This window comes from Eublepharis macularius, chromosome 10, assembly GCF_028583425.1.
Source record: "Eublepharis macularius isolate TG4126 chromosome 10, MPM_Emac_v1.0, whole genome shotgun sequence".
Lineage (NCBI taxonomy): Eukaryota > Metazoa > Chordata > Lepidosauria > Squamata > Eublepharidae > Eublepharis > Eublepharis macularius.
Window position 1 is genome coordinate 91433984 of NC_072799.1, and position 144179 is coordinate 91578162.

The 144179-nt window shown below is 43.5% G+C and overlaps 1 protein-coding gene across 1 annotated transcript; it reads left to right on the top strand.

Annotated features, from left to right (window-relative positions):
- The first annotated feature begins 21784 nt into the window (after window positions 1-21784).
- Window positions 21785-108462, top strand: GABRG1 (gamma-aminobutyric acid type A receptor subunit gamma1). Its single transcript, XM_054989662.1, has 10 exons — window positions 21785-21802; window positions 22260-22552; window positions 39927-40075; window positions 51814-51881; window positions 76980-77200; window positions 84107-84189; window positions 89853-89990; window positions 90289-90441; window positions 92758-92969; window positions 108163-108462. Exons 1-10 carry the CDS (start codon window positions 21785-21787, stop codon window positions 108460-108462), a joined length of 1635 nt encoding a protein of 544 aa, XP_054845637.1.
- The last annotated feature ends 35717 nt before the right edge of the window (window positions 108463-144179 follow it).

Genomic DNA, 144179 nt, shown 5'->3' on the forward strand with positions numbered 1-144179 from the left:
ACACTGTTGTAGTAGTAGAAAAGTGCAAGAATCCAGAAGCATCTATAAGACTAGCAAAATTTGTGGTAGGGTATGAGATTTCATGAATCACAGCTCACTTCTTCAGAGACAGCTAGAATGTGAGTCCATCTGTCCCTATATCTGTCCTTATACTTCCACCCACCAAGTTATAAAGACAGATGGACTCACATTCTAGTTGTATCTGAAGAAGTGAGCTGTGACTCACGAAAGCTCACACCCTACCACAAATTTTGTCAGTCTTATAGGTGCTACTGTTGCTCTTTTCTACTGCTACAGACAGACTAACATGGCTACTCATCTTGAACTATTGTAGCTGCTTACAAAGTTGAAAGGAGTTTATAGTAGCTTTCTGCTCGTGTTTTTTCTCTCTCAGTCCGAGACAGCTTTTCTCTTGTGTAAATAAACACTGTATTGCAGGGGTCTCCAGTGTGATGCTTCTCGGCCGTATGGTGTTTGCTGCTGTGTTTCTGGGCATGCCTGCCACCCCCCCCCCCCAAATTATCTGTTCCCCCAAACAAAAGATCCAATTCTGGAGCCCAGGAGAGCATCACATTTGTATCAGCAGAGACACCCCTTTGGAAACAGCTGCTTCTATCATAGGCTTGGCACCTCCTAACAGTGGGTGAAACATCCCAATATTTTGTCTTTGGACTTAGACTCCTTGGTAGCCATTTTGTTGCACCCATTGCCGGTTCTCCAAACTCTAATACTGCCTGTAGGTTCAACAAGGTTGGAGACCATTGCTATTTATTTATTCATGTTATTTATAGTCCGACTTTCTCACTGAGGATCAAGGTGGATTAAACAGTGTAATTCACTGTGCACAGTGGTATAGCTTACAGTCCTCATCCCTTTATCAAAGCATCTCTTTGAACTAATTCCTTACAGCACAGCCCTGTGTAAGAAAGACTGAAAACTGAATAATTCAGTTTTGCACTGTTTGCGGAAAGTCAGGAGAGCGGAAGCTTTCTCTACCTCTTCAGGAAGGCTGTTCCATAAGGTAGGAGCCACCACAGAGAATACACACGTATGGGCAGCTGTTGGTTTTGCCAATTTGCAGGGTGGCACCTGCGGAAGGCCCTGTCCAGATGAGTGAAGGGAGAAAGGTGATCCTGTAAATGTGAGGGGCCAGGGCCATGCAGGGCTTTGTACGCGATAGCCGATACCTTGAATTGAGCCTGGTAACTGCAGGGCAGCCAAGGCAGTGACTGCAGAATGGGAGTAAAATGCACGATCCGCCTAGCTCCTGACAATAACTAGGCTGCAGCTTTCTCTACCAACAGGAGTCCCCAAGTTAACTTGGAGGGGAGACCTATGTACAGTGTGTTACAGTAATCGAGACTCAGTGTTACCATGCTGTGGATCCAGGTGGACAGATCAGCTGTGTCAATGTGTGTGTGTGTATGATGTGCCATCAAGTCATCTCTGACGTACGTTGACGCTACGAATGAAAGACCTCCAAAACGTCCTATCTTTTAACAGACTCGCTCAGATCCTTCAAACTGGAGGACGTGGCTTCTTTTATTGAGTCAAGCCATCCTGTTTTAGGTCTTCGTCTTTTCAGTGTAGATGGCTGTTCTGTACTGCCTCTTTAAGAGGCATCCCAGTAGGCCTTGGTGCAAGCAGGAGTGTAGGAAGGACTCAGTTCACTTTCCCTGCTAGAAGCCTGCAGGCTACCAGGTAAGATTACCAATCTCCCGTGGTAGTAGGGGATCCCCCACTCCCACCGTCTGCCCCCCCCCCGCACTCACCTGGCTGGCAGGGGGGAAAGGTGTGGGAACAGGCCTCCTGGGCACACTTCTAGGGTGGCATGACAACGTCACTTCTTGAGAGTGATGTCATCACGCTGCCCTGAGAGCACTCCTGCACTTCACAGTGGGCCAATTTGGGCCCCAAATGGGCTGAATTGGGCCCATTTGAGGCCCAAATCAGCCTGCTATGAAGCATGCACACAATCCTGTATGATGATGTTGCCCGGAAGTGACATCATCGCAGAGGCATGGGAATGCACACACAAGGGATCCAGAGAAGGTGAGTACCAGGCACCTGCCCTCCTGCTTGGAGGGTAAGGGAACCTGGCAGCCCTTCTACCAGGGCCTGCCAAGAACTCTTCAGAACCAGGCCAGGACAACCTGGGGCCTAGTGGACACGAGCGACCTTTTGTTAAGTATTATTACCTCTTTTTTCCAAGCCAAGTTACCTGTCCTACAATTACTGTTAATAAAGAAACTTTCAGGTTTAAGGAAACGATGTAAAATCAGCGAGCCTGTTGGGACTGTTATGCAGAAAGACTACCTTGCAATCTAGAAGCTAATAAGATTGAAGGGGCAGAACAAAAATGTGCAATTCTACTTACTGCTGTGGAGCAAAAACTTTTGCTGTTCTCCGTTCTTCAGTGGTATCTGCTGCACCAAGTACTGAAAGTTATGATGAACTGATAGCTCCGTTGAAGACATATTTTTGCCCAAGACCATCTGTTACTCTACAGAGATTCTTTTAAGCATGACCAGTGAGCCAGTGAAACAATAGCAGAATATATTGTAGAGGACATCACCTTGTGGAATATTGTGAATTTGGGGATCTCCTGGATGAACTGTAAACAAGACCCATATCCACTGCCTGCCACAAACCAGTTATTGTCTGTCCTAGCAGATGGAAAGATTTTTGCTAAACTTGATCTTGCTTAAGCCTATCAGCAACTGATAGTGGATGACCAAGCGGAAGATACCCAAACCATTGTCACACACAGAGAGGCTTTTTGTGTGAAACGACTTCAGTTTGGAATCTCTTTGGCACCTGGGATTTTTCAGTGCTGCATGGAAACTTTGTTAGCAGGTATTCCTGGGGTTGTGCCTTACTTTGATATAGGGTTGCCAGCCTCCAGGCAGTGGCTGGAAATCTGGAATTACAACTGAATTTAGGGCCATTGATGTCCATTCCCCAGGAGAAAATGGCAGCTTTGGACAGTTGGTACAATGTCATTATATCCTACTCAGGTTCCTCCCCTCCCCAAACTCCGCCCTTTCCTGGCTTCACTGCCTAAATCTCCAGGAATTTCCCCGTCTGGAGCTGGCAACCATACTTTGATAATGTGTATATAATATAATATAAAATAGCTCCTCTAAGGTGCAACTCATGGATTGACTCCAAAAAACTCTGCAGAAGTTTGATCTTTCAGATCATGAATACCTTTAAACCATCGCTAGAGGTGAACCTTTTAATACCTTGCCACAACCAGACTGATTAAGGTCCCTGAGACCTACCCCTTTCTAATACAGAATAGCCTGTTCTCCATTCTGCAAGGTAGCATCTGGATCAAGTAAAATACAGCCTTCCAAATATGTGCTAGTTCTGATTTAGCTAAGAGCCAAGCTACAAGTGACGCCTGACACAGGTTGGACACTTGTCTGCTTCCCTCAAGTTTTGATGGGAAATGTAGGCAGCTTGGTGGAATGTTGGACAAGTGACAGTTGAAAAGTTCATTGGACAGCAGTCAGAGAGCCAAGCTGCAAGATCAAGATGCCTACATTTCCCATCAAAACTTGAGGGAAGCTGACATGTGTCCAACCTGTGTCATTCGTCACTTGTAGCTTCACTCTAAGTAACATTTACACTCACATTATCCAAATACTCCGTTTTCAACTTTACCCTGAATTTGTGTTTAGTTCGTCCTTCATCTTAAAAGGTTGGATTCCTTCCAGGATTGTCTTATCATCATCCACTACAACAGCTTGCTCTCCTGAGCAGGCCATGCCACCTTGAAAATGGGTGAAAGGATGTGGCTGGCTCACGGTCACCTAAAGGACTTACACAGAAGGGCGGGGATTCGAACCTGGGCTTCCCAGATCCTAGTCCAACACTCTGAGCACTACACCATGCCAGCTTCCATTAGTATTGTTCGGTAGAATGTGTAAAACAGAACTTTTCAGGAGGTTGTTTCTAGAGTAGGAAACGTTGCAGTTAATGTTTGATTAAAGATTCTGGGTTTTTGTATGTATTTTTTAATTTTGTAACCCAGACTGTAAATTAAATTATAAATATTAAAATACCTGACATAAGATCTGATTCAGATTTTGATTTAATTATCCAAATGCAGATAATAGGCTTATTGGATTTCATATCAGCTCTACATAGTCCATGGTACATGTTAGAACACTATTGATTAGTAACATTGGACAAGCTGGCCGTTTGGAATTTTTCATTTATAACCCCCTGAGAAGCTTCCAAGAAACTATAGGACTCCTTGGAACACAGTCTGAAAGCTACTGCCTTCTAAAAACTCGTGGTCATACTTACAGTGACTATGTAAAATGCTTGCTTTTAAATACACAGTGAAATAGCAGCTTCCATAATATTTTTGATAAGGGTGGCATTTGGTAGATGGGGGAGGTAATATGCTTTAGGCTTCAGTCTTAAAATCACTTTGGAGTAATCCCCATTGAATAAAATAGGAATTTATGAGTATATCACTTAATCTTGCTCTCTTAATTGCTTTTGTCAAAAAAAGAGAGCCCACAATCTGTTTTTCGGGGGGAAAATGAGTTTCCTAATACTTACTTTTTAATTAAAACATCAAGCTGATATTTATATCTGTGTCAAAATGAAGACTGAAGCCAAATTCTCAAGTGGCTTTCATTCTTAGGGGTCTCCTGCATATATGTTAAAACCTTGAAAAGGTGCATTGGCAGGCAGTTCTTTGACAACACCTGTGAAATGTGCGAGACAGCTGTGGTAGCAATTTAAGACTTGCTTCTACCAGCCAAAGGACAAGTAAAGCTATATATGACGTAATTTGGGGCTGTATTTCCTAACGGTTCCATTTTGCATGGGTTAAAAACAGATACACTGACTTCTACACAAATGCTGAAAGCCTCATAACTGGATTCTCTGAAATGATATCAGACATGCACTTTCCCTACAAAAAAGTTCCACTATCTATACATGAGGTTGCCCTTACTCTGTGTTGGTACTGTGGCTGAGTTGACATCAGCCTCTGTAAGACATGAGACGAAGCAGGTGATGGTCTTCATTCTATGCAAATAGGCATATTGCAACCAGACTTTGTTGTACCCAATATTTTGGTACAGATTATACATTTGTGTGTATCCACTATCCATCCGACTTGTGCCAGTGCAGGGAAAAATGTATAGTCTTGGATAAGGGTGGAAGACATTTTCAGCCAGCCAGTCAAGCAAGCCTTTACTGGCATATATAAAATATAAAATTTTAAATACAGAGACTCCATGCAAAATGAGATTAAAATACAGATGGGAGCAGGGCAACAGGGCAGCAAAACCAGTACAGAATATTACTTGTCAGGGCGTATAGCCATGGCACTGTAGAGAAACTTTGCTGCTATTTCAGTTATTTCCACATCTGGGTTGTCAAGCACGAACTGAACCTTAAAATCATCAGAGAACTCTGAACGTTGGGCTAATATAGGATGTAGAAGATCCCGGCGTGGCGCCAGATAAAAAGGGCACTGGAGGAGAACATGGGAAACAGTTTCAACACAGTCCATCAAACAAGGACAACACCCGCTATAATAAGGAATCCCATGAAATCTGCCAGATGAAATGGCTGAAGGAAGAACATTAAATCTGGCCAGAGAAAAGGCTCTACGTAAATTGGGAGCCAGGAGTTGGTAAAGGTATACTGCTGGGAAACTTACATTAGGGAAAATCCCCAAGTTTAGTGGAGAGCAAGTTCTATTAGCAGAACTATAGAGAGTTTGTTACTCTAATCCCAAAAGACTGGATTTTATTTTTGAGAAGGCCTCAGACTCAGATAGCAGGGATAAAGATTCTATAGATTAAGTTCAAGGAACTTATTTTAGCTTCAAAACGGGCTGACCAACTAGAGTTTTGCAAAAGCTAAGTCATCAGTTCACTTTTTTGGAGGTTCCAGAGGCTGCTTGGAGCCAGCCTTCTGTAAGTCTGATGTAAGCAACATTCCAGCTGGGCCTGTAAAGTACATGCAGGGCTTTTTTTCAGCAGGAACGCGGGGGAACGGAGTTCCGGAACCTCTTGAAAATGGTCACATGGCTGGTGGCCCCGCCCCCCTGATCCCCAGACAGAGGGGAGTTGAGATTGCCCTCCGTGCTGCCAAGTGGCACGGAGGGCAATCTCAACTCCCCTCTGTCTGGAGATCAGGGGGCGGGGCCACCAGCCATGTGACCATTTTCTCCGAGGGCAACCCACTGAGTTCCACCACCTCTTTTCCCAGAAAAAAAGCCCTGGGTATACCTTACCTTAACTAGTCATTCTGTTATGTCCTGCTAGTTTTAATTAGTTTGCATTGTGCTTGTGGGGTGGTGGATATCTTTGTAGAATAGAATAGATTATTGTGTATGGCCATAGGCCTTCACAATCCAAAACCTTTCATTGAAAGACAAAAAAATACATGAATACAAATATAATTACATGCATATAAATACAAATACATTAAAATGCATTTTACTTAAAATGTAAAAAAATAAACATTAAAACCAAATGGTTTCTACCAACTTATAAGACAACAATCTGTATCTGGTGTTTACTCTCCTAGTTGCCTCACTTGCCCTTATTTTCCTAGCAGCCAGGGCGTAGAGTGCCATTCTATTCGAAATAAAAGGGTCTGTGTATGAAAGTATAAAATTTAGTTTATCAAAATCAGATAGAAGATGGAGACCAGATAAAATATTTGCGTGAAATTTTCCATTTGGTTCCTGGTATAAGGGACAGTTTAAAACGTAGTGTGGTAAGTCCTCAATTGAGGTTCCACAGATACATACACGCCAATCAATGGTTTTTTTGGGGAATTGCCCAAGTAGCATCTCAGTTGGCACAGACTGGAAGCGTAATGACGTAAATTCTCCCCTGAGCTTAGATGTCTTTATACTGTCATGAAGTTGGTATGAAACCGAAATGCCTTACAACTAGAGATGGGCAGGATCTGAATTACGATACAAAAACCCCCACGATAATGTCAATCTTTCAATCGTGACCTGGTGGATCGTTGTCTTCCATGGCAAACGATCCAGCAGTCGGGAGGAGGCTGGACTGGGGCAATCGTAATAGGATCGGAAAGCTAGACTTGCTGCTTTCCCCTCTTTCTAAAATGCTCACTGGAACTATCAAAAAGAGTCCAGTAGCACCTTTAAGACTAACCCATTTTATTGTAGCATAAGCTTTCGAGAATCACAGTTCTCTTTGTCAGATGCATGGAGGGCAAAAAGAAACTGGTCAGATACAGAGGAGGAGAGGGGAGGGCGGAGTAGATGCAAACAGTTCCTTCTGATATGGAGATGCAAACAGCTCCTTCCGATATGGAGATCAGTTTGCTTCTGTAAAGGAAATCAGTTACTTTTGATAATGAGATAACCATTCATAGTCCCTATTCAGTCCCAGCTTGACAGAGTCAGATTTACATATGAATTCCAATTCAGCAGTTTCCCATTGGATTTTGTTTCTGAAAGGTTTCTGTTGAACTACAGTGACCTTTAAGTCTTTGATGGAATGTCCTGGTAGATTGAAGTGTTCTCCCACTGGTTTCTGGACGTTGCCATTTCTAATGTCAGATTTGTGTCCATTTATTCTTTTGCGTAGAGGTTGGCTGGTTTGTCCAATGTACAGAGCAGAAGGACATTGTTGGCACATGAGGGCATATATCAGATTGGAGGATGAGCAGCTGTAAGAGCCAGAGACAGTGTAGTTGATGCCATTGGGTCCTGTAATTGTATTCCCTGGGTAGATATAAGGGCAGAGCTGGCATCTGGGTCTGTTGCAGGGCCTGGTGCCTGTGCTGGTGACTCTGCTAGCCGATTCATGATTCACTTGAGACAAGGTACTTTGGCAAGATAAAGGCTTTTAATAGGGGAGGGGGACAGGTGTACAGCACTCCCTTGCCACAGAGGAAACAAAATAACAGTCCCTTAATTTAGGGGAAAGGCACACAGCAATCCTTTAATTCAGGAGAAACAAAAACAATGACCAGCTCACCCTTACGAAGCTCCAGTGCAGGCAGCCTGGCTAGGTCTCTTCCTCCTGATGTTACAGGCTGGGCCTCTGCTCACCAGGCACAGCTTCCAGGACCAGCAACTCCTGGCAGTCTGTCAGGTCAAGCTGGCCTGAGGCCACTGTCCGTACCTGGCATTCTGCTTCTAGAGAAATAAGACAGTAGGCGGCCTCTACCTTAGCCTGAACATCAGAAATCATTTTCTTAGCGTTAGGAACGCGTACATTTCTTAATGAGCTGTGGGTTTTGGTTGCATTACAATTAGCAAAGATGTGACTGCGTATCCCTAATTAAAGTAAGTAATTGGTCAAAACTTTTGCTTCAAATATAGACCATCATTATCCACCCTTTTGTATATTCTAGATCAGTATTATTTCCCAGTTTTATGTCCCAACATGGCACACAGTTTTCACATCCCTTGCTGGTGACTGGAACCTTCTATCATTTCTGGGCTCTTGTTTCTCTTGAAGGCTGCTATGACCCCCCTCCCTTTAAAACAACTTAAATGGCACTAGAGACGTTTTTAAATTCAAAAATAACAAAATATTTTATTTAACATAGGTGGGAAAGGACAGGTGAAATCAGGGTTGAAAATTTCTGAGGTAACTCAATATAGAAAACTCTGAGGTAAAATCAGCACAAGCACAGACTTAAGGTCTAATGTTTCAGACTAATAAGACTTTCTTAAGCTCTTAACAGTTAACTTAAGTCTTTATATTGAGATGCTTCTCTTCCAGTGTTTTCCCAAACACTCTAGTACACTTTCCTTGAATATTCTGTGACTCTTGGTTTCCAGAAGGGTGGTACCCTCTTTCCAGTACCCAGCCCCATTCTGTTGAAACACCAGGACTCATCTTGAGTTTTTAACTGGTCTCCAAAGGCAGTTTCTAACCACACCTGACTGGGGATCTCCTCACTTTTCAGAGCTAACTCCCTGTTTGACTGGGTAGGGAAATTCTTCTCTCAGTAGAAGATCTGTCTCCTTTCTTTGGCTCAAATGGGAGTCTGGGCCTACTTCCCAAACTTCCTTGCCGTCTTTCCTCCAGTTCTCCCTTTGTGTTAAACTGCCCTCAGTCAGGGATGAATCTCAAAACTGTTAGTACTCGACCCCTCTTGGCTAGGGCTGAAATCTCAGCATCCACTTCAGAAGTCTTTCTCTGTTCAGCTCATGCTACCCAATCAGATTCCTCGGAGTAGCCTGCCTCTCAAGGCTCTCTTTCTTGAAGAATTAACCTTTCGCAATCCTTCAGCGGTTTGTACAGCACTTCTAAGCTTTTAAATAGTGCAGTCCATCACAGCTGCTCATGTGCTTTTCTCTCAATTTGTCCCCTGTGAGCCACTGGTTGTATATCCATCCCATCCAGATTTAAAATTCTGTCAAAAGTGGCATCTGTTTTTATTTTTTAAAAAGTACCAAAATGCTTCTTTGGTTAAATTTGGAAGTGCCGTTTAAATGCCACTGCCTGCTTGAAGGAGTAGAGATTGCTATGAAAAAGTGCAGGGCATAAACTCCATGCATGTCGTGTTCTTCCACTATCACCAACAAGAATCAAAAGCATCTATCTTAATTTACAAAGTATAAACATCCTGTCAATATGTTTGAACTCATGCATGGTGTATGGGATATTGATGAATTTCATCTAATCCTGACTAGTAGCCTGGAGGAGAAGAGATCTTAAGTGACGGTGTGGACAAGACTGCAGAAAAGAAAAACCTCTAGCAGTTGGAAATGAGGTTGGTCACAAAAAATAATGCTGTGAGATCCCATAGAAAACAAGAGTAAATATCGAATCAGGTTTGCACATGCAAAATGCACAAGGCACAGTGATGAAACACCTTGATTGACAGACAGGTGAAGTACCCACGGCCTGCTATTACACATATCTTAGATGGACTTCCCAATAAAATTATTCAAGTACAAATAATTCAAATGCCAAGATGGGCTATGTAGAGATTCTTTGACTAGGACAGGGGTTAGCAGCCTTTAATAACTAAATAGCCAAAGTTAGTCAGAGACAGCCAATGTAGTGTAGTGGTTATAATGTCAGACTAGGATTTGGGAGAATGAGGTTCGAATCCCAACATTGCCATGGAAACTCACTGGGTGAATTCACTGGGCCAGTCACATATCCTCAGCCTAACATACTCCACAAGAGAAGACAACAATGTACTAATAATAAGATTTGATTTATATACTGCTCTTCTGGATCAACTTAATGCCCACTCACGGTGGTTTACAAATTATGTTGTTGTTATCCTTATGACAATCAACCTGTGAGGTGGGGGGGGGGGAGCTGAGAGAACTCTGAGAGAGCTGTGACTGACCTAAGGCTACCCAGCTGGCTACAAGCGGAGGAGTGAGGAATGAAACCTGGCTCTCCAGATTAGAGTTCTGCTGCTCTTAACCACCACATCAAACTGGCAAATTGTAAGCTGCTTTAGGTTCCATTGGTGAGAAAGGAAGGGAATACATGAATTAAATAAAATAAATGAGTAATACTCAAAATTCAGAGCAAGAGATCAACAAAGAGCCCATATAAGAAAGCTCACTTGCATAACTGAAACTAAGATATTGATGAATAATCTATAAACTTTCTGCAGTCCAAATACTGATTGAGTGCCCTTTTTTAGGAAGTCTTCCCCCCAGAAGAAATACACATTTCCTGTATAGACGTTTTTCTTTGAAATTCCAAGCAGTTACTCCAGTCTAAGCCCATTGAAATAAATTGGTTTAGACTGGAGTAAGCCTGCTTGGGATTTCACTGTTAATGTGCTGGCATAAATCCATGCAAGGCTTGCACTTGGGACTTGTGAACTGAATTGCCTTTATCCTTCCAGTTTTTTAAAATTATCAATATAATATAACTGAACTGCCTTTATTCTTTATTCTTGCAGTTTTTGTATTATCAAAAGACCTTGTGATCTTGATGTTATCAATATGGCCTGTCTCTAGGTCCTAATGTTCCAAAGCTTGCTTTGGGCCAAGGCTGCTAACTGCACCTTGCATAGATCTGCCAGGGGGGCCTTTCTGTGCCCCAAAGGGTTCCAAAGAGGAAGTAGATGGAATGTGTTCCGGTTTCAGTGTTTATATTTTCAGTAACTGGTTATAAATAGCAACAGGCCATCTTCTTTCATCGCTGTATTTTCTGTATGTATAAAACGTTGTTTGGGATATTTCATGGATTGACAGGAGCTTCTTTACGCCTGTTAAATTTGATTAATTGAGCATGATCTGAATTGAGGGGTGACTAATTTTGTATTGTTTGTGTTGAAGAACAGTAATTCTTCAACACAATAAAAGGGCTGATCATTCTATGATAAATCTGCATGAAAAGATACAGACAACAGGAAGCTACATCGATAGTTACATTGGAAGCATAAATACTAGAAATCTAAACTTGGTGGGTTAAAATGTCATATTTGGTGAAAACACTGAGATATAAGATAAGGAAGTGGAATTGGAAAATAATTTGGATCCTCTAGAAATTGAACTTGTTATGACAAGGCGCTGAAAGAGCTTGTAGAACACTAAAAAGAAATTGGATGTCTCGAGTATTATTTAAAAACAAAAGCTTTATCTCCCTATTATTAGAATAAACACATTGGAATGAAAAGGGAAAACAAAGGATTTCCTGGTTTCTGTTTCTTAAGCCCTGATCTATAATGTACATTATGCTACTTAATATGTGTTACAACACATGCTTTTATTGATTTCCTATACATTATACATTAGTTTTACGTACACTTACTTATACTTACAGAAGAGCTCCATGGCGCAGAGTGGTAAGCTACACTACTGCAATCCTGGTGGGAGCTGGGTTCAGGTAGCCGGCTCAAGGTTGCCTCAGCCTTCTATCCTTCTGAGGTCAGTAAAATGAGTACCCAGTTTCCTGGGGGCCAAGTGTAGCTGACTGGGGAAGGCAATGGCAAACCACCTCATAACAAAAAGTCTGCCAAGAAAACATCGTGATGCAACGTCCCCCCATGAGTCAGTAATGACTTGGTGCTTGCACAGGGGACTACTTTTACTTATACTTACACTTAAAGTAGTACTTTGTTCTGTGATTTTTAAAGTGCTTTGCCAGAACAATCCATACTTTTGTGTTTTATTTTAACAGACTGATGTGTCTACAACATCAAAATCAGAAGAAAGATTACTTTTAAAAGATCACCAGAAGCCAGTGTGTAGAAAACATTAAATGTTTTGGCTGATGAAAGGAACAGCTCAGATATCATCTCAGACTGTGATTCTATGGGAGTTTTACTCACTTGTCCTAATAAGTTTGTTTTAACTAGCAAGTACTGAGCAGAACCCGTGGTTTGAAGCAGGGTGACAAATCAAAGTTTGTATTATGTTTGGCATAATGTCCAAATAACAAACCATAGTTATGTTCCTTGCCACCCCTCTGGAAGGTATGGTAGTTAGAGACTGAGCAGATGGAAGATAAAAGTGGACAAGGAGCACCAAACATTGATTTGCCTGTATGCTTGAAAGTGTATTTAAAATAGTTTTTGTTGTTGTTTTAATGTTAGCTACCATGAGCCTGCATACAGGGAAAATAGTAAAGAGTCCAGTAGCACCTTTAAGACTAACCAACTTTATAGTAGCATAAGCTTTCAAGAGCCACAGCTCTCTTCGTCAGATGTCATAGCAAGTTCCATGCATCTGACGAAGAGAGCTGTGGCTCTCGAAAGCTTATGCTACTATAAAGTTGGTTAGTCTTAAAGGTGCTACTGGACTCTTTACTATTTTGCTACTACAGACTAACATGGCTAACTCCTCTGGATCTTTGACCATACAGGGAAAGGTACAATTTAACTGTCACACACTTATAACACATTAGAATCAACACTGAAGGGGCTCAGATGTAGTTGGAGTCAGCATATTGATGAGCCCCCCCCCCCCCCCGCAAATCACAAAGCTCTGGAGTCTGACAATTATTAAAGAGCACCGATCATTTTGACACTCCTTAGCTCTGGATTCAAATTGCTGACTCAGCCCTTCAAATGGAAACTTTGTATCCATCCAAACAAAAGTGACCAAAACCACCATAGGGCTACCTTTTTAATACTAACTCTTAATGACAGGATGTTTGGGAGGTCTTTCATTCATAGGGTCACCATAGGTCAGAGGTGACTTGATGGCACACAACACACACTAATATATGCATATGATGTGAACTACCGTGTCCAGAGTTACAGGTAAATGACTTCTAGTTCTCGGGCAGCCCAATCCTAAGAAGGGCACGGAAAGTGAACAGGAACCGAACTAAGGCTTGCGAGGGCGCATCTAGCCCGTACGCCCGCGTAAGTGGCCTTCCGCCCGCGCTGGGACGTGGCGCTGGCCCGCCGGCGGGCCAGCACCGGTGCAAGCCACAGGCGCCCGGGCGGCGGCGCAGAAGTGGCGTAGAGCCCTACGCCGACGCAGGGGGGGGCGGGGAGCAAGGCGGGGTCAGAGTTAGTCCGCTCCCTAAGCTCCTCCAGAAGCGGGAACGCCCACAGCGGCGCAAAAAAGCTACGCCACGGAAAAAGAAGGCGTAGCCCATAGGCGTCCATGGAACGGCGAAAAATCAGCCCCCTCTCTGAGCGCCTCGCCCCGCCCCTATGGCCCGAAGGAGCATAGGATGAGAACTATCCCGGGGACCAATCAGCGTGCGCGCCCGGCGTGGACGAGCCCCCCTCTCTGCACCCAATCACCTGCGACCGCGCCCTACAAAACATCCGGCCAGCGCCGCCCAAACCCCCAGGTAAGTGAGCACTCGGCCGGAGGCTCTGCCCGTCTGCTGAGTGGCATTGCCCCTTTGAAAACCGAAACGGGCTGAGGGCATTCACATTGGCAGGCGCAGAATGCACTCCGGGGACTTTGCGAAAAACTGGGGGAACTTCGCATAAAGGGGAAGAGGTGCAAATGTCTGCCTAACTCTCTTTCTACCGTGATAGAAAGAATGACTCCACAGCTAACTGATGCATGCTAGTTGCTTCTAACTAAGCACAAACAAACTAACCCTTCCGTGGCAGAAGGGAATGACACTTTGCAAATTAACCGCATGCTCTCCCGTTTCCTTGCAGGTGCCCTGACTCTGGCGCTCCCACCTGGTGATGACCGACGGAGCGCTGACAGGTAAGGAGGAGGTGGGGGGGCATTCCGCAAATTAGTGCAAACCGCCCATTCACCTGAACCCACCCGCTCACTTGCCGCTTTGGGTGAGGCCCAGCAGGGGTGGGGGGCAACCATGGCCGCCCCTGGCTGCCTCAGAGGCAGGCGCCTCGAAAACCACATGTGGCCAGGTGTTTGTTGTGACCAGCTCATTCTCTCCCTTAAAGGTAAAGGCTTGCCAAGGCCGAGTGCATCCTCACCAGACCGTCATGCATCAGCTGCTGCCCTCGACAATGTGCAACCCCCCCCCCCGGATGGCGGAGTGTGGGGCTTGCCTTGCCAGTGGAATGAGGCAAAGCCCACACGTGTCTTTTTCCCCCACAGGCACGTCCAGGGCATGGCTGCTCCCCCGCGCCCCGCCCTCCCCAAACATCTCTGACGGACGGTTGGCTGCAGCCCAGGAAGCACCGTCGCGCCGCGGCCTGCATCCCAGCCCCGCCCCTCCGAGCGGGAAGGAGGGCTGTGTGGAATGCTCCGGCTCCCTCGCCAGCCTAAACGCAAGCCCGCTCTTTCCAGTGCAATAAAACGAGATGTACAACAACTGTTTTCTGTGTCTGCGAGTCTGACTTCGTCCTCCGCCCCTCCCCCAACACTCCCGTCACATCTCCCCACCTGCACATTGCCACAAATGTATCCGACACACCCCGTCTTGCCTCCCCGCCCCCTCCCTCCCTCCTCCCCCCCTCCTCCTCTGTATTTGACCAGTGTCTGTACCACCCATCTGCCGAAGAGAACTTGATTCTCAGAAGCCTGTGCCACAATAAAATTGGATAGTTGTAAAGGTGCTACGGGACCCTTTTTGAATTCGCTACCACAGGCTAACACGGCTAACCCCCCTGTATCTATGGCCAGGTAGAGGGTTGGGGCGGGGCATGTGAGCGGGGATCCCCGGTGGGGAGAGTAGCTGGCACACGATAAGCCAGGGAGAGGGTGGTGCGAGCTGCAGCTGCAAGGGGGCGGGAGATGGCAGGGCAAACGGTCCGCTCGCTGGAACCCTAGCCCCCACCAATGGAGAATCCAGGGTGGTGGCAGGTGGATGCCATATCCCGGGCAGGAGGTCTCGCGCGCCTGGGGAGGGTCGCCCCCATCGCAGCCGCAGCCCCAGCAACACAGTCCCATGAGCGGCCGCCTCCCAGAGTGGGTCCAGCCCCTCGGGCGTCTGCAGCAGCCCCATTGGTCATTCCAACACCTTCCACCCCAGGGCGTCCTGCCTCGCATCCAATCCCGTGGAGCAGTTGCCAGCCTCCCACGCCAACAGGCCATGGTTGTTGGGAGGGGTGGGGTGTGCCTCTCAAGTCCGTGCCGAAGCCCTGCTCGGGCGGCTCGTCGCCATCCTCGACCCTCCGGCCCCACCCGCTGCAGCAGCTCCACCCGCCCCAGAGGCACCCCTCCCTCGGGCCCAGTTGCGTGCGAGAGGCCGGGCCCGTGGACGGCCAAGGGGGTCCGGCCGCCGGCCTCGCCGGTGACCGCCGCTGCCGCCTTGGGGGTGGGGTGGGGTGTTTTGCTGCACAGGCGGCTCTCCTACACGCCTCCCCTTCCTCACGTCTGCTGGGGGAGGTGGGATGATATAATAATAAAGGCTGATTTCTGTGCAATGGGTGTCTGTGTTCTTTGCCTTGGGATGGGGACGAGGGGGCAGGCCCGCTGTGTCTGCCTCTTGGTGGCGGCCTCAGGCCAGCCCTCCCCTTCGGCGCCACTTGGGGGCTGTCCCCTGCTGCCAGAGACTGGCTGCTGCCCTGGATTCCTCATGGCAGGGCGCCTGCCAGTCCCATGCCAACCTCTCTGGACGCGGCCGCCAGGGACTTGGTGCTACATTGGGCAAACGTGGGAAAGGCTTCTCAGACTACGCCCACCCCTCTCCTTCCCGACTGCGAGCCCCGCCCGACACACGAGCCGAGGCAGTCTGCCGGCATGGGCGCGGTTTGCCTGCTGCTCTGGGGCCTGGCCGGGATCGCGTGCTGCCCATAGGCTGCGCCTTTCCTGGCCCCTCCCCCTGACGCTTGTCAGGAACAGCGCCCTTTGGCTGCGCCTGGCGGCGGCCGTGGATCAGACCCGCCCACAACACTTTCTGGTTCTCCAAAATTGCATCTCTGCGCCGCTGCGGGCGCCGCTGCGGCCACACTTTGCTGGCACAGGATCCGGCCCGGCGGCGCTGCCACACCACCAGTGCAGCCGCGTCGGCGTTGGGGCCGGCCATAGGATTGCGCTGCAAGAGTATTCTTAGGATAAGGCTATCCACTGCAAAGTGCAGAGTTTAGAATTCTCTTAAGAAAATGCTCTGAAAATAAGATATGACCAAGTAAAAGCAATGGCTGTTTGATACTGAGCGACAAAAAGACAACAAAAATACAACCATGTCCCAAATTTTCTGACTCTTGAGAATCCAAGATACGTTGTCACCCTGGCTCCCTATCTCTCCCTTTTGGAGGTACCTAGTCAAAGGAGAGCTTTTGTGTTGGCAAGGTGGTGAGCTCGCCCCTCTTCAGTTTTGGAGGGGCGATATAAAAAGTCCCCATGAAGGAGAGGTGTGGCGTTGAAGAGGTGGAATCAGTGGAGCATGTTGTTCAGATACAATTGCTCCGTTGCTTAAAAGCTTTTCAGGCTCTTCTGAAGTTGTTTCAAAGACGCTTCTAATGGGTGTTAATCAGCAAATTACTATTAGCTGTGCAAAAAAAAATTTCAGCCGCTTGCAAGATCTGTTGAGATTTTAAATTTTAGTAACTTTTGATTGCTGTGTGGCAGGATTGACCTCCTGTAGTTTTAAAATTTGCTCTATGTAAATTTTTCTGATCTTTCGATTTGTACTGGTCATAGACTGAATAAATCTGAATCTGACCAATAAAAGACACAGGATGGAGACGGGCCTGTAACTGGTCATATGAGCACAGCAGGTGGCCTTGGGTAAGCCCCTCCTCTCAGGAGATAATAATAATGCTGACTTTGTTCACTGTTCTGGGTGGGCACTAATCTATCTAGAAGAGTGGTGTATAAATATAGTGTTATTATTATCCTTAATGAAGGCTTTTTAAAGAATTAATCAAATAACTTGTTCCTTCAAAGGCTTTGGAAAGTCTCTCAGAGGGGAGGGCTCAACAGAACCATCTTAGACACGTTCAAAATCCCACAGAAAATTCTAGAAATCATTCTGATCCATGAGTCTCTGACAAAGGCCCATCCTAATAGGTCTACTACCTTTCTTGCACGTGTATTCAGCAGATAATGACAGGCCATGACAGGCGCTGGATTTCCCGACCCCCCAATCCAATCACCTGCTATGTGCTCGGTCCAGAAAAGATCTGGCATAAGGTCTTTTCAACGGGTCAGGTTCATCTCATCTGTATCAGCAAGTTCAAATAATTTTGGGATCTTAAATGTTAGTGCAAGTCATGATTTAGTATAATATGATAACAGAACCAGAATGCAGTGGAGTCAGTATTTGCACTCTGATCTTACGCATATTTGCTCTGAAGTAAACCCCATAGAAGTCAGTGGGGCTTATACTCATACTTACCTGAGAATATAAGTGCAAAATTCTGATCATCTTCATGATCGTAGAACACCTTGCCCTGATATTTTTCCTGACGTGGGAGAGCATTCGATATGTGATACCCCTCCCAGTATTTGCAGTCCAAGCAGAACAATTCAGCAAGAACTATGGCTGTTTCCACACATCCTTAAAGGGTTGGCCCACTTACTGAACACCAGAGGCTTTTCTCTTTCACTCCGTACATCCCCGATTTCAAAATGGTAGCAGGCTGTTTGGCTTCCATTTCTTCCGTGCCTTTTTGGGGATGCAGGAAAGTGCATTCTCATAAAAGGTGCCAAAAAATGGAAGCCAAGCAGCCTGCTACCACTTTGAAATCAGAGACTGTACTTTTTTTGTTATTTGCTATGGCTGTGCTGAAGCAATAAAGTATTGATTGATTGAAATCAGAGACATGCTGTGTGAAGGAGAAAAGCTGCCAGCGTTTGGTAAGTGGGCTGTCCCTTTAAGGACATGTGGAAACATCCCATGTCATAGTGATAATTCTGCTGATTATTTACTTTGGCAGTTAGAATAAAACATTCACAAAAGTACCATTCTCTGAGAAAAGGGAATGGCTGTTTCTGAAGTGTGCAGGCACTGTAAGATGTGTCTGGGAATTGAAATGCATTTACTTTGCTGACTAGATGGAAATGGACTCATCATAGATCTTGGCTAACTTCTGAGGGATGATTTGAAGGAGTACAGCTGCCTCTACTCCCCCCCCCTCCACCTCAGCAAATGCATATTCTGAACTTGAGACATCTTTATAGCATCCTTCAGTGCAACATCATGATCAATGGCACCTGCATACAAATCCTTGTTTGTGTCTAGTGGAGCTCCATACCAGTCTATAAATTTCTCCTTGGAGGTTCTTTTTCAGCTGAATTTGAGAGAAGACAAAGGGGACAACTAAACTTTCAATACATCACTATGTGGAATATGCATTTTCAAATGAAAAAAAATACTGAGGCTGCTAAATAATGAATGAAATTGCTGGTTTCACTTGGTTTACAGCGAGCAATTTGAGCTGAAGGAAAATTCTGTGTCACTCAGAAAACTTTGCAAAGCTTTGACATAACCTGTTCCAATAAAAGATTATGACATCACCTTTTATTACCTGGGACAGTGCTATATAAACTTGTTCCAACTCGGTTTTAAACTAATTGTCTACTTTGTTGTTACAACTGTGCAGAGAGAAATATTCTAAGATTATTCCATGCCCACTAAACAAGTAGATTTTTTCCATGTTGCTCCCCCCTCCCTTTAGCCTAAGTTGCTTGTCTGTGGCATGAGTTTGGAAATTCTTATTTCTGCGGAGACAGTTTACATTATGTGAGCATTTCTGATGTACTGGAAATAATTTCACTGGAAATAAAGGAACCCTTCTTTCAAGTATGTAGCTTGCTGGGAGTTTATTTAATTATTCTGAGCTTGTCATGGGGAGAAGAGAATGTTTAATGTCATTTGGAAATGTACTTCACAGCTGTGCTGAATCGGAAGAGACTTGGATCTGTGTGGCACCTGTTGCGCCCATCAAGTCTTATGGGTTAGTTGTTAAATAGGTAGCGATAAAATGGGACCAGATCTCATTGCTTAATATGAATAGAAGAAAAAGGAGTGGGATTTTAGACCTATGAAGACAAGAGCCCCATACCATTACACCCTTCACTTTCCCTTTTCTTGATGCAGACCTGCTCCTTCTTTTCCTTCCCAAAAGGACAAGCTTGTTCATATGATTCTGTCTCACTCATAACTAGGGGTGTGCAGTGCCAGGGTGATTCGGTTTTCCCAATTCGGTTTATCTGAATCAGGAAAAAGATTCAGAATCAAGCAATTTCTAAAGTAGCAAGCCACTTCGGAAATTGTGATTCGAGTCGCTTCAGGTATGCTTAGGAAAGATTCTGCCATTATTTTCAAAAGGGAACATGCTCCCAGCTTTCCACAAGCCTGGAGGGGGGCATTTTATTTCCTAAGCATACCAACCTTGGTAGGGACATTCTCCCAACTCTCCTCTAATGACCCCTCAATGTTATGCCCCCCCAAAAGTATCCCCATCCTCATCCACTCTCCATTATTTCCTATGGGGAAAAACAAGGGGGCTTTCTAGGTGGCTTGGGGTGGCATTTTGCAAGCAAAATGCACACAATTTTCAAAGGACTTGCTTCTACCTCTCCTCCCAAGCCCCTCAAGTTTCAGGGAGATTGCACTAAGGGAGCCCATCTTAAGCCCCCAAAAGGTTGTTTCCATCCCACACCATATTTCTACTGTGGGGAAAACTCCCACACAGCAGAAACACATAGATTGTGGCTGCCAATGGCCGCAGCTACAGTCCCACTCACAATCCACCCCCCAACAGAAGTAAAGACACCCATTCCCAAAATCCTCCACCGCCCCCAGAGGTGGCTGGCCAGCCACTCTCTATTCTTCCCTATGATGAGAACTTTTTAAACTTTGTTCCCAGGGACACTTATGCACAGGATGGGTGCCACACAGCACAGGCATGCATCTCTGATGCAAGCTCATCCCTGGGAAAGCACAATAGAAGCAAAGATACACACCCCAAAATCCTCCATCACTCCCAGAGGTGGCTGGCCAGCCATTCTCCATTCTTTCCTATGTTCACACCAGAGAATCACACGCACAAACATTAAATTTAAAAAAAAATTATTTCTTGATAACAGCATTAAACATCACAATTGGCATCATCACTATTAAATCACAACTTATAGTCCTAAATTAGAACAACCCCCCACCATCACACCAGAGAATCACACACCAAAAATAATTTTTTGAAATTTTATTTCTTGAATTTCTTGCCTGCCCTGCCCACAAGCAGGCTGGGGGTGGGTGGGCGGGTTACAGCATACAACAACATTAGTACAACACTGATTACATCCCCGCCCAGCAGAACTAAAGTGGTTCAAAGGGAACTTCACCATAGTCTCACATCACATCCATTCCACCCAAACCAAACTGAAATAGGGGGTAACTCTTACAGCTTAGTCCAGCAAAACTATTGTCATTTCCTGCAGCCAGGCTCTGAGGTCAGCCAGTGGAGAAACACCACAGAGCAGAACTAGACCATACCAAGCCACATAATGGCATTCGTGGAGCACAATTGCAAAGGATTCCCCCCCCCCCCCACACACACACACCAGCTTCAGGCTGAATACTGCCTATGAAGCACTGTTGGGATCTAGCCTTCATCATCAGCTGCCCCCCACCCACACCATTCTTCCCCACTCCGCCTACTCCTTCAATGACAACATTTAACAGCATTGGTAACATTTAAGAGCAACAACAGAATTTAACAACATTTAAGAGAGTTAAACAACATTTAACAACAGCATTTTTAAAACATGTAACAGCATTTAACAACAGTAAACAACAACAACATGCATAGTTTAGTTTGGGGCTGCTTGTCTGGGTTCCATGTCCTTCTGCAGTTTAGAGTTTAACCTAACCTGTCTCTTCCTGTCCAGTGGCAGTCAACATTTCTGGGACCTCTGTTTACGTTTATCTAAACAAATTTGTACCCGCAAGGACTGGTTTCTGCTGCTGCTTTCTCTCTCTCTCTCTCTCTCTCTCTCTCTCTCTCTGTGCAATGTGGGCTGACAATGTTGCCCACATAAGAAAAGACGCACTCACTCTCCACACCTGTTGGAGGGCATGAGAGGAGCCACTGCACCTCGAGGAAGAGGTCCAGCCAGACCATTTCTTTCTTGGCTCAGTAGCTCAGCAGATCTGTGGGCAGCAACTCACAGGGCTCCGCAAGGTAGTCCCTGACCATTGCCTCTGCCGAATCATGTCTCACATGACTCACGATCCCAGAGGGGCTGAGGGCCTGCTGGAGCATCTCCATCTCCATGGACATCCTGGTGGTTGCTGCAGGGGGAGCCTGCTCAGAAGGTGCATGAGGGGGACCCGCAGGACTGGCCCCCCCACCCATCCCCTCTGATGACAGGTGGCCCCTCTTGGCCTGTCTATGCCTTTCACGTGCACAGAGGGCATCTCTGGCTTGGGTGAGGTTCCCATCCTGCTTGGCGAAAGTGCCCTTAGTGCGTGGGTCACACATGGTCGCCACCATGTATGACTCCATCTCCGTGAGAGGCTTTAGCCTGGCAGCTATGCCCTGCTGCAGCCTTTTCATGAGCGCACGCACTCCTGGAACCAAGTCCGCATGTGGTGTGTCTGGGTCCACAAAGGAGGCCATGGAACTCTGGAGTGTGTGCACCAGGGGAATGACCAGACTGACGAGACCGCCACAGTGAAGACTTTGAAGGGCTTCAGGACCTCCACTGTCTGGGAGATGGTGAGCCAATCCTCTTGGCTGAACTCACTCTCCTACCTCCAGATGTTGCTGTCTGCGAGCCACGCCTCGAGGGCGGCCTACTCCTCCACTAAGTGCTCCAGCATGGCACAGGTGGAGTTCCAGCAAGTGATTATGTCAGAGATCATGTGATGCTCCGGCACGCCTGCCCTGGCCTGCTTCTGGTGCAGTTTGTGAGTGGACTTCATGCTGTATGAGAAGTGACTCATGAGTCTCCAACATTTCTGCAGGAGACACTGGAGCTCACGAGTTGCGGGGTCCTACAAACCAAGCATAGACTTCACCACGAGGTGAAGTTTGTGGGCCGCACAGTAAATGCGCTCCTGGCCCACCAGTGCTGCCACTGCCCTCATGTTGTGGCCACCATCCATCACCATGCATCCTATGGTGATGCTGCCCTGGCATTCCCAGTCTTCCAACTCCCCCCTCAAGATGGCTGCGACGTTCTCCATTGTGTGCACCTCATTGAGAACCTCGGCGTGGAGCAGAGCCTTGCAGTAGCCAGCCTGGCAGTCTCCGAACAGTACCTGCCTAACACTGGACACCCCACCCCCACCCTGATGGTCCTTGGGTTGCCACTAGTGAGCAGTAAGCAACAGGTACACATGTTGCATGCTAGAGCAGGTCCAGATGTCAGATGTGAAGTGCAGGACAACTGTGCCTTCATGTGGTCCCTGGCAGCCCTGTAAAACAAGGGCACCATGGTCCTGCTCAACATCGTGTGAGCAGGGATCACATACCAGGGAGCGAGATCATGGAGCAGCCACTGGAAACCAAAGTTGTCAACTATGGAGAATGGCCGACCACCTACAGCAATCACGTTGATGATATGGTGTGTGACGCACCTGCTCTTCTTCTGGATCCCGCCCCCCTTGGGCACACTAGTACCCTGTGCACCAAGCATCTCCATCAGAGATGGTTGGCATTTCCAGAGAATGGAGGATCCCCAGTTTGCCCAGTGCCAGCATTGTAGGCAATGGATCAGTTGTGGGAGGGATGTGAACCTCTTCATATGGTTCCTCATGCTGGACGTGGAGAGATGGTTCACATCCCTCCCAACTTTGCAAACAGCTAGGAAAGTGCTGCTTTCACGCTTCCTGCCTTTTTTAACCAGATGGGAGGGGAAAGGAGGAGGCTGTAGTGAGTCACTTACTCCTTCTCCCCCTCCCCTCTGCTAAGACAGAGTGGGAAGCTTGCATTTTGCAGAACTTTGCTGGCTGTTTGCAAATGCAAACAGGCTAGCAAAATGCTGCTGCGGCTGCTCCGAAAGCTTTCTGAAGTGACAGGAATTGCTTCGGAAAGCTTTGTTTCGGTATTTCCTAATCTTTCCGAACCGGGCCCGAATTGGAAACCCGAAGCACGCACCCCTACTCATAACACTCACCTAGTATGCTTCTACAACCCAATTCTGATGTGCACTGTGAAAAGAATGGTAGAAAAGAGCAAGAGTCCAGTAGCACCTATAAGACTAACAACATTTGTGGTAGGGTATGAGCTTTCATGAGTCACAGCTCAAGTGAGCTCAGGTCTTTGGGGAAAAGAGGAGAGGGCTGGATGGGGGGTGGAGTCTGCTTGAATTGGACAGTAGCTGTACCCTAGGGGTGGAGTTCACTGCAGTTTTTAGTCAGCGCTGAGGAATAAATTTTCAGCTTTTATGTACCTCTGTCGAAGTCAGGCAAGCCGTGCGGAAGCCTGAAAGGGGTTTTATTCTGGCTAAGTCAGGTGAACTGTGTGTGTGTGCCTGGGTCAGTCTGTGTGTATGTGAGAGAGAGACTATTCTATATAGGTCAGGCAGGCTGTGTGGAAAGGCCTAAATGAATCTATGTCTGTGTGGATATAAGGAGAGTTTGTTCTGTTGGTGAAGACCTGTGTGGACAATTACGATGCTTTTTAATATATATATTCCCCCTTTAGCGGATGTTGTTAGAGGGTCTGGGGTTGGGTGCCACAAATATGCTGTTGACATCCAACTTTACCTTCTACTTGATAGGCAATCAGAAGCCAATATCTCTTCCTTTGCCCAATGCCTGGATGCTTTAGTGGAGAGGCTGAGGGGAGCTGGCTGAAGTTTAAATCCTTTGGAAATTGAGGTCCTGTGATTGGGAAGTACTTCGGCTCTGGGGAATTTGTGACTCCCATTACTCAAAGGAGCACAGCTTTCTGCTTCAGATTCCATGAAGATTTTGGGGATTTGGCTTGATTCTAAGCTTTCCATGGACAAACAGGCATTGATGGTGGCTAGAACAGCATTTCCCCATCCTCATTGGGCCCAACAACTTTCCCCATATCTATCTCAATCCCCCCTTGCCACATTGAGCCACGTGACAGTCACCTCTCTTTTAGACTACTGCAAGTTGCACTGTCAGAAGGCACTCATCCCCACCAGGACCTGCTGATGTTTTGGGAACTCTGGAAGTCAGAACTATTCTGGCGTGCCTTTGCTATCTAATATTCCTTTGTGAGGCAGAGCAAATTGCTGTGCATTTTTATCTACCTGCATTTTTAAACCCCCGTGGAGGGGGGGTTAAACTGTTCCCCCATGTGAACGCAGATGCTGCTGCCACACTTATTATTACGGTATGGATTTGCACTGGTAACACCGCTGTGTGATATACTATACTTTTGCTATGCACTGCTTTTAAAAAATCTTTTAATTAGTTATATGTAATAGATGACTCTGTAGTTATGATTGTGTTTTAATGTGTTTTAATGATGTGTATATTTGTATTCTGTTATCTGCCCTGAGCCTGCGAAAGCAGGGAGGGCGGAATATAAATACAATAAATTAAATTAAAACAATAAATTAAATTAAATTAAATGTTATTTGCAGGGTTTTATAGGCTGGGGTTGGGACTAGAGTGTTTTTTAATTATTTGTATTAGGCTGTTTTATTGTGATTTTATTGAATATAATATTTTCGTACTGTTTTTAACCGTTGTAATAGTTGTGAACAGCTTTGAGATCTTAATTGAAGAGAAGCAGTATAAAAATTGAAAAAAATAAATACATAAATATTTCTTGGTGTTGAAAAAGAAGAATCACGGCTTTATAATTAAAAAACAAACTACAGTGAGTGTTCTAATCAGGGCTTTTTTTCAGCTGGAACGCAGTGGAATGGAGTTCTGGAACCTCTTGAAAAAGGTCACATGGCTGGTGGCCCCGCCCCCTGAGCTCCAGACAGAGGGGAGTTGAGATTGCACTCCGTGCCGCCAAGTGGCGCAGAGGGCAATCTCAACTCCCCTCTGTCTGGAGATCAGGGGGCGGGGCCACCAGCCATGTGACCATTTTCTCCGAGGGCAACCCACTGAGTTCCACCACCTCTTTTCCCAGAAAAAAAGCCCTGGTTCTAATGCAGTGCTAGATATAGCACAGTTATACTGAGATTGTGTGCATAAATAGTGCATGTTATGAAACTGTTAAAAGAGATTTGGTAAAATAAGAATATATACTGTATACTGAATTATGGGTTCCATTTCAAGTTAAAAAATACAATTAAGTGAGCAGGAACAGCTAGACTGAGTGAAATTCAGTGTGGAAGTATTGTGTTTTATGGAGACAAAGTACTCAATGCAAAATAAAATGCATAAATTACTTGTGTGGATCGATGGAGATCTGAATTCATATGTCACTCTAGGGCAATATGTATGTTGGCATGGGTGTTGCCAAAAAGAAAAAAAAAATCTCCTGTGCATTACTCTGGCTCCACCGCACCTCTTTACAGTAACGTTGGGCTCCTTACAATCATGTTGTTACTTGTTTTCTGTCGACCTCCTGGAGCTGACCATTGGTGCTTGTCCAGGAAGAATAAAGAACTTGACTGGGATTTGCAGAGTAACATTGGCCCCACATGATCTGAGTTTCTATGCGCAATTGAGGCAACTAGAGGAACTAGACCTCAGGAGAGTGGTATTTCAATCACAGCTGTATTGTTGCACCTAAAACCATGTTGCTACAACAACACAAAACATGAGACTTAAGTCTCAGACTTGCTCAGTTGTGTGGGGTGCGTTGTATTGGCTCACAGATGAGCAAGTGCAACAATGCTCAGGGAGCTCTCCTAATCCCTTCCAAACACCTGGGTGTCCGAAAAGGGGAATAGATTACTTACATTGAAGAACTTTCCTGCTGGATAGGTACTTTCCTTCAATCTTCACCTGGAACCACTGAACGTGGGAGTGTTCTCTTCCCCTTTGCTTCATCTTGCATACATATTCATGCAGGGATTGCTTAATAGCATAGGAACAGGGCCTTTGGGTTGCAACTGCAGAAATCATTCTGAGTGGAGGGCAAAGTCTTTTAATTGCATAAGCAAATCACCTGATACAGTAAATTTAGAATTCTGGGGGTTTGGCCCTCTGCGGATACCTATGACACACATTTCTATACTTCTATACCTATGTTACACACTTCTATACTTATTGACTTCAAGGGTGTAATTCAGTTTTTGAATGCTCTGTAAATAGATTACTTCATTTAGAAGAGCATTTTTGTTGCCTGGAAGTAGTTAGTGATTATATTCAGGTTAGTCTAGTTTTCTATACTTTGATTTGAGGGAGGTTACAGCTGTTAAAACATCTGACTCCTCTCTGCTTGGCTGTCCATGCATTAAAAACTTCCCATTCTGGGAGGAAGAAGTGGCAGCATTTAGTCAGCAGTGGGGACTAATATATTGCGTAGGGGAGAGAATGTGTGTGTGTCTGTGTGTCTGTGTGTCTGTGTGTATAAAACTGGAAGACCCATGTTCAGCTGATGTGGTGCATTATTAAGATTTATCCCATAGACTTGTGAGGATGTTTGGTGCTGGTCTTGTAAAACATTTCTGTAGTTCTGTATAAATGGTAATACGGACACGCTTATGGTGCCTTAAATTAGAGGCTGTTTGAAAAGACAAGACCTCCGCATGCTGACCACAGTCTTGCATGTTTTATAAGCAAACACTATGTAAAATCAAATGTGATCTCAGACATTTAATTGGTTTAGTGAAACTGGGAGGTCACGTCTAGCTAAAGCCTTTACAATTCATGGTTATTAACTTCATTTAGCCAGTCACATTTACGGTTCTCGTGTAGCCCGTACACATGAAGTGGATGCTATTGCAATATCATTCTTCTGTTTTGTGCAGTTCATTGTATAACCTGACAAATATTTTTGAAAAGTTAAATATTTAGTTGATCAGTTACCCTGCTTAAGTCCTATGACTTTCAAGTCTAAAGATGAGCTTGCTACTGGATAGTGAAAAGACAACTTCAGCTCTTAGTCGCTTTGTGCTTGGGATTTTATTAGTCATGGAACTTTTTCCAATTAGTTATGACACAAATAAGCATAATTAGGCCACCCTCCACCCCACTCCCGGAAAAAGTGACCATCACATGCATATGTTCCCAAAACTTGTTTTTCTGTTTGCATAAAAGGATTAGCTGGATCTAGATATTATGGGTAACACTCTGTGGGCAAAAAAGGCACCCCCATGTCTTGTTTTGCAAGTCTCTCCTGAAATGTCTAATGCTACCTGACTAGTGGCATCAGATGATCACATTGTGAGATTCTACACTCTGCCACAGTGAAGCCAATGAAAGATGGGCCGTTTTCACATGTCTTAACGGCTGCACAAAACTCCCGGAACGATGGCGTCTTCCTGGCGTGATTTCCCGTTATGACTCCAGCTTGTGGCATTAATCGCCACAAGAAATCATGCCAGGGAGACACCATCATTCCAGGAGTTTTGCGCGATTTTGTGCGGCCAGTAAGACATGTGAAAACAACCATAGTGGAGCATGACAATATCACACCTAGCCTTGGGGATCTCTGAGTGATTTCAGGGAGGAGATGAAAAAGAGACAAGGGGTTGTTTTTACAGGCAACTTTGTATTGCGTATTTATCCTGCCTTTCCCTTGAAGGGCTCAAGGCAGCTCACAAAAGAGAATACCCAATGGTATTGGTAACAGTGATAATGTCTAGTTTCAAAACCAATCTGTACTAATAAATTAAAATTTAAAAGAACATGTGTTGGAATCTGAGAAGTGCCTACTCAAATTACCTTCTTCTCTTTCCCCTTCATGTAGTAGTCCTTTGTGACCCCCCCCCTCCCCAGGCATTAGCCAGGGGTTGAGGGATCCCCTGTGAACAAAGAGCCACTGAGCCTGTGGAGGGGGCTGCAGTGAAGAAAGGAAATTATTTACTTCTGCCTGAGGGTGCCCCCCCTTCTCCACTCTCTTTATGGTAGTCTTTTACCCACAGGGTCTCCCACATGAACAAATGAAGATACCTTATCCTGACCGTTGGTCTACTGAAGTCAATCCTGTATGCTCTGACTGGCAACACCTCTCCAGGGTCTCAGGTTGATTGTAGAATCCTCGGCTTGGAAGGGACCTCCAAGGTCATCTAGTCCACCCCCTGCACAGTGCAGGAAATTCACAACTACTCCCCTTCACATATATACCCCATGACCCTTTTTAACTGATGGATGTCAGGGATTTAATTTGAACCTTACACATGCAGAGCAGATACTCTGCCACTTGTGTCCTTGACAATGCCTTTGTGGTGGCGCCACAGAGGTCTGTTGTGAGAAGACATGTTGTTTGCTGGGTCCAACCCCACAGAGTTTCTTTTTGCTGCGATGTTCTTAGTGTGTAATGCTTTGCATCACATCTAATTTGCTGCACATGGAGAAAAGCTGTGCACAGTGTGGGAGTATTTGTATTTGTTATCCGCCCTGAGCCTGCGAAAGCAGGGGGAGGGCGGAATATAAATGTAATTAATTTAATTTAATTTAATTTAATTAAAGCCATTTAGAAGTCCAACTTTTACTACTAAACTTCATCTAAAATGGGTTCCTGGCAGAATAAGTGCCTCTGTCATCACCTGACAGCAAACCATGACGAAGATATCTTAGAGGGAAAGCGCTGAGTTTTGCAGCTAGGAGCTCAAGACCGCAACTGCTGTGTGCTTCTCCGAGGAGAATTGTAAGTAGAGAACTCTAGACTTTGCACTGTTAATTTTGAAAGATTTAATTACTTCAAATACCTGTGGCAATATTCAAAACAGTTGGATATCAAGAATGTATGTTCACGATGACACAGAAACTTGCACAATGAATATCAGCAGGAGCAGATGGGCATATTAAATGGCCTAGGACTCAACCAAGCCAAGTGAACACTGCAGTACTTGCCACTGGTACTGGGTTCAATCGAGTTCCCTCCAAACTGCCAGTGGCTCTCCAGGGCAGCAGCCCAGCAGGATTTTCCAGTAAATTAAAGGCTCAGTTAGCCCCTGGATTCAGATAAAAAGCAGTTAGTGAAAACTACGCCCCCCCCCCCGGTAGACTTACCTAGGCATCTGCGTTGTAGCCTGCAAGGCGGTGGAAGGGTATGGGGCATGGAGGTTGCCATGTCTGTGGGCTCTCGCGGCTTCTTCGGGCCGGCCTTCAATCAATTATTTCAAACTTCAATATTCCTAATATTCTGATCCAACATACTGATAGTGTTTGGATTCTGGTTTTATTCGGAATTCCAAATATATTTGGCTCCATTATTCCCTATGTTTCCTGTAGGGGAAAAAAATTCAAGGCTTTCTCCAGTGCTCAGGAAGCCTCACACGACAGCGGTAATGATCCAAAGGCCCCCCTCCAATGCCAACAGAACCAACAAAGCCAAACAGAACCAGCATCAAACCAGATAATCCCACCAGAACCAAACTGAAGCAAGGGACACTATTACAAGTTCAACAAAACCAGTGTTACTCCATGATCCGAGGCAGAACCCAGGGCAGAACCAGCACCAAACCAGAGAATCCCACCAGAACAATGTCAAATCAGAGTATTCTACCAAAACCAATGCAAAAGTAAGAGATAAAAGAGAGAAGATGAGCAAGAAGCCCAACAGAGCCAATATCAAACCAGAGAATCTCAGCATTCAATCTATCAAGCCAGTAATACCAAGGCAGCGGCCAGACCTGGCATATGGCAAGCATATGGGCATATGGCAAGCAAGCAACCCTCATGCAGACACACACAAAAAGTAATGCTGCCTCCCACCCCCCTTCTCCAGTTGCTTGGGAAGGCTGCAAAGGGGGGAAACAAGCTGCTGCAACCTGTTAGTGTATGAAAATCTTTGTCAGTTTCATTTTTGATACCAGAAAATCTCACCCTTTGTAAGTTTGAATGGGAGCATAGCTTCATGGCCAAGAACAAAATGAAATTGACAAAAGGCTTCTTAGAGGTGGAGTTCCAAACCTTTGTGAAATAATGGAACTGCAAAAGAAGGGGAGATTTTTGAATATGGAGAACAAGTGAAGAGGAGGTGAAGGAAAAATGCAGCCAACTGCACAAGCACAAAATTAGCACATACGACGTAACTTAGCTGCTCCTAAAAGAAAAGTCCCATGATGAGCTGGGGCATCTTAATTGAACATGAGTGATGAAGGCTGCCCTCAGACAGGGGTAAGAATTGCTTGCATTATTGCTAGTTTTAAACTGCTTTGAACAAACAACCCCCCCCCCAGTAATTTCAAACAAGGTACATTCCAATGTCAACTGCATTTTTTTTTTGCAAAGTTCAAGGCCTCCCAGCTGGGAAGAGTTCTATTTGCCAACACTGGTCAGAAGCAATGATGGCAGACAAGTGATTTTTTCCCACGGTCATCACTGCCCCCCAAGTAGGCCTTAAAATTATGCCTACTTCATGACAAACAAGGGGGATGGAAATGTAAGAACTGCCTTATATATGCAGAAATGTAAGTACGTGGAGTGGCTGCTGGCCTAGCACTCAGTTACCAAAGAGCAGTGAAGAAAGCCTCTACGTATACAAGAAGCACAGAAGTAGGCTGTACAGCTTCTGGTGAACAAAGGGCCAGAGGACTGAGCCGCCTGTTCCCCCCAATTGCTTATATCTGCATGTGTTAGAGAACAGGGCTCATGGGGTATCAGGGAGCAGCATGGGTGAGAACCATTGGGGAAACATGGTAGCCTCCTTCAGAAAACAAATGAAGGGGTGGAGGTGGGGGCCAAGCAGAACTGGGTGGGCATGCTCTGCTGCCCTTGCAAAATGAATGAAATCCTGCCTACAAGTCACAGTTGGCTTATGGCAACCCCTGGTGGGGTTGGATGTCTCCCATCCAATTACTAGCCAAGGCTGACCCTGCTTAGCTTCTGACATCTGACAAGAGCAGGCTGTCCTGGGCTATCCAGGTCAGGATTTCTGCTGCCCTTGTAATGTAGGCATTTTTCTTTGAAGGCTGGAACAAGAGTCTATGCATATACAAACACATGCAACTATGGCTCTCCGTACCCCAAAAATGCTAACTGTATTAGCACCCACTGACTCCATAAATGATAATTTAGGTATTATTTTCTCTGCTGCCCAGAAATAGCTGGTCTTAATATAGCTTTAAAATGACCTGCTTGCATGCTATAAGGTTCTACACATACTGTCGTCTGTCTTTCAAGATATGCACGTAACTGCCATGGTTACCACTTTCAATTTTGATTCACTTTGTTTGACTTGAAGCCGCTAGCTATTGCTTGAAATGTTGCAAGGATAAATAATGGAGAATGCAAACTTTAGCACTGGAGGAATATTTAAAGTCCACACTCATTTGATTCAAATGGACAGAAAATTACTTCTAGGCATTCTTTGACCCTTGAGGTGATCCTCTGAATGAATTGGCAGAGGCATTCAATCCGTTGATGGGCTCCCCCACCCCCACAAATGTGTGAAAAGCAGCAATTTATACCTAATACAATTGAATGGTAAGTAATAAATGGACATGCAATTTTTCCTCCTGTGGCTCTGTCTTCTTCCATCTCAATAAGTATATCAGATAATAATTTAATGGAACTATGAAGAGTCCAGCTGTAATGTGTTTGCAGACAAATAATACACTGGCTAACCATCCAGATTTTTGGACAATATAATTATGGCCAGGATCCAAAGAGATCCAAAGAGATCAAACAATGTTTGATGTTTGCTTGATATGGTAGAATCCCTGCAGCTTCAAAAGCAGTTTCTCGTATGGAATGGGCATGAGAGGGTTGATGTTTAAAATAAACATCTAAAGTCTCCTTGAATGTGTGAGTTATCCAATGTTTTGGACTCAAGCTTATGAATCCATTAACAGGCTTTCCTGGAAGTGTGAGTGAGAACACTGAGAATACTTTAATGCAGATGATATTAGCGGTGTATGATCTGTATCCAGGAACTGCATTTGGAAGATGGATTTGTGCTAATTCAACAAAACCCAGCTTTCCCAGATCAAATGAGAGAATCCTGGATCTGATCTGTGTACCCAGATCAGAACCCCCCCAGATAAATCTGGGTTAATCTGGATAAATTCAGGAAATGTGGCTTGGCTGTTTCCTGGTTGTTTCCTGGGTTTTTTCCCCAAAGGAATGGGGAGGAGATAGGAGGGAATGAGGCAGAGGCAGAGGGAATGAGGCAGGGAGGGGGCAGTGATGGCCAGTCTCTGCAGGATCTCTCCTCCTCTGACCAATGGGATTCTTGAGGAAGGAAAGAACCTTTTTCAAATAGCCCTGCAAGAGTTCAAAAAGGAGGCTTGCTCAGAGCAGCCTCCATTTTGTATGGTCTGGCCTTGAATTGAGACTGGTGCTGCTGCTGCTGCTGCTGGTTCTCTCTGGCCTGGCCTGGCCTGGCCTGGCCTGGCCTGACCTGACCTGACCTGACCTGACCTGACCTGCTGTGCCTTTTGGATTTACCAGTGGATTTGCTATCTGCCCACTGCTGCTGCACTGCTGCCTGCAGGAAGAAACCGGCACCTACTGAAAGACTTCTGCCTGGTTTGAGAGCCTTACAGCCAAGCCACAAGTGACGCCTGACACAGGCTGGACACTTGTCAGCTTCCCTCAAGTTTTGATGGGAAATGTAGGCGTCCTGGTCTTGCAGCTGTAATGGAGAGCCAAGCTGTAAAACCAGGACGCCTACATTTCCCATCAAAACTTGAGGGAAGCTATTTTGATGATGCAGATTAGAGAAGATAATGCAATCCGTGGTATAAAGATAAAAGACTTTTCCTATAAGGTCAGAGCGTTTGCAGATGATATAATGTTAATTGTGGAAGATCCAATTGAAAACATGCCCAAGGTAATAGAAAAAATAAAAGAGTTTGGAGACTTGGCAGGTTTCTATGTAAACAAAAAGAAATCAAAGATTTTATGTAAGAATATGATTAAACAAAAACAACAGTTATTAACGGAAATAACAGACTGTGAGGTAACAAGTAAGGTGAAGTACTTGGGAATTGAATTGACTGCAAAAAATATAGATCTATTTAAGAATAACTATGAGAAATTATGGACTCAAATAGAGCATGATTTGATCAAATGGAATAGGCTGAACTTGTCATGGTTGGGAAGAATTGCAGTAATCAAGATGAACGTGTTACCAAGAGTTATGTTTCTGTTACAGACGATACCAATCATTAGGGACTCCAAGCAATTTGATAAATGGCAGAGGAAAATATCAGAGTTTGTGTGGGCAGGCAGGAAGCCTCGAGTGAAAATGAAAGTGTTACAGGATGCAAAAGAAAGAGGGGGAATGCAACTGCCCAACTTGAGACTTTATTATGATGCAATCTGTCTGGTATGGTTGAAGGATTGGATCACGTTGAAAAATCGCAAACTGCTGGCCTTAGAGGGATACAAAAAATTATTTGGATGGCATGCATACCTATGGTATGATAAAGTAAAAGCAGATTCTATGTTCCTGCATCACTATATTCGGAGAAGCCTCTTCACAATTTGGAAGAAGTACAAAGAATACCTACAAGAAGGAATTCCCTCCTGGGTGGTTCCATATGACGTAATAGATCCAAGAACGGTCGATAATGAACAACAGTGTTTAACGTATAAGGAGATAACTCAAATAGAATCCTTTAAAATAAGAATAAGAACGCAACAAGAGATGTCTCCAAACTACGACTGGTTTCAATATAGACAAGTTAGAGATCTTTATTACTCAGACTGTGCGAAGGGAGGGATAAGGATGGAAGACTCAGAATTAGAGAAAGTAATTTTACAAGAAGACCAAAAGGAAATTTCTAAGGTCTACAAAGTGTTGTTAAAATGGTATACTGAAGATGAGACAGTCAAAGTGCAAATGGTGAAGTGGGCTATAAACTTTAACAAAGAAATAACAATGGAGGCGTGGGAATACTTGTGGAAACATACATTGAAAATCACGACATGTACCAATATTAAAGAGAATATTTACAAAATGATTTACCGTTGGTATCTGACGCCAAAGAAGATTGCGCTAGGGAACTCGAATATGTCTAATAAATGCTGGAAATGTAAAAAACATGAGGGATCAATGTATCACATGTGGTGGACTTGCGAGGTAGCTAGGCAGTACTGGGGGGAAATAATAAGAGTAATGAGTGAGATTTTACAATTTCAAGTTAATAAGAACCCAGAACTCCTGCTACTGAACTTGGGAATGGAAGACATCCCAGCACAACATAGGACATTGATATTCTATATGACGGCAGCAGCCAGACTTTTGTATGCGCAGAAGTGGAAAGTACAAGAAGTGCCAACTACTGAGGACTGGATTTACAAATTGCTGTACATGGCGGAGATGGACAAAATGACAAGAAAACTGAGAGACCTTGATCCAGGGCAGTTTAACACGGACTGGGGAAAGCTGAAACAATATCTGGTGAAAAAATGGGAGGTGGGAGGAGAACTGTGGCAGTTTGAAAATTATTGAGGTACACAGGAGGAGAGAAGTGACTATACCGAGGGGGTGGAGAGTTAATGGAAAAATTCTAAGCAACTTTATATGATTTTTAAGTATTATATTAAGTAGCAATAGCGTTGATACTATGAGAATTATTGGGATAGAAATTAATCTATATTTTTTGGAAAGATAACCGTATAACATAGAGTGAATATATACATACCTACGTAAATTCAAAGATAGGTCTAATTGTTAGACTTATGGTATATGTATAGATAAAGAACAACATATAGAACAGAAGCCTAAGTAAATGACAATAAGTGTGTATAATAAGTATGTGTATAGAAGTATTGGAATTGATGTATAAAGGGGGGCAAATTGTTTGTCCCATATTGAAGAGAATAGAAGGAGTAAGATAAAACACAGGTTATCAAAATGAATATTATTAGTAGTTTTAATGAAGAAGATAGATTAAGAGGATTTTATTTATATGACAATTTATATGACAATTTATATGTGAAAGGAAGTGGAAATAGTGCTTAGAAGAATCTGAAAGTATATTATAATAAACAAATAAATATGAAGGAGCAGAGGGAAAGTGGATAAGGGGCTGGAAAACTGTTGGAAGTCAATAAAAAGGGGGGGGAAAGGGAGGGGGTTAGAATTAGAAAAAAATAAAGAATGTGATTATAATTGTTATTATATGTTTCTAATCCAATAAAAATTCTTTTAAAAAAAAAAAACTTGAGGGAAGCTGACAAGTGTCCAACCTGACTCAGGCGTCACTTGTAGCTTGGCTCACTGGGTGTTCCTGACTTTTGTGGGAGGGAGGATCAGCCTGGTGTCTGGGAGGGATGTGGGGGAGGGGCAAGTTTGGTCTTAAGTTGACATTTTAAAAACTGCTTTTGCTGGTGTGAGTGCGTGGGAGGGTGTGCTTTGTCTTTTGCCAAATTACTTGAACGTTAGTGTTATACAGTTGCTGTTCATTTTTGCTGATTGTTCTTCTCAGGGTGGGGACTCGGTCTGTTTTATCCTGTTGTTGCCTTGCATGGTGATGTGAGGCACCATTGCGTGCCGCTTTTGAGAGATTTGCTCTTTTTGTGTGCGGGGAAATAGCGTTTGTTGTTGGTTTGGTTTGCCTGCCTTCCTCTTTTGATTCAAAGGCTGTACTTGCTGCTTGCTATTACTGTGGTTTTTAAGTTTGGTTCTGAGTTTTTATGGGGATGGAGGTGGGGGGAAGATAGCTTGTCACAAAAAGGAATCTTGTTCTGCACTGTTACTATTATTTTTGTTTTGCCACTTACTGAGTTTTGGTGTGAAGCTTTTGGGTAGTCCGGAGGATGAACTTTTCAAAAGGCTTTTTCGGGGTTTTTTTTTCAGCAGGAACATGGTGGAACGGAGTTCTGGCACCTCTTGAAAATGGTCACATGGCCAGTGGCTGCTGCACCGAGGGCAATCTAAATTCCCCTTTGTCTGGAGATCAGGGGGAGGGGCCACTGGCCATGTGACTATTTTCGCCGAGGGCGATTTAAACTTTAAAAAACTTCCCCCTTGTTCCACCCAAAGTGACGTCATTGTGCGGTTCTGAGTTCCACCACTGAGTTCCACCACCTCTTTCCCCAGAAAAAAAGCCCTGGGCTTTTTAATGTAGGCTAGTTGTAGGTCCTGCTAACAAACAAGAAAAAAATTGATGGCTGTTGTGGGTTTTCCGGGCTGTATTGCCGTGGTCTTGGCATTGTAGTTCCTGACGTTTCGCCAGCAGCTGTGGCTGGCATCTTCAGAGGTGTAGCACCAAAAGACAGAGATCTCTCAGTGTCACAGTGTGGAAAAGATGTAGGTCATTTGTACCTACTCAGGAGGGGTGGGGTTGAGCTGAGTCATCCTGTGAGAGTTTCCCAGGGTGTGGAATGCTAATGGCGGGAGGCTTCACTGTATCCTGAGGAGGTTCTTTTGCATATCTCCGGCCGTGAAAGCCTTCGACAAGAAAAAAATTAATTTTTAGTCTATAGGGATCAACAGAGTTTTCTCTTTAATGGACTTGTGTCGAAGAATTGAGAAGGGTCCAGGTCTAGTCAAATAGATGAATAAGTTGCCCATAGTGACATATTTAACTAGGCTGCTTGTCCACCTTTGCTCTGGATCTCTTGGCGCCATTGAAGCCGGGCCAGGCACATTAAAAGTTGTGTTTGTATAGGCTGACCCATACAAATCCAAGGGAGTTGCTTGAGTCTTGAAGAGGAATTAAGTTTCTTGCTAGTTTAGATAGTTACTACATACCTAAATAAGGCCTTTTAAAAACAGATCTTTTCATCTCCAGGTTAGAGCCAGAGCCAATAGCAAGCTTTTAGAGTATGCCCTAGTCAGGGAGAAAAAAAAACCCTCTTAATTTTGGCAAGGTGTTTTGGATCAGTTGTTAAATTTTTGGAGGTTGGTGTAGTACCAATTTAAGGGGACAGAAAGTGAGTGAGAGCAAAGCGGAGAGGGGCCTTGAGGGAAAGGTGAAGGCTAAGTCTAGACGGGGTGGGGGGTGGGTGGGCTGTGGCTCTCCTCACGCCTGCATAGACGAGGCTTGCCCAGATGCAGTCATCTTCTACCAGCCTGGCCCCTGGCTTGGCTAGTGACAGCAAGAGGGTTCACAAGGCCCTCGCTGCTGCTGCTGCTGCAGGAGTACCACCTCCGCGGGTGTCTGAGGCAGGAGCTGGCACTGGGCAGGGGTCTCCTGCTGAGGCTTCCCCTCCTCCAATTGTTGAGACCCAGCAGAAGGAGGAGCAGCAGCATAAGGTGTCCCTCGTAGAAGATTTGGGGGACATGAGTTTTCCGGTCCTTGAGCACAGTCCAGGGACCCAGAGGTTGCGGGAGGAACTGGGGGGTTAGCCTTCCCTGGTTTTTCTGAGACTACCAGCAGGCCTTTCAGGGTGAGGCAGGAGGAGAGGATAGCGGAAGAAGATGAGATAGCGGAAGTGATCCCCACATCTCAAGCCCTTCATCTTTGGCCATCTCCTTCTCCCCCTCCCCTCCCCCCTGATGTGTCTTCCCTGAGCACCTCACAAGAAGAAGTTCCTGGGGTGCTTGCAACTGCAGGGCAACGCTGACAACCCACAGGAGGGACAGTAGATCCAGTCGGCAGAACATAAATAGCACACTCCAGTTTGGACTCGCCCACCCCCCAAAAACCCGCCGGCCCGTCCAGGAGTATGCTGGACTTTGTTGGCACAGGGCTTTTTTTTCTGGGAAAAGAGGTGGTGGAACTCAGAGGGTTGCCCTTGGAGAAAATGGTCACATGGCTGGTGGCCCCGCCCCCTGATCTCCAGACAGAGGGGAGTTGAGATTGCCCTCCGCGCCGCCAAGCGGCGCGGAGGGCAATCTCAACTCCCCTCTGTCTGGAGATCAGGGGGCGGGGCCACCAGCCATGTGACCATTTTCAAGAGGTGCCGGAACTCCGTTCCCCCGCGTTCCCGCTGAAAAAAAGCCCTGATTAGAGGTGTTAGTCTGCAAGCATCTGATGGACGCCATGGTGATATGGGGAAGTCAGCATAGATTTGTCCCCATCAGGTCCTGTCAGACCAACCTCATCTCCTTCTGTGACCGGGTGTCAGGCTGACTGAATTGCAGGAATGCTGCCACTATCTGGATTTCAGCAAAGCTTTTGACAAGGTTCCTCATGATGTTCTGATGGGTAAACTGGAGGACTGTGAACTGGACTCCAGGATGGTTGAAGGACAGGGAACTGGCCGGATCGCTGCACCCCAAGAGTAGTCGACAATGTTATCGTGTCTGATTGGAGGGAGGTGTGCAGTGGCGTGCTCAGTGCTTTTCAATATTTTTATAAATGGTCTGGATGAGGTTGTGAAGGGATTCCTCATTAAATTTGCAGATGACATCAAATTGGGAGGAGTAGCAGACACCCTTGAAGATAGGGATAGAATTCAACAAAATCTGAATACACTGGAAAAGTGGGTGGATTTGAATAAGATGTGATTTAACATTGATAAGTGCCAGGTTCTCCATCCGGGGAACAACAACGCAAAGCATGCGTACTGGATGGGTGATACACTTCTGGGTAGCAGTGTGTATGAATAAGATCTCGGGATACGGGTGGATGGAAAGCTAAATATGAGCAGTCAATGTGATGCAGCAGCAAAAGAGGCGAATTCAATCTTGGGGTGTATCAACAAAGGCGTAACATCCAAATCACAGGTTGTCGTTATCCCACTATATACTGTGTTGGTCAGGTTCCACCTGAAGTATAGTGTGCAGATCTGCAGGCCTTGTTTCAAAGAGGAAATGGACAAATTGAGACGGGTGCAGAGGAGAGCAACCAGGATGATCAGGGGCCTGGAGACCAAGCCCTACGAGGAAAGGCTGAGGGGCCTGGGACTGTTTGGTTTGGAGAAGAGGAGGCTGAGGGTCAAACCACACGAGACAAAATACAGTTGAATTACACTCAAATACACTCGAATTACAAAATACACTTGAATTACCCATGTAATTCAAGTATATTTTGTCTTGTGTGGTGATACCCTGAGGGAAGACATGATGGCCCAGGAGGGAAGGGAGCTGTTCCTGTTGGCAGCAGAGGATAGGACTCCAAACAATGGGTTTAAACTACTGGATGGATGGTACCAGTTGGACATTAGGAAAAACTTCTTCATGTTAAGAGTAATTCAGCAGTGGAATCAGCTGCCAAGGGATGTGGTGGGTTCCCCCTCATTGGTGGTCTTCAAGGTGCGACTGGATGGTGCTTTAGGCTGTTCCTGCATTGAGCAGAGGGCTGGAGTAGATGGTCAGTAAGGCCCCTTCCGACTGTATGATTATCTGAGTTTATAATGCAGAGGAGGCTTGAATGGGTAATATCCTGGATCACAGCTCAGTCTTTTGTCTGCTATGCTGCGCTGGCTCTAAATAATATGATACGTAAATAAGAAATTGGAGTCACACACACACATTTTCTTGGAACCTGTTTGACCTCTAGATTAGATTAGTGAAGTGTTTTTTCGGGATGGTAAAAATTACTGTCTTAAAAAAATGAGTAGTTAAAGCTGATATGTTTGACATCAGCTTTTCACTTCTCTTAAAGCATAAATCACGGAACTACAATGACTTCTGCACTTTTGGGTATGTGCAATAGTGATGGTTTTTTTTAAAAAAATCTTATTTTTCTGCACTTGGTGATTAGTTTCATTCTTTTTCTCTTCTAACACCATTAGTGCTGATAAAACTGATGATGAGGATGACGAAGACCTAGCAGGCAACAAGACATGGGTACTGTCCCCAAAGATCCATGAGGGAGACGTCACTCGTATACTGAACTCTTTGCTCCAAGGCTATGACAACAAACTTCGGCCAGATATTGGAGGTAGGCGATACTACAAGATCTCAAGATCTTGGTTGAGCGAGCAAAAGCCTTAATTTACAACTGGTTGTATGCTTGCACAAAATGAAAGTAATTGTATCCCCCACCAGGGCTTTTTTTCTGAGAAAAGAGGTGATGGAACTCAGTGGGTTGCCAGCACAGGGGGCAACTCCTGGTGGGAGGTGGTGTCCCTGGTACCACATGCGCATGCGCAAAGTGCGCACATTTTCCCAGGACCATGCAATGATGTCACTTTGGGTCAGCTGGAACAAGGGGGGAGTTTTTTAAAGTTTAAATCGCCCTTGGTAAAAATGGTCACATGGCTGGTGGCCCCGCCCCCTGATCTCCAGACAGAGGGGAGTTGAGATTGCCCTCCACGCCGCATGGCACGGAGGGCAATCTAAACTCCCCTCTGTCTGGAGATCAGGGGGCGGGGCCACCAGCCATGTGACCATTTTCAAGAGGTGCCGGCATCCCGTTCCACTGCGTTCCAGCTGAAAAAAAGCCCTGTCCCCACTATCTTTTTTGTGTATGCAAGACATAGCACAAATTATTTCTTCTGCTAACAATTTCAAAAGCAAATGAAATAAAAATTATTCAAACTGTGTGTTGTATATCCCCTTGGTCCAACATGCACGTTGTTACTTTGTTGAAGCACTGTGAAATCCACCTGCATTTCACTTTTCCATGGCTCTGCAGATATGCTCTGAAGTGTATAGGCAATGCCTACTGATGAAATGTCAGATAGTAGAGAGGCAGTTGAAAAAAAATTTCTATTTGTGAGGCTCACAGTTTCAGTACCTAGTTGATTGGTGCTCGTTATGATTAAAGCATGCAGAATAAATTATGCAAAAGCAGAAAATGAATGTACATAATTTGTGCAGTTTATAGAATCCAGTGTTTCCTAAAGCAAGCTTTGGATTGGTGGTACAGACCCCCCCCCAACCCCTTTAAAGTGAACAGGCCTTTTCCTCCCTCTCTGGCATGACAAATGTTGTACTGTGGTGTATTGGTGGAAACTTGGTGCCTGGGGCAGACAGTACGACTAGCCCATTCATTTCCACAGCCATCCTTCCATTTTCCAGCTCTTCTTTGCCTCCAAGGCTCTCATCAACAAGTTCCTTGCCTGCTATAAATGTCTGAGTACTCCAAGGACACTAATCATTTCACATCCACCTTCCCTTCCTTGCAAAGAAAGAGATGGGATTTTTGCAAGGGGTTGTGTATTCGTTATTCAATCAGCCTTCATTGCGAGTTAATTGATCAAGTAGTAAGACTATTAGAATAATTTACAAAGATGGTAAATAGACTCTAGAAAGCATTCTTAGCTTCCTAGGCTCTTTAGGTACAGGCAATGAGACGGAATGAACTTACCAGTTGTTGACACCCACATAGAGAGACATCACATTCAGATAAAACGGCCGGATGAAAATTAGATCTCTTGACTGCCGCTCAGAAATACTGTCCCCAATCCTACCTTGCTCTGTGTTTCATAATAATGTGTCTGAGTCATGCGCTGATGCTTTTATTTTAGCACTTATGAGCCATCAGGCTGTATTTGTTGCTGTGATAAAATTTCCTGGTAAGAGATCACCCCATATTTGGTCAAACAACCTAATCACTTATATTCACATTCTCTCAATGCTGAGATCTTACATCGCTCCAAACTCAGAGATGCTGGAAGTTACACTGGGCAAAAGCCCCGTTCTGTTCTACAAGGAGCAACGCCACTGAATGTAGGTGGCTCAGAATGCTGATATGAAGTCTGATCCTTATAGCCCCAAGAACGTTTCTCTGGCTCAGATCATAACTTCAAAGACGAAATAATGTCGCATTGCAATGTTACCTGCTTTATTTTGGTCCAACTGGTGAGGAAGAAGTTCAACAGGTAAGTAGAGGGGGGAAAAATCCAATAATACAGTCTTGTAATTTTGCTATCACTTCTTGTTTCTTCTAAGTATGGATATATATATTGACAACCAAGGATGTCTGGTGATATGGACTCGAAAAAGAAGGTCCCACTGGTCCAAACTCTACAGAACCGAGCCTACGGCTTTTGCCAGCTTCTAGAATCCTGTCTCATTCTCCACTTCTTCACAGGCTCATAACAATATAATAGACATCCACTGGAATAAATACGAATCCATAATACAAGATCTCCATGTATAAATAAATATTTATGAAAATAAATGTACTAAAAGAAATACTCACAATGCTCATATGGTCTATTATTTCATGATCACCTAGTTGGTGCAACAGTCCGATTGACTAGAGCCGTGGGAGGGCGTGCTTTGCAATTCTAAATATATTACAAGGCTCATTGACCATACCAGTACTCCTTAAAGTGACAGATAACAATTTCAGATATTTGTTATAGTAACATTAGTTAAAGTGACAACGCCACTTACAGGAAACAGGAAAATTCAATTTCATTGTTTAGTCCATATGGAGACAAAGTTTTCAGTTTGTAAATCCATGCTGATTCCATGCGCAACAGTTTCCTAGAAGCATCAATAGCGCAGGATGATTTAACAACACTTACAACAGAGAATCTAAACTCTCTGCAATCAGAATGATGCTGCAAGAAACTGGTTAAGCTGTTCATGCAAAACGTCATGCATTTACATTCCTTCCCCAAGAAGATAATTTTAGACCGGGACTCACAGTTTGTGACTAAGTTTTGGAAAGAATTTTTTGGACATTACAGGGATTGAGCAGGGAATAAGTAGCTCACAGCATCTGCAAACAGACGGACAAACAGAAAGAGTTAACCAGGTGCTCAAACAATTTTTAAGATGCTATATTAATTACCAACAGACTAATTGGGTTGATTTTTTTGCCTTTTGCTGAATATTGCTATAACAACTCTGTATATTGCTCTACTGGTGCATCCCCTTTCCAAATCACCCAAGGGCAAAACCATGCCCTTCCTGACTGAATCTTTCCAAAGTAAAGGAGGGGATCTGCACACCTGGTGGTCCAACATTGTGAAGCAATGGGATGTGATTAAGCAAACTTTGGAAAAGGCTAAACTGGATTATAAGAAACATGCAGACTGTAAACGTGGCCACCAGTGAGCCCTGAAACCAGGGGATAAAGTATATGTCTCCGCCAAAAACTTCAGAGGAGAACAGCCAAGTAAAAAACATGTATGCAGACTGATTAATGATGTAACTGTGGAACTAGAGTTGCCTAAAAATCTGAAACGTACATCCTGTCTTTCATTTCAACCTCTTGAAGAAAGCCCCAGAACTGGACATATGGAACCCTGAACAAAGGGCCCCACCCCCAATCATGGTGGATGGGCAGCCTCACCACGAAGTGGACTCTATCCTCGATTCTAAGTGGAAACGGGGGGGGGGATTATACTATCTCATTCAGTGGAAGCATTTTGATAATGGGTAAACTGAATGGATCAAATCTTCTGATGTCAAAGCTAGTAGACTAGTTTTCACAAATGCTTTCCTGACAAACCAGGGGTGGGGTAGGGTTTAGGGGAGCCGAATGTCAGACATGTTTACTAGATGTCTGTCACACCTCAATTACCTAGGGCTCCTCCATGTTCCTATAAATATGGTCTCTGTCAATGTCTGTTTCACTGTTTAGTGAATTTAGTTAAGAAACCATAAAGAAGCAACTTTTGAGATAGTGGCTATTAGGAATAATTTTCATATTGTAGATTCCAAAATAGCTCCTGCTGGAAGCCATTTTGAGCTTATGCTAGATCAAGGTACAGCAATAGTTTTGAATCAGCTATTTCTCTGACCTCATAGGAGACCAGGACTTTTTGACTTGACCTGGCACATGAAATGGGACTTTTGGGGCACAAGGAATGTATGTGTTTTCCGAGAAAAAGGGGATATCCATGTAAAGAATTTATGCCAAGTCCCAATGTGTCCTTCGGAGAGCTCCTAGACAGTAAGTTGGTGAAAAACCAAAGATGATGTTATGGTCATATGATTCAGATTCAAAGAGACTTGGAGTTTTGTGATTGGTCCATTAATTCTAAAACCATAAAGGTGGACCCTCAATTTAGAGTATAAGAATAGAGCGGTCTACCTATAGGAAGTAAGGAGGTGTACAGGTACACACTTACCTTCCTCGTGTGGTTTGTGTGTACACCTTACTTGGTTTGCAGGCACCTTCTTCAACCATCTTGAGGAAGCCAGGAACTTGCTGACTTGAGGATTCTCTGTAGGGCTACTCTCTCTCCCTCCCTCTCTTTGTGATTGGTAAGATCATGGCATCATAATTGTGTAGTGCATAGGATCATAGCTATATGTATTGCATGGGACTTGTAGCAGTTAAGTTGTATTCTTGAGATTTCTTTCTGGAATGGGGAAACTGGTAGATTATGGAAGCTTTTCCATGTGATTGGTGGGAAGAAACTCTTGTTAAGCTTGTGCATTAATGAAGTATCATAAAATGCATGTACTGTCTCATGACCAATTATTTTCTCCCTGGAAGTATTATTTTCCATGCCTAGACCATCAAACAACCTCTTTTGGGAGGTTATTTCACCTGGCTAGTGCATAGACCAACAGAGGTAGCTGTGTAACTCTTGCATTGTGCAAGGAGTTGAACTAGGTGGCCCTTGGGGTCCTTTCCAGTTCTGTGTTTCTGCGTGCACAAGGGGAGAGGAGTTGCACATGGGGTGTGAAGGGGTCTCTCATTATTGAAAACATCCAGGTGTGTTAGAGCTGAATTGCCTTCCATTACTGTACTTCCTCTGTAGGGCACCTTCCCAAAGGTGGCTCAGTGACATCCCCAGTAGAGTTTTTCCTGCAAGTAAAATACTTTCCAGTTTTTAAGAGTCTTGGCTGATGGCCGATTGGAAATTCTGTTGATGGCTGACTGTTAAGATTCTTTCCTGGATTCTTGCTGAACTTGCTATGGATTTTTAATTGATTTTTCTTCCTAGTTTCTGTTTGGTTGTGTTTTATACTGGTAGTATGGGTATTGCATTTTTGAAGCTCATACATTGCTTTGGTGGCCTCTGAGCTGAGAATGAGACAGAAATATTATCAATAAATAAAATAATTCCCCAGGGGAAGGGTATATGGGGTGGACCTGATTAAAATGTTGAATGCAACTAAATTAACTGATTAAAATGTTGAGCGCAAACGAAGAACATTCCAACTTATTTTCTAGTTTTGCTTCAAACGAAATAAAATATGTAACTTTGGAATTACTGTCTGTTCAGGCAAGTTATTGATTTTATACTGAAAAATGGTTTATTGATTAAGATTTCATCAGCTAAAGATGTTAATAAATCCAACTTGAGCTTTGTCTTGGATGTGATTAGGAGGGGCTGAAAAAGTCAATGGCTTCTACATATCTTCACTAAGAATATATCAAGAGCAGAAAAATTAGTTTTATATTTAACTGTGATAAATCATTAGCTGCACAATTAGTGATGTGTTTGATTAGTTTTCTCATTTGTTATTTCTATGCTTTTATCACTGTTTGTTTGCAGTATGAATTCCTGTCCTGTGCTCCTTTCCTCCAGTTTCTAAAGGCTTTTTACTTTTGGCCTACCTTTTAATCCATGCTTAATCCATGTTTCAGTTTGTGCTATGTTGATAAATAACATTTTATGTGAAATAAATACAGTGCCCCGTTTGTTCTATTTTTTTTTTTGAAAAATTTTTATTGGGTTAGAATCCATTATTTCCACATTTACATTCAATTTTCCCCAATTTTTTCATCTCTAACCCCCTCCCTTTCCCCCCCCCTTTTTGTTGACTTCCAACAGCTTTCCAACCCTTTGTCCCCTTTCCCTTACTTTTATTAGCTTCCTCTATCTAAAACAAATATATATTCTCCATTATTCTAAGCAGTACATCCTTAACTATTTTTAACATTATATGCCCAAACTGTAAGCCTTTGTTTCCATCTTAGATAAACAATTTATCCCAATTTTTCAATTTCAGGTATTTCTATATATCATAAACCATATAGATCATACATTCGTTTATATCAAACAATTTGACTTATTCTCTACATATATTACTCATTCTATCTTTTTATAATAGTTCTATATATCTCTCCTCACGTAGTCAATCAATTTGACCCATCTATATCTTCAGACATTCAGTTTGGTACAAAACTTATCAGAAAAAAAAGAAAATATTGTTAGTTAATCGCTCCTTATATTTAGTCCTTATAATTAATTATTTTCTCTATGTTCTGTTTGTTAACCTATATATATCTATATATATGTCAATCTATTAATCTGACTGCTTATTAATTCACATTTATCTCTTCTCCCCCCGGTAAAGTCTCCCCCCTCTACTTCAATACTTCAGTAGTTCTCAAACTGCCACAGTTTTCCTCCCACCTCCCATTTCTTCTCCAGGTATTGTTTCAGCTTCTCCCAGTCTGTGTTGAACTGCCCTGAGTCCAGATCTCTCAATTTTCTTGTCATCTTGTCCATTTCAGCCATATACAGCAATTTGTAAGTCCAATCTTCAATAGTTGGCACTTCTTGTACTTTCCATTTTTGCGCATACAAAAGTCTAGCTGCTGCTGTCATATAAAATATCAACGTCCTGTGTTGGGCTGGAATTCCCTCCATTCCCAAGTTCAGTAGCAGGAGTTCTGGGTTCCTATTAATTTGAAATTGTAAAATTTCACTCATTTCTCTTATTATTTCCCCCCCAGTACTGCCTGGCTACCTCACACGACCACCACATATGATAGAGGGAGCCCTCATGCTTCTTACATTTCCAGCATTTATTAGAAGTATTCAAATTCCCTAGCGCAATCTTCTTTGGTGTCATGTACCAACGATAGATCATTTTATAAATGTTCTCTTTGATATTAATACATGTCGTTGTCTTCATTGTAGTTTTCCACAAGTATTCCCATGCCTCCATTGTTATTTCTTTATTAAAGTTTATAGCCCATTTCACCATTTGTGTTTTAACTATCTCATCCTCGGTATACCACTTCAACAGTACTTGGTATACCTTGGATATTCTTTTCTTATCTTCTTTAAGAAGGGTCTGCTCTAGTTCCGAATTCTCTATTCGTATACCTCCCTTTACAGAGTCCGAATTATATAAGTCTCTGATCTGTCTATACTGGAACCAATCGTAGTCAGGTGATAGTTCCTCTTGTGTCTTTATTCTAAGTTTGGATGCTTCAGTTTTAGTTATTTCTTTATACGTTAAACATTGTTGTTCATTATCAACAGCTCTCGGGTCTATCACCTCATATGGAACCACCCACAAAGGGGTTCCTTCTTGTAGATAAATTCTGTACTTCTTCCAGATTATGTATAGACTTCTCCGAACAAAGTGATGCAGGAACATCGAGTTGACCTTTACTTTGTCATGCCATAAATATGCGTGCCATCCAAATATTTTTTTATATCCCTCTAGGGCTAATAGTTTCTTGTTCTTTAATGTCATCCATTCTTTCAACCAAACTAGGCAGATTGCATCATGATAAAGTCTCAGATTGGGCAGTTGCATTCCGCCTCTTTCCTTTGCATCTTGTAAAACTTTCACTTTCACTCGAGGCTTCTTGCCTGCCCAAACAAAATCTGATATTTTCCTCTGCCATTTTTCAAATTGTTTGGAGTCTCTGATGATTGGTATTGTCTGTAGCAAAAACATTACTCTTGGTAACACATTCATCTTAACTGCTGCAATCCTGCCCAACCATGACAAATTCAATCTATTCCATTTAATCAAGTCTCTCTCTATCTGAGTCCATAGTTTTTCATAATTGTTTTTGAATAGATCTATGTTCTTTGCAGTTAATTCGACTCCCAAATATTTCACTTTACTTGTTACTTCACAATCCGTTGTTTCCATTAACAATTGTTGTTTCTGCTTAGTCATATTTTTGCATAATATCTTTGACTTCTTTTTGTTAATGAAGAAACCTGCCAAGTCTCCAAACTCCTTGATCTTATCTATCACTCTTGGCATGTTCTCCAATGGGTCCTCTACAATTAACATTATGTCATCCGCAAATGCTCTGACCTTGTATGAATAGTCCTTTATTTTTATTCCACGAATTTCATCATCTTGACGTATTTGTATCATCAGAATCTCCAATACTAAAATGAACAACAATGGAGATAACGGACAACCTTGTCTTGTTCCTTTACTTATCGTCAATTTCTTGGTCAATTCATCATTCACCACAATTGCTGCAGTCTGGTCTCTATAAATTTCCTTAATTGCTCTGATGAATCTTTCTCCCAATTGTAGCTTTTCCATAGTGGCAAACATAAAGTCCCAGTTTAAATTGTCAAACGCTTTTTCAGCGTCAACAAAGAAGAAACCAACCTCTTTGTCACAACGCTTGTCATAATATTCAATAGCATTGATCACTGTCCTTAAGTTGTCTCTTATTTGTCTGTCTGGCAAAAAGCCTGCTTGTTCCTCCTCTATGACTTCCGAGAGCCACCCCTTCAATCTCTCCGCCAATATCTTCGCAAAAATTTTATAGTCATTATTGAGTAGCGATATAGGTCTATAATTTTTCACATTAGTCAGGTCTTGGCCCTCTTTTGGGATCAATGATATATTCGCTTCACTCCAAGTTTCTGGAATCCTTTGATCCCTTAAAACCCCATTCATCACCTCTTTTAGGAATGGTGCCAGTTCATTAGCCATTGTCTTATAGAATTTAGCCGTAAGTCCATCTGGCCCTGGCGCCTTTCCTAGATTTGCAGATTGTATTGCCTTACTTATTTCCTCGTCAGTTACTTCACTATTCAACTTATTTCTCCAAGCTTCCGAGATTTCTGGAAGTTTGGTTTTCTCCAAATATGACGCTATTGATTCTTTGTTTACTTCTTTTTTATTATACAGCTTAGCGTAAAATTTATAAAAGGCTCTACTAATGGTAGCCTGCTCCAAATACGTTTTGTTATCTTCGCAAATTTTATTTATTATCTTCTTTTCCCTTTTCTTCTTCAATTGCCATGCCAGGTACTTCCCAGGTTTATTAGCACCCTCAAACGCTTTTTGATTCAGTCTTTTGAGATTCCACTCCAATTCTTTATTGCTCATTGCTGTTAGCTGTTCTTGAAGTATTTTAATTTCCTGGTATACCTTCTTTTTCCCTGGTCTCTTTTTTAGCTGTATTTCTTTGGCTTTTATTTGCTCCTCAATCTCTTGTCTTTTCTCCTCTTTCTTCTTTCTTGCTCTACCATTTAAGTCCATTAGTATGCCCCTTACAACCGCCTTGTAAGCATCCCAAACTTTATTGGTTGGTACTTCTTTATTCACGTTGTATTGTATAAAAAACTTTGTCTCTCTTCTCAGTATTTCCATATTCTCTCTTTCCTGTAACAAGTCCTCATTTATTCTCCATGCTTTCCTTTTTCTCTTTTTTCCAAATTTCCACATAATTGGGTTGTGATCTGAGCCTACCATAGGCATTATTTCTACCTCCTTAGTCCATAATGCTAAGTCTTTTGAGGCCCAGATCATATCAATTCTTGATAATGTAGAATGCCTTGCAGAATAAAAAGTAAACTGTCTGCTTTTAGGATATTCTCTCCTCCATACATCTTCAAGAGTCTCTTGTTGAATCAACTAAAAAAAAAGCTTTGGTAATAGTCCTCTTTTCTTTTGTGCCGTTGTAGTCTTTTTGTCTAGTTCCAAGTCTGTCACTCCATTGAAGTCTCCAGCAAGAATTATCTGGTCGTATGCAAGATCGTCTAAATGCTTCCTTAAATCCTCAAAGAAGCTTTCTTTTGCACCGTTAGGTGCATAAAGTCCGACTACCAACACTCTCTTTAAATTCCAAATACATTCCACTGCTACAAATCTAGCTTCCACATCTCTCATAACAAATTTTGGCTGTAGCTCCTCTTTTATGTACAACACCACTCCTCTTTTTTTCTTGTTGGAGGCCGCTACATATTCTTTGCCCAATTTTCCAGATTTTAAATATTTTACATCCTGCTTTCTGATATGGGTCTCTTGCAAACAAACAATGTCACATTTTTGTTTTAGTAGCCAGTGAAAAGTATTTTTCCTCTTATTCGGTGAGTTTAGTCCATTTACATTCCAAGATAATACTTTACACTCCATACTCATGATCTTGTTGGTAAGTCTTTTTCATTGTCCTTAATAAATCGCTCCATCTCTCGCTCAGATCTGATGCGTTTTTTGGCCCCTCCAAACTCAAAGGACACTCCTTCCGGTAACTCCCATCTGTACCTGATTTTCATGTGCCCCGTTTGTTCTAGATGCAAGGCACCAACCACATTTAATACCTTTATTACAAACATTTCTTCTTACTAAATTAAAAAACGGTAGGCAGTAGTCTAGCCCCCTCTCACTGGTGTGGAGCTATGAGTTTCCCACTAACAGTATAAGGAGCCTTCTTCCTCTTTTTTTGCCAGACTCAAGTGGGGCTCCTGCTGCTGTCCCAGGTGCGCTGCACATGTCTGGCTGTTTTTGAAAATGGGAGATCCTCACCTCACAGGCATACTGCAGACCTCTGGTACTCAGATTCTTTATCCATTCAGGCAGTGATCCCCAGTACAGCACCCATGGGCACTTATGTCTGCTTCCCATACAAAGAGAATCTTGACTTTCCTCCATCTCATTGAAGCAGGAGAATTTTTGATAGGGGATTTTTTGTAATAATACTCTGCTCCTACTACCACTTACCCAAATATATTTCAAGACACCAAACATAGTGATAGAAAGAGATACGAGCATTATTTTGCAGTAAATCCCAGATGCCTATTCCTCTCTCTAGGATATATGCATAAAGACCAGTTACATCAGAGGATCTTATATACCCTCAGCACTGATTTTTTACAGAATAATTGCTAATTGTTTACAGAATAAAAGATCAAAAATGGTTAACATAAACATCCCTTCAGAATTACATTTCCCAGGATGCATGGCACCCAAAGCCTGATTGACAGGACAATAATATAAACACCTCAGTACTGAAGTCATACTTTTGTTATATTTCTGGGAAGTAACACACTCAAGGCTAAACCTTAGTAAGAGAAACAAAAACAAGAGAAAATATTTACAGCTGAAAGGAACTTCCTCGCTTCACTGCAAGATCGAGCTGACCTGTAGTTCAATCTCAGAAGCCAGGGAGAAAAAATCTGTCACTGAGGCAGATTTGCCTCTTGTGTGTGTGCAAGTCTTTTGCTTGAATGTGCTCACACACAGATTCTAGAAGAGGACTCCTAAAAGTCCCTTAACAAAACAGCCCAAGAGACATTACCTTTGGGTCTGCGGAAGCATCATTTTGGAAAACAGCTGCCTGCTCCCATGAGAGCAAGAAGTTTGACTTGGAACTTCCTTAATATTTTGTGGCTGGCTGCACCTTCCTTGGCAGCCCATTTTGTGGTAGTACCCACTACTTGCTATCAAAATTCCAAAAGTACTCACAGGCTCAGTGATGTTGGGGGCTCCCTGCATTGGGGAGTTTCATGTATACTGGTGGGGGTGGGGAGAACGGTACATGAGGTGTGAAGAGGCCTCTAATGATTGAAAATGGCCAGATGCATTAGAGTGTGCCTACCACAGGGTCAGCACACTCAACTGAGAGGTAAACAGGTCCCCATAGAATAGTTACGGCAGCTCTACTGCAAGGCAACTTGTACTTACTGGTGTATACAGAGGGAGGGTATTGATTGTGCCTTTTGTCTTTTATTGATTCACAAACATTACATTAAGAGACAATATAGGAAGCGCCACGTTATACACTGAAAGTGATTGTGGTTACTGTGTTTTGTTTAGTGACAACTACAATAATTGAAACGGATGTCTATGTTAACAGCATTGGTCCGGTTGATCCAATTAATATGGTAAGTTAGGACTGTAATACAACCCTAAGGTAAGATTTGTTTGGATTTCTGTGTGCTGACTTGAAGCGTAAGTGACATTGGCGATATCAAGAGACATGGTAACCATAGGGTAACCTTGCATTTAAAAAATTTTTACTTTTTAAGAATGATATATTTTGGAAAACAGTAAGGGGGGATACAGAAAGAAAAAAGTGATTATATAACATAATTGTGTAAACTAGAGATAGTTATATATAAAATGCAAACTATTAAACCCCACCATTTCCTGTCATTAAATTGAGATACTTTCTGTGAGATACAATGATATTAGTCTACATTTATATTCAACATTTTAAAATACAAATTTCATAACTAATCTATTTTACTACTAGTTGTTCTTAGTTATTCTTAGTTTTCATCTACATAATCAAAAAAAGCTTTCAATTTTTCCAGAAATTCTAGGATTGGCCTATTATGTATATAAAATGTTAATTTTTCCATTATGCCATATTTGTGTAACTTATTCATCCATTCTGTCAAATCCGGATGGCATTCTGCCTTCCATTTTGTTGCAAATACTATTCTTGCCACTATATTTTTAAATAATTCACAGAGTATTTTAATAATATTACTTGATATTTAATAACATATTTTTAGGGTTCAGCATAAAGTGAAACTTTAGTATCTTTAAGTAGTAATAGTTTTACTTCTAATGAGATAGCTGAGTTATCAAGTATTCCATTAAAAAGTACTCTGTTATCTATAAGAACCTAATAAAAATAGAAGAATAAAAGATAAACTCAAATTTGGAAAGAGGGCAACATTATTCAAACAACTGTCTTTAATTTTTTATCCCCTGTACAATCTGGAGAGAACTACTTGGTAGATCAAAACTAAATGCTACTCAAACTGAACGCGATCCAAGAAGTACATTTTTAAAGCCAATTAAGTAACATTAAAATGGCTAGATAAGTTTATGCTGTCTAAGATAGAGTAGGGGGAATTACATGTGTGTGTGTGTGTGTGTGTGTGATGTGTCATCAAGTCGCTTCCAACTTATGGTGACCCTATGAATGAAAGACCTCCGAAATGTCCTATCATTAACAGTCCAGATTTTGCAGTCTGGAGGACGTGGCTTCTTTTATTGAGTCAAGCAATTTCATTTTGGGTCTTCCTCTTTTCCTACCGCCTTCCAGATTTTGAACTTACCTTGATTCATACTTCTTATATTCCATGTTTCTGTTATATATGTCTTACAACTTTGGATGTTCCTTTTGCATCTATTCAGATCAGCAACTGGATGTCCTTTCGGCTTTAATCCAGCCCCATCATTAAGAATAGCACTATTTGTACTTGTCCTTTGTTGTTCCCCAGTAGCCAATTGAGGGCCATCCAACCTGGGGCCCCTGTCTTTTAACATTATCTTCTTTCAGTTTGGATTTTCTCATCATAGGATTTTTGAGGTAAGAGATTATCAGAAGTGGTTTACCATTGCCTTCTTCTGTGGAGTACTAACCAGGGTTAGCTGGCGTGACACTACCTTTATCTGTGAAAGATCTTCCACCAGTGTCATTTTCCAAAATTGCTGCTGCCCAGTAGCTAGCCTTCAAGAATTCCTCTGCCCCATCACCATTGGAACTGTCAATTCTCTTCTACTGATGTGACTCAAGCCTATGGTCCTGAAGGTATTGCTCTTAGTTTCACTGATACATTCAAGCCCCTTACTACATTAAGGTGTATATTCAAGAGGGTGGGGGAATTACATAGAACAGAAGTTTTAGTAAGGGAATGGTTCTTACCCTACAATTCAGGGTCACAAGACACAGTCCCACCTCTGTTTCACCCAACTCTTGGCCAGCTATGTTCTCCCTCATCTATTCAGTCATTCTACTAAAGCTACAACAACATGGCTGAGGGTCTATAGCTTACAACCAGAGCATGTGCGTGCACAAGGTTCCAGGTTCTGTCTCCAGCTCGTTCACTTAAACGGATTCTCAGGCAACAGAACTCAAAAAGAGTCCCACTGAGAATTTGGAGAGCTGCTGTCAATGGAATATACAGTGCTAGATGTATCAGTTTGTACCATTTAGTAGCAGGGTTACCATCTTCAAGAGTGGGACCTGAAGTTCTCTCAGGATTACAACTGATCTTCAAACTACAGGGATCAGTGCCTCTGGAAGAAATGGCAGTGTTATAGTGCAGATTTTATGGTATACCACTGAGTCTAGGAGAAATAAGTCCTAGAGTGACATTATGTCCCCACTGAGCTCCCTGCCCAATCTCAATCCTCCTCAGCCCCATAAATCTCAAAGAATTTCCCAAGCCAAAGTTAGCAAACGTCTTTGGTAGGTTCATATAATCCTAACTCAATTGTGCATATACCTTATATTTGTATAAGGAGGCAGGTTTTTACAATAATAGGCAGTTTTGTGAGTATTAGCAATTAGTACTTGGGAAAAAAACCCTTGCATTTGTCCTTGGCTTGCTCCATACTGAGAACATGTTCTGTTTTTTTTTTTTTGCTTGTGCAAATGATCCGCAGTCCTTGCACACTCTCCTAGCTCCTTCTGTTGAATTCATTTAGAGTTTATGAGAAGTTGAGGGCTTGTGGTGGAAGGCAGATGGGGGGGGGGGGTGCGATGTCCTTCTCCTTTGCACATGACTCTGCAGTTCAGTTGTTCAGGAAAACTTCCTGGCATATCATATTTCTGATTTCTCACTGCTCCTGATCATATGATCGCATGGCCACTGCAGACATGGGAACATGGAATGCTTTGGATGAGGAGGGATGCCTTTGATCCTATCAAGTATAGATTTAGCTGGTTTTTTTATATATATATTAGACCACTTCAGTGGGCAGAATCCATGTAAGTCTGCTCAGAAAGGTCTGTTTGCATTGCAAGGAGAGTTAGAAATCTAAAAATCAATAAAATAAGTATGTCAGAAAAGCAGGGCTTTTTTTCAGCAGGAACGCGGTGGAACGGAGTTCGGGAACCTCTTGAAAATGGTCACATGGTTGGTGACCCCGCCCCCTGATCTCCAGACAGAGGGGAGTTGAGATTGCCCTCCGCGCTGCTGAGCGGTGCGGAGGGCAATCTCAACTCCCCTCTGTCTGGAGATCAGTGGGCGGGGCCACCAGCCATGTGACCATTTTCTCCGAGGGCAACCCACTGAGTTCCACCACCTCTTTTCCCAGAAAAAAAGCCCTGCAGAAAAGCATTCTCACAGATAGGATTGATTTCAACAAGGAGTTCTGCATCTCTGTCTTCTCTTTCAACTACTTAAATGCAGGGAATGTTTTCTGAATATTCACCGAATTTGTTTTCATATCCTGAGCTGCATGATTATTTATCAAGATGGTTGTGTTAGTGTTCAGGGACTTATGTCAAGCAACACAGTTCACATCTTACATTTCTGAAGCATTCAAAAAAGATGATAATTTCCAGGTAAGAGTCTTGTTTGTTTAAATATTTTGATAATTTTACATAACACTTTGCCGTAAGTGGAATAGTTAGTGCTAGGGGTGTGCAAGCCAAAAATTTTCGGCTATAGCCGAAAGTAGAAAGCCGAAAGAAAATTCTCTATCGTTAAAGCTGAAAGCCGAAACAAGAATCTCTTTCGGGATTCGGGATTCGGGATTCTTTCGGCATTATTTCGGCATTCTTTCGGCTTTTTTCTATGGGAAAATGCCTCCGTCTTCCAGGACGCCTGGAGGAGGCATCTTCCCACCGAATAAGCCCAAAATTGGTGGGGACCTTCCTCTAACCCTTCTCTAACAACCACCCAAGTTTCAGACAGATTGGACTTTGGGGGGCCATGTTATGGCCCCCCAAAGCAGGTCCCCCCATCCTCCCATAAAGGAGCATCTTCTTCATTATTTCCTATGGGGAAAAAATGAAGAAGCAGGCTTCCTTTGCCAGGGGTGGCATTTTGCATGCAAAATGCCCCCTTACCCTCAGGGGCCCTTCTCCCACCCCTCCTCCCACCCCCCACCAAGGCTCAGCCTGCTCCCACTTGGGGGGGCCATTTCATGGCCTCCCCAAGTAGGTGCTCTAATCTCTACCACTGACAGCTGGGGGAGGCTTGTGTTGCCAGGGGTGGCATTTTGCATGCAAAATGCCCCCCAACCCTCTGGGGCCCTTCTCCCACCCCTCCTCCCACCCCCCACCAAGGCTCAGCCTGCTCCCACTTGGGGGGGCCATTTCATGGCCTCCCCAAGTAGGTGCTCTAATCTCTACCACTGACAGCTGGGGGAGGCTTGTGTTGCCAGGGGTGGCATTTTGCATGCAAAATGCCCCCCAGCCCTCTGGGGCCCTTCTCCCACCCTTCCTCCCACCCCACACCAAGGCTCAGACTGCTCCCACTTGGGGGGGCCATTTCATGGCCTCCCCAAGTAGGTCCTCTCAGCCCCTAAAGTCCACCCCTTACAGCCCCACACAAACCCAATTCCCCCCCAGCTGCCGCACACAGACCCAAATCCCCACATTAGCCCCTCACAGACCCAAATCCACCCCCACCTGCCCCACACCCATAACCCCAGGAACAGGCTGGCAAAGGCCAGCCCTCTCCCTTTGTTCCCTATGCTGGGAACTTCTAAACTCTCTTTCCCTGGGCAATTCTGCACAGCCCAGGGGTGCCACAATGGTGGGCACACTTCTGAGTGCCAGCTGGTCCCTGTGAAAGAACACCTGAACCACAGACACCCTCCCTCAAATTCCCCCACCACCTACAGAGATAGCTGGCCAGCCAGCCCCATTGTTCCCTATGATGGGAACCAACTGCACAACAAAGAATAAAACAAGAACAACACAAAATAAAGTTTTTAAAAAATTATTTTCTCCCTTCCAAAGTACAAGTAGGCAAAGCATTATGACACATTACACCAGCAGTCCCCCACACAGAAAAATAACACAACTCACTTAACATCAGAGAATCACAAAGCACGATTCCTGTCAAAAACACTTTATTTCTTGAACAGCTTTAGGCTACACAGCAGGGGGGGGACACCAAAGGGCATGGAAGCAGTATCTTACACAAAAATAACACAACTCACTTCACATTAAAGAATCACCCCAAAAAATTGCTGTCAAAAGCACTTTATTTCTGTAACTGCTTTAGGTTACACAGTAGGAAGGCACCACAGAGCAGGAAAGCAGTGTACTACACAAAAATAACACAACTCACTTCACATCAGAGAATCACACAAACACAATTGCTGTCAAAAACGGTGAAGTGGGTTGTATTATTTTTTGTAGTACATTGCTATCATGCCCTTTTGTGCCCTCCTACTGTGTAACCTAAAGCTGTTCAAGAAATAAAGTGTTTTTGCCAGGAATTGTGTTTTTGTGATTCTCTGATGTTAAGTGAGTTGTGTTATTTTTGTGTAAGATACTGCTTCCATGCCCTTTGGTGTTCCCCCCCTGCTGTGTAGCCTAAAGCTGTTCAAGAAATAAAGTGTTTTTGCCAGGAATTGTGTTTTTGTGATTCTCTGATGTTAAGTGAGTTGTGTTATTTTTGTGTAAGATACTGCTTCCATGCCCTTTGGTGTCCCCCCCCTGCTGTGTAGCCTAAAGCTGTTCAAGAAATAAAGTGTTTTTGACAGGAATTGTGCTTTTGTGATTCTCTGATGTTAAGTGAGTTGTGTTATTTTTGTGTAAGATACTGCTGCCATGCCCTTTGGTGTTCCCCCCCTGCTGTGTAGCCTAAAGCTGTTCAAGAAATAAAGTGTTTTTGACAGGAATCGTGCTTTGTGATTCTCTGATGTTAAGTGTGTTGTGTTATTTTTCTGTGTGGGGGACTGCTGGTGTTATGTGTCATAATGCTTTGCCTACTTGTACTTTGGAAGGGAGAAAATAATTTTTAAAAAACTTTATTTTGTGTTGTTCTTGTTTTATTCTTTGTTGTGCAGTTGGTTCCCATCATAGGGAACAATGGGGCTGGCTGGCCAGCCATCTCTGTAGGTGGTGGGGGAATTTGAGGGAGGGTGTCTGTGGTTCAGGTGCTCTTTCACAGGGACCAGCTGGCACTCAGAAGTGTGCCCACCATTGTGGCACCCCTGGGCTGTGCAGAATTGCCCAGGGAAAGAGAGTTTAGAAGTTCCCAGCATAGGGAACAAAGGGAGAGGGCTGGCCTTTGCCAGCCTGTTCCTGGGGTTATGGGTGTGGGGCAGGTGGGGGTGGATTTGGGTCTGTGAGGGGCTAATGTGGGGATTTGGGTCTGTGTGTGGCAGCTGGGGGGAATTGGGTTTGTGTGGAGCTGTAAGGGGTGGAATTTAGGGGCTGAGAGGACCTACTTGGGGAGGCCATGAAATGGCCCCCCCAAGTGGGAGCAGGCTGAGCCTTGGTGGGGGGTGGGAGGAGGGGTGGGAGAAGGGCCCCAGAGGGTTGGGGGGCATTTTGCATGCAAAATGCCACCCCTGGCAACACAAGCCTCCCCCAGCTGTCAGTGGTAGAGATTAGAGCACCTACTTGGGGAGGCCATGAAATGGCCCCCCCAAGTGGGAGCAGGCTGAGCCTTGGTGGGGGGTGGGAGGAGGGGTGGGAGAAGGGCCCCTGAGGGTAAGGGGGCATTTTGCATGCAAAATGCCACCCCTGGCAAAGGAAGCCTGCTTCTTCATTTTTTCCCCATAGGAAATAATGAAGAAGATGCTCCTTTATGGGAGGATGGGGGGACCTGCTTTGGGGGGCCATAACATGGCCCCCCAAAGTCCAATCTGTCTGAAACTTGGGTGGTTGTTAGAGAAGGGTTAGAGGAAGGTCCCCACCAATTTTGGGCTTATTCGGTGGGAAGATGCCTCCCCCAGACGTCCGGGAAGACGGAGGCATTTTCCCATTGAAAAGCCGAATGAAAGACGAAAGAATCCCGAAACGTTTCGGCTTTTTTCTTTCGGCTACCCGAAACGTTTCGGGATTCCCCGAAACGTTTCGGCATTCCCTGAAAGAAGCCGAAACACTTTTGTTTCGGCATTCTTTCGGCATTCTGAATGCCGAAACGCACATCCCTAGTTAGTGCTAAAAGAGTCATTGCTTCAAAAATTACCAGAAAATCATGAATTAATTAAAGATTCATTATGGGATTCTTGCCTTTCATGCAATTGCCTTTCAAACTTGTCACCCCAGTAGCTTCAAGCCTACTGTGCACACTTTGTTTTACACTTCTTCTCCCCACCCCAAATGCCACCAGAGTGTTCTCCCCTCTCTACACCAGTACTTCCTTTGTATTTATTACGTTGTTAGTGACTGCATCTTTTCCATGTTGTTGGCGCTACCCTGTCCTTATTAGTCGATTGTCACATCCAGAGGCTTCTTCTGAGTCCATGAAAAGGAATATATCTGAGCAGAAACTCGTTGTTGCTGGCCAAAGTCAGTAGACTTAAGATGGAAATTATTGGAGGCTTGGGCAAAAAACACTGCAAGAGAAGAGTTGACTGACACTTGCCAAACTTCTTGTGGGCACCCCTTTTATCTTCTATTCCAGGAACTGGCACGCTCTAGCTTTTTCTGTTGCACTCCAGGCATCTGGGTCTCAGCAGGTGTCTGCTGTCATTGAATTCTACAGCTTTGTCTTGGATGCTTTTCAAAGTCTTTGATGTTACAAGCTGGGTAGCAGCAGGTGAAAAAATGAAATACACGAAATTCTGCAGATGTTCTTTCATGTTAGATTCTTCTTCTCTGCATTGGGCATCAAGTATTGTTAGCTGTATCCAAAAAACTATTATTTTAGAGGTATTCTATCTTTCATTCCTCCCCAGTGGATGATCAAATCAGATAACCACAACATTCTCCCTTCATTTTGTCTTCATAACATCCCTGTAAGGTAGATTAGACTGAGAAAGAATGACTGGCCCAAGGTCACCCAGTGAGCTTCCATGGCAGAATTTGAACCTGGATCTCCGGGATTCTGACACTCCGTCCACTACACTACACTGTTATCATTGCTATTGTAAAATGTGTGTGCTTTTCTTCTTCATCCACTTGACTTTCCCCTATATTCTGACATAATTACTTGGGATATTTATGAAATCTTCCTGTGACAAATTTATATTTTGTGATTCTGTATTACTGGAAAATGCAGAACTCACAATGTTGGTATCTGGGGTTCTTCAGTATTGAATACATGCTATAAAAGGAGTACAAATCTCAGAGGAATAGCAGATTTTGCCCGAGCAAAATTTCCTTTTTGTGCCAGAATACAATTGGGACATATCCCAAGGCATACAATAACCACAAGATAATAGTAGAGTAGAACTAAAGGAACTTGCTCATTCATATTATCTCAGAAAAGTTTGTGGCCACCCTGGCCAATGCATTAGGCTCTTTTGTAATGGGCAATGCATAGGAATAGTAACTCTGGACTGTTGCTGATTTATTCTTAAAGCTTCAGGCTCGGAGGCATGTGTGGAACATTTAATGAGTTAATCATAGCTCTGTTCATACTCTGCTGTTGCACAAGAGGAGGCACTTGCTACAGTGGTAATGTTTGCATGAGGGATGATGCTCCCTCACTGGCGATTTCAGGAATGACTGTGGCTGATTCCGCACATGTTGGATAATGCACTTTCAATGCACTTTATCAATCGTTTGAGGTGGATTTTTTGTTCCGTGCACAAAAAAATCCGTTCCAAATTATCTATAAAGAGGATTGGAAGTGCATTATCCAACGTGTGCGGAATCACTCTACATGAAATTAACCATGAACCTGTGTTCTATTCCATTTTCAGTATCTACCCAAAAAATTGGCAGAGGCTGAAATTGCTGTTATAATATTTATACATGCAAGTGGTATGAATGAGTCCCTGGATCCCTATTCCCACTTTTAATTGCCGTACTGGTTGTCTGTGTATTCCTGCCAGTTCATGTGACGTCCCTTTGATGCTGGTATCAATGAGCCTGGGAAGCAATCTTCATCAGTAGGACTACTGCAGACCTTGCAAGCCGTCAGTGTCAAAAATAAAGTTCCACTTGTGCAATGACAAAAGCGCAGGTGGAATGACACTACTGGATCCACGGTTTTGTTTCCCTGAGCTGATCCTTTAGATATCACCAGGGCTTTTTTTCTGGGAAAAGAGGTGGTGGAACTCAGTGGGTTGCCCTCAGAGAAAATGGTCACATGGCTGGTGGCCCCACTCCCTGAGCTCCAGACAGAGGGGGGTTTAGATTGCCCTCTGCGCCACTTGGCGGCACGGAGTGCAATCTCAACTCTCCTCTGTCTGGAGATCAGGGGGCAGGGCCACCAGCCATGTGACCATTTTCAAGAGGTGCCGGAACTCCGTTCCCCCGTGTTCCAGCTGAAAAAAAGCCCTGAATATCACATGACAAATAAATCTAGGTAGCAATAAAGTTAACCAATAGAGTAACATATAGGTCACATAGTAACATTGTTGGTCACATCAGCCTCATAAATCACCCCTCAACTTTTGTGCATGTTTATCTATTGCATGGAAGAAAACATTTTGTTTGTTTTTTTAATTGTTCAGCTGAGATTCATATGAGCTCTGTTAATAAATTTGACAAGAAAACAGAATGTTCTTATTCTGTTGGTGGCTGTGGTACAACTGAAGGTCATTGCAATTTATGTCTAATGAGGCCTGAACATGATAATCACAACATGAGGTGCTTCGAGTTCTTAGTTACTTATCACTTCCTAAATTATACATCTTTTTATAGCATTAACCCTAACTTTAACCAGGCATAAAAACATATTACATCATTGTTAACTATCACAAATAGTTTGTTAACTGTTACACGTCATGAGCTTCAGGATTCTGTGGGGGCCTTGTGGAAGTTAGCTGTGGTGGCACACACTCTTAACCTGGAGTAAGCAGATAATACAAGCTGAGAAATCTCTCACTCTACTTCTGGCTGTCTTCTGTTCAGTTCAAGGTGGTACTGGCCATGCCATTGAGGCATTAGGTTTCTGGCCAGTACTGAGGCCCTGAGAAATACCTCACACCCTACCCTTTGGGTCTACTCTCATATAGACTGGAGCAATTAATGATTTCCATAAACCGTATGGTAAAATCAGCAGTGCAGGTGTAACCTGTTTTGTTCAAGGAACAACATCAAATAAATAGATATATCTAATTTGAGAACTGGGAGAGTTCATGTCTATGACTGTGATCCCACCATGTGACACTTACATTTATAAAAAATAACAAGGAACAAACTTGGAAAAGAAAACATCTTATTTGGAACAATACAATAATAGAGCCTATGCAACAACAATCATGTAACAAAACAGGCCTGTTTTACTCAAGCAGACCCAGGTCTCAGTCTTTCTGACATCTCCTAGCCAGTTCTTTGAAATATAGCAACTTGTAGCTGTGCTCTGCGTAGGGATGCCTTCTGTTCTTCACAGGAGTCTACAACACTACAACATTAATAGAGAGTTCGTGAAAGGAGTGCTTCTGAGGCAAGAGGGCTTCTCCCTGCAGTTCCAGGCCCTCCAATCTCTCAGGGAAAATTGTGCCTTTTTTTCTTTATAAGGAATACCCCAACTCTTTATCTCCCTCTAGTGGACAAGGGTTACACAGGCACCTGGAATGAAACAGTCTCTATGATCCATTCCAGTCAACATTCTGGTTACAACATTCTGTACCAACTGCAGCTTCCAGACTGTCTTCAAGGGTAGCCCCACACAGAGCACAAAACAGAAATTTAATCTTGATGTTCTCAGGGCATGCACCAGAGTGGCAAGCTCTTTTCTACTCGGGAAGGGCCACTGTTGGCTCACTGGCTCAGGCTGGTAAAAGGCACCCCTGGCCACCCCGGCACCTTTTTATCCAAGAGGAGACCTGGATCCAGCAGCACCCCCAACCTATGAACCTACTTTTGGGGGGAGTGCAATCCTATCCAGAACAAGAAATATACCAGTTTCTGGTTTCAACTTTTTCCTCACCAGTAGCATCTCTGTTTTGTCAGGATTAAGGTTCGGTTTGTTAGCCCTCATCCCTCCAAAATTGCCTCCAAGGCACCTGTTTATGCTTTCCACAACCTCCCCAGGATCTGCAAGAGATAGAGCTGAGTGTCATTCACATATTGGTCAAACCAAAAGAGGCTATCAAAGATGCTCACCCACCCAAACTTGCCAAAAAACACAAATGAGCACTGATGCAGTGAACTAAATTCTTCACACAATGTTCACAAAAATAATTTAGTGAATTTGAAAGTAATATACAAGAGTGAATACAACATGTGAAATTCTAAAACATCATAATCACTATAATATCATCACAATCAATCACACACAGCAAGGTGTTACAACACCGAGTAGCATGTGTATCCTCAGAAAAGGGAAGAATCCCAAGAGTTCTCTTATGAGCTGTCTTCAGTCAGTACACTGAGGATTCCCGCTGAAACCGCGGGGGCAGATGAAAAGTCCCTCCGGACAAAGTGGAAAGGAGCTGGAAGACTGGGAGGAGAATGGAATGTGCAGGTGGAGAACAGCAACCGGGAGCCCCCGAGGGGGACCTCCCCGCCCGACAAGCCTCCGGGTATCTCAAGCTTGTTTCATGAGCACTTCCTCACGGGGCGTGGTTTCTCCTACCACGATGGTATTTCTCCGACTCTCCCACAAACTCTTTCACGTGCTGAAACTCTGCGCACTTCCAGGGACCCGCCTCCAAATCTTCAGTTGACCTCACCCAGTGGTATTATGTAGATATTTAAAAGATGCTGAATTCTGTTTCTCTTTCATATTAGAGTATGGTGGAATGTTGGGAGATAGGTTTTTATCCTATATCTAATTCTGACCCGCCCCCCCCCCCCAATGTGGACTGATAGACACAGAGAATGGGAACAGATTCAGAGAGACCATATTCTTCTATAGACCTGGAGTACCCCCCCTCCCCAGATTTTTAAATTTTCTTTTAGAAAACTTACAAAAGGAAGGGAGGAGGGAGGGAGCTGGAGTCACTGCCGCTGGTAGCTGGGGGAGTATTTGGGCAGGCAGAGGGAGAAGGTGGAGGTTAGAGCCAGTGCCACCGCATGAGCCGGGTAGATGGGCAAAGGAGGAGCAGGAGCCACCACTGGACTAGCCAGCCATGCAAGGAGCAGCAAGAGCCCCTGCTTCTGGCACTGCAGAGGCAAGCAAAGATGAACCAGGAACTAAAGGTGGTGACAAGCAAAGCAAGGCCTCAGGCTTTAAAGGTAACTGCTAGCACCATGAATTGTCCCTGGGGAAAAAATGGCAGGGAATGCAGTTCTTTTAAGCATGGGTAATAGCCCCAGTACATGTCCATATAATACATACAAATACTTTAAGGGACATGTGATCAGAGCATGAGTAACTGTCACCAGATCTAACTTTTCAATGAAATGCCACAGCTGGCGCACCAACTAAAGTTGGTTAAATGCTGAACAGACTGTGTGTCATGCTCGCATTGTGATGCTGGCTTTTTTGTGTTCATTCCCTTTCACAGTAATCCCCATGAACTTTATCTTTTTAACCGCCGCTACACATTCACTTGACATTTTCATTGAGCTATTCATCACAACCATAATACCTCTGAGCTTTATGAAGGATGTAAAATCATAATCCAAGTCAAGTAATTATAAGTTTCAGTGACCTCACTGGTTCAGACACCATCCTCTTGTATGGCAGCAGCTCCAGTGCCCCAAACATGCTGGCAGGGTGGGTAGGGGCAGGAGTGGGTGAGCCATGATAGCCAACGCAATCCCTACCCTTTACCAAGCCAGGTGCACCATGAAGCCTTCCCTTCAGTGCTTCCATTGCCCACCGTCACTCCAAGTGGTGATGGAATTTTAAAAACCTCACTGGAGTCCAAAGCATGATGACATCATTTCTGAGGAAAATTTGGAAGCAATAGCAGTAGCTCTAGGAATTGCCAGAAACTCTGTGGTAGCTCTAGGAATTGATAGGAACTCAATGGTAAAACCATTGATAATACCCATGTCCATGTCCCCAACTCTTGCACCAGTTGTCAGGCTCAGCCTGGCAACTCTTTTTCCTTTACAAAAGACCCTTGCAGCACAGGAACGAAGTCTTGACACCCATGCCTGAGGAGATAGAACTGCTGAAAGGGGGAGGCAGCCAAGAGTGTGGTTAACCCCACCCCTTCATGTTGTCAAGATGCTGGCCGCATCTGCCATACCTATACCTGGGGGGTTGGGGCTGGAGGTTATGATGTTATGATGACTGTCTGTTACAGCTGTGTTTCATGACACCTGTATGCCCAGCAGATTTAGCCAGCCTCTAGGAAGGGGAGGGGGGGATGTTAGCCTGTAAATGATATATGAGAGCCAGTTTGGTGTAGTGGTTAAGAACAGCAGAACTCTAATCTCGAGAACCGGGTTTGATTCCCCACTCCTCCACTTGAAGCCATCTGGGTGACCTTGGGGTCAGTCACAGCTTCTCGGAGCTCTCTCAGCCCCACCCACCTCACAGGGTGTTTGCTGTTGTGGGGATAATAACATACTTTGTAAACTGTTCAAAGTGGGTATTAAGTTATCCTAAAGGGCAGTATATAAATCAAATATTATTATAATATTATTGTTATTAGGCCTTTCCCCACCCTTATGGTGCCCTCACCAGGCCGAACTCCTCAGAAGCATTAACAAATAGAATACTAAGAAAGATTTGCAACAGTTCTAAAAGGATTAATAACGATAAAATTACATATTTTTCACAATCATATGACTTCCCATTAACAGTCTTAATAATTCCAAACCAACATTTAACAACTTTCCAAGAAGTAACTTCACCTTGTTTTAAAAGATCTCTAATAATTGTACAGGTTATTAACATTTTCCTGCAATAATCCAAAGCAGACCATGAAACAACAAGATCTGGGTAGGCCTTTCCCCACCCCCTTCTGCTGCTGCTGCTGCTTCCTGGGCCAGGCTGAACTGCTGGGCACAACCAGCCTACTTTAGAGGAAGCCACAGCACTGAGCATGCTCCATTCTGCAGTACCTAGTAACCCTCATATACTCCTCTTGAGAGGTATGTCCTTCTCTCCGTTTCCTGAACATTTCCTTTTTCTCCCTTAGCTTATTCTGGAGCTCTCTGTTGATCCACATCGGTTTCTTGGAGCCCTTACCGTGTTTCCATCTTGCTGGAATAGTGAGGGCTTGAGCTTGCAAAAGCTCATGTTTGAGAAGAGCCCACCCTTCACTCGCTCCTTTCCCTTCCAGCACACTCCCCCATGGAATGACTCTCATCAAGCCTCTGAGTTCATTGAAGTTGGCCCTACGAAAATCTAACCTACGAGTCTGGCTACGAACTTCCTTGCCGCCCCGCCCCCCAAGCAACTGGAATTCAAGGAGGACGTGGTCACTTCCCCCTAAGGTCCCCACCACCTTCATCTCATCTACCAATTCTTCCCTGTTGGTTAATATTAAGTCTAGTATGGCTGAGCCCCTTGTAGCTTCCTCCACCATATATGACATCCAGTTCTAGAGGTTTACAGGTTTTTTTGCCAGTTAGCTCTAGAACGCTCTTTTCCCCTCTGTTAGTTTTTCAATATGTTTTTTATGGGGCTGAATCCTACTTTGTGTTCATGGAACCGGATTTTTCCCAACTTCTTCCATCATCTCCCTAAGGCTCCTGAAAAATAATTCTAGTGGACAAAATTCCATGAGGCATAGTGAGGGCTACCATAAGGAACAGAAATTGGATAAAATAATTCTACCTTTTCCACTGTTCTGACTTGGATAGCTCAGGTGAGCCTGATCAGATCTCAGAAGCTAAGCAGGATCAGCCTTGGTTAGTAATTGGATGGGAGACCTCCAAGGAAGGCCAGGGTTGCAGAGGCAGGCAATGGCAAACCACCTCTGTTAGTCTCTTGCCATGAAAACCCCACCATGGGTCACCATAAGTCAGCTATAACTTGAGGGCATTCTCCACTTCACACCTTTTCCACTGGGAAACTTAATGAAACAAGCTTTCTGTTTGTACCAGAAGGAGGAGGGTTGATTTTGTACAATTACCACTATTAACCATCCTTCATACATCAAGGCTCCCTTGAATCCCAGAACTAGGTTTGATGGATCTTAGGGGGCTACTTGGGGGAAGGAGAGGAGAGGAAAATATTCATCTTTCTGGCTTCTGCTTGCAATTCACAGGCTCCAATCCATTTTCTTCATGTTCTTAGCAACGGCTTCTCAAATTGTTGCTCTTTGATTGCCTCATTGTTGACTTATATTAGTGCTTTTACAGCTAGTGTTCTTTTTTTTAAAAAAAAATTCTTATCTGACCAAGATTTCCATTTTCTAAAAGAATCTTTTGTGCTTTTTGTAGATCTTTGACTCAGCTTGTTAACCGCACGGGCATAGTCTTGTTTTAACCTTTTCGTGGTTTGCAATAAGCACTCTGTCTGAGCTTCTGTTATCTTGGCCTTAAGCCCCAAGTTTCTTGGGCTGGGGAGGGGGGGCAGGAATCTTCTCAGCCATCACTGTGAACTTGTTTTTTGCCAATTCCTTCATTTTTTAGAAAGTTCCTCATTAAAAGTGACCCTGTTGGACTTTTTAGGGCACTTTTCATGCACAAGTGAGAAGGAAAGAGATTGAAAGTCTCTTCCCTTGAAATGAAAGTAGCTGTTCTACTTACCACAGCGAGCAAACATCCGTATAGGAAGCTGATCATCTGTGGTATCTGCCTTTGCAATGAAGAGAATTTCACCAGGCTTATCTTTCCTTGTCATTGAGTTTAGGTCTGTGTAGATTTCTCCTTGCTATATGTCAGTGGACACTATAGGGGAACTGTTTCTACTTTGCTGCTATGACTGTGTGGTAAATCTTCACATGTATTTCCCCATTTTTCTATAGATCTAATTTCACAACCATCCAGTTTCAGGTAAGCGACTCAGCCTCTGTACAGTTATACAGAGACAAAAGCAGGGCTTTTTTTCAGCGGGAACGTGGTGGAACAGAGTTTCGGAACCTCTCGAAAATGGCCACATGGCTGGTGGCCCCACCCCCTGATCTCCAGACAGAGGGCAATCTCAACTCCCCTCTGTCTGGAGATCAGGGGACGGGGCCACCAGCCATGTGGCCATTTTCTCCAAGGGCAACCCACTGAGTTCCACCACCTCTTTTCCCAGAAAAAAAACCCTGGACAAAAGTATCACATTAAAGCATAGAAAATACAGATTTGCCCCACCCTCAAAAGTAGTTTCCAAATCTATCCCATCAAATAACATTGATGAGGAAAAAATCCTGAGGAAAACATAGGCCGTATTGTTTGAGATCTCTATAGCAGTTGACTGAAGAGCCCCAGCTTTAGTTACCGTAACCAGTCAGTTCTGCTGCCAAGGTGCCAAACTGCTCATAATTAAAAATTTAAAAAAAAATACCAGCAGGTTGTTTGGAAGAAAGAACGTTATCAGGAGTCTACTGTTAGCCTGAGAACTGATCTACCTGATTTTGGATTGCTCTCCTCAGGGAAACTGACCTTCATTCTTCCCTGATGGCATCTCTGTTTCTAAACATCAAGCTCTTTAGGTATAGGCTTGTGTTTTAAAAAAAAACAAAGATGGAATTAGATTTATTTCTTGTCACTGTTTTCTGTTTCTGGACCAGTCTGCCTTATCTGACAGGTTAGTATGCTGAGGTACTCTGCCATGGTTTGTTTTGATATTTTCATGGATTTCTGTAGTACGATCTGTGAAAATTTGGTGGTTTATTAATTGCCTTGTGGTCTTAGATAATTCAAAAGGCAGGATATTCATATTTTAATAAGTATGCATTATAAAAAACTAGAAGGTTGACTGAGATATAGGCTGGGCCACTTTTGAATACAGGTATGGAGACGTATTTTGGAATCATTCACCAATTGAAAAGCTCCCATTATGTGGTAACCTGCATTAGAGAAAAGGCACTGCTAAATCCTTTTTCTATGTTTATTGTATGCATGGAATCTAAACATGCGAGTATTCAAATATATGATTCCAAGAACCCCCGCTTGTAGTTCTGCACTCCAGAAAGCTGCCACCTCAATCTACCACCTCTTTCTGTGTGGTAAATAGATCAGTTCTGGTGATATGAAGCAGTCACTGTGTTGGAGAGGCTGGTACTATTATCAATAAACCAGTAAAATAACTTAGTTCATATATGTATTTTAGCTGCTGGTTCAGAACTCACCACAGGGCCTGATCAAGTAAGATTATGGATACAATATTCACAGATGGAGGATTCTCATTGAGCTAAATAAATGCTCATTCTAATATCCTTCTTCTCCCTATCTGTACACATGTGCAGGCAGCTGAGAGGTCATGGCTAGGGATCCCATTTCCCCAGTGGGGGTGGGGGGATCCCCTGCTTTCACCCTTCATCCCTGCCACCACTCACATGGCCAGCAGGGGAGAAAGGCATGGAAACGGGCCTCTCGGGCCTACTCCCGGGAGTGATGTCATTGTGCCACCCTGGGAACACACGCGCACTTCGTAGTGGGCTAATTTGGGCCCCAAATGGGCTGAATTGGGCCCAAATTGGCTCATTGCAAAGTGCATGTGTGCTCCTGCATAAACATGATGATATCACCCAGAAGTAACATCATTGTAGAGATGCAGGGTGTGCATGAGTGGAGCACGCTGGGGCAACAAGAAAGGTAAGAGCCCCAGTCTCTCGCCAGGACAGTGAGGGGGACCTGGGAATCCTAGTCTAGGCATACCTTCCATATCTCAATTCATCCTCCTCCTCTTGTTGTAGTCACTCATGTTCCAAAGGATGAATAACTGGCATGGCTCAAAGGCAAGGAGATCTGGGAGGGCTGTGGCTCAGTAGCAGAGCATCTGCTTTGCACTGGGAAGATCCCAGGTTCATCTGCTGGCATTTCCAGTTAAGGGGATGGGTAATAGGTGATGTGAAAGACCTACTCTCTGAGATCCTGGCAAGCCAGTCAGAGTAAACGATGCTGACACTGATGGACCAAAAGACTGACTCAGTAGGATGCAGCTTCATGAGTTCATGTGGAGGACTAGTGGAAGATACGGGCAGACTAGTGGAAGTAATGGAAGGTACTTGTGGGCCTGTCATTTCCTGAAATGGGAGTTGGTACTATAGAACGAATCCAATAATCCCCTTCTGTTGAGCGAGGCGTCTTTTTCTGATGAAAGACAGGATTAATTGGATCTCGCCCTCTGTTTGTGGGTATTTATGGGGAGGAGGAATGAGTAAGAGAAACAAGGTACTATAATTGCAGTCACACTAGGCTGCTCCCATAGTACATTTGACATTATTGCTAACATAATATTTGCTTTGTATTTTTATAGTATCAGAATATTATACCATTTTTCAGAATCCTCATCGAAGGCTGCTACAACGTTTATTTATTCTGGACAACACACTGATTTATTTAGCTGAATAAATCTCCTTTGTCATGAGATTAAAATTAATAGAAACTCAATTACTGAAGAGCCGAGTCTCCCCTCCCCCAAGCTGAAGTGACCAATTTGCAAAGTTTAATGGCCCATTAAGGAATAGAGAAAACTGTAGACACACACAAAAGAATCTTAGCCAACAGGAGCATTTCCCCCTATTGACAAGCAATGCAATCTTTTTAATGTTGTTTGGAAAAGAACAGAATAAACAGAATAATCTGATTGTCTCCTTATAGCTTGGGCAGTAGAAGAAAATCAATGGCCAAGGGAACAGATCTAAGGTGAAAATATTCAAGGAGTGTTTTTATTTGCTCCTTAAGTAAAATAATGAGTGCCCGATATTACCATTATGTCCACCTGCAATGGGAGCATTTGATGTGACACATCACCAGCAACCAAGGGCAACCTACTCTACTCTCCATCAGTGCAATCCCATTATGATTGATTCTTGCCACAGATTGTGCACACAGGAGATAAATGCTCATAGCTGTTTACAGAGTCATCATTTACTACGGTGGACAGTTAGGATGAACTTTCATTTGAAATAAATGTAAGTAACTGGAAGACAGTGCTGTGTATGTAAGCCAGCAGATGGTAAATGGCCATCTGTATTCCCCCTGGGGATACCAACACAGTAATGAAACTGTTACTGGTTTTTATTGGTGCTGCTTTTCCTTACCACCTAAATATGTTTATGAACTGCACCTCAAACAGAAATTCAATTACACGTTTTCTGAATTGTACTTTAGCAGAAATACCATTTTTGTCACCTAAGTGTTTTCAGGGAGAAAACAGAGGCAAAAAAGTCATTAAGCTTTTTCGCTGTTCTCCATTAGAGGACTGAGCTTTGGCTTCTCTGATGGCTGATCTGCAGTACCTAGTAACCCTCATAAATTACCTTTAGAGGTCTGTCCTCTCAATTTCCTGAACATTTCCTTTTTCTCCCTTAGCTTATTCTGGAGCTCTTTGTTCATCCACGTTGGTTTCTTAGAGCCCTTACAATATTTCCATCTTGCTGGAACAGTGAGGGCTTGAGCTTGCAAAAGCTCGTGTTTGAGAAGAGCCCACCCTTCACTCGCTCCTTTCCCTTCCAGCACACTCCCCCATGGAATGACTCTCATCAAGCCTCTGAGTTCATTGAAGTTGGCCCTACAAAAATCTAACCTATGAGTCTGGCTACGAACTTCCTTGGCCCCTGACAGCAACTGGAATTCAAGGAGGACATGGTCACTTCCCCCTAAGGTCCCCACCACCTTCACCCCGTCTACCAATTCTTCCCTGTCGGTTAATATTAAGTCTAGTATGGCCGAGCCCCTTGTAGCTTCCTCACCATTTGAAAAAGGAAGTTATCAGCCAGGCAAGTCAGGAAGTTCTGTATGTTTTGTCGCTTTGCTGAGTTTGTCTCCCAGCACACATTGGGGAAGTTGAAGTCCCCCATAATTAAAAGGTTCTGATGTCTGGATACTCTACCGATCTGTTCAAGGAGGGCAGCATCCATTTCCTCTCTCTGGTCTGGTGGTCTGTAGCAGACTCCAACAACAATACCCTTTGTCCTTCCTCCCCTTATTTCCACCCATATACTTTCCACCAGGCTGTCAACCACATTCACCAGAACTTGCTGACAATCAAGCCCTCTCCTCACATACAATGCCACTCCACCTCTTCTACCATTCCAGTTTTTCTTGAACAACTCGTACCCATCCACTACCACATTCCAGTTATGGGAATCTCAGTAATTCCTACTATAACGTAGGCCTCTGTTTGCAAGAGAAGCTCAAGCTCTTCCTTCTTATTACCCATACTTTGGGCTTTGGTACATAGGCACTTGTAGCTTTGTACTTTTGTTTGATCTGCCCTACTCAGGTGGCCCCCTGCTGTTACCACTTCTTCATTGAAATCCCCATGTTGATCATCCCCTTCCCCTTGTGGCATCAGTTTGAAGCTCTCCTGATGAAGCTCTCCATGTTCTTTCTTATGGTTGCCTAGCAACTGTTTCCCAAAGAGCAGGTCTCCTCGTGAGTAGGGGGAATTAGCAACAAGGAGAAGCTTGCGAGAGGTGGGAAACTGGGATTTTTTGAGCCAATGTATATGAGGATCCCTTCCTCTAGGGAACCCTTTCAATAAGCAGGCAGATATTCAATCAAAAAAGGGGGGTTATTTAAAATACTACAGATCAGTTGCACTCAAAGCACACAGCACACACACACACAGAGCTAACTAGAAAAAAACTTGGAAGAAAGTTGGAGAGAGTTGCAGAGTTGGCTTTATAGTTACCAGGTCCGGAAGATTGGTGGTGTCCGTGGGAGAGCAGCTTCGGTGAGCAGTACTTCATGGCAAGAGGGAGAAGAGCTCAGACATGCCATCTGAGGGCATGTGGAAGATCCAGAACACACACGCACACTGAGCACATGGCAGGACAGTCAAATATACTGTGAAACATGCCCTGAGGCAGGACTGAGAATCTCTGCCCTAAAACTATGCCTTAATGGTTCTTTCCAGGGTGGGACAAAGGATTGTCCGAGGTGGGACCATAAGGCTGTTAAACTGTCTGCAAGGTGGGACAATGAACTAGGAAAGTTTGATTTGGTCTTCCTGAGAGGAACTATAGGTGTAAAATGATTATTTGATGACCCCCGATGGCTGGATGGGTGAAGCTACAATAGGAGAGTGGGTAAAGGGTAGAATTGGCAGGGTGTGTGAATGGATTCGTTCAGCTACTTCTGGAGACCTCCCTTGTTCCAGGGTTATGCACAAGCTCCGGGGTGCGGGGCTAAGTTAGCCTTACTTCACTTCTCACATTCCAGTCCTTTCCCATCTCCTGCCTAGCCAGGCAGCTTGTCTGTGTTTTAAACACATGAGCAGAGGGGCTTATGATATTGCCATATTCATAAGCCTTAATATCATGAGGACAAGTATGACCACTTACACAACAGCCACAGAAAGCAAGTGATGCTTTTACCATTTGGGGACTTTTAAACCTCTCCCTGTTCATTTGTTTTTTTTTAAGATTGCAGATTTTTCTTCAAACCTGGGTCATTTTTCAGGTGTGTCTTGTCCGTTCGTGGTTCCAGTCTCCATATTTAAGTATCCAAGATCAGGGCCACTTAGCTATTAGTCTATAAGATACTTTTAACCCACCTTTCAACCAAAGAGCTCAAGGCAGCATACATAGCTGCTCCCAATTATTCTCACAACAGCTCCATAGTGAAGGTGAGAAAGACCGAGAAAGGCTTCATGGATGCATATTTAAGCCCATGTCTTAGCTTGACACTCTTCACCACTATACCATACTAGCTTTCTATTTGATGTACAGATGGAGGTTAACTGCTGTTTTATAATATTGCTCCTTAACTCTAAGCACATCACAGGGTTCATTTTTCACAGTGTTCATGCTGGAACTTAGCTCAACTTCTTTCATAGTCCAGTGGTCTGAAAAGACACTCGTCAACCCTGCCGTCTCTCTTGGCAAGCAGCCTTTCTTCATGACATGCCGTGTCCTCGTGCAACACTGCCTTTTCAGGGTATGAGCAGACTTATCCATCTGTTGCAGAATTCTGTCTGAAGCTTAATTTAATGCCTTAGACATGGCTCCCCTTAGTCCCTTGCAATTGGTCTTTTCAACACCTTATATCTTTGTCTAATGTTATTAGCTATCTGCTCTGACCTGGATAGCCCAGGTTACCCTGATCTTGTCGGATCTCAGAGGCTAAGCAGAGTCAGTCTTGGTTATTAATTGGATGGGAGACCTCTAGCAAAGACCGAGGTTGCAGAGACAGGCAATGGCAAACCACCTCTGTTAGTCTCTTGCCATGAAAACCCCACTGGGGTTGCCATAAGTCAGCTATGACTTCACGGCACTCTCTACCACCACCATCTATCCATCCTAGTTCCTACTATGGCTGGGAAATGGTATCCAGGATGTGGTTTAGTGGGGGGCCGCTGGATGCAAAGTTGGTTTTTTTGCTAATGAAACAGCATCCTCAAATACGCCCCCTGCGTGTCCCCCCGCCCCAGTCAGTAGATGCTCCTAGTAAGAAAAATAGCATGCCACATGTGTCTCTCCAAGAGACACGCTTGCTTTTACAATACAGTCCTGCCCATCATAATGGCACTTTCCTAGTCATTATTATTCAGATGTCTGGCATTTTTAGATAATATATCTCCCCCCATGTAGTGCAATTGGGGTTAAGCTCAGTCCTCTCACTTCCTTTCATTGTCAGGGATTCTTCTGTTCACTGTAATATGTCTGGGATAAATTTAGTGTTTGCTTGTCAGTCAGCTGGCAGAGAGAACCAAGTTGAAGCCCCCTGCTTCCCCCCCCCCCCTGTACCATTCAAGTTATTTTGAATTTTAAAGGGTTTCTTATCATTATTTAAATTTGTATTCAATTAAACGCAAACCGTGGCGCAGGTGCACCAGGGAGCCATGAGTTTGTGAAGTGCGGCTTCTGCAGAAGACCTTTCTGAAGGATCAGGCCCTTCTCATCAGGCCCTCCTGACATGTCACATTATCAAGGTGACATGTTAGTAGTTGGGAAAAGAGCTTGGATGTCGTAAGCTGGGAGAGCAGAGCAGAGCACTGTTCTTCGTGAGTCTCGTTAGCACAATGATTAAGAAATTATGACCATTTCACACGATCTGCTAACCAGTACTAGGCCTGTCACTCGGTAAGGTTGCATTCACTGATGCTGCTGCGTGAATGAATGAATGAAAGGCAAATGCACTCCAGCAAACTATTTCTGTTGCTCGGTAGCTGTAGATACTGAGCTGCTTCCAGCCAGCTTTTTGCTCAGCCTCACCCAAATTCCCATCCTCTTACAGTCCTCATCACACGGGGCTTTTGTCTGTTCAGTTACCCTGATCCCCAGGACCCTCCTTTTCAGTGGTCAAAGGGGACCCTTTGCCTTTCTCACCAGTGGAAAATAGGATTGCCAGTTTCAGCTTGGGAAGTCACCAGAGATTAGGAAGAGGCGCGTGGTGAATTAGAGGGTTGGGGAGATTCTGAGCAGAGATGTGATGCCACAGAGTTCACTCTCTGAAGCTGCTGTTTCCTCCAGGGGAACTTTGCAGTCTGGAAAGCAGCTGTAACTTGAGGAGGACGCCAGCCCCCACCTGGACATTGGTATGCCCAGGGAGAAAATTCACTGGATCTGACCCAATGCTTAATGAGCATGGTTCCTGCGAACTGGCTCCGTATCACTCATTGGGACAGCCTTTTCCCCTCTTCTGGGTTTCCTAATGCTTAACCAGCAGCACAAAACATGTCCTAGGACAGGCAGGTGCAGGTCCCCCCCCCCCCAATGCTTCCCCATTCAGAATAGAAAACAGCCATATTCTACTTGCATTGTTCACCAATGATGTCCAGGACAGAGAGAAGTACTTTAACTTAGCACGGCATCCATATACAGAGATTAAGACAGCTTCAGATGCACAAAGTTAGGGTAGGTTAGGCATAGTTTCAACCTGTTCAGACATGGGACTTGACTTGCACTGGAGAACCCAGTTTTGGAACCAGTTTGGTGTAGTAGTTAAGAGCACGGGACTGTAATCTGGAGAACCGGGTTTGATTCCCCACTCCTCTGCCTGAAGCCAGCTGGGTGACCTTGGGCCAGTCACAGCATCTAGGAGATCTCTCATCCCCACCCACTTCCAGGGCCAGATCTAGGGGTGCGGGGGGGGGGGTCACCGGCTCCCAGTGGCGACAAAGAGGGGGTGTTGGGAGCAAGCGCCATGCAGCTGCTGGCTGGGAGCGCATGCCATGGAGCTAGTGGCGGCAGTGCTAGTGGATGAGCAGGAGGGCTGGGAGGCTGCCCATGTGCCACCCCAGCCACCTGCCATGCCGATAGCTGCGCCTGGCCCACAGCTGCTGCACCTGGCCAGGAGCACGTGCTGGCGGCAGCAGCGTGGGGCAACTGAGCGGGTGGCCTCCCAGCCCTCCCACCCAGTTGCCCTGCACTGCTGCCGCTAGCACGCATTCCCGAACAGGTACAGTTGCTGCAGACCAGGCGCAACCGTCAGCATGGCAGGAGGCCAGGGCGGCATGTGGGACAACTGAGTGGGAGAGCTGGGAGGCCACCCATGCAAAGCCCCGGCTGCCTGCCGCTCTGACGGGGTGGCTGGCTCGCAGCTACTGGCCGGGAAGCGCGCATGCACGAGTGGCCACGGGGGTGGCGACAGTCCTGGAGCTGCCCCTGGGTGCTGGCGATCCTCACTACTGCCCTGCCCACTTCAAAGGGTGTTTGTTGTTGTGGAGATAATAGTAACATACTTTGTAAACCACTCTGAGTGGGTGTTAAGCCATCCTGAAGGGGGGTATATAAATCAAATCTTGTTGTTGTTATGTCTACACTATTTTTACCTGTGCTATATCTACCTAGATTTGTTCTTTTGTTCCTCCCTCTTCCCCCTGCCCCCATCTCTTCTTCCATTGTGTCTTTTTCCCTTTGCCATCTTTTCTCCCCTCCCCCCCAAAGGTAGCTGTAACGCCCCCGATGCAACTTCTAATAAGTGATCTTGTGGCCTGCCACACGAAGATCAGTGCACCTGAAGAAGCTTTGGACTTAATGACTGTAGAATATGTTCCCTTTGTATTCCCTGTTAGCATAGACATCAAGCTGCTTTTATTCTGGTTACCACAGAGAGTTTCTTTGAAACAGCATTGTTTAAGATAGATTTCAGAATATAGTGTCTAATCCTAAACATGAATTTCAGGAGGAATATTTATTTTTATATGCATTGTATTCTGTGATATTTTATGCTGCTTTGATAATTTCTGTTTTTTCAGGAATACACCATAGACATCATTTTTGCCCAGACTTGGTATGACAGCCGCCTGAAATTCAATAGCACTATGAAAGTGCTCATGCTCAATAGCAATATGGTTGGGAAAATCTGGATTCCAGACACTTTCTTCAGAAACTCAAGGAAATCAGATGCCCATTGGATCACAACTCCAAACCGTTTGCTACGAATTAGAAGTGATGGACGAGTATTATACACCCTCAGGTAGAATTTGCCCCACACAGCTCAAAGAGACATACAGTCATTTATACTGTATTTATTGTTGTTTGCTGTTAATGGTAAATTTTACATGCTTTTTTAAAATACAATCTTATTTATGGTTTACTCTGAAGTAAATACCATTTTAGTTCAATGGCAATTACTTTGTTAGGTGTATATAAGATTGCAGTCTACATCTGTTGGTACTGATGGTACAAACCAGCCAACCACGGTTTCTTCCTTAAGAATACGAGCCTTGAAACTCACAAGGATATTGCTCTCTTTCTCTCTTCCCCCTCTCTTCCTTCACACATGCCAAAGATATTGAAAAATTCCTGGTTTCCCCCCAAACCTACAGATTTTCTTAATGTCAGAATTGAATGACATGAAAAATTGTGGATGTTCGCTCGGCTATAAACCAGAATTAAAATGTGATTTGGAATCTTTATATGAGAAAGATGCCCCCATTTCTCATGATCTAATTCTCAGTATGGCCAAATCTGTGGAGACTTATGTCCAGGGACTGGAGCCATAAACAAGACAGATAGATCTTTCTACAAACCTGAGAAAACATCCACGGTTGCAGAAAAATTTGAAATGTAAAAAAATGAACACACACACACACACATATTGGGGGCAAAAAACCTCAAATGATAAGAGAAACTATATCTTTAAGAAACTGATGCCCACAGTGGCTGTTGCTAGGCAACCATAAGAGTATTGCTAGAATTCAAGCCTTAGTTCTGTCAGTAAAAGGAAAGGGGAGGGGTCAGGGCTCTTTCTGGGGCTGTTGTGGCCTTTGGGAGAGGATTCGTTGAGGTCGGGCCCTGCAGCAACCATCAAGCAACTAGATGTACGTGACTTGCTTTGCTCACTCAGGCTTGGCTGCTTGCAGCAAACCACAGCAACCCCCCCTCAAAGTCTGTGCGGTTTAATGGTTAGAGTTTCAAATTCTGCCTTGGGAGCCCCATTTGGGTTGAAAGGCAGCATACAGACGTTACAAGTAAATGAAATTAGGATATGGGAGACCCAGGTTCAATTCCCCACTCTGATGTGGAAGCTCACTCAGTGAGCCAGTCACACACTCTGAATCTATCCTACCTCACAGTGTTGTTGTGAAGATAAAATATAGAGAGAGGTGTAAGATAAAATGTAGGAGAGAAGGAAGCAGGAGGAGGAAGCAGGGAAAGGAGAGGGGATGGGGAGGGAAAGAGGAAATGGTGTGGGGAAGTGTGTACAGGAGGAAATACTTTCAGGTTCCCCACCACACAACTAGGCCCAACCTGGACAGCACCAAGAAAATGGGCCAGACTTTGCCCGGGGAGAGGATGCCGGGGAGAGAAAGGAGGGAGGTGGAAGACAGGGAAGCAGATCAAGGTAGGTTGGCCAGAGGTCGGAAAGAGAAAAGGAAGCACGAAAAAGGAAAACGATATTGGGGCTTTTAGGAAAAGGAAAGAAAATGGTGGAAGAGAGGGATATGAGATACCCCCACGAGCCCTTGTGCATCCCCCGCTTCTTTTATTTGATTTGGAGATCATAACACTTGGGAACGAGGAATTCTATTTCCACATTGTGTAGAAGGTGCACAAACTCTAGACTTGTTTTTATAACAAGCTACAATCTGCTACGCATGAAACTGAATAAGCAAATTAGTATTGGCACGCAACGCATTTTGTCTAGAACTCAAAGAATGACAGCAGGATGCAATCTGCAGATTTATCAGGCCCATTATATAGAAAGCAGCTAAATCCGTTATCATCCTGTACTTATGCATGTTTACTTGGGAGTCAGTGTCTCTCTAAGACCCAGAGGAGTTAGCCGGGTTAGTCTGTAGTAGCAAAATAGAAAAGAGTCCAGCAGCACCTCTAAGACTAACCAACTTTACTGTAGCCTAAGCTTTCGAGAAGCACAGCTCTCTTCGTCAGATGAGTGCAACGAGTGCGCTCGTCTCTAAGCGCAATGAGACTTATTCCCATGGAAATGTGCTTCTGCTCACGCTATTAGTCTTGTTTCATACGTTCCTTTTCCTGAACTGAGCATCAAATTAAACACTGTGATCTATTTCGTCAACAGCAGAGCACATCCCTTATTTCTGTTTCAGATAAAACAACCAGGAAACTTGGAGCTCCTTCTCATCTTCAGAACTGCCTTCCAGAATTATCTTCTCCTCTCTTCATTTCGCCAGGCTGTCATAGTCCAAATTATTTCCTTTAATTTGTCTTTCATTTACCATCTAATGTTGCAATATAAGTAAGGATGTGCATTGAATATTAACATACCAAAGAATTAAATGGAACCCCTATTTTTTGTTAATGCTTGTTATATTAAAAAAAATAGATAATGACATTCAGGGTACTACTGAGAAATACTGAGATTTTTCCAAATAGTAAAGACTCCAGTAGCACCTTTAAGACTAACCAACTTTATTGTAGCGTAAGCTTTTGAGAACCACAGCTCTCTTCATCAGATGCATCTGATGGAGAGCTGTGATTCTTGAAAGCTTACGCTACAATAAAGTTGCATCTGACAAAGACAGCTGTTTATTCTCAAAAGCTTATGCTACAATAAAGTTGGTTAGTCTTAAAGGTTCTACTGGACTCTTTACTATTTTGCAACTACAGAATAATGTGGCTAACTCCTCTGGATCTATGAGATTTTTCAGTAAATCTGGTACTAGCTGTTATTTAGAGTTTGCAGTGATCAAAATGAAGGAAGGAGAAAGAATCAATCCATAGTTGTGGGCTTTTATCCAGTCCGGGGGGGGGGGGCTCAGTAATCTCTGGGTTGGTGGCCCCCCCACCACTGCCCCATACCCGGAGGCCCCTAGCTGCTCAGTCTCCTGAGGGAGAAGCCCAAGGGCCCATAATAAGCTGTGCAGTGGGCAGCTTCCCCTCATCGCAGTGACGCGACCCTGAGCCAAGCTGGCAAGTCATGGGCACTTTCCCCATTTGCCCTCGGCTGGGGCCCCTTGGGGGGACTAAGCTGGGATACCCCTGCCCCTAGTTGCCTTCTGAGCACTAGAGGGCTGCCCCCCGGCTTTGGCCCCCATGTTGCTCTCTTGGGAGGTATGTTGCAGTTGCTCCCTGTCCTTCTAAGGGGAAAGCAACCCGCCAAACAAACGCATTCGCCCCTCTCCCTCCCCTTTTAAATTCCTTTTTAAAAATTAAAATGACAGGCATGGGGTACTGGCGGCAAATATGCATAAGCGTGCCCTGTTGCACCATTTCTTGCATACCTACAAAGCAATATTTCCCCTTTCTTTCTTATATACCATCATGGTATACTGCTTAGAGTGTCGGACCAGGAGACACACGTTCCAGATGGCAGACCTATGTCATGGACTTTTTCTGGGTGACCTTGGGCCAGTCACTCATGCTCAGCCTAGCCTACTTCACAAGGTTGTTGTGAGGATAAAATGGAGGAGAGAAGAACGATGTAAGCTGCTTTGAGTCCCCATTGCAGAGAAAGCTGGGGTATAAATGAATGAATGAATAAATGAATGAATGAATGAATGAATGAATGAATGAATGAATGCACATGTCACTTATCTGTAATCACAGTCTTGGCTAGATCCTTTGAAGAGCATCTTCAAGGAGAAAATTGCTACTGTGAGTAGAAAGAAAGGATCTTGCTCTTCATTGCTACTGTCTCCTTTCCGAGAATCCTCAGTGCAAGGCCGAGACAACACAAGGAGAACTTAATCTGTGGGGTTGAAAATTAATAGGGATTAATAGGAACAAACGGGAAACGCAGCCCACTAACCTGAAGTTACCCTAATACAAATTAACATATGCGACACAGACTCATGAAGCCCCAGGATGAGATGGAAAGTTCAGCTTGTATCCACTGCGCATTTGTGCACAGGGAGAAAAATTGGCTGGGATTTGCCTAAAGTGAGACCGTTTGGGAAAACAAAGTAAAAGTTCAGATGGTGGTGACTGAAGAAGCAATAATAGAATCTGACAACGCTTCTAGCTATTTGGCTCCCCTTGACTCTCTAGTGGCCTCCCTTCCTCCATGGCACTCTCTTTCCGTGGGAGGCCAAACAGAGGAGGAGGAGGAGGAGGAACAACAACTGAAGAGCGTGCAGTTTTCAGCCTGCTGTATTGTCGTCAGGCTATGTTCTTCTTCTGCTCCTCTTAAGACCAGCTGGTTGCTGCGTCTGCACGGCCAAACTTCAAAAATATGCCCTAACTTCAGTAATCCAGAGGAGTTAGCCGTGGTAGTCTGTAGTAACAAAATCAAAAAGAGTCCAGTAGCACCTTTAAGACTAACCAATTTTATTGTAGCATAAGCTTTCGAGAATCAAGTTATCTTCGTCAGATGCCTGATACAGAGGCTGGTCAAATATAGAAGAGGAGGGGAGGAGAGAGAAGATGCAGTTAGCGGGGGAGAGAGGCAGGGTGCAACCAAAACATTCCTTTGCTAGTAAATGTAAATATTTACTAGCAAACAAAATGTAAACAAAAGGAGATGTTTACATTTACTAGCAAAGGAATGTTTTGGTTGCACCCTCCCTCTCTCCCCCGCTAACTGCATCTTCTCTCTTCTCTCTCCTCCCCTCCTCTTCTATATTTGACCAGTTTCTGTACCATGCATCTGACGAAGATAACTTGATTCTCGAAAGCTTATGCTACAATAAAATTGGTTAGTCTTAAAGGTGCTACTGGACTCTTTTTGATTTTGTAACTTCAGTAAGTAATTAGTAAAGGAATATACTTTGCAAACTATATATTATGAAGAAATAAACATGTTTGCTGAAGGGCTGCTACATTAATGGCCAATAGACGGTCTTGCAGCTTGAAGGAAGACATTTTTAACTGGATCACATGGTTACCTGTTTCCTTCTCTCTCATCCCAGTATGCCATGTTCTGTGTGAGTGTAACTGCAAGTTTCAAACTCCATTGAAGACTGTGAGAAGCAGAGCCTGATCCACGTTTCCTTGGCTACAGGTCCGACTGAGTTCACTGCATAAGTCTTGTGACCTCAGTCTTCACTGTACATATCAGTCTCATTGACTTCAACTGGACTGATGCTCACACACCATTTCAGATTGAATTCATTGCCCAGAAATTTCCGGGGGCAGGGGACCTGTAGGCAAGCAAATGGTTAAAATGTGCATATTTACATGTACGATCTCAAGCAATACCATTGTGCACAGAGGGCAACATCTTTGTTGTTAAGGGATGAGAGAGCCTGTGCTGTTCTTCCTTAGGGCATGGATAAGAGGAAACCTGCTAGTCTTCCAAGTGTCTATTTGCATAATTCCTCAGGTGTGGCAGCTTTTTATTTGCAGACACATGGATGCTTTTCTGCCTTAGAAGTAAAGCCAAATAATATTATTATTCAGTCATGTGACTGCCTTTTGTAGGATTTTTGCAGATACTGTCATATGTGTTTACCTCCTCTTCTCATACACTGACAAAATTCAGTGAGCTTTGTAGATTTTACTGGGTAGTCACACACATATGCAAGACATAAAGGGGGAAGAAGCAAAGGTTTCTGACCAAGAGAATATATTCCCACAGTCTAATGCAGGGAGTAAGGCCATGTTTTGAAGCTGCAACGCTCTTCTGTTTGTCTTTGATAAATATGAGCACAGCTGGTTCTCCATGTCATGTGCTTCTCCCCTTGTATACAGAGCATGATTGAAAACCTCCTGGTTTGGGTAACCTTGCATCTGAAAGCAAGCACTTGAGCAAATTGGCATATGTGTCTTCCTCACAAATTAGGCTTCCAAACCTTGATTTGCCCAGTCAGAATTCTGGGATGTGCAGAGGAAACACTTTGCCCAGGTGCCTGCAGTTAGACAAGCATGGCAAACCGGAGCTTGATGCAAAATGTCTCAAAGCACAATGTCTTCAACCTTGGGTGTTATTTCTTTTAGGGTACCATGGGTTACATTTTTCCAGTCCACAGTGTCAATCGCTACAGCAGCATCGATCTTTTGTGTTAACGGCACATGGTGGCTGAGATCAAAGTAACCATGCAACTATTTCTGCCTGCCCAAGGGAGCTCTGTGTATATTTCTCAAAAAGTTGCCTGTTGCCACCAATGACATGGGAAATGGCTATGAAACTTTTGAATGTTAGGGGAGCTTCAAAGTCAGCCTTTGCCTTGCCACAAGGCCGTGCCATTCAAAGGAATTGCCCCCCAAATCCCTCCCTCGGGCATGCCATAAGAACATCAGAAGAGCCCTGCTGGATTGACCCAGTGGTCCATCCAGTTCATAGAATCATAAGGTTGGAAGGGACCTCTAGGGTCATCTAGTCCAACCCCCTGCACAATGCAGGAAATTCACAAATGCCACCCCCCCCGACTGCCCCAGTGACCCCTGCTCAATGCCCAGAAGATAGCAAAACACCTCCAAGATCCGTAGCCAAACCAGCCTGTGGAAAACCACCACCTGACCCCATGGTGGCGATCGGCATGTAGCCACAAAAACTAAGCACTCTCATGATCTGCCCAGGCTCACAGAATCAGCCATCTTGCCTCTGCTTAAAAACTTCCAAAGAAGGAGAGCCCGCCACCTCCCGAGGAAGCCTGTTCCGCTTCCGCTCTCACTGTCAGGAAGTTCTTCCTAAATTCAGCATCCTTTCTCACAGTGGCCAATCAGTCACTGTGGATGGCCGGCCAACCACAAGTCATAGAACCTGCGGTCTCACCTCCCATATTGCCTCCTCACACTGCTGTTCAAAAGTTTTCTGCATCTGGATGTTGAGGCTGCTTTTAGTCACCATGGCTAGTCACCACAATCCTCCATGAATATCCTCTATGAATTCCTGAAGGGGCTTTGTGGATCTTGGCAGTTCTTTGGCAAAAGTGACTTCTCTGTCTGACGGAGCGCTTACTCAGCATTTCTGATAGTTTGATCATCCTTTTCTCATAATATTTTTTCTCCTTTCAATTAGGTTGACAATTAATGCTGAGTGTTACCTGAAACTTCACAACTTTCCCATGGATGCACATTCCTGTCCGCTGGAGTTTTCAAGCTGTAGGTGGTAAAAAAACCCTTTATTTCTCTCTCTTTAAAATGAGGCACTGTTGATTAAGAAGTTGCAAAAGGGCTGCATTTCTCATTTTCTTAGGCTGGAAAGGAAATGCTTGGCAGGGAGATATAATTTGAATATTAACTAATCAAGTAATGAATGCCCAAGAAACCATGATTATTAATGCCTGATTTTTTTTTTCAAATCAGTCATTAATATTAGCTACATTATCTACAACTTATTCTGGCACTTGGTTGACAAAAGTCAGAGAAGACGAGGAGATAATGGGACTGTTACGGAGGCTTCTCTCCTCTCACCTGGCCTTAATCTGCAGGCCAGGCTAGTTGAGCTGCTGCAGGGCTGGCCAAGAACCTTTTTCTTCCCCATTCCTGTTCCTTCACTGGATGTTCTTTTGTTGCAAATGTTCACACCTCTGCAGGGCTTTTTTTCTGGGAAAAGAGGTGGTGGAACTCAGTGGGTTGCCCTCGGAGAAAATGGCCACATGGCTGGTGGCCCCGCCCCCTGATCTCCAGACAGAGGGGAGTTTAGATTGCCCTCTGCGCCGCTCGGCAATCTCAACTCCCCTCTGTCTGGAGATCAGGGGGCGGGGCCACCAGCCATGTGACCATTTTCAAGAGGTTCCGGAACTCCATTCCCCCGCGTTCCCCCTGAAAAAAAGCCCTGCATCTCTGTATCTTGGGAAATGTAGCTTGAGAGAATGCAGGTTTGAGGTGCCTGACACTAAGGCTGCAGTTTCCAGGGTACACAGAAACGAATGCATCCGAAAACTGAAGGTGCCAGAGGAGGAGGAGAGAGATCTCAGCACAATTTAGATGGAATAATTCAAGAAAAGGGAAGCTATATTATGCTGACTTTGGGTATCAAAAAGGGTTGAGCAGAGTCCAGGGGACATCAAGACAGTTGAAGTACAATAAAACCAATATAAAATTTGTAGTTTGAATAGTATTTTAGTACTGGGGGTATCAAACTGGCCCAGATACTTTCTGCCTTCACCAAGCAGGTTGCATATCTTTGCTATGCTACAGCACTGCCAGTCCAGATGGATTAGGATATTGCAGTTTTAAAGCACGGCAGGACTGAAGGCCTGAGAAAACAATATTATTTCATCTGGCCGTATACAACTACTGTATCTCACCTGCCTTCTGTCTACCAGCCTTGATGTTTCTCTTGGAATTGACTGTTTCTACTGAATTGAACTATTTGGTTTAAGATTGCTTGTGGACCAGCCTGGAAGAAGCTGCCTTGATCTTTTCCAGGGAAGAATGCGATCCCAATTAATCACCAAGTATGCAAAGTTATCTGTTGTGGAATCTGGCATGAGACCTATGTGGAAACAGCAATACAAAGATAATTGTCAGTAGATTTATCCCTTGAACACAGCACCACATATGTCTCTGTTATTTTAACTCACTCTAAATTTGTCTAAGAATGACTAGCTCCACAGACTTTTCAGAACTGCGGCCAGCTTTATAAACAGTAATAAGCATATAAAATTAATTTGTTCACAAGGACATTACACTGTCACGGGCAGAATAAAATACTGAGTATATCTAAACAATTCATTACTAGATATTAAGCTTAATAGGGGATGAAATTTAACTAAAGAGTATCTTTTCAACATGTCATTTATTACTTAATCCTTTCTTCAATATTTACGTGGAAGTTCTTTCACATTCTGATCTTTCCAAAGATATTTCTTCTGATGGTGCTTCTCATTATGAGAACCCTTTTGCCCTTGGTGTTAACTCAGCTGAAAATCCATTTGAAAATGGAGTTTCCTTCCATTTCCAGACAGGGGCCGTTTCCAGATGGCTCCCCGCTGCTCGGAAGAAGCCGGAAGATCGCAAAAAAACCCGCGGAAGATCGTGTTTTCTCGTGCGAGATTTGTGCGACGTCACATGACACAGTTCACATGACGTCACGCAAATCTCGCGCGAGAAAACGCGATCTTCTGCGGTTTTTTCACGATCTTCCGGCTTCTTCCGAGCAGCGGAGAGCCGTCTGGAAACGGCCAGGATCTATTTGGGTTGGATTCAAGATTTACGTGCATAGATGAATTCGACCTCAGCGATCTATTCGGAAATGAAACAAACATATCTCAAAAGCAATTTAAGACCTATCAATTTTGAAAATATAACAGCACATAGAGACTCCAAGACGCTTAAAATAAGTCATCTTAATGCCCAATTGCACTGATGTATCAGTTGCAATTAACTTGCCCTATTTCAACGGAATTTAGCCATGACTAATTTCAAGATATCCATTAAAATACTCTTTCATCTGTTTCTCATTTTGCTGTATTGTTACATCACCTCTTTAGAAGCTCTTGGTAGTGGTGGTGATGGTGGTAATAGTAGTAATTTTATTGGAGCACAAAAAAAGCTTAATTTAGAAGAAACTATTAGATTATGTTAGAGTATACATTTTGCTTCATCAACTGTTTATATCATATAGTAAAAGTCTTGTAGAGTGGCCAAATGATAGTTGAGAAGACAGCCTATGCATTTAAGAAATTCAAACTTTTAATACAATCTTCAAAATTCAGTAGATAATATACCTTCAGCGTCTAGCATCCCTTGCTCTTAAATGCATTTTCCAGTAGTCCTTCACAATAAATAACTTTTTGTAGAAGAGATTGTCCAGCTGGGTGCCATGCTATCAAACATTCATAAGACTTATCTGGTTTGGAATTTAAATTTCTGCAGTTTACATGTAAAGCTGAGCTAAATCAAAGGGGCATATTCTGCTAATTGTTTGGAGGAAACTTTGAAAAGGTGTTTGTATACATTATCACTCCTCCTTCATGTGGCATACACAAGTCCTGTTCAAAACAACTACAGCTGCATGCCCTATTCAGTTTGGGACCAGTGTATCTTAAGGACATGTACTCTCATATGACCCTACCATGGCAGTAACCTTCAGGGTTCTGGTGGTAACCAGAGGAAGTGAAATTAAGAAATTCCTTTCCCAAGGAGATCGGTTTGTCCCCCTCTATCAGTATTTTCTATCAGCGGGTAAAGACTAGAGGTGGGCACGAACAGCAATACGAACTAAACCCACAAACAGCCCGATCGGCTGGTTGTTGTGGATTTTCCGGGCTGTATTGCCGTGGTCTTGGCATTGTAGTTCCTGACGTTTCGCCAGCAGCTGTGGCTGGCATCTTCAGAGGTGTAGCACCAAAAGACAGAGATCTCTCAGTGTCACAGTGTGGAAAAGACGTTGGCAGGTCATTTATATCTACTCAGGAGGGTTGGGGTTGGGCTGAGTCATCCTGTAAGAGTTTCCCAGGGTGTGGAATGCTAATGGAGGGAGGCTTCACTGTATCCTGAGGAGGTTCTTTTGCATATGGATTGGTGCTTGATGTGCTAATCTTCTCTGCAGGGCTATTGTTGGGTATAGAGTGTTTTGTTAGCCTGGTGTTTTTCAGGACTGGAAACCATGCTCTATTCATTCTTAAAGTCTCTTCTTTCCTGTTGAAATTGTGCTTATGCTTGTGAATTTTAATGGCTTCCCTGTGCAGTCTGACAAAGTAGTCGGAAGTGTTGTCAAGTATTTTAGTGTCCTGGAATAGGATACTGTGTCCTGTTCGGTTGTTCGCAAACAAGCCGTTCGTGAGGCACCACTTTAAACAAACAAGTGGTCGCCGCAAGCCGCGTTCGTCTGCTGTTCGTGAAGCCAGACAGTCGGACACCTTCAATCAATTCCTTTGGCAACGGAGGCAGGGACTGCCTGAACTTTGGAGTGGGAGAGAGCTGTTGCTAGCCTTTTGGGAGAGAGACAGGGAGAGTGCATTGGAGCTTGAATTTTTTGTGTGTGTGATGAGATAGGGATCTATCTCCTCTGGTTCCAGGGCTGCTGCCAGGCCCTGGGGCCAAGCTCAGTGGGCACCTCGGCTGAGGGCTCACACTGATTACTATCAGTGTCTGATCTGGTCGGGTTTCTGGGAGTGCTGGGCTAGTGCTGTACCCCCTCCCTCTGGTTCCAGGGCTGCTGCCAGGCCCTGGGGCCAAGCTCAGTGGGCACCTTGGCTGAGGGCTCACATTATCATCAGTGCCTGATCTGGTCAGGTCTCTGGGAGTGCTGGGCTAGTGCTTTACCACCTCCCTCTCGTTCCAGGGCTGCTGCCTGGCTCTGGGGCCAAGCTCAGTGGGCACCTCGCCTGAGGGCTCTCCTTCTCATTCCTCCTTGATTCTTGTTTGCTGGCACAATGAGGCTTCGGGCGGGGGCCAAGGGTGATCGTGGGGGGAAGTGCAAAGATTGTCCTGGTTGCCACATAGGAAGCAGTACTGGGCAGGGCTCGGGGGCAGCAGAACTTCCTGATCCCCAAGATTCAGCTGTGGGGGCTTGGGAGGAGGCCAAAGAGCTCTTGCTGCCAGAGGAAGAGGATCTCCTTAAACTTTTTGAGGAGGAGGAGGAGGGCCAGGGGTCCATGGAGGAATGGTTGGGGTTCGATGAAACATCCATCCTGTCCCCATCCCAAAATCTTGGTGCTGTCCCTGCCTGCAGTCCACCCCTCACTCTTCTAGCACCAGCTTTGCAGCTTGGCCTTCGTTCTCCTTCCCCTGGAACAGTTAGTGGGCCAGGTTTCAAGCTCTCCGTATGGATCCACTTTCAGACCCTTCTGAATGACCCCTGTGTGGTGCAGTGCCGTGCCTGCAGTGGCCTGGTGCACAGGGGCAATGACCCAAAGCACCTGTCGTCGATGGTCCTGAGTAGGTACCTGAAGACACACCACCCAAGCCTGTGGTCCCCATCCTCGGCCAGCGAAGTATCCGGTGGGGGGAGAAAGAGGACTACCAGGGATCAGTGGGAGGGTCACCAGAATCCACCCCAAGCAAGAAGCCTTGCCCTGAGACTGCTGGTGGTGGGAGTGGAATGGTCAGGCAGGCCGCCCTTGTGCAGGTTGTTCCCTCAGGGTCAGGGACAGTGCCGCTGAAAAGGGTGAGGTCAAGGGCTCAGGAGGTGGGCATTTGCATTGTGGCAGAGACTATTGCCCTACAAGGATTCCCCCTATCCATTGTGGAGGGCGTGGGCTTACGCAGGCTGCTTCAGCATTTTGCCCCATGGTTCTCCATGCCGTCACGGCGCACCATTGGCCGTCGAGTCCTGTCTGCCCTCTACAGTTTCCCAGAGTGTGGAATGCTAATGGGGGGAGCATTCCACTCCCTGGGAAACTCTTACAGGATTACTCAGCCCAAACCCACCTTCCTGAGTAGATATAAATTATCTGGTAACATCTTCTCCACACATTGACACTGAGAGACTTCTGTCTTTTGGTGCTACACCTCTGAAGATACCAGTCACAGCTGCCGGCGAAACGTCAGGAACTACAATGCCAAAACCACGGCTATACAGCCCAGAAAATCTACAACAACTAATGTTCTCCGGCCGTGAAAGCCTTCAACAATATACCTTAAGTTTGTTTATCCAGCAATTAGGTGACCAGTTCCTTATAAGTCTTTCTGTAGTCATATATTTATATTTATATTTATATTTATATTTATATTTATATTTATATTTATATTTATATTTATATTTATATTTATATTTATATTTATATTTATATTTATATTTATATTTATATATATTATATATAGGAAGGGAGTGTGAGAGAGAGAGTAATTGGTATCGTGCTCCTATTTTCTAGATGGCTACCCCAAGAATGAAATTGTGTACAAATGGAAGAAATCTTCTGTTGAAGTGGCGGATCCAGAATACTGGAGATTGTATCAATTTGCATTTGTAGGTTTAAGAAATACAACCGATATCTCTCATACTCAGTCTGGTAAGGAATAACCTGGAATTTCCTTCCATATATTTAAGATAGATTATCTTTGTTATGCGTATTTCCAGACATATGCCCCCAGAGTATTTTAGCACATTTGAAATTGTGCAATGAAAATGCAATTGCAGTGACTTTATTTTTTTAGAAATGGAATGTGTGCATGTTTGATCATAGGTCATTTCTCCAGTAGCAATTTTCATCCACAGTAAGGTATCATTTGGGGAGTGAAGGCAAAATGAAATGTGTAGCAGAAAGTAACTTGCATGGTATAATTGATTGTGGAATTCTTTTCTTGTAGGGGATTATGTTGTCATGACGATCTTCTTTGATCTGAGCAGACGCATGGGATATTTTACGATTCAAACATACATTCCTTGCATACTGACTGTTGTTCTTTCCTGGGTGTCGTTTTGGATTAATAAAGATGCAGTGCCTGCAAGGACATCCTTAGGTACCTGTGATCTCCCAGCTCACCTGTACTTCAGTGTTCACACACCTGTAGAAAGGAGCACCAGAAAGAAGAAAATAAACCAGGGGTGTATATCCTAAGCAACAGCAATTCCCTTCGAAGCCCATTAACTTCAGCAGGCTTAGAAAGCTGTAACTCTGCTTAGGGTTGCACTACCAAAGTCTCACAGCCAAGCTACAAGTGATGAATGACACAGGTTGGACACTTGTCAGCTTCCCTCAAGTTTTGGTGGGAAATGTAGGCAGCTTGGCGGAATGTTGGACAAGTGACAGTTGAAAAGTCCATTGGACAGCAGTCAGAGAGCCAAGCTGCAAGACCAGGATGCCTACATTTCCCATCAAAACTTGAGGGAATCTGACAAGTGTCCAACCTGTGTCAGGCATCACTTGTAGCTTGGCCCTCAGCAGCCTGAACATTTTCAGATTGCCTTACATCTTCTTCAAGTAGCACAAAAATGGCAGTAGTATGGAACACACCAGAGATAACATGAATCCACCACCTGCAGGCCTTCAGCACGACAGTGTGAAATTATTTCTCAGTATGTTGCTTTATGGAAGTTGTTCCTATTCAGCCATCCATTTTTTTTTCTTAATCAAAAGTCCACATCAACAGATACAGAAGTTTTAACCGTTCCCCTTGGTTGGCTGTAGCCGAATATGTGCAGCAGCAGAATAACTGCTGTTTGAAAAATGAAACCCTATGGGCACTATTCCATCTAGAACACTGTATATACATGAAGTAGTTCCTCAAGCAGCAAGGCTGGTTTTCAGTCATACCCGTATAACCAATTGGGGGAGGCCTGGCGGACACGGCTATGATTGTGAAATCTGCAGAAACGTGCAAGGAGTCACTTCACACAAATGGCTTCCCGCATAGACTGTTATCTGCAGTTTCATTTTCAAGCCACCGCCCTCCTGAACACAAGAGTTAGGTGTAACGCCTGCCATTTAATTCTTGCCGTTTTTATGTACTGAATCCTGTGTCCCGCCCATTACAATTCATTTCAGACTTCTGGCGTACATGGTTGAACTTCAATGGACTGAGAAAGGTTTCACTCTGCTAAGAATGGCACTGTAAATCTGCTCAATTATTTGCTATGGTATTTATACATTGCTTTAAATTATTAGTTAACTTCATCTATCATTCACCTTTCTCACTGAGATTCAAACTTGCAAAGTTATAATACCGCATAATTTCAGCCACAAGAACCTCAAAAGTGGGTTTGTAACAAAAGCACCATAAAATATGAAATCATTTCAAAGCACGCAATGCAAATAATAATCTAATATTAGTGCAGCAGATTATTTTCATATAATTTATTTTATTAGTTTAACATGTTTGTTTGCTGCCTTTCCATCTAAATTGGGCCCTCAAGGTGGCCAACATTAAAAGGGTAAAAAACTTAAAATTTTAATCAATTTAAATGTAAAACATTTAAAATAGTATAAAATAGTATTAAATTAAATCCAGAGGAGTTAGCCGTGTTAGTCTGTAGTAGCAAAATCAAAAAGAGTCCTGTAGCACCTTTAAGACTAACCAATTTTATTGTAGCATAAGCTTTCGAGAACCACAGCTCTCTTCATCAGATGCATCTGACAAAGAGAACGTGATTCTCGAAAGTTTATGCTACAATAAAATTGGTTAGTCTTAAAGGTGCTACTGGACTCTTTTGATTTTATTAAATTAAATAATCTGAAGGCTTGCTGAAGAACAACCATTTTGATATAAGTGTCATTTCCCTAAATACAGCATATAAATAAATATATAACATACATACAGCATTGCCGAATAGGTTTGAAGCGTACATTCAAAATATATTTTAACAATTAAACAAAATTTGGGGGTAAAACGATGTCAACAGTGGCTTGGTTCACAAGGACTGCTGAACCAGGGTGCGGAGTAGCTTGAAAATGCTCACAGTTTGAAGTTGTTTTGCAATCCTGGTTTGGAGAGAAACTGAAGTTTACTGATCCTCATGGGTATGTGGAAGAGTACATCCCTCATTCAGATAATGGTTTTGCATTTTGTCTTGAACAAACCCAATGACTAGCCTTCAGGTTCTTTCCATCCACCCACCTGAGTCAGCAGAGTCCTCAAGGAACTTGCAAAAATAACCCAGTTAAAATACCAAAACACATGGTTAAAAACTATAATACAGCATGCCACCATGGTTCACGGCAACGAGTCCCTCGTAGCTCCATAGAAACGGCCTGTTGCATCTTCTAGCATCTCGGTACTTTAATATTCCTGCAGTTTCTTGTGAGAAAAAACACACCCCTTTCTGTTATTTCTGAACAGGCATTACCACTGTTTTGACAATGACAACGCTGAGTACAATTGCAAGGAAGTCTCTCCCCAAGGTCTCTTATGTAACAGCAATGGACCTTTTTGTCTCTGTGTGTTTCATTTTCGTCTTTGCTGCCTTGATGGAGTATGGCACCTTGCATTATTTCACCAGCAACAAAAAAGGAGCCAAGAAGAATGATAAGAGAGCAAACAGGAAGACTTTGGTAAGTATAAAAGTTGGAACATCACAGAGGTTTTCCTCTTCCTGTTCCTAGTATACAGGCATTGCTGGTGGTGTAAAATTTTAGAGAGTATTTTAACAAATAACACTGCTCTGTGAGAGCTAAGCTACAAGAGACAAATTACATGAGGACATGCACATGAAGGGAGTCTCAATGTTAGCTGGGAAGCTGATTTTTAAAGAAATCGGAAGGCTTTGCCAATTTCCTCTCTCTACAGAGAGGTTTGTTAATTTCCTCTTTGCCTCCTAGAAGGGGAGGTGAAACTGACAGAGCCTTAGGGAGGTGGAGGAAATTAACAAACCCTCTGAGGAGCTATTTCCCCTGGCTCTGTAGAGAGTGGAAAAGCCTTCCGATCTCTTTTGAAACTCAGCTTCTCAGCTAACATTGCGACTCCCTTCACGTGTTCGTCCTCATGTAATTCATCTCTTGTAGCTTGGCTCTGGGTGAGATGTTCCAAACCCTGACTTGGAAATAGTTAACTGATGGTGCCGCAGAAAGGCAGGAGTTCAGCTTATATTTGGAAGGGACTTGGTTTATCTGCTAATGGCTGAATGGTACAATGAGTCAGAGCGGTGGGGCATTTAAAACCAGTGTATACAGAGGTCCAGATTCAGTACTGCACCTGGAAGAACGAGGGGGAATAAGTGTTCTTAAATTAAAAGGTTTTTATTGGATTAATACAGAGAGACCAAATTAAACAGCTATCATGACAATGGGGGGATTTTAAAATGCAAACCCCCAAACCTTTCCCTAATTACTACCTGCCTATTGGGAAAGTGAGAAGGAAACAACCAAAGACTTGCAAGCCTGATCTCGGAGAGGAAGGGGAAAGGATTCCTTGGCAGCCCCGAGGCAGCCCCGGAGCTTGGAAATTGACCAGGCATAGGAAGAGAGCACAGCAAAGCAGGTCTGAGAGAGGCCAACAATGATGCTGGGGTAACGGGAGGAATTCCAAACCAGCTACGAAAATTGGGGCTGAGGGATAATGTTTTATATCTTTTTGCCACGACCTTTTGCAATTATTATTATGCCTAGATATCTGTAGCCCCTCCCCTCACATAATTAACTTAGCTTTAGTCCAGACACATAACACCTTAAGATCATTGAAGTCGCGTGAAGCCATGGAAGAGAAAGTTACAGTGCAATCCTAAGCAGAATAGTAAAGAGTCCAGTAGCACCTTTAAGACTAACTTTATTGTAGCATAAGCTTTCGAGAGCCAGAGCTCTCTTCGTCAGATGCATCAGAAGAGAGCTGTGGCTCTTGAAAGCTTATGCTACAATAAAGTTAGTCTTAAAGGTGCTACTGGACTCTTTACTATTTTGCTACTACAGACTAACACGGCTAACTCCTCTGATCCTAAGCAGAGTTACTCCAGTCTAAGCCTATTGATTTCAGTGGACTTAGACTGGAGTAACTCTGCTTAGGGTTGTGCTGTTAAAGTGCAACTGGATTTGATAAAAACTAGGTCCCCAAGAAACCGAGAATATGAGAAATAATGGGATTTTTTACTGAACTAATTGATCTTTTTAAGCCTTTCCTGTTAACAGCAAAGCCTGTAGGGCAGGGCATACCTAACAGAAACAACTGGTAAGATTCTGACTGCAAGACACTAAAAAGATCAATTAGGGGCCTTTGTAGACAATTTAAAAAATTGAACAAAACAGAGGTATTTTGAAGCTGAAAAAAGGATATAAAAAATTATTGAAATTTAAGAAGTTTGCAGCATGGAAAAGCAACTAGGAATGTTTATTCTGGGCTGTAAAAACAAAAAATGAAAAAAAAATTCTGGACTCTAATAGCAAAAGGATTAAACTCAAGGTTCCCAGTACCTTGACACATTTCTGCAGATGTTTGGGAAGCTTTTTTAACTTCTGTCTTTGCAAATAGAAATAGAGAGATACCAGATGGCAGACCGAAGCAGCCACTGGGCACGAAGGAATGACCCTCTGTAATGGCCAGTGAGGTCAGGATCTTAATCAAGCAACAAAAAGAAAGAAAGAAAAGCACTTGGCCCTGACCTAATGCCAGTGGAATTATTTAAAATTGACCCAGATTGGTGGGCACAGATTCTGGCTTTAGTTTTTACTGACGTAAATAAGACGGGAATTATGCCCGAAGTCTGGTGTGATAATCTTCCCGATCTATAAAAAGGGGGATCCAATGGACCTGGTGAATTATCATCCAATAAGTTTGTTATCCATCACAGGAAAACTTTATGCTGCAATGCTTTTCAAAAAGTTTAGATCCCGGGTCAAAGGGAATAATGTTCTGGGGAATTAACAGACTGGTTTTAGGAAAAGAGCAAGTGCCATCGATCATTGCCACACACTCCAGTACAAATAGACACACTCTGGAGAAGGCATGCTGATAACTGCCTTCATGGATCTTAAACCAGCATTTGACACAATCTCCAGGCCCCGCTTATGGGGAAAGCTGAAGAAGTACGGCACTGAATCATGTCTCCTTTACCTAATACAACAACTGTAAAGCTATCCTACTGCCCAAGTTAGATGTGGAGATTCAGGGCAGCTGTCTGAGCCATTTACCTTAGAAAAAGGCATCAAGCAGGGGTGTATTCTTGCGCCCCTGCTGTTTAACTTATATATAAATGATCTTCTGTCCCCTGAGAAATGCTTGCCTTCTTCCATAAATAGCTATGTGTGAAATCCTTTTGTATGCTGACGATGCAGTGATAATGTCCAGATCAGTTGTGGGACTCCACAAATTGATTAAAAACTTCGAGTACTACTGTCACCACGAAGGCTTGTCTATTAAAGTAGTGAAATCCAAGTAGTGAAATCCGAGGTATTTAGTAAAAGGAAAAGGGGGGGAAATCTTCAGATGGTATATAGCAGGCCAATCTATGGAACAGGTTAACCAGTTTAAATACCTGGCAATCCATTTTGAAGCATTCCTTGTGTGGAAAACACATTTGGATTTGGTGAGGAATACTGCCTTGAGAGCAGGGAGGACAGCTGTAAAATATTTTTATACAGCAGGAGGCGAATTTGTGCCCTCGGCCTTAAAGGTATATAATGCCAAGCTTCTAAATCAATTTTTATATGGTGCAGAAATCTGAATTCAGGCCGCTTCTGAGAGGGTGGATTACGTTCAGTATGATTTTTTTCCGAAGCTGCCTGACATTTTAACAGAATCTATATATTGTTGGATATATTTTTAAAAGTTTTGTTGCTTTCGTTATGTAAACTGAAAAATAATGTTTTACATTTTAATCCAATCCAAGTAGGTAAAATAGTAATGTGATAAGTAAATGAATATTGGACTCTCTGAGATCTCTTTTTGACTCTGCCTTCTCTTAAAGTGATTACATATGCCTCAACTTGAAAGTGTTCTTTTTTGGCTGTAGCACAAGCCCCCTGAAACAACTTCCCTGGAGATGATAGCAGCATCCTACACTGGGCTGCATTCAGAAGCACTGAAAACATTTTTGTTTCAAAGCATATTTAATAGAGGATTCCGCCCCCCCCCCCGGCTGTTGGCAGTGCTCTGGGCAAGTTGTCTGTGTCCAGGGCTTTTTTTCTGGGGAAAGTGGTGGTGAAACTCAGTGGGTAGCCCTCGGAGAAAATGGTCACATGGCTGGTGGCCCCGCCCCCTGATCTCCAGACAGAGGGGAGTTTCGATTGCCATCCACGCCGCTGGAGCGGCGTGGAGGGCATTCTCAACTCCCCTCTATCTGGAGATCAGGGGGCGGGGCCACCGGCCATGTGACCATTTTCAAGAGGTGCCGCAACTCCAGCTGAAAAGAAGCCCTGTCTGTGTCTAAATTTTTATCATCCTCCTGTGTTTCGTACTAGTTTGCACTGCTTTTGCAAACATCCTTTTCCTGCTGCAGGCAGTGGGCAAGATAGGGTGTAAGTATTTTAATGAATTAATCCATATAGAATCAGAGTATTATTCCAAAGATCAATGTCAAACACTCCTCAATTCTTGAATTTGCTTTTTGTTAGGATAACAATACCATCTGCTCATGTAAACAACAAGCAAAAACATTCACAAATCAGCATTCTGCTTCATGCTAAATCTAGTAGTGGGGGAGACAACGCTGGCATTTATCAATCATTTCTAGCTATTTGTGACCTTGTGATCAATGTCAAAACACATGTGAAATGTATTTTATTAACAACATGTAGTTGTATTCTATCACTTGGACTTTATGTACTTTATGTACTCAGAGACGTTTATTGGTGTGTTGACTAGTCTCTGGCAGCCAAGCAGACAAGAGATGGCTTACTCAGTCTTACGGCTTACGGCTTTTCCCTCAAGAAACTTATAGTCCTAAATTAGAAAGAAAATACTCTGTTATCTAGGCACGCTTGGAAGGTTGGAGCCCTCAGCATTAGAACAGATGGGGGGGGGCAGGGACATTTAGGGGGCAAGGCATATCTAGAGCCCAGTTGTATTTGGAGGCCTTGGGGCAGAGCCAAGAGGTGTGTAGAACTCCGTTTCAAAGCTGCCTATTCCTCTAAGCATCACAGCTTTATAAAAAAAAACATGTTGGGACAACTCTAGATCCAGCATGTTCATTCCTCCTTAACCATTTTTCACAACCTGGCAAAACATTGACCCTTATATGCGCACAACATGCAAACCAGTGGCTAGCTCTGTACATTTAAGACTCCCAATGAAATGCATCTTCCGCCTGGTCCTTTTGCCTGCCGCTTACCTGCTGTGTTACACTCCTGAAATCCTGATTTCACAACTGATGGGATAGACAACTGGCTCAGGTGATGGACTGGAACTGCTGCATCTCCACCTTGATCAATTTGCACACCTGGAGCAAATATCCCGGGGTTGCAACTCTTGGAGAAGATGGTTTTGGAATGCCCCCCCCCCCCATGACACTTACCTGGTGCCTGTCTTCTTACTTGAATCTGGGCATCGGGCTTAAACGTTCCTTTTTACCTTGGCTTTTAACTAAGGGGTTTTCTTTCAAATGTTTTACTGTCTGCTGCTCATCCAAGAAACATTTGATCTACAGCATTTGAGTCTCCTTAGTGTATGTTTTATGCTGTTATGTCTTGTTTCGTTTCAGTGGCATTGACAGTTTTAATGGCTGTGTTTTGATGGTTTTGTTTTTAGTGGCTGGGTTTTTGTCTGCCTGCCTTCCTGTTTTAGGAAACTTGCCATGCAGCCTTTCCAGGAACCAGCTGAGGTGGCTTACAAAATAAAAATAATAAAAATAAAACATTAAAAGATATTAATTGAAACCTAGCATTAGGGGGAACCCAGCCCAGCATAAAAACATGGCCCACAGAAAGCTTAAAATAACAGTTTCCAGACTAAAATAGGGTTTTAAAAAATCAACCCCTTAATTAAAAGCCTGGGTGAACAGAAACATTTTGGCCTGGCACCTGAATGAATGCAATGTAGGTGCCAGGCGAGCCTCAAGAAGGAAAAGCATACCAAAAGTGAGCTGCCACTACTGAAAATCCCCGTCTGTGGTTGCCACCTATCTCACCTCTGAAGGCAGGGGCACAGAGACCAGGGCTTGTGGGCAGATCTTAACTGGTGGACCATTGTAATGGTTTTATTTTAAGCCACCTCAAGTAGGTCTATGGAGAAGTGGCATATATATTTTCTACATAAATAATGTAAGTGTTCATGGGGACCCATTGCACATTCATTGCTTTGTTTTTACCTTCTGCTCAAAGTCTTTATTCTCAATGGCCCAATTTGGGCAGTGCTGGTTGAAGCTGCCTTATACTCTTAACGAAAGCATTGTGGTGAGGCAGTTTTGGAGAGGTTGTTTCTATTCCTTGCTAAGAATTCAGCAAAAGATTATTGCTGGGCTTTCACCTTGGAATCTGAAGCTATGGAAGTTTAGTAGAAAAAGTAGAAAAATGGTTATTGTATGCTTATTGGAGGTTTTTAAAAAAAAAAGAAAAGAAAAGAGCTGATATCAAGATACAGATTTTTATCTGCCAATCTTTGGTCTTCCCTTCCTCTTTAGCTATAGAGTATACTTGCTTCGTCTATCACCCTAATTGTTTTGACATCACAGACAAATTTTACATGTCACGAGATATCTAGTTGCTGAACTGTAGTAATTTTATTTGTCTTTGGGGACAACAACTTGTCTATACCACTGTCTGAGCTGTTAACAGCTACTTTCTCACTTCTGTGAGTTCAGACTTCTAAAAAGACTCGCACACCAGTAACATAATAAAATTTTTTAATAACCCCTAAAGGACAAACATACTAATATATTAATGTGCAGCATATAAATAGAAAATAGATACATTTAGTCATCTATAAATAAATAAGATGTCACTCCTTGTTACTACAAGCTGGAGATTTTTAAAAAGTTCCTGAGCACTATAGCAGAATGAGGGGAGTCTTAAAATGGACCACAGATAATGTTCTCAAACAGAGTGATAAGAAGTGATGAATTAGGACAGAGCAACATCTGAGATTAAATTCACTGTACATGTCATTAGCCTCCCAGTGCTGAAACAAGCATTTAAAGTAAACAGTTCACCAAATTTGCAATTTCCGGATTATTTGCTGTCAGAGTTGAAAATAATGGGAGGTATGTTATCACTCTACTCTGATGAGGGTAGCGCCTACATCCAGCAGAAGGAGTCTACTGGCAAACGAAGGCTTCCTGCTGGCTGAATGAAGTAGTAGGTTACACCTCGATTATTATGATTGCCACAGTAAACGTTGGTTGTTTCTAGGGTTGCCCTTTGTCTGTTGCTTGACATGCTAGTTCTCTATGGGCAAGGGGTTTGGTGGGGATAAAGAAGCATTCAATTATGTGAGCCTCTGCCTTCAGTGTGAAGTGGTATAGCCCTGACACAAGTTTTATCAAGGGTACTCATTCATATAAACTAATTTTGACCCAAACAGACCATGTTCTTTGATACAGGTATTGTAACTAGTCTGAAAAGAAAAAAGGCTGCATTCAGAAATAATGAGATAAGGTTATTAATGCTTTCTATTTTGAGTGCCATCTTGCTGATACTTTCTGTTTCAGTTCCATGAAAGCAGTAAGAGGACAGAGAAGAGAGAGTCATTCAGCAGTGTGTACCTGATAGGGATGTTGTCAAACCAGAAGAGTTCACCAGGGTTCTTGCCAAGCATAATGATCTGGATGGGAGTTTTTGTGTATATTTCCCACTACAATAATTATTAAACCATTTCAAGTTTAGGCAAGGATTTTGGATTCTAAAAAAGATAATTGTATATGTGGAAATCACCGGGTGACCAATACAGGAACAAAGACTACATAATTGGAAGCAGAAGATGGAGAAGCTTTCTCTCTACTAAAGCTGATTGTGATACAGACCATGAGTTGCTAATATCAAAAAATTAGAATAAAGCTGAAGAGAAACACTAAAAGACTCATAGTACCAAAATACAATATAAATAATATTCCTGAAGAATGTAAAGACCATGTAAAGAACAGATTTGCAATTCTAAGTTTAATTGGTCATTAGCCAGAAGAATTATGGGCTGAAACCAGAGATATTATCAAGAAAGAATGTGCAAAGACTATTCCTGTAGCCAAAAGAAAGGAGGAGCCTAAATGGATGACTGAGGAAACTTTTAAAATTGCTAAAGATAGATGAGAAGCAAAAGCAGAAGGTGACAGAAATAGGATCAAAATTCTAAATGCAGCTTTTCAGCGACTTGCAGGCAGAGACAAAGAAATCTATTATAATAACCAGTGGAAGTAAATGGAAGACAACAACAAAAAAGGAAGAACAAGAGATCTGTTCCAAAAGATCCGAGAAATAAAGAGAAATTCAGGCCACAGGTTAGGATGGTGAAAGATCAACATGGAAATACAGTATCTGATCAGGACAAAATAAAGGAAAGATGGAAACAATACCCTGAAGAACTATACAGAAGATGACAGATTCCTTAGAAGAAGAATCTTTTGATGAAGAACCAGAAATTCTAGAAAGTGAAGTAAATGCTGCACTCAAAGCAATCGGGAAAAACAAAGCATCTGAAGTAGATGCTTGAAATAGAGCTATTTCAAGCTACAGATATTTGGTCCATCAAAATCTTACCAAAAATCTGTCAACAAATCTGGAAAACAAAACACTGGCCCACAGACTTGAAATGCTCAGTCTACCTTCCAATTCCAAAAAAGGGAATGCAAAAAAGTGCAGCAACTATCAGACTATCACGTTAATTTCCCATGCAAGCAAAGTGATGGTCAAAATTCTGCAGCAGACTCTTACAATATATTGAACAAGAAATGCCAGGTGTTCAAGCTGGATTCAGAAAAGGAAGAGGCACTAGAGATCACACTGCAAATTTACGATGGCTAATGGAACATAACAGGGAATTTCAGAAGAAAATCAGCCTGTATTTTATAGATTATAGCAAAGTTTTTGACTTTGTGGATCATCAAAAGCTATGGAGAATTTTAAAAGAAAAGGGGTTGCAACAACATCTGATTATTTTGATGCGCAACCTGTACTCTGGACAAGAGGCTACTGTCAGGATAGAATATGGGGAAATGGTTTCCAATTGGCAAAGATGTCAGACAAGGATGCATATTATCTCTCTATCTGTTCAACCTCTATGCAAAGCATATCATAAGGAAAGCAGGATTAGATCTAGAAGAAAGTGGAGTGAAAATTGGTGGAAGGAACATTAACAATTTAAGATATGCAGATATGCACATTACTGGCAGAAAACAGCAAAGACTTGAAACAACTATTGATGAAGGTTAAAGGAGAAAGTGCCAAAGCAGGATTACAGCTGAACTTCAAGAAGACAGACGTAATGAGTGACTACTGAGGAATTACAGAATTTTAAAGTTAACAATGAGGAAATTGAAATTGTCCAAGATTTTCTATTCCTTGGCTCAATCATCAACCCAAAGGGAGACTGCAATGAAGAAATCAGAATAGTGAGACTTGGAAAAGCAGCTGTGAGGGAACTAGAAAAGATTCTTAAAGATAAAGATGTCTCTCCGGGGACCAAGATCAAGATAATCCAAACGATGGTATTCCCCATTGCCATGTATGGATGTGCAAGTTGGACAGTGAAGAAAGCTGACAGAAAAAAAGAATGGATTCATTTGAAATGTGGATGGCCAAAAAGACAAATAAGTGGGTACTAGATCAAATCAAGCCTGAATTCTCCCTAGAAGCTAAAATGACAAAACTGAGGGTACCGTACTTTGGTCACATGATGAGAAGACAAGATTCTCAGGAAGAAATAATGCTAGGAAAAGTGCAAGGCAGGAACAGAGGAAGACCTAAAACGAGATGGCAGGATCTGAGCAAGTCTGTTAAAGATAGGATGTTTCGGAGGTCTTTCATTCATAGGGTCAACATAGGTCAGAGGTGACTTGATGGCACATAACACACACACATTTACATGAGGTATTTTATTCTCTTGTGCTGTGCCTTGTTAGGCAGCCATGCTTATTCTTCAAGTGTCCTGGGGAAAACAACCTGGTTTTTTTAAAAAAGCAACAATGACTAATAGGTGGGAAGGGGAGCTATTCCTTGCTTGAGGTAAAAGAAATACGTTGAACTGGTCTTATATTATACTGCTGATAAAATAAAATGGAGGAGAATTAAGTATAAAGAACAGCTATAAAAAGCAAATAGAAATATCTTAAATATGATCAGCATGAGAGAATGATACAAACTTTACCCAGTACCAAGTGAGTTTGCTGTTGTAGTGGGTTGGATCTTCCCCTTTTGTGTTCAGTCTCTTCTAATTCCCCTCCTGATGGTGGAGAGTGCCCTTAAGTCATAGCTGACTTATGCTGACCCCTACTGGGGTTTTCATGGGAAGAGACTAACAGAGTTGGTTTGCCATTGCCTGCCTCTGCAGCCCTAGTCTTCGATGGAGGTCTCACATCCAATTACTAACCAAGGCTGACCCTGCTTAGCTTCAGAGATGAGACAAGATCAGACTCTCCTGGGCTATCTAGGTGAAAGCAATTCCCGTCCTAACTATAACCATATGGCTTTTGTCTGTGTGAATCTCACAATTCCCAGCATAGCCTTTTTGGTGGTAAGAAGGGACGTTCTATCCTCCCTCTTTGGCAGATGGAAAAGCTGACGTGATTCAATCTAATGTTTGTATGAAACTACAAAATGAAACTAACCATAACCAGGTGGCAGGCAAAGTTATCAGGAAACTTGGAGAGGGGAAAAAAACACTTCATGTTTTTCTGGGGACGTCTAGTTAAAAGAGCAGCTTAACAGATACATGCCTGGAAATGTTGACGTCAATTGCTTTAAGACCCAGGTAGATTGCATAGATAACAATGTTACAGTTTATTGACATGGGCATTCTTTTACACGTGGCTATGTAAGCATCCTACTCAGCTTTGCTCCCAAATATTTTTAATGCTTACAATTCCATTAAAGGAATTAGATTTTTTCAGCCAAAAAGATATAATTGTTTACTAACCAAAATGTCAAAAACAAGCTCTATTAGGAACTTTTATTTCTTTATATGATGAGGAATTATCTGCCTGCTTTATTATAATGTGCATAAATGTTGCATTTTAGCAACATTGCAGATGGTAATTGGCTCAATTAGATCCTAAATGTTATCGAGAATGCTGAAAAAGCAGCTTGTGCTGTAAGACCTATTTAAAATTTAATCATACAATTTCAGCAACTTTTGTGGAAGCTTTTGAGTAATTCCATGAGCTACTGCGAACGGTACCCTTTTAGCTCCATTACAAGAACTCAAGTAGGCTTCAGTTATCTGAGGTGCAGCCACCATGTTGGGAAAATCAAATACCCATCCTTTGGCCAAGGTAGATTCTTGGGTCTAATAACCCTGAAAGTACATGGCCGTTTATGCTAGTTCTTTGCATGTATATTACAGTATGTTCACAGGTTCTGGGCTTGGTGCCACTCCTTTCCAATATGTGATCTCGTATGGCATGTATTCATGAAATTTTAACCAGTGTATGTCCAAGCCTCAAGTGTCAGAAGTAATTCTGCTTTACATAATGAAATTGGACTCTTTGGAACACCTAGTGACTGAAGTTTTTGTGAGCAAGGTCCTTGCTCCTCCCTCATCTTCAGCTTCTCTTCCCATTTTCCCTCAACCCCTACTAGAACTGCATATACATTCAGTCAAATAATTCAGGCTGTCATGGTGTTCTTCCTTAGATGTTTACATTTAGGAACCATATTGCCATCACAAAGAATCCCGAACCACTGCATAATCCATGTTAAGAGGACTGCATTGCCAATTGATTGTAAAAATATGGGGATATTTTGATGGAAGAAGCAGGTATTTACAAAAATCAGTAGGATTTGGAATCAGATCTTTTGTCATATTTTAAAAAACTTGAGTCTGAATTGTTAACAGGTTAGTTACGTCTAGTTTTATTAAACAATGAAATAGACATGTCCATTGGTTTCAGTAGGAGACACATTTCCACAGGAGTAATTTCCCTTACCCACCTGAGAGGAAATTCTCAGGGATTATACACCTCATCCGAGGGATCCTTCCTACCAGACTGTAGCAGAAATTTTCCTTGTCTGAGAGGCAATTTAATTTTTCCTTTATAGAATGGTCACTGGAAAATGTATGCGTGAGTTTCTTCCTCCTTTCCTGAGATGCTCAAGTGATATTCGGGGAGAGTCTCTTTTTTCTTGCTGTTGACCCCTGCCTCCCAAATAGTACAGCAGAGGGAAGCTAAACCCTGAATCCCTGCATCTTACTGCAATATCTTCCAGTACTTTCAGCAGTTTTTTCACAGCCCACTTCTAATACTGCAAGCCAGCCAGAATGGGAAAATAGCAGTGAAGAAAGGCATAGGAGGGTGGCAGGGTCAAGTTCCTTCATTCATGCACTTAAGGGAGAACAGAGTGAATTCCACACTGCCTACTGGAGGAAGATAAGTGTGAATTGCCCTGAACTGGACTAGGGAAAAAAGGGCGACCTGTGGTGTGGTGCAGGAGGGGTGTGTATGTTCCATCTCCTCAGTGGTGCAGTGCCTGCTTTTTCCTTCTCTCTCTTGCAAAGCTGGCTGGCTCCCCCACCCCCAATTATCTGCCAATATGCATATTTAAATCCACCAAAAAAAAAAAAAGCAAGCTCCCTTTGCCCCATGAATTGTGAGTGCGGAGCAACTGCAAAGAGCAAGGGAGGGAAAGTGGAGGAGAGCAGCCGGCCAGCCCTGGAGAGAATCCTACCCCTAGTAATTCTCCCCGGCAGAGAATGGCCATTCTTTGTTAGACTACACTTCCCAGGGACACTTGCGGGAACCACCCAACACGTGATGGACACGTGCTGGGTGTCTCGTGTAGTTTAGCTCTAGGATATGGGAGACCCAGATCTGAATTCTTACTCTGCCATGGATGCTTCGTGGGTGTCCTTGGCTAATCACACACACACAGCCTAATTTACCTCCCTGGGCTGTTGTGAAAATAAAATGAGGAAGAAAATGATCTCATCCATTTGGGAGAGAAAGGTGGGATATAAATAAAGTAAATAAATTAAATCAGATGGCCCAGGAAGGTCACCATTGTCTGCTCTTACTAGCTTTCTTGGGCCTTAGGTGGAAGTTTTTCACATAATCTTTCTGGTTCTTTTCCTTCCCCAGTGGCCAAAATGATAAGAAACCTTTCTGAGGCAATGTTTAATTTGTTCATGGCTCAAAGGGATGAGTGACTCAATGAGGTTATCTGGAGGACACTTCTGGTTTCCTCACACCAGTCAGCCTTTGAATCTCTAAGAGGCTGAAAATAACTTGGATACGAAAATCCAAGATTTCCCACTAGATCTGATAATGTGCTGAAGAAACTATATAGGGGGTTATAAAGTGCAAGAGGTCAAAACTCTCCTTTCTGAAGACTCCGGTCAAGTATTTTCAATTGACCGGATTATTTCATCATCATTAGTTTTAGGTGGGTAGCCCTGTTGATCTGCAGGAGAACAGTAGGATCTGAGTCCAGTGGCACCTTAGAGACCAACAAGGTCTTCAGAGTGTAAGCTTTTGAGGGTCACAACTCCCTTCTTTGTGACAATCTTGTTGGTCTCTAAGGCACCACTGGACTCAAATCCTTTTGTTCATCATCATTACCATCTCTTTAAAGAGTGTTGTTCCTGCCAATCATAAAAGCAGAAAAACCAAGGCACCCACAGACACAGAATCTCTACAAACTCAGGGTGGGGAAGGGGGAGAATATGACTTTGTAAACTAGCCAAAAGAAAAAAGAGATCCTCCCCAGGCATGCACAGCCTGATGAGGCCTTAATATGCCCTCAAGAGTCAGGGAGTGGTGGTGGGGGGGGGGACAGAGGAGAAGGGGAATGTATTTGTTGAATATATTTAATAAATAAGCCTCTGTCGCAAACCCTTGCCTCACTCTGGCTGAGGCTGACCTTCTCCTACTTTGAGGTAAAATTTTCCTCCCAAAGTGTATGAAGCTGTTTACTGGGCTGTGAAACCTTCAGTGGCATGTTTGTGTTTGTAGCTTTAACTTTCTTTACTGTCCCACCCTTACAGAACATATAGGTTGTAATGTTACCCAGCCAAGTTTAAGTAGAGAGTGTCAGGTTGGGCATTGCCCTGTGAGGCGCCAGCCTGCCTGACCTTGATATGGGGATGCCGTCAGGGAATATACAGGTTCCTGCTCTGTGGACGGAGGGGAGGGGTCTACACCATCCTCACTCCCTCTCATTCCCCTCGCAGGCCTGCTCCACCTGACAGAGGCCTGGCTGCCTTCCCTTCCTCCTCACCTTCTGCAGCCCCCAGACTCCTGTCCCCTCCTCTCCATCATCTGTCCTCCTCCTCAACTCCACCATCCTCCTACAGAACCCACCACATCCTGTGGGTGGACTTCCCTTATATCCTTTCCCTCATTCCTGGCTCCACCTGCCAGCCACTCCCCTCCTTTGCCCTCTAGCTATGGCCCTGGCTGCCTCAAGCAGCCGCACCTGGGGTAGCTAGTCTGGCTGCATTCCCCTTAGAAATGAAACTGGCACATGAGGCTTATGGAAGTTTAACAGATAACAAATGGTTTGTTCAGAGGTAGAATGGATAGGTAGAAGTGTAGACAGGTACTTAAAAGCGGAAGTAAGTAGGTGGTTTTTGCACAGATTAGTTCACTTGTGTGAGGCACGAGCCCTTGGTAAGATTTAGTTTCTTATGTTTGCTGACTTCAATGAGAGAGGTTAGTGTTATCAGAATTGATTTCTTTAAAATACAGTTCCTCCTTTGTCTCCCCTTCACAGATTAGGTGCTCCAATTTATGCACCCATAGCACTCCTTCCCTTTTACTGGAGTTCCTCTGGGTACTCCACTGAGTTAAAACCCTCTCCAGATACTGGGCATGAATTATATTTATGCCAAAGCTATAACCCTGTTCCTTTGGCTAAAGGGGAGACTCCTTTCTACCCACTTTCTGAGGCAACTATAAGTTCCCAGATCTCTTGTCTCTCAGTAAAATTTAGTGCTGCCTGTCCCACTTTAGTGCAAGGACTAGAGTGCTTCATAAACTTGATGTTTTTACTGTAAGGGTACACTTTTCCCTTTCTTCTTCACACAGAGGACTCTCTGGCTGACCCTTTCTGGTCAAATGCCAGGCTCCATCCCCCTTAACTCTTCAATTAGCTCCAACTGTCAACCCTTTGTTCTGTTAGCACCGTCAGCTCATCATTCTAACACCAACTGCTATTCTTTTTGAGGCTAGCTACAGAAGGAGGAAGGTATCTGTCAATCATCCTCTATTCCTGCCGCTGTTTCAAGCCTTTGCCTGCTTCTTGCTGGATGCAGCATTTGGCAAATCCTGACATTTTTATGTCGATTCTGTCACAGCCTCATACACAATAGAAATAAAAATATGATAACAGGAGCGAGAAATCAAGTGTGTGCATGGTGGTGGTGGTCATGTGTGTCCAGTATTTTCATTGGAACGATCTGGCAGTCCCATGCTCAGCCCATAGCAAAGTCCTCAATAAGGTTTGGGGAGGCAGGTAGAAAATAAGGACTTAGCAGTATAGTTCTATGGCTATTTACTCAGAAGTAACTTCTGAGTAAAGTAACTTCCGTGTTATCCGATGGGGATTACTCACAGGTAATCTGTTCTTAGGACAGCAGCCTAGGAGTAGTATGTGCAAGTAATGATTGGAATGTTCTATATCTATCCTTTTCGATCTCACCCATCAAACATGAGCAAAATCTACCCTATCTTTTTGTTTTTAGAATCCACCTGTTCTTGCTGTCCGCTCTGGCTCAACATTAATTCCAATAAACAATATCCATCACTTTCAAGTGCGTGATGACCATTATGGCTATGAGTGCCTTGAAGGTAAAGACTGCACCAGCTTCTTTTGTTGCTTTGACGACTGCCGCACAGGATCATGGCGAGAAGGAAGAATACACATCCGGGTGGCCAAAATTGACTCGTACTCTCGGATCTTCTTTCCCACAGCCTTCACCCTCTTCAACCTTGTTTACTGGATTGGTTACCTTTACATGCAACCAAAATACTACATCAAGTGATGGTTATTTATAAACTCCTTTTGTCCTACATGTCACGTTATGTATTTTAATTTTTTTTGTTAAAATTGTAGTTAATCTAATACCAGCTTTAAGAGATTCCTGTCATTCAAATTGGAAGATAATAATCTGCAAAGATCCCCATTCTCAATTATTTGTAGGATAAACTGAAGTTCAATAGACCTGTGCTCAGGCCTAGTTCCTATATTCCCAAAACTGAGCAGTTACCTCTACTGATTGGTCATTTCCTGTGTCACACTGGAACTGAAGAGACCTCAGCAGGGGATGGAAGAAACTATGACATCATCAAATAGCTCCACTGTTGGTCCTTTCCAATTGATTTCATAAGACAATACCGAAGTGACTATTATAGCATTTTGGTGATGTAAGAATCAACTTTATTTATACTCTCTGAAGAACTGACCATGGTGCGAGATGCATATATACACTTTAAATATTTATTTGTTCAATTTACATCCCATGTTTTGATCAGGGATCACTGAAGCAGCTAACACCATTTTTAGAAACAGTATTTTTAAGGAAAACAACAAGTATCAAAATTTTTAAAAAAATTGCAGCAACCATGAAATAAATCTTCACAGAGAGATGTGTCAGACATCTGGTAGCAGAAGAGAAGAAGAAGCTACTTGGGCAGGATTCAAAACCTTATTGAGAAGCCACGTACGCACTGCTTGTTGGAAGGTGAACTGGGCAGCAGACAAGCAGGTGTCCTCAGTGACGGCGTTCCGTGATGTTGGGTTTACCACCCAAAGGCCCTAAAATGCATCCCAGTAAGGTGGACCTTAGATGGAGAAGGGATGCATAAAAAGACACCAGATGCTGATCTGAGAGGTCAGGCAAGGCTACATGGTGGTAGTACTATTTATTATGAAGGATAATATTATGGAGTTTGTTTGAAAGTTACTAGAAAATAATAACAATTACAACTGAGAATTCTCTTTCTATTCTGAAGTAGAAAAACACACCAAAATATTGCTAAAGTAGAGTGGAATGGAGACTAGTGTAACATTATGGCTGAGAGAATCTTGGTAGCCTCCCATGCAGTTCTAAAGACTTAAGAGCACTTCCATCTTTGAAAGAGGTAGTCATCATTTTCTCCAATTCCCACTCCATCTGCAACCCCTCCCTACCTCCCCCACTTCATCCCTTTTCATAAACGATCCACTGATTTGGGCATAGAGCAGAGGTCACTGGAGATGCGGGGTGGGGGAGGGGAGGAGGTAGTTGTGAATCTTCTGCATTGTGCAGGGGTTGGACTAGATGACCCTGGAGGCCCCTTCCAATTCTATGATTTCCAGGGACAAAATTTTCAGGGGGCTCAGTCAGCTGTAATGGGAGGAAAGTCCTACACCAGGAGCAGCTCTCAGTGCATACAAACTGTTGTGCTTGATGCGTTACATCGGCTGAATCCTTTAATGGTAACAACCAACTCTAGCCCTGGGTGGCTTCAAACCCATGTGCTTTAGAATGTTTTCCTCCGAGAGAAACAAACAGGAAGGGACTGTCGCTACTGAGTCCCTCAGCAATCTTGAACCCGAGGGCTGTCGGTGTTTGGTCTGTGCGTGACTACTCAATTCCAGACGGGCAGGGGGATTCAGGAAGATGAGCCAAACAAGCAAGAAATCTTCATCGCAATAGGCAGGTAATACTCCCTGATCTGAGCAACTTGGGAACTGTATTCCTCCTGCTGGCTATAGATGTTCTTGTGCCTTTTTGGCCATTTGTCTTTTGGGCCTTCTGCCCCCCTCCTCACTTTGTTTAATCTCAGCTTCACTTTGTCCTGCTGTCAGCTAGAGAGGTCAGATGGTCCCTGTTCTATTGCTGCATTGTTCTGAAATTTCTCTCTGTTCTGCAATTCACTTTTCCTTAATTCTGATTTAACTAGGAACATTTCTGAAGCAAATTCTGAGTGGGGGCATATATAGTTTGCTTCAATTTTCAGTTCCTTCACTCCACTTATATGTCATACACATACACACAGAGAGAGAGACACACAATTATCAATGCACATGCACACATTGGTAAACTACTGCCCAAAAAATCAGTTCTTTGTGTGATTTTCTGCATGATTGCATCAAGCTTCTTTTTCTGCAGCGTTTTACTGAAACACACATATGCATCTTTGCTTTTGTAAAATACAGAAAAAATATTGATGCAATTCTTCATACACTCACATCGTCATTGGTCTTCTCCAATTCAAACTTTGCACAAACACACGGTTTAATTAAGCTAATTCTGGTGAGTGTGATGTAGGGGTGTGCTCACATACAAAAAATCCCAGATGATCTGAGTTTCAAGGACCCCCCCCCAAAAAAAATTGGTATCCCTGAAATCCAGGTCAAATTCTCTGATCTGGGTTAGAGAATCCTGGATTTATCTGTTCATTATTTCCTATGGGGAAAAATTTCTGGGGGACTGGGGAACATTTTTTAAGCAAACACCACCACATTTGCAGGGAACCTCTTTCTAGCTGCCCACTAAAGACCCCCCAAAGTTCAGGAGGATTGGATCCTGGGGTCCCATTCTACGGGCCCCTGAACAAGCTGTCTCCAGCCAGTCTCCACTGTTTCCTATGAGGGAAGTACTTCCAAGGCTTTTAAATCCTGTGGCTTGTCTCCACCACCAAACTTGGGATTCTCTGATTCAACATTAAACCTTTGTCAGGTTCTGCCTTGAGCATCATGTGTGAGTTGCCTACATGCCTGACTTTGGACCAGGGGTACCATCAGGGATTATGTGGGCTCCCACTCTGTGGAAGAAGGGGGGTATACCTCACCCTCACAATCCTCTCGCAGGCCCACTCAACCTGACAGAGTCCCAGCTGCCTTCCATGACAGCTGGCCCTTTCCCTCCTCCAGACTTACTCTTTCTCTTCATCTTCTTTCCTCTACCTCCTCTTCACTGCTCTCTCTCTCTCTCTCTCTCTCTCTCTCTCTCTCTCTCTCTCTCTCTCTCTCTCTCTCTCTCTCTCTCTCTCTCCCCCCCCCCCAAACTACTCCACACTCCTCCACAACCCACCACATCCTGTGGGTGGACTTCCCTTTTATTCCTTCACCAATTCCCTGCTCCACCTGTCAGCCACACCCTCCTCCTGCACTCTAGCCATGGCCTTGGCTGACTCAGGCAGTTGCACCTGGGTTTGCTCTGCAGGCTGCCCTGGGCAGTCACACCTGTTCCTCCTTGGCTGGCTGCCAAGCTTTCTCTACTGAAAACCAAAAGGGCAATTACAGGCAAGAGCCAAGTCAAACAGACACTAGGTGTCCCCGTAATGATTACTATATACCAAATACTATTCAAAGTATATACATCCAATATAATTACTACCAATCATGTAAAGTGCAAGTGCTATACAATAGGAATTTTACAAATTCATCTATGACACATATACAATCCCCATCAGAGCTCATTAAAAGGAATAATGCACGGTGGCCACACTATCAGTTCATATAAAAATAAATGCTAACAACTTCTGTACAAATTCATTGATAATAATCCATAAATATCATGATGAGTAGAAACACATTCAAGGTCTGTAAACAGTCATTTAACATTTTCCATAAATAGTCATACATAAATAGAATAATACTAAAGGGTATGTGAATACTAAATTCATTTCATAACAATACAGAGGAAAGTAGAGTCAATATTCCAAATAGAGATGGTAAGGGTAAATATTAATCTTCTCCTGTGGTACTGTTCTGTAGATGTCCCAGTATATATTCACCAACTCTATTTCATGCTTTGCACAGTTCCACGGTGGGTGTGACTCGAATTGCCTTCCAACATAGCTGCCACAGGCAGCCACAGGCAGCTATATGCATTGCACTGATGGGGATTGTATATGTGTCATAGTTCAATTTGTGACTGGCCAGTGGCACATGTCGTCTTTGGGGATGTACACCTTCCCTTGACATTTACATCCACCATACAAACAGTGGTGGAATTGAATTCAGCAAACATTCATAAATGACCAGGCTAGAAAAAAATTACAGTGTGCCAAATGCTTCGTGAGTATTTTTGTAACTTCTTGGTTTTAATGTTTTATGTAACCATGTCTGATGTACTAGTGTTTTGTGGTTTGGCCACTATCTGTTTGAAGTGACTGGAAATAATGGTGTTGAAATCTCTAGCTGTATGTAGGGAAAGAACTGTCTGGTCTCCTACCTGATGGAGAGTTCTGTGAACTTAGCCTAAAGAAATTGGTCCAATAAAATCTATCAATTTACCTACTCAGATTTCCAATCTATATTGTAATGCACTAGGATAATTTATAAGGATAGTTGGGGTAACGCTTCTAGAACTGATTAGCTGAGCTGACAATATCATAGAGGGCACACAAGGGGTTTTTTGGGGGGAGGGGTTCTACCATCGACTCAGCTGCTTATATCCCAGAGAGGGATAGGACATAGAAGGACCTAAGGAAGAAGGGACGGAAGGGCCTAAGAAAGAAGCAGATAGGCACCCAAGTACCAGACAATGATCCTGTGGAATAAGACCCCTGAGAAGGAACCTCAGAAGGGACCAGCAACCTGAGAGAGGAGAAATGTTGCATGATTGGCAGGGATCACCCATGTGAAACATCTGGGAAGCATTGCCCTCACTCTCTAATGACTTTGTTTGCCTTCAGTGATAGCCTAATCTAACTGGATAAATAGCATCACATGTCCTTCTGTTTACTGATTCTGATTAACAAAGGTTGAAAAAGTAAGGGTGGGGGATGAAGAAACAGCTTTAGGAAGGTCTAGGAAATGATGAATATTTTAATGAAAAGGGAAAAAAATGTTAATCGTTTGAGCAATGATGCTCAGAACTAAACTCTACCTGGTAGGAAAGATATTGCGATCAAAATCACTGTGTTTCTTTAAGTTATCTATTAATTGCACAACAGCACAGAGAAGGATTGTTAAAACTGCTCCAGACTGGAATCTCAAGTGCCTTCCAGCGCATAGTGAAGGAGAGCTGTATAAAGACAGAGCGGGTGAAAGAAGTCCTCCTGTTTCCTCTAATACTCCAGGATGCTGCATTTGCAAGTGGGAAAAGGAGGAAAGCAAGTGGCCAAGTGCCCTCTGGAATGCTGCACTTCTCACAAGAGGAAGCAATATACCAATTCTTTATTTATAGATTTTAGTGACTGCCCTCAGCTGGATCTTATGTACAAATCACAAAAAAAAAAAAAGATCCAATAAGGCAATAGTTAAACAACAAATCAAAACAGGCATCAATTGAGATCTCACTGAAAACCATGTAGTTCTTTCTTTAGGTTTATATTTGTTTCCAATGCTATTCCAAAAGTTGCGAGTGACTGTACCTGCTGTGGGTACAAGGTATGTTTGGCTCCTAAGAGATTAGATACTTTCAGAACTTCAGTATCTAAAGATCGGCACATAGTCCTTTGGCAGAGTGGAGAAAGAAGAGGCCATCGATCCCAGATCCTAGAATGCATTCAAGGAAAATGGAATATTTTGATGTAAAGGATGAAGATGCTTGTCTTGCAGGTCTCATGCAGTGAAAACTGCTTTCAAGATTCTAAAAAATCACCGTTGATTCTCCAGAATCTTCCCCGACTTCCCATTTTTCTCTTTCCACCTCTCAACATTAGATGATAATTTTTGCATGGCAAGGGCTTGTCATTCTCTGAAAGATTCATGTACTTAGAGGGTGCTATATCTATAAAACATTTATTTTTAAGACACTGGCATTTCATCCTGGGTTTCCAGGTCTTGTCCACAGCAATGGATTCTGTACTCATGTGGAAAAATTGTCCGTCTTTCCTTGGGCGAGATGCACATTATTTCTCCTTTCAATAAGATCTGCAAGCCTAAATTCCTGGAGTTGAAAGAGCCCTTATGGGCCTCTTGTTCTGTGCTGGAAACCCAAAGTTAGAGCGTTCCTGATAGATAATTATCCAGCCTCTAACTGAGGACATCCAAGTGAGAAAAAATCCACCCATCCTTTAGGTAATTAGTTGCATAGTCAAACTGCTCTTTTCATCAGGAAGTTTTATCAACCAAAAGCTACCTTCCTAGAACGTAAGTTCACTAGATCTAGTCTTTCCTGTTGGAGCAGCAGAGAGTAAGTCTTTGCTCATTTCCATGTCACAGCCCTTCATGCATTTAAAGGGTGTGATTGTCAGGTGCTCAGGATCACCTGTCATATTCAATACCCCCCTGCAGCTGAAGCTGATGCTGATGGGGTGTTTCTGGGGTGTTTCTGTTATTTGAACCCGGGGTGGGAAACTGGGAACAGAAAGTGTTTGTTCCTGTTGTAATCTCTCCCAAGCCTGTAATCTCTCTCGAGCCTGGGAGCCTACTTGACCTTAAGCAGTCCATGAATCACACAGCCTGTTTTCCTGAATGCAGAGTTAGAGAACTGTTAGGAGAACTGGGGGAGGGGGGAGGATTAAGAATAGCCTCGAGGAACCTATATCTGCTTGACACTTGTCTGTAGTCACTAGTGCTACAAAGATGGTGTAAGTGTATGATACTGGCATCTTATCAATAAAGAACTTTTACGCATGAAGTGAAGTCTCTTGAGAGTTGCCTGGCATCTTTACAGTGATCGTATCTCCTGTCTTCTTCAGGCCAGTTTTGTGTAGTGGTTAAGAGCGCAGTACTCTAATCTGGAAAGCCGAGTTTGATTCCCCACTCCTCCACTTGAAGCCAGCTGGGTGACCTTGGATCAGTCACAGCTTCTCGGAGCTCTCTCAGCCCCACCCACCTCACAGGGTGATTATTGTTGTGGGGATAATAATGACATACTTTGTAAACTGCTCCGAGTGGGTGTTAAGTTGTCCTGAAGGGCAGTGTTGTTGTTGCTGCTGCTGCTGTTGTTATAACATGCCCAGTTCCTTTCAACCTTTTCTCATAGACTAGTTTTCCAGACCACCAATTATTTGAACCCATTCCAAATTGTCTACGTTCTTGCTCAAATTTGGAAGAATTCGACTCTGCCTACAATGGAGGAATGGTTGACAAAGATGATGGAACTGGCTGAGAGGGCAAAACTTACTTCACTGATTAGGAAAAAATCAATACATTCATTTGTTGATGAATGTAAACCGTTCATGGACTATTTGATGATTTATGGATTTATGGATTAAGGGATTTCAACATAAGAAAAAAGAGCACTTTTAATCATTACTTAAAGTGTAGATTTGACATGATATGAATATTTGTTTTGGAGAAAATCGGAAACTTTTTAGTTTAGATTGTTTTTGTTATTTTTTCCATTGTTATGTATGTTTTTGTATGCTGATTAGTTGTTTTTGTTTTATTAGTATATGTGTAATTGTAGTTTTTTAAGGTTTGTTTTTAATTATATAAAATGTAATAAAAAATAAGCCAAATTGTCTACATTCTTCTTAACATGCAGCATCTAGCACTAGATACTGTATTCTAAAAGAGACCTGACTTGCATGTAATAGAGTGGAATTGTTACTTTTTAAAAAAATTATTAAAGCATCCCAAAAACTATGGGAAGGTGTTGCACAAAAGACTAACAAATATTTTAACACTGCATGAAGGCTAGTATTTCAGAACACTTCATTCCATCTCAAATTTAAAAGCATTTTTGGCATTAAAATTAATTTATAGAGTGGAATTGTTACTTCTCATGACTATGCTTAAGTAGCATAACAGCACATATATTTTTGGCTGCAGCCACATCACTCTAGGGAGAGGCTGTGGCTCAGGGGAAGAGCCTCTGTTTTTCATGCAGAAGGTCCCAGGTTCAGTTTCCAGCATCTCCAGTTTAAAGGATGAGACAGTAGGTGACGTGGAAGGTCTCTCAGGAGACCCTGGAGAGCCACTGCAGGGCCGATTCCAGACGGCCCTCTGCATTCCGAAACGTTGCGCGTCGTCACGTGTAAAACACGAAATATCGTATTTTCCATGCGATGACGCGCGACGTTTCGGAATGCAGAGGGCCGTCTGGAATCGGCCCAAGTCTGAGTAGGCAATACTGACTTTGGTGGATCAGTGGTCTTATTCTGAATAAGGCAGCTTTGCATGTGTTCACTGTACAGGAGAACAAATTATAACAATAACAATGTGCTTATATATCACTTTTCTAGCCAGATTAGTGCCTCTCACTCAGAGCGATGAACAAAATCAGTGTTGTTATCCTCACAATATAGCTGGGGCTGAACAGAGTGGCTTACCCAAGGCCACCTACAGAACTCATGATAGTAGCGGGATTTGAACTAGCAGAGTGCTGATTTGCAGCCCAACCACTTAACCGCTACATTACAGCAGCTCTCTGTTGCAAGCCACTCATGCTTCCTGCCTTGCTATTTCACTTGTATGTCCAAAGCAGTTCTTCATCTTCACATTCACCAGTCCTGGCCTGGGCAACAACGAACTGCTTTTGATAGGTTACTTAGGCATATGCCACACCTCACCACACTTTAGATAGGGGTGGTATTTTGCTACCGTCCACCCTACAATTTTATGACTTCACTATCTTATTACTAAGCTTTTATAACTTCAGCTACATGCAGGGCACATTATCGGGAAATGGAAATTTGGAACCAGTTTGTGTGATTCATGAAATGGAGAACTGAGCAAAACTGAAAGCAAGACTGAATATATTTGCAAATATTTTTGAGCTGATTAAAATTCATATATCATTGCATTAAATCTAATTTTTAGACAAAATGTTATAAGATTTGTACCGACTGTATGTGGTACAAAGTGACCTCCAAATCTCAGAACGGAGGGTCTGAAGACAGGCAATTCTCATCACTCCTACCAAATTATGGTTTGCAGCATTCTCTGGGGAGAGTCGCTGCAGTTGAACTTGATGGAAGTGAACTTAATGGGCTAGAATATTTTATGTTCCTTTTTATTTCTATGCGATTTTACTCTATTCTCAAGTGCCAATGTAGTATTTTTACTGAACCATGCAAAGGATGAACACTGGAGCAAACTAGTCAAGCAGAAGACACATGAATGGATGCTAGTTGCTGTGACTGCTGAGGCCAATCATTGTGAAGGGCCTGCTGTTTGTAGTTTGTAGCTGCTAGTAAGATGCACCTGCAATCGCTAGGCACTATGCCACACTTATAGGCTGATCAGAGAAAACCCTTTCTGAACTAATTATGCCAGATGTAGCTGTAGAACAAGAGAGAGAGACGAGCTGCAGCCATAAAATATACTTTCCAAGAGCAAAGAAATATGTACTGAACTTTGGTCTGGATAACGGACAGACAGAAGAAGGAAGGTGATGACAGAAAGAATACAGAGAGGGAAGTGGGTAGTAAACCACTCAGCGAAAAGAAATAAGCTTGTTTCAGCTTAATTAGATTAACAGAACTTTCCAAGGCCATGAGGAGCCCCAAGGAACAGAACTAGGGTGCCTAACGTAGCTTCAACCACATTCCGAAGGAGGGGAGATTGCTCCCCTCCCACAGTACCCAAAAGGAACCATCTCTGCCTGTAAAGTACAAGGTTGCTGAAGCGACACTTAGACGCCCTTGGCAAATGTTACACTGTCAAGAGGGCAGGAAATAATGAGAACTGTATGAATGGGGAAGTGTGAAAAAGGAAAAAGATGTTCCTTGAAGAGATAAAAAAAATCTACTAAGGTGATAAGCAATGCTAATTGGGAAATTTTGTAGTTCTGTTACTGACCAGAATTATTCTTCCAATAAGGGACTACTAGATCATTGGAGGTGGTCACCTACGTAAACCAATGGGGGCCACAATTATGTTTCAGCCAATGGGACCCCCAACATTGTAATGAACCAAAGGGTACAAAATGTCTTGCACAGCTATTGTAGCTTTGATGAGCATTGGACACGAGGGAACCTTCTACTCTCTGTGTGTATTGATGCTCCTCCATGTTTAATAAGCGTAGTAGACTTGCTTCATTCACAGGACTCTGCATCTGTCTCTTCTTGGCATTGGCTGAGGGACATTTGAACCTCTGATTGTGTGGAACAAACTGATATAAGATCAATATGCTTTTTTAGCACAAAATATATCTCTCTTATAGTTTTAGTATCATGTAGATTCTGATCTTATTTAATCCAAGGTGATATGAAGGAGCTCAATCTATCTTTGAAGGTGGTGGCACAAAGAAAGGCTCTCCATCATTTAGCACTTCAAGGTTTATTTCCGTTCCTTACAAGCTTCCACTGGCTGACTAAGAAGAGCATCCTGAACTGGCAGAAGAGACAAAAACAGAACTTTCATCTCTGTGGTGGTGGAGAGTGCCCTCAAATTATAGCTGACTTATGGTGACCCCTGGTGGGGTTTTCATGGCAAGTGTCTGGAGCAGCTCTTGGCAGCTCCTGACTTCACACCAACTCCTGCCCTACCCATACTGAGAGAGAGCAGGTTTCTGCTGCCAGCCCCAACCACAACCCCCTTACCCAAGGATGGAGTGGTGAGGAAGGAGTGGCAGACGATGGTGGGAAGAGCAGCAGGGCCCGAAGAACAGCTGAGCTGCACAGCAGTACGACCAACTCATCACACAGCTGGACTCCTTGGCAATGCAGCAGCCCTCAGAGAAGGCAGGGCAGCCAAGCCAGGGTTCCCAGGTGGCCCTGCTGCTGCAGCCGGAGCAAGCAGCGAAGGAAGAGCTCTGGGATGCAGCCCTTAGCCCCAAGGCAGCAGTGCAACTCGGCAAGTTGTCTCAGGCTGGTCGGGCTCAGCTGGGGAGAAGGGCGGGACTGCCTGGTAATGAGGCAGAACTTGGGGCCAGCTGAGGTGAGCTGGCCATAAGGCGACAGCCTTGGGGGAGGGAGAGAAACAAGGAGGAAAGGTAGGAGCAGAGCCAGTTGCAGGAGGAGTCACAGGTGTTGGTGGTGGGGAGCACTGGGAACAGGGAGGTGAGGAGGCAGATTGGCTGCCCCGGGAGGAGGTGGGCAATAAGGGTGCCATAAAGGTGAGGGATCCCAGGGACGCCAGGGAGGAGAAGGCTGGAGTGGTGAGAGAAAGAGAGAGAGAAAGCAATTTTCCAGCAAGCAAAGGGAGGACCAGGTGACTTAAACCCCCTCCCTGCCTAGTTCTGAGGATGAGGGAACCCTTCCTGAGGCCCCTGAGCTGAGGTTGGAGCAGCCAGAGTGGCAGCTCACAGCAAGAGACTAACAGAGGTGATTCACCATTGCCTGCCTCTGCAGCCCTGTCTTCATTGGAGGTCTCCCATCCAATTACTAACCTTGTTTAGCTTCTTAGATGTAAACACAAAAGAAGACCCCACTAGCAAAGATAACTACATGAGGTGAAAGCACACCAGTAGGTACAAAAATAATCACAAATGTACCAAAAATACTATAATGGAGTAGCAACTCTCATGAATAATCAAGTCAATCAGTAACAGAAATCAATTACAAATGTAAAGACAGGTGCACTATGTCAAATCATGTGCAGCTAACTATCATATACACAATATAGGAAATCCAACAGGAAGACATCCAAAAGGTAAGTCCCGAAATTCCCAGTAATTAGATAAAGTCAATCAGGGTAATGATATGTATTTTCCTTCCAGGTGGAGCTGTGTTCAAAGGCTGCCGCGAAGAAGACTGCTGCCGCGAAGAAGCCCGACAGACAGTGCCGGCTGAATTCTGCTGTTTCGTGTATCTCATGTCATCAGGGGCAACATTTAACCACCTTGAAACGGAAATTAATTCATACTTTTAAAATATTAAAGGCAAGACAGTCAATAGTAAATGGTCGCAATGAGTCTCATACAGCGTCCTTCTGGAGAAAATATTTCAGGTTTCTTCTTGTACTCTGAGTATAAACATAAATAGAAATACAGTGAACCATAGCTTGGTGTATAACAAATTTATTAGTTTAGCCTGGGAGCATTTCCTTTTTTAATCTGCCTGCAAACCTTCTCCCTGGATATGTGGAACTCTCACTGAAACTTCATCCAAGTAGAAATAATGGATAGCTTAAGCAACCATGATTTGAAGACTATCTGTATTGGCAAATCGATGTTTAGTTTAGTTTATTCGGTGTTTAACCCACCCTCCCTGTAAGCGGCCTCAGGACGGGGTACAATAATAATAAAATACAATTACACAACCGATTTTGCAATAAAATTCACCAATTAAAATCATATATACACAGAAACTTCAGATGGTCGGTTACACATTCCTGCCCACAGCATACAAAGAAGGAGGAAGACAGACAGATGAGATGTAATCGGATACTGGAGGCTGGTGGGAAGCTCGATGATGGTCCTGGAGCCGGCCCCAACCGTATGCCTGGTGGAACATCTCTGTCTTGCAGGCCTGCCAGAATGACATAAGATCTTGGCGGGGCCAAAGTATCTTCAGAGAGAGAGAGAGAGTTTCAGCAGGTTGGGGCAAGGACCAAAAAGGCCCTGGCCCTGGTCGAGACCAAATGAGCCTCCCTAGGGCTAGGGATCACCAGTAAGTTCTTACCCACTGAATGAAGCGCTCTCCGGGGCACATATGGGGAGAGACAATCCCTCAGGTATGATGGTCCCAGTCCATTTAGTGCTTTAAAGGTCAAAACCAACATCTTGAAATGGAAGCCAGTGAAGCTGCTGTAGAATTGGTATAATATGTTTAATATATGGAACACCCATCAGGACACAAGCAGCAACATTCTGGACCCGCTGTAGTTTCCAGGTCAGACCCAAGGGAAGCCCTGCATAGAGCGAGTTACAGTAGTCCAACCAGGAGGTGACTGCTGCATAGATCACTGTCGTTAGGTCCTGGGCTGAGAGATAGGGGGCATGTTGCCTGGCTTGCCACAGATGGAAGAAGGCAGTCTGGGCAACTGACGTGACCTGGGCCTCCATAGACAGGGAGGAATCCAAGATCACGTCAAGATCACACCAAGACTGATAAGATGGGCACCAACGGAGCCCCCCAAGGGCTGGGAAATGGATCCTCGCATCCAACAGCCCATGGCCCAAGTACAGGACCTCCGTCTTCGCAGAGTTCAACTTCAGTCTGCTCTGCTTCACCCAACCAGACACAGCCTCAAAAGATCTCAAAAAGGCATCCAGGGCAGAGTCAGGTCAGCCGCCAATCAACAGATACAACTGGGTGTCATCCACATACTTGTGACAACCCAGTCCAAAACTCCACACCAGCTGGGCGAGGGGGTACATATAAAGATTGAACAACAGGGGGAAGAGTATCACCCCCTCCAGGATGCCACAAACCAATGACTGACATGTGGACACCCTCTCCCTCAGCACTACCCTCTGTCCCCGACCGTAGAGAAAAGAGATAAACCACTGTAAGGCCGTCCCTCGGACCCCCACATTGGCAAGATGGTGGGCCAACAACTCATGGTTGACTGTGTCAAACATTCAGGTAACAGGGAGGTTTTGGCCTCATCACTGAGACAGACATTTCTGAAATAAATAGTAAAGAACAAATGAGTTTGACAAAATCTTAAACTGATTATTTTAACAGAATTCAGAAGAAAAAATGCAGCTCTAAAAGGCTGTTCTAGTTTTTAGAAGAAAGTCTTTCTTCCAGCACGCCTTCAAGATAAAATTAACTGAAATCATGTGAACTATCTGTTGTACTTTCATTGCTTCAGTTGCAACCCAAACTTGTTTGACTTTTCATGCTAGAATGTCAACGGACCCGAAGGGTGGGAAATTTTCCTATAATTAGTAGTACCTTTCTTTGAATTTTCACTTCTGCCAATTGCCACCCTAAACCTTATGGATCTCAATAAAGTTGCTTCAACTGGAACACCTGTGTGTAGGGGTGTGCAATTCGGGTTTCTGAAACCCGAAAGAAACACGAAACCAGACTTGTTTCTGGTTGTTTTGGGTTATCCGAAATGTTTTGGGAAACCCGAAACATTTCGGGTTATCCGAAACAAAATAACCCGAAATGTTTCGGGTTGTTTCGGGTTTTTCTTTTTGAAAAAATTTTTTTATTGGGTTAGGATCAAATGTTTACACATTACAGTCAATATTCCCATTTCCCAATTTCTAACCCCCTCCCTTCCCCCCCCATTTTGTTGACTTCCAACAGTTTTCCAACCCTTTATCCCTTTTCCCTTACTCTTTATATATTCCTCTATCTAACAAATATATATTCTCCCTTTATTCTAAGCAATACTTCTTTAACTATTTTTAATACTCTGTACCCTGACTATGAGTCCCTTTTTCCATAATGGATAAACAATTTATCCCATTTTTCATTATTTCACTTTCAAATATTTCTATATATCATAAACTATGTAAACCATACATTCATATAAATCAACCAGTTTAACTTATACTCTATATGTTATTCATTCTATCTTCTTCTATCTATTTTAGTTATATTTGTTTACATTAGTATTTCTATTCCCCTTCAATCATAAGTCTATATATGATATCAATCAATTTGACTCATATACAGCTTCAGATAAACATATTCAGTTTGGTACATTGTACGGAATCGAAAAGAAAATATTATTAGTTAATCAATCCTTATAGTTAACCCTTATAATTAATTATTTTCTATCAATATTCTATTTATTATTCTATATATATCAATCTAATATCATAACTGCTTAGAAATTCTCTTTTACCTCTTCTCCTCCCTGGTAAAGTCACCCCCCTCTACATTTTATTGTACTTCAGTAGTTCTCAAACTGCCACAGTTCTCCTCCCACCTCCCATTTCTTCTCCAAATATTGTTTCAGCTTCTCCCAGTCTGTGTTAAACTGTCCTGAGTCCAGGTTTCTCAATTTTCTTGTCATTTTGTCCATTTCTGCCATATACAGCAATTTGTGGATCCAATCTTCAATGGTTGGCACTACTTGTATTTTCCATTTTTGCGCATACAAAAGTCTAGCTGCTGCCGTCATGTAAAATATCAACGTCCTATGATGGGCTGGAATTCCCTCCATTCCCAAGTTTAGTAGCAGGAGTTCTGGGTTCTTATTAATTTGAAATTGTAAAATCTCACTCATTTCTCTTATTATTTCCCCCCAGTACTGCCTAGCTACCTCACACGTCCACCACATATGGTAGAGGGAGCCCTCATGCTTCCTGCATTTCCAGCATTTATTAGAAGTGTTCAAATTCCCTAGCACAATCTTCTTTGGTGTCATGTACCAATGATAAATCATTTGGGTTGTTTCGGGTTTTTCAAAGGGAAAATGCTTCCGTCTTCTCGGATGCCTGGGGGAGGCATTTTCCCACCGAATCAAGCCAAAATTGGTGGAGACCTTCCTCTAACTCCTCTCTAACAACACCCCAAGTTTCAGGCCGATTGGACTTTGGGGGCCATGTTATGGCCCCCCAAACCAGGTCCCCCTATCCTCGCATAAGAAAGGGAAGGGTGAGCATATTGTTAGCTTGCTGCTGCTCATCTTCTTCTTCATTATTTCCTATGGGGAAAAATGAAGAGGCAGGCTTCCTTTGCCAGGGGTGGCATTTTGCATGCAAAATGCCCCCCAACCCTCAGGGGCCCTTCTCCCACCTTTCCGCCCACCCACCACCAAGGCACAGCCTGCTCCCACTTGGGGGGGCATTTCATGGCCTCCCCAAGTAGGTGCTCTTTTCTCTACTACTTACAGCTGGGGGAGGCTTGTCTTGCCAGGGTTGGCATTTTGCATGCAAAATGCCCCCCAACCCTCAGGGGCCCTTCTCCCACCTCTACTCCCACCCCCCACCAAGGCTCAGCCTGCTCCCTGCTTTCATGGCCTCCCCAAGTAGGTGCTCTCAGCCCCCAAAGTCCACCCCTTACAGCCCCACACAAACCCAATCCCCCCCAGCTGCCCCACACAGACCCAAATCCCCACATTAGCCCCTCACAGACCCAAATCCACCCCCAGCAGCCCCACACCCATAACCCCAGGAACAGGCTGGCAAAGGCCAGCCCTTTGTTCCCTATGCTGGGAACTTCTAAACTCTCTTTCCCTGGGCAATTCTGCACAGCCCAGGGGTGCCACAATGGTGGGCACACTTCTGAGTGCCAGCTGGTCCCTGTGAAAGAGCACCTGAACCACAGACACCCTCCCTCAAATTCCCCCACCACCTACAGGGCTGGCCAGCCAGCCCCATTGTTCCCTATGATGGGAACCAACTGCACAACAAAGAATAAAACACGAACAACACAAAATAAAGTTTTTTAAAAATTATTTTCTCCCTTTCAAAGTACAAGTAGGCAAAGCATTATGACACATTACACCAGCAGTCCCCCACACAGAAAAATTAACACAACTCACTTAACATCAGAGAATCACAAAAACACAATTCCTGTCAAAAACACTTTATTTCTTGAACAGCTTTAGGTTACACAGCAGGGGGGCACACCAAAGGGCATGGCAGCAGTATCTTACACAAAAATAACACAACTCACTTAACATCAGAGAATCACAAAAACACAATTCCTGTCAAAAACACTTTATTTCTTGAACAGCTTTAGGATACACAGCAGGGGGGGGCACACCAAAGGGCATTCTAGCATTCCACCTCACAAAAATAACACAACTCACTTAACATCAGAGAATCACAAAAACACAATTCCTGTCAAAAACACTTTATTTCTTGAACAGCTTTAGGTTACACAGCAGGGGGGCACACCAAAGGTCATGGCAGCAGTAACTTACACAAAAATAACACAACTCACTTCACATTAAAGAATCACCCCAAAACTTGCTGTCAAAAGCACTTTATTCCTTTAACTGCTTTAGATTACATAGTAGGAAGTCACAACAGGGCATGAAAGCAGTGTACTACAGAAAAATAACACAAGTCACTTCACATCAGAGAATCACCCAAACACAATTGCTGTCAAAAACGGTGAAGTGGGTTGTATTATTTTGTGTAGTACACTGCTATCAGTGTTTTTGACAGGAATTGTGCTTTTGTGATTCTCTGATGTTAAGTGAGTTGTGTTATTTTTGTGTAAGATACTGCTGCCATGCCCTTTGGTGTGCCCCCCTGCTGTGTAACCTAAAGCTGTTCAAGAAATAAAGTGTTTTTGACAGGAATTGTGTTTTTGTGATTCTCTGATGTTAAGTGAGTTGTGTTAATTTTTCTGTGTGGGGGACTGCTGGTGTAATGTGTCATAATGCTTTGCCTACTTGTACTTTGAAAGGGAGAAAATAATTTTTTAAAAACTTTATTTTGTGTTGTTCGTGTTTTATTCTTTGTTGTACAGTTGGTTCCCATCATAGGGAACAATGGGGCTGGCTGGCCAGCCATCTCTGTAGGTGGTGGGGGAATTTGAGGGAGGGTGTCTGTGGTTCAGGTGCTCTTTCACAGGGACCAGCTGGCACTCAGAAGTGTGCCCACCATTGTGGCACCCCTGGGCTGTGCAGAATTGCCCGGGGAAAGAGAGTTTAGAAGTTCCCAGCATAGGGAACAAAGGGAGAGGGCTGGCCTTTGCCAGCCTGTTCCTGGGGTTATGGGTGTGGGGCTGCTGGGGGTGGATTTGGGTCTGTGAGGGGCTAATGTGGGGATTTGGGTCTGTGTGTGGCAGCTGGGGGGGATTGAGTTTGTGTGGGGCTGTAAGGGGTGGACTTTGGGGGCTGAGAGCACCTACTTGGGGAGGCCATGAAATGCCCCCCCAAGTGGGAGCAGGCTGAGCTTTGGTGGGGTGGGGGTGGGAGGTAAGGTGGGAGAAGGGCCCCTGAGGGTAGGGGGGTATTTTGCATGCAAAATGCCACCCCTGGCAAGACAAGCCTCCCCCAGCTGTAGTAGAGAAAAGAGCACCTACTTGGGGAGGCCATGAAATGCCCCCCCCAAGTGGGCCAAAAAACACAAATGAGCACTGATGCAGTAAACTAAATTCTTCACACAATGTTCACAAAAGTAATTTAGTGAATTTGAGAGTAATATACAAGAGTGAAATACAACATGTGAAATTCTAAAACATCATAATCACTATAATATCATCACAATCAATCACACACAGCAAGGTGTTACAACACCGAGTAGCATGTGTATCCTCAGAAAAGGGAAGAATCCCAAGAGTTCTCTTATGAGCTGTCTTCAATCAGTACACTGAGGATTCCCGCTGAAACCGTGGGGGCAGATGAAAAGTCCCTCCGGAAAAAGTGGAAAGGAGCTGGAAGACTGGGAGGAGAATGGAATGTGCAGGTGGAGAACAACAACCGGGAGCCCCCAAGGGGGACCTCCCCGCCCGACAAGCCTCCGGGTATCTCAAGCTTGTTTCATGAGCACTTCTTCACGGGGCGTGGTTTCTCCTACCACGATGGTATTTCTCTAAACAATAAATAAAGGCAAAATGCAGCGTCTGCCATCATAATCCTTACCAAACCACCTCTTCAATTCCCAAACACTCACCCGACTCTCCCACAAACTCTTTCACGTGCTAAAACTCTGCGCACTTCCAGGGACCGCCTAAATCCCGCTACACCAACCCCAATTATATTCTGAAATGACTGGTACACTTAAAGCAATACGCACATGAAACTCATACCACAGCTCACTATGAGAGAGAGAGAGAAAAAGGAGAGAAAAGGGGAGAGCGGGGGGGGGGAGGAGGAGGAGGAGGGAAAGAGGGAGAGGAGGGGGAAAGGGGGAAGGGGAAGGGTGGAAAGGGGGAGAAGGGAAGGGGGGGAAAGGGGGGAAGGGGGAAAGGAGGGAAGGAAAGGGGAGGAGGAAGGGTGGAACCTAGTAAAGTTCTGAATTATCCCACAAAGCAGTTTAGATTAAGATCCAAATTGAGTCCATTAGGCTGTAATGTCTGGAGGCGGAAGATCCACTCCGCCTCTCTTCTCAGAAGATCTCGTTGGACATTGGAATGTTCATCACGTCGTGCTACATACAAGACTGTATAGACCAAGGAAACAGAGCCGCTGTGCTGGGACATATAATGTTCTACTAATGGTGCTTCACTAACACTATGGCGAATCCTGGAGACATGCTCACTGATCCGGACGCGTACTGGACGATTAGTGCTGCATGTCAGAACTGTGGCTAGATAATGTCCTTACTCCAGACTACCTTCTGCAATCAGACAAAAGCCCGTTGTTTGTAAAAGTTTACTGAAGAAAGAATGAATTATAGTCCACAAGCCTGAATACAATATTCAGGATGGTACATGTGAATTGTTACCAATGACAGGCAAAGCATAAGGTACAAAGTAACAGATCTCAGCAGGCCCAACCTCCCCCCCCCCCATAGTTCTCAGAGTTCTCAAAACAATCCCTTTGAAGCTTGGAAAGCGAAAGTCCTTCGAGGCTGGAACAGCGGTAGCCAAAACATTCCTCTTCTGGAGATAGCTGCATGGGAACGTCCTGGCACCTGGGAAGAAAGCACTCATAATACTGAAAGGATTAAAATGGAGTCTCTTTGGTATTAGCATACATGAACATAGCATAACATATTCTGAACATGACACTGCCAATGTAAAGTTTATTACACGGACATCTAATAACATATACTACCTTGTCTGTTTGACATGTTGAAAATTGATGGCACTTAAAGTCCGTCAATCTCCCATCAGTTCTGATGTCAGCCTGTGGCCAAACAAGCGCACACGCCTTGCAGTGTCCACAGGCGAAATGCCCCTTGGGAAGATCGTTGCTTTCCACTCTCCGATTAAATGCAGTGTGTACCAAATGATCACCTATGCTCTTGGTTTTTTTGAATCCAATGATGGGTAGAGATTCGCACCCCCTTATATCCGATACAATGTGCCAAGTGGGAGCAGGCTGTGCCTTGGTGGGGGGTGGGAGGTAAGGTGGGAGAAGGGCCCCTGAGGGTAGGGCAAGACAAGCCTCCCCCAGCTGTAAGTAGTAGAGAAAAGAGCACCTACTTGGGGAGGCCATGAAATGCCCCCCCCAAGTGGGAGCAGGCTGAGCCTTGGTGGTGGGTGGGAGGAAGGGTGGGAGAAGGGCCCCAGAGGGTTGGGGGGCATTTTGCATGCAAAATGCCACCCCTGGCAAAGGAAGCCTGCCTCTTCATTTTTCCCCATAGGAAATAATGAAGAAGAAGATGAGCAGCAGCAAGCTAACAATATGCTCACCGATGTATTGTCGAAGGCTTTCACGGCCGGAGAACGATGGTTGTTGTGGGTTTTCCGGGCTGTATTGCCAAGACCACGGCAATACAGCCCAGAAAACCCACAACAACCAATATGCTCACCCTTCCCTTTCTTATGCGAGGATAGGGGGACCTGGTTTGGGGGGCCATAAATGGCCCCCCAAAGTCCAATCAGTCTGAAACTTGGGGGGTTGTTAGAGAGGAGTTAGAGGAAGGTCCCCACCAATTTTGGGATGATTCGGTGGGAAAATACCTCCTCTAGGCGTCCGGGAAGACGGAGGCATTTTCCCATTGAAAAAAACCGAAAGAAACCTGAAACAACCCGAAACAATCCCGAAACGCTAAACCCGAAATGGCTAGCCGTTTCGGGTTTTGCTGTTTCCGAAACAGATTCTTGTTTCGGGTAAACACGAAACAAGAAACACGAAACAGAGTGCCTTTGCACACCCCTACCCCTGTGTTATAGGACTATTAGTTAATTATTAACAAGGGCATCCTTCTGAATTAAAATGTTAAAAATGTTTTGATTAGTGTCTTTTTAGAAGTAGTGGTAATTTAAGGCACAATTAAAGCTGATATCACAGAATTGCAGAATCACAGAGTTGGAAGGGGCCATACAGACCTTCTAGTCCAACCCCCTGCCAAATGCAAGATGAGCCTACGGCATCCTTGACAAATATTCATCCAGCCTCTTCTTGAAAACTGCCAGTGAAGGGGAGCTCACCACCTCCCTAGGCAGCTGATTCCACCTTTGAACTATTCTGACCGTGAAAAAGTTTTTTCCCAATATCCAGCCAATGCAATTTAATGTGTAGCCCATTTACCCCTTCATCCAGATCATTGATAAAAATATTGAAAAGTACCGGGCCCAAAATCGAGCCCTGTGGCACCCCACTGGACACCTCCTTCCAATCTGATGAAACGCCATTGACCACCACTCTTTGGGTGCAGTCCTCTAACCAGTTCCCTATCCACAGAACTGTCCTATAGTCCAGTCCACACTCTTCCAGTTTACCCATTAGAATGTAATGGGGAACCTTATCAAAAGCTTTACTGAAATCCAGGTAAGTCACATCGACAGAGTTCCCACGATCCAGTAAGCTCGTCACTCGATCAAAGAAGGAAACCAGGTTGGTCTGAGAATATCTGTTGGAGACAAAACCATGTTGACTTCCCCAGATCACTAAGTGGTCCTTCAGATGCTTACAGATCGAATATCCTTAAGTATTACTGGACTGAATAATCCTCTTAAAAGAAAATTAGAATCTAGAGAACTTAACAAAAAAACCCTTTGATGTTATGATGCAGGAAACCTATATTAGAAAGGACAAGTTTAAATATCTAGATGGATTGAGGTTGGGAGATGCTTATGAAGCCTCAGCAGAAGAAAAGAGGAGTTTCTGATAATGATAGGGAATTTTTAGACACTCCCATTTCTACCAAGGAAGTTCAAGATGCTTTCAAAGCTTTAATGTTTGATAAGTTACCAGGCTCAGTTGGGTTATCAGCTGAGTTTTACAAAAACATGTTTGACCTTCCACAAAATTGGTTGGACCTTCCACAAAATTGATCAATGACTTCTGGTAAAGTACCAGACTCTTGGAGTGAAGCAAGGGTAATATTTTTATACAAACCAAATAAATATCCATCTATGCCAAGCTCTTATAGACAGATATCTTTCTTAAATGTGGACTATAAGGACTTAATGTCAATATTGGCAAAGAGCTCAAACAGGGTTTGTTGGAGGCAGATACCTATCTGATAGCACAACAGTGATCTCGGTCATTAACAGAGCAAATGTTAAGAATGCAGAGATGAGATTGATGTTTTTTGATGCTGAAAAAGCCTTTGATCGAGTAGAAAGAGAGTATCTTTTACACACTTTATAGTTTTTTAATTATGGTAATCATTTTGTACAAATTATAAGGCAATTTATAAACCATCAAAAGTTTATCTGCATATTAATGGATTATCAGATTATGTTATGTTGCAGTGCGGATCTTGGCAAGCATGCCCATTTTCGACTTTGCTCTTTGCCATAAGTGTAGAACCTTTAGTTGAAGTTGTAAGGGGCAATTCAGATATAAGCAGAGTAGTATTGCCCAAAGTTAGTAGTAAAACCAGTATATATACAGATGATATATTACTAACACTTACTGATCCTCTTAAGTCTATAAAAATGTGATTCATTATCCTGAAGAATATGAAAAATTATTTAGAGTAAATAAACTCCGAACAGAGTTAATTGGTATTATTAACTTTAGGAAACAAGACTAAGATGAAATAACATTCATGTTTGAATATTATTTGAGCGTCTGGTTATCTCCTTTGCATTAAAGAACTATTTGAAAACAATTATTTGAAGTTATGGTCCAGAATTAAAGTAGAGATGTCCATATGGTTAGTTTTAAATATATCATGGATTGACAGGATGAATATATTTAAAATGCTGACAATTCCTAAATTTAATTTTCTGTTTGAAAATGTTCCAATATATATCTCAAATGATGTTTTGGCAAGCTGGCAAAAAGGACACAATAAGTTTATTTGGGCTGGTAAGAGAACTAGAGTGATATATGAGATTTTGCAGAAAGAGAAGAGCATGGAAGAATTGTGGACCTAGGCAGATCATGACAGGGAGGGTTACATCAGTGCTTAGTTCTTGTGGCCACTTATTGCATGCCCAAAGTAAGGCCGATCACCACCTTGGGATCAGGTAGCAATTTTCCTCAGGGCAATTTGGCTAGGGATCCTGATGGTGTTTTGCCATCTTCTGGGCATGGGGTAAGGGTCACTGGATCTGTGTGTGTGTGTGGGGGGGGGTAGTATTTGTGAATTTCCTGCACTATGCAAGAGGTTGGACTAGATAACCCTAGATGTCCCTTCTAACCCTATGATTCTATGATTATCATGTCTGAATTTAAAGCTGTACTATTTTTCTGGCATCTTAAAATCTATTTTTAAATGGATTCATACAGCTAGTAAAGCACCATGTCTTATGTTCCTTGGTATGCTATGGATTATAAAAAGATTTTAAATGATTGCTTATGGTATTTCAATCCAGTAATCGAGACAGTGCTTGAGACTTTGCATAAACTCAGGCTGAGACTTAGTCCTCAAATTTTTCCATTACAGTCTTTTATATATTTTAGGATGAGGATGGCATGGAAAGGGTGCATGGATGTAAATTGCATAAGACTGGTTGACATTATGAAAGATGACACCTGTCAAGTTTTCTTAGAACTAAAAGTTCCCTTTCTTAAACGTTTTCTATATTTTCAATTATGAATTTTTTTATGATAAGGGAACCTCAAACAGACAAAATCAACATCCTTTGAAAAACTTATTTATGAATGTAAAAAGTCGGACTTACCTCAGCAATTTATAAGATCTTAAATCACAGTTCTGTCTTGAACTATTCTTGGTTTGATAGAAAATGGCAAGGAAGAGGAGATAATATTTTTAATGAGCAGTAGCAATTTATTTTTACCTCTAAGGTAACAGTACATATAAGTGTTTGTTTGAAGGAAAGTTATTATAAGGTCATATAAAATGGCATCTGTCTCCTCACAGGTTAGATCAAATTTATGGAACCAACAAATACATATGCTGGATACGTGGTTCCCATACAGCTGGTGTCAAACATAAGTAGTGGAGCTGCATTACAATAAAAATGTTTTGGAAAGGAGTGTTGAGTGAAATACATCGAATGGTTGGTTTCTATTTACCTGAGGATAGTTTATTAGGACTGTTAAGAGGTTATTAAATACAGATCTATGGTATGGCATATGCTTACTGCTGCTAAGATAATGATTGCAAGCAGCTGGAAATCCACTTAAGGACTAAATTTTAAAATCTGGATCGCTAACGTATGGCAGATGACAAAATTACTTAAATTACCAGAATTGGCATAGTTAAGAGATGGAAGGTTAAAGAAACCCTATTTTTTAGACAACTGTGAAAAGCTGCACTTTGATATAGATTTGTATAACTGTGCTATTTTTCTTTGAGAAATATGCTTTAAAGGCATAGGTGCAAAAAGTACTGTTTGCATTATAGTTTTGGGTAGAGGAGGCCATTGGCCAAATGAAACAAGAAAACTGCATTAGCAAGTGACAATGTGGAGATGAAAAGGTATGTCTTGAGGTAAGGTATACAGCTATTATTGAAGATACTGATGGCTGAGATGAGAAAAGTGGGAATTATCATACAAGTGTTGTATTACTATGTTTTACTACCAGCTTGTCTCACTGAGTAAACTAATTTTGGTCGTAGCATGTATTTGTATTGAATATATAAAAGTTATAATAAAGTATTTAAAAAATAATATACTCACACTTATTTATATGCATTCTTTTTGTTATTATGCATATATTTTGTTTGGGTTGTGTATCCCTGTGTGTGTGTGTGTGTGTGCATGTGTGCAACTGATAGTGTTTATACATGCAATGTATGTCATTCATATGTGCAATATTCATATGTTGATTCATTGATGAACAAATAAAGTTTAAAAACGTAAACATTTTACAAGAAAAGTTCAGCACAATAATATAGAAAATGGTGCAGCTTTAAAACACGATGAAGGTTTGTTATCTTCTTTTGGTTCTCTTGCCTCTATGGATCAGGACGATTTATTAAACTGCCTTCAAATTCTCCAGGCTTCCCTAGAAAGTATTAGATGAAATTGTGTCATCAATACAGAACCATAGCCAGCTGGTTTATTTCTGAGCAAGATGACAAGAACAATCTCTTTATCATCTATTTTACCAGCTTCAAATTTAACCTTCTTATCTAAGGAACTGTTGGCTAACAAGCTGTTCTGTCAAATATGCTTCCCGCTCATTTTACTTCTGCAGACTATGGAGCGCTATCAAATTGACCATCTCCTGTCTTGGGCATAAAGGTCCTTTAATGGAATGTTAGAGGCTGGAATAGTAGATTGAAAGAACCTGAAGTTGCTGCTTACCTTTCAGGTTTCCACATTATAGTACTCCAGGAAGCTTGGGCTAAGGAGCCTATTTATCTACCTGGGTTTGCTTCTTCTACATTGGAGGCCTATCTGAGGGCCAAGCTACACATGACGAATGACACTTGAATGGCAAGTGTATTTCTCCCTGTTCACTTGCCCTCCACTCAATCCACTTGCCATTCAAGTGTCATTCGTCATGTGTAGCTTGGCCCAGAGTCTCCCTAAGGGCCGACCCAAGGCAGGTCTGGCATGTTTGGTCTCAACATCACTTTATGCCAGCTTGTTGTAGTGGTTAAGAGCAGCAGGACTCTAATCTGGAGAACCGGGTTTGATTCCCCCCTCCTCTGCTTGAAGCCAGCTGGGTGCCCTTGGGTCAGTCACAGCTCTTTCTGACCTCTCTCAGCCGCACCCACCTCACAGGGTGATTGTTGTGGGGATAATCATGATACACTTTGTAAACCGCTCTGAGTAGGCATTAAGAGCCAAAACACACCAGAAGAAATATCTAGATTCAGCACGTGTTCTCTTACCTCAAGGTTTGTTGGGAAGTGTAGGTGTCTTGGCAGCTTAAAGTTTAGCATTTACAGAGCAGCAGGAAGGGGAAGGGAAATACAGGCGCCTGTATTTTCCTTCCTGCTGCTCTGTAAATGCTAAACTTTAAGCTTCCAGGATGCCTACAGATCCCGGCAAACCTGGAGGTAAGAGAACATGTGCTGAACCTAGGTATTTCTTCTCGTGTGTTTTGGCTCTAAGTTGTCCTGAAGGGCGGTATACAAATTGAATGTTGTTGTTGTTGTTGTTGCTGCTGCTGCTGTTGTTGTTGTACTCATTCAGCATTAGTTGACCATTTGCAAATTGCACTGGCAATGTTACTACGATTTCCATTGTGCTCTCTTTTAATCATCTCAATTTACTTACCCCCTTGTAACTTCCTCTATGGAAATCCTGAGCTGCTGGAATGAATGAGAATATTTTTAAAAATGAAATTACAGCTCAGTGTCCTAGGGCATTATTACGTTTAACTGATGATTTTAATGCTTGTCTCGGGACTAGCAATGAGACTCTTTTATCAGCAGGGCGAGCTGACTTTTTGAATGAAGTGCCATACTCATATCTTCATGAGAGAGTTTCAAGAGGCTCTAAAATTAATTTGGCTGGCAAATTGCTACTTTAATGTGTGATAAATTGTGGGCTTGTGATTCTTAATGGGTAAAAAGAAATAGATCCAGTAGGTGGTTATACTTGTGTGACCTATAAAGGTGCCAGTCTAAAAACCACGTCTTGGTTTCACTTGAGTTACTGCCAACAGATCCACGATTTTGGGGTGGGTAAGCACCATGCAAGAGATCATTTCCCTTTGAAGTTTATTGTGTTATTTCCATCAGATGGTTTATAATCATCTAGACTGTATTTAATTTACTCCAAGATCCAAAAACTCTAAGACACTTAGATGGTCTTCATTGACACATAAAGCAATTGATAATAATGAATTCAAATGTCTGCAGGATGAATTAGTAAATTGTAAAGAAGTCTCTAATTTGATAGAAATATTTCTAGGGACTGTAAAACTCTTTAAGCCAGTTTGTATCCAGTCGTTTACAGCTTCAGGACAGATAACATGCGTGATCTTATAATGAGTACAGAAAACATATTAGGAAGAGCAAAACATTGTATTTTTAGATACATCAGCCTCTCTTTCCATTTGTCAGAGCTGATTTCATTAAAACACTCTTAATATTTTGCTTAAGTGTAAAAAATGGATTGATCTATGTAAGAAGTGGAGTATTCTTATTTCAGCTATTAATAACAATGAGACACATATATTTTGAACTCAGTTAATAATGGTCTTTCTAGATTATCTAATCTCCCATTGTGTATTCCTCCTGAGATTTGGGAACAGCATTTTTCGTTCAGCAGTTCTTCTGAAGGGGATTTTGACAGAATTCCTTTAGAGTCCCCTGTTGCGGACTTAGCCTCCAGTTTTACCAGAAACAGTGCTTTAATTAATTAAGCAAATGTGATCATGTGATCACCAGGGCCAGATTTTATACCAATAGATCTTTCAAAAACTAATCCACAGTGGTGGAGTAAATAGTTGGCCCCTGTTTTTACTCCAATAAACAACTCTGGAATCAACCTTTATTATGGAAGCAGGCAGTAATTCTTCCCCTATATAAAAAGGGGGCCAAATCTAACCCTGTGAGTTACTGTCCAATAAGCTTGTTGTCAGCTGTTGGAAATGCCGCCTCTCTCTATTCGAAGCCTTTGCACTGGGTTGAATCAGAATGGAGTTTTGTATCCTGAACAGGCAGGTTTCAGAAGAGGGTGTCTACTCTTGATCATTGTTTTATTTTATATCATCGAACTGAGAAATACTCTTCATATTCAGGAGGCAATGTCTATGGAGCATTTATGGATCTCTGAACGGCTTTTGATTCTGTCCGAGGCATTGTCTTTGGGCTGAGTTGGCCAATGTTATAATAGACCTGTGAGCCTCCAGGGCGAGGGTGAAGATCCCCTCCATCTGGGAGCGAGACAAGGTGTCCGCGATGCTGTTCTCCATCCCTGCTACATTATGTGCTGCAAACACGATGTTAGCAGCCAAGCAAGTCAAGACCAACCTGCACACTAAGTGCACGACCCGCTCAAAGCATGAGGAAGGCTTATTCGGGAGCTGGATGACCACCTGGTTGTTGCACCAGAAGTAGACATGCTTGTCCTTGAGCTGCTCCCACCGGATGACCACGGCCACCAGGATAGGGAAGAGCTGGAGGAAGGTGAGATCACATAGGAGGCCTGACTGGGACCACACCTCCAGCCATCTCTGGGTACACTATTGTTACCGGAATTGGTGTCCTTGTGAGTAACAGAATTTTGGGGGAAATTAACAAGCAAGGAAGACAGCTATGCGAGAGGCCGGTTAACTGTGGGATCTTGTGCACCAGTGTCTACGAGGATCTATTCCTCTAGAGAACCCTTTCAAAAAGCAGGCAGATATTAAATCAAAAAGGGTTTTTTATTTAAAATACTACAGAGCAATTGCACACAAAACACACAGCACACATACAGAGCTAACTAGAAAAAACAGGGAGGAAAGTTGGAGAGAGATGCAGAGTTGGCTTTATAGTTACCAGGTCCAGAAGATTGGAGGTGTCCGTGGGAGAGCAGCTTCGGTGAGCAGTACTTCATGGCATGAGAAGGGCTCAGACATGCCATCTGAGGGTGTGTGGAAGGTCCAGAACACACACACGCACACTGAGCACATGGCAGGACAGTCAGATATACTGTGTAACATGCCCTGAGGCAGGACTGAGAGGCTCTCCCCTAAAACAATGCCTTAATGGTTCTTCCCAAGGTGGGACAAAGGACTGGGAAACTGTCTCCAGGCTGAGACAATAAGGCTGGTGAACTGTCTCCAAGATGGGACAATGAACTAGGAAAGTTTGATTAGGTCTTCCTGGGAGGAACTATAGGTGTAAAAAGATTATTTGATGCCCCACGATGGCTGGATGGGTGAAGCTACAATAGGAGAGTGGGTAAAGGGTAGAATTGGCAGGGTGTGTGAATGGATTCATCCAAGTACCTCTGGAGTCCTCCATTGTTCCAGGGTTATGCACAAACTCCAGGGTGTGGGGCTAATTTAGTTTTACTTCTCTTCTCACATTCCAGTCCTTTCCCATCTCCTGCCTAGCCAGGCAGCTTGTCTGTGTTTTAAACACATGAGCAGAGGGGCTTATGATATTGCCATATTCATAAGCCTTAATATCATGAGGGCAAGTACTACCACTTACACGATCACCTCTGGAGATAGACTCCAAAATCCACACTCCCAGTGGCCTCAGGCTCTCAGACCTCCTGCCAGAGAGACACCCCATTATACCACCCAAGACTGATAACCAGACCCTCAAATCTTCCCTAAGACCCTTGGAGATGTGATGTGTATGTGATGATGGGGGGCAGTGGCTCCCACTGTCACCCTTGTGAGGTGGGCACAAAACCACTCTGCATGCAAAATTTAGAAGCCCCATCAAGAACTGAACTTCCTTGAGTTTGACCTTGGGACAGGGACGATGAGTGTTGAATGAGGTCCTTGAGGGCCTGCAGCTTCTCCACAGGAAGCCGAGACCACCCCACCACTGAGTTCATCTTGATGTTCAGGTAGGTGAGGCATGTGGCAGGGCCCGCGATCTTTTCTTGGGCACACCTAGTTTGTCCACTTAGGCATGGAAGGAGGCCAGATGGGCAGCACAAACTATACTGCCTGCTGGGCCCAGCCACCAGCTCCTTTGCAATCTTGACAGCCATGACCTCCAGCAAGTACCTGGCAGATTTAAGGTTGCTGGAGGTGGTGGACACTTGAAATGGGATATGGAAATCAGTGTGGAACCCCTGCCACAGGAATGTGGTGGCCGATGTGTCAGGGTAGTTGTTCAGCAAGTGGCAAAAGGGCTTCTTGTAAATGGGGATAAGCACCAGACCCAGCCCTACAGGTGTGGAGCTGCTTTTCCAGGGTGGGTGGCTGAGCCCCTGATCCAGTGGACCTTTCCTCCTCCTGGACCCCAGTGGAGGAGGGCTGGGTAGCACAAAAGGGCTGCTGGCACCCTATGGACTGCTGGCCAGGGTAATATGGAGGGTAATATGTACCTGCAGCCACTGAGACCTTTAATACAAAGATACTCCCACAAATTCTATATGGTGCGGGTATTTTGATGTGGTGTGTCTGAAGTTATTAATTATCCACTTTTATTTTATCTTCACTGAATTGCCAGAGTATCATCTTGAGTTGTAGGAACTGCATTAAGAATGGAGTTTGTTCAATGTTCACTGGAATCTAGGGTTTGGTTTCATGCCTTGAATCTGAGATTAAAGTCCCTTTTCTCAGAATCAAACTCCTATTGAGGTATTTTACAAATTTTGAGAGAAGACACCTATAAAATAGGCAGATAGCAAACTCAAGTGCCTTGGCCTCTCCCTCACTTGTCCAGAGTACAGGTTGAGCATCAAAACATTCAGATGTTGAGTCACATCAATTTCTTTTTAAACCATCCATAGCTTTACATGATCCACATAATTGAAAGCTTTGATGATGATGATAATGATGATGATGATGATGATGATGATGACGATGATTTATATACCACCCTTCAGGACAACTTATCACCCACTCAGAACGGTTTACAAATTATGTTATTATTATCCTTGCAATTAAACACCCTGTGAGGTGGGTGGGGCTGAGAGAGCTCCTAGAAGCTGTGACTGACCCAAGGTCACCCAGGTGGCTTCAAGTGGAGGCATTCAAGTGTATTTTACTGTAAAATATAAAACACAAGCTGATTTTCTTCTGAAATCTCTAGTATGCTCCATTGGTGGTGGAGAGTGTCCTCAAGTCATAAGTATGCTCCAATTACCACCATAAATGTGCAGTATGATCTCTAGTGCTCCTTCCTTTAGTGAATACAGCTTGAACATCTGGTATTTCTTATACCATATGAGGTGAGAGCCAATCAATCAAATTTATTATACAGTCAAAGACCAGCATAAAGATTCTTTGTTGTAGGATCTTGAGTATCATTTTGCTTGCATTGGAAATTGAAGCAATGGTCCAGTAGTTGCTTCAGTCTTTGACATCTCCTTGTTTTGGGAATGTAGACTAAGCATTTCCATTCCACAGGCCATTGTTCTGTTCTTGTTGACAGATCCTTGTTAAGTTTTTGATGGATTCAGTTTCTGTAGCTTGAAATAGCTCTATTGATATCCCATCTACTCCAGATTATTTGTTTATCCTAGTTGCTTAGAGTGCAGCTTTCACCTCACATTCTAAAATGGTAGGTTCTTCATAATCCTACTATATAAAAGGCTAAGCGTGTTCTAGAAAACTCACTTCCTACCCTAGTGTGCCACCAGAGGGTGATGCTATGGAGGGAAGCCCAGATGAGGCAGCTTGTTCCTCCAGAGAGCATGGCGTGGCAGGAAGCCCACGACCAGATCAGGCATGGAGCAGGTGACAATGCCCACCCCCTACCTTCACCCAGCTGATATAAGGAGCACAGCTGGTGGTGATGCCAGCCCCCACCTTCACCCACCTGGGATCAGGTGCAGAGCAGGTGGTGGTGCCTGCCCCCTACCTTCATCCAGCTGGGATCAGAAGCAGAGAAGAGGGCAATGCCCACTCCCTTTCACTCAGCTACCATCAGGAGTGAAGCAGGTGGCAATGCCCACCGTGCTTTCATCCAGCTGGAATCAGGCATGGAGCAGGAGGAAATTCCCACTACCCCCTTCACTCAGCCGGGGATAGGAGTGGTGCAGGAGGTGATGCCCACTCCCTACTTCACCCAGCCTGGATCAGGAATGGAGCAGGTAGCAATGCCCACTCCCCCTTCAACACACCAGAATCATGCACAGAGAAGGAGCAATGCCCACCCCCCTTAGCCAGGATCAGAAGTGGAGCCCACCACCCCTTCAATCTGCTGGAATCAGGTGCAGAGCAGGTGGCACTGTCCACCCCCTTCACCCAACCAGGATTAGGTGCATAGCAGGCTACAAGGCCTGCCTCCTTCACCCAACCAGAACCAGGCGAACAGCAGGAGGCAATGCCTGCCCTCCCTTCACCCAGCTGGGATCACCAGGTGGCAATGATCACCCCCCACACACCTTCACCCAGCTGGGATCCGGAGTGAAGCAGGTGGCATTGCTCACCCCCTGCCCTCACCCAGGTGGCATCAGGCACAGAACCAGAGGCAATTCCCACCCCGTTTCACCCAGCTGGGATCAGGAGCAGAGCATGTGGCACTGCCTACCCCCCGATTTCACCCAGCTGGGATCATGTGCGAAGCAGGAGGTGATCTCCCCTCCCCACTTCACCCAGCCTGGATCAGGAGTGGAGCAGGTGGCAATGCCAGCCCCCTTCACACGGATAGAATCAGGCACAGAGCAGGAAGCAATCCCCACCCCCCATTCACCCAGCCGGGATCAAGAGCAGAGCAGGTAACAATGCCCACCCACCCTACCTTCACCGAGCCAGGATCAGGCTCAGAGCAGGATGCAATGTCCAACCCCTCTTCACCTGGCTGGGATCAGGAGCGGAGCAGGCAGCAGTGCTCACCCCCCACCTTCACCCTGCTGGAATCAGGCCCAGAGCAGGAGGCAACGCCCGCCCTCCTTCTCCAGCCGGGATTAGGAGTGGATCATGAGGTAATGCCCACTCACCCTTCACCTGGCCAGGATCAGGCGTGAAGGAGGCGGCAGCAATGCTCACTTGCCTGCCCTCCCCTTTCTAGACCCCATTGTATTTTTTCCCTAACAGCCTTTGTTCCTAGTGGTTCATGATTTTTAAAAAAGGCTGAAAAATGGTTCAGAACCTCATTACATGAACTGGAATGCAATAATATAAAATGATGTATAGGTTTTGTTTACACCATTAAGCAGCTATGTGATATTGTTACTGTTGTGTTTCCTCCATGTATAATCAAAGTCCAATCTAAGCTGAACTTGAAACAAATTCTTCAACAAATTAGTCTGATTTTCCACACTCCTCACACTCTTCATAATACATAACCGGCTTTTAGATTGGTGAAAAAGAGAAGAGAGAGATCATTGGACCTGCATAGACAAAATCTGTGTGGAGTGGGTCTGTAGAAAAGAGGAGATTGAGCCTAAAAAGCTGACTAGATCCAACCCAGTGTCCTGTTGCTAATGGTGAATAATGCTTTTTATAACCATTCTGGTTTGTATGCCTGAAAATATAACTACAGATGGATTCAAGCAAGCATCCGTATTAATGTTACCATCTATAATCCAGTAGAAAACAATCATTAATATTGGAAACGTAAGGAATGCAGAAAGAGCGAGTGGCCTTTATGCTTCCTTTTTCTGCCCTTCTCCATAAAGCTCAAAGTGGACATTTCTTGCTATGCTTGGCCATGGTAGGATGTGAAAGCTCTGCTTCCAATAGGGCTGTCAGCTTTCCAAAATTGACAGAAATCAAGTAATTCTCCTTGACTTAGTATTGATCTCTCAGAAATTATTGAGAGCGATCCAGGAGACTGACGCACAATGATATGCTACAACAGCCAGTTCCATGGCAATAGCCAAATTCACAAATGTAAACATTCAGAAGTGATTTGGGCTGACCCATCCCCAAACCAGATGATGTTCTACAGGGAGCTGACTGTTCTTCAGGAGGGATGAAAAAAATGGGGGTAACATCCCATGCAATCCTCTGTCTCCACTTTGAGCAACAGCCAGAGTGAGTCAAAGGAGTCCCTAGACCAAGGCAGAAGTGCAATGAAGTCATGTATAACATCTCTTAATGGAGTAGAGGCCAACTGGGTTGAACATTGTGATTAAATACTTGATGTTACGTTGGTGGGGAAAAATCTTCAAGTATAATTTCAGGCAGTGCAGGAAACCCTATCTTTAAGCATGACTGAGGAAGTGCAGACACAAAAAGTAGAGATGACCACAAAACGGGGAAAAAACAAAACTCTTATTTATAGCTGGTATGAAACTAAACTTGTAACCTAACTCAGTGTAGCTTGCAGTAAAACAAATATAAACATGCCATGACATATCTGTAAAATTAAAAACATTAAAAATCAAGACACCAAGTAATTTCCAGGAATTAATAACCAATTAGAATACATGGAGGATGATTAATTCTCAGATGAACATTAATTTATATGGGGTGTCCTACGATGAGCTTATTAATGCTAAGAGGTGTTCTAATATGTGATAATCAAGGAGAAGACTATTGTTTGGAGCTCCTGGCAATTTTTCAGATTTAATTTTCAGATGCTAGGGAAGGGCTTGTTTGGATTGGGACTGTGGCATTTAGAGAGAGGGTGTTTAAGCCTCCTTCCCCTTCTGTTTTTCTGACTTAGGACCATAATAAGCCAGTTTGGTGTAGTGGTTAAGAGCAGCGGGACTCTAATCTGGAGAACCAGGTTTGATTCCCCACTCCTCCACTTGAAGCCAGCTGGGTGACCTTGGGTCAGTCACAGCTCTCTCAGAGCTCTCTCAGCCCCACCCACCTCACAGGATGAGTGTTGTTGCGGGGACAATAATATCATAGGATGGTTGCTGCGGATTTTCCCGGCTGTATAGCCATGGTCTTGGCTATACAATGCCAAGACCACGGCTATACAGCCCGGAAAATCCTCAACAACCATCGTTCTCCGGCCGTGAAAGCCTTCGACAATATAATAATATCATACTTCGTAAACTGCACTGAGTGAACGTTAAGTTGTACTGAAGGGCAGTATATAAATCAAATGCTGTTATTGTTATTATTATTAATTGCCCCACTGAGAAAACTTCTATATATTGGTAGGCGAAACATAAATTTCCACAATGGAATAAATCACAGCTCCCTGAGGCAGCATCAGGTTGGAAAAATTGGGGCAGGAGGCTTAAGAGTGGTCTCCCCACACCTTAATCAAAATTGGGCCCCCCACACCTGAGAATTAAATGTCAAAAATCACCAGGAATTCAGAACACAGAACTCCCAGTACATGTCTGGTTTGACTGGAGTAGATCCAGAAACAGTGTAATATATGGTTAGGCTATATATATATGATGCATTGTTTGTCACCAGGAAACCGCAGCAACCACAATTCAGCAGGAACATAAAAATAGCATCTGGTTCCCTTTAGATTCATAGCCTTCACCAACAAAGAAAGATAATATTGGTGCAAGCTCCTTGTTGCACCAACATATACAACATACACCGGCCTTGTATATTAAGCTGGACTCGTAAGAGCCTAAGAGAATATTTGCCTAAAAGACCTAGAGAAGGTTTCAGGCTGTGGATGACAGGATATGGTAAACAGGTTCATGTACCATCGCAACAAGAAGTCCAAGCTCTTGGTTAAATGGTTTTTATTCAGAAATACAATCTTTCCATATATATGTCCATAGAATTACTCAGAGGCAAGAAAGCATCCAAGCAGTACACGCTTCCTTGATAGGAATAGAGACTTGAGAAAAGTACAGCTCTAAATACTCAAACATTTCCCCCCTCCCAAACCACAAGTTCGCATGGGAAAGAGTCTGGGAACTTCTGCTGAAGTTCACACATCAAGCTAGACAAGACAAAGAGGCATAAGAGAAACGGCAACATTTCAGACTGTACAAGGTCACTTCAGTGAGCTTCAAAGAAAGAGATAACACAGCTGTGTTCTCAGGCTGCCAGAGGGAGAAACGAAAGTGATGGTTAGATGGTTAGAGCACCTGCAACATGAAATCAAGGCACAGTATTGGCAGTGGTTCAACACACAGAACAATGGAATGAAGGTAGGGTTACATGACAGAAGGTTTTCTAAGCAGTAAAGCCATTTCTAAAAGCCAGAGTTGAACCAACAAAGGGAACTGATAAGGCCATTCTGTGATGTGCCAGACAGTAATGCGATAAGAATGGAGTGTAGTTAAACACCATATTTTGTGAACCTCTTGTAAAGCTTTCTTTTATTCCTGGCGTCTTGCTGTGCAGTTGATTGGTTGTCCTGTGATAAATGAAACAGCAGCTTGATGACTGGTCTTTTTATGTTGCGCACATATCCTTTTAAGAAACTGATAAGGCAGAGTCTTTTATAATTCCAGACATATTCTTTTTTAGACAATGTGTTGGTAAAAAGGAGGGTGAAATTATTATAATACCAGTCCATTTCTTTTGATAGGCAATAAAAAAATTAGCACAGATGAGAGCTTACTCTCTGTACGTTTGTGTGATGGTGTGCCAAGATTCCGAAACTCAGGTTAGGCCAAGGGGCACTTGAGA

What these genes read in the sequence shown, in the direction of transcription:
- GABRG1 (XM_054989662.1), top strand. An exon ending in AGCCTGGCAGTCTCCGAACA is followed by an intron (nt 22,553 to 39,926) that starts GTACCTGCCTAA and finishes TAACACCATTAG; the next exon opens with TGCTGATAAAACTGATGATG. An exon ending in CGAGTATTATACACCCTCAG is followed by an intron (nt 77,201 to 84,106) that starts GTAGAATTTGCC and finishes CCTTTCAATTAG; the next exon opens with GTTGACAATTAATGCTGAGT.